This window comes from Spea bombifrons, chromosome 9 (assembly GCF_027358695.1).
Source record: "Spea bombifrons isolate aSpeBom1 chromosome 9, aSpeBom1.2.pri, whole genome shotgun sequence".
In the NCBI taxonomy this organism is placed as follows: Eukaryota; Metazoa; Chordata; class Amphibia; order Anura; family Pelobatidae; genus Spea; species Spea bombifrons.
Window position 1 is genome coordinate 11,006,311 of NC_071095.1, and position 113,761 is coordinate 11,120,071.

The 113,761-nt window shown below is 43.8% G+C and overlaps 8 protein-coding genes across 17 annotated transcripts; 3 read left to right on the forward strand and 5 right to left on the reverse strand.

Moving 5' to 3' along the window:
- Positions 1-3,619: 3,619 nt before the first annotated feature.
- On the reverse strand, positions 3,620-6,575 carry LOC128505148 (acrosin-like). The gene is made up of 5 exons (XM_053475446.1): positions 6,497-6,575; positions 6,060-6,258; positions 5,514-5,782; positions 5,069-5,214; positions 3,620-4,504 (listed from the first exon to the last, which is right to left on the reverse strand). The coding sequence occupies exons 1-5, from the start codon at positions 6,573-6,575 to the stop codon at positions 3,620-3,622; spliced, it is 1,578 nt and encodes a 525-aa protein (XP_053331421.1).
- Positions 6,576-12,596: 6,021 nt separating this feature from the next.
- On the reverse strand, positions 12,597-15,533 carry LOC128505149 (acrosin-like). The gene is made up of 5 exons (XM_053475447.1): positions 15,455-15,533; positions 15,016-15,214; positions 14,406-14,674; positions 13,961-14,106; positions 12,597-13,400 (listed from the first exon to the last, which is right to left on the reverse strand). The coding sequence occupies exons 1-5, from the start codon at positions 15,531-15,533 to the stop codon at positions 12,597-12,599; spliced, it is 1,497 nt and encodes a 498-aa protein (XP_053331422.1).
- Positions 15,534-19,658: 4,125 nt separating this feature from the next.
- On the forward strand, positions 19,659-26,013 carry DDX24 (DEAD-box helicase 24). Of its 2 annotated transcripts, none has more exons than XM_053475680.1 (9): positions 19,659-19,863; positions 21,403-22,172; positions 22,716-23,111; positions 23,536-23,689; positions 23,937-24,452; positions 24,909-24,984; positions 25,080-25,268; positions 25,456-25,588; positions 25,705-26,013. In XM_053475680.1, exons 2-9 carry the CDS (start codon positions 21,413-21,415, stop codon positions 25,956-25,958), a joined length of 2,478 nt encoding a protein of 825 aa, XP_053331655.1. In that variant the 5' UTR covers positions 19,659-19,863; positions 21,403-21,412; the 3' UTR covers positions 25,959-26,013. The 2 variants fall into 2 exon arrangements, with proteins under 2 accessions (XP_053331655.1, XP_053331656.1); XM_053475681.1 differs by having other exon boundaries at positions 19,659-19,814.
- A 296-nt stretch (positions 26,014-26,309) lies between these two features.
- Positions 26,310-30,136, reverse strand: OTUB2 (OTU deubiquitinase, ubiquitin aldehyde binding 2). Of its 3 annotated transcripts, none has more exons than XM_053475690.1 (6): positions 30,083-30,136; positions 29,207-29,296; positions 28,525-28,643; positions 27,172-27,256; positions 26,812-27,006; positions 26,310-26,664 (listed from the first exon to the last, which is right to left on the reverse strand). In XM_053475690.1, exons 1-6 carry the CDS (start codon positions 30,083-30,085, stop codon positions 26,443-26,445), a joined length of 714 nt encoding a protein of 237 aa, XP_053331665.1. In that variant the 5' UTR covers positions 30,086-30,136; the 3' UTR covers positions 26,310-26,442. The 3 variants fall into 3 exon arrangements, with proteins under 3 accessions (XP_053331665.1, XP_053331666.1, XP_053331664.1); XM_053475691.1 differs by having other exon boundaries at positions 26,812-26,934; positions 29,643-30,136; XM_053475689.1 differs by having other exon boundaries at positions 29,643-30,136.
- Positions 30,137-31,086: 950 nt separating this feature from the next.
- Positions 31,087-36,894, reverse strand: LOC128505336 (coiled-coil domain-containing protein 42 homolog). The gene is made up of 9 exons (XM_053475686.1): positions 36,749-36,894; positions 36,061-36,106; positions 35,446-35,622; positions 34,955-35,112; positions 34,249-34,331; positions 33,861-34,033; positions 32,749-32,859; positions 32,373-32,489; positions 31,087-31,993 (listed from the first exon to the last, which is right to left on the reverse strand). Exons 1-9 carry the CDS (start codon positions 36,886-36,888, stop codon positions 31,793-31,795), a joined length of 1,206 nt encoding a protein of 401 aa, XP_053331661.1. The 5' UTR covers positions 36,889-36,894; the 3' UTR covers positions 31,087-31,792.
- Positions 36,895-44,040: 7,146 nt separating this feature from the next.
- ASB2 (ankyrin repeat and SOCS box containing 2) lies at positions 44,041-58,872 on the forward strand. Of its 4 annotated transcripts, none has more exons than XM_053475682.1 (10): positions 44,041-44,260; positions 46,829-47,090; positions 51,546-51,629; positions 52,782-52,948; positions 53,597-53,752; positions 53,868-54,113; positions 54,352-54,526; positions 56,069-56,621; positions 58,267-58,420; positions 58,516-58,872. In XM_053475682.1, exons 2-10 carry the CDS (start codon positions 46,834-46,836, stop codon positions 58,656-58,658), a joined length of 1,935 nt encoding a protein of 644 aa, XP_053331657.1. In that variant the 5' UTR covers positions 44,041-44,260; positions 46,829-46,833; the 3' UTR covers positions 58,659-58,872. The 4 variants fall into 4 exon arrangements, with proteins under 4 accessions (XP_053331657.1, XP_053331658.1, XP_053331659.1 ...); XM_053475683.1 differs by having other exon boundaries at positions 51,546-51,593; XM_053475684.1 differs by lacking the exon at positions 51,546-51,629.
- A 4,053-nt stretch (positions 58,873-62,925) lies between these two features.
- FAM181A (family with sequence similarity 181 member A) lies at positions 62,926-64,021 on the reverse strand. Its single transcript, XM_053475687.1, has one exon. It carries the CDS (start codon positions 63,999-64,001, stop codon positions 63,153-63,155), a length of 849 nt encoding a protein of 282 aa, XP_053331662.1. The 5' UTR covers positions 64,002-64,021; the 3' UTR covers positions 62,926-63,152.
- Positions 64,022-86,319: 22,298 nt separating this feature from the next.
- Positions 86,320-105,579, forward strand: PRIMA1 (proline rich membrane anchor 1). 4 transcript variants are annotated; one of them, XM_053475295.1, is made up of 5 exons: positions 86,320-86,588; positions 89,708-89,830; positions 91,963-92,110; positions 97,769-97,880; positions 105,267-105,579. In XM_053475295.1, exons 2-5 carry the CDS (start codon positions 89,741-89,743, stop codon positions 105,292-105,294), a joined length of 378 nt encoding a protein of 125 aa, XP_053331270.1. In that variant the 5' UTR covers positions 86,320-86,588; positions 89,708-89,740; the 3' UTR covers positions 105,295-105,579. The 4 variants fall into 4 exon arrangements, with proteins under 4 accessions (XP_053331270.1, XP_053331267.1, XP_053331268.1 ...); XM_053475292.1 differs by lacking the exon at positions 105,267-105,579 and adding an exon at positions 101,891-102,811; XM_053475293.1 differs by lacking the exons at positions 86,320-86,588; positions 105,267-105,579 and adding exons at positions 88,941-89,036; positions 101,891-102,811.
- The last annotated feature ends 8,182 nt before the right edge of the window (positions 105,580-113,761 follow it).

The following is a 113,761-nucleotide window of genomic DNA, read 5'->3' on the forward strand; positions in this document are numbered from 1 at the left end:
TGCTGACGTTTCACGCCTCGGGACGGTTAAATCGCCAAAAGCTCTGTTTCCAGCGAGACTCTTTTCTCTAATTGCTGAATATTACACAGATATAAGAGTCTCAACGACTTGCATTCCCGTTAGAAAAAGATTGTTTGACCAAAAATGTCATTTTTGGAGTTGGATGTGGAGCCAACATTTCAACTGAGTTTATGTAACGACTGCAATCTTTGTATGTTTTAGGTGTGTGTGTGGAGGTGGCGTGATGGAAGAATTCTGCCCCCCAGAATGGAATTCTAGGAACCCCCAAACGTGAAAGGATTCTTCATGCTGCTCATACGATCACCGGTGGGATTCCATCGCCATCGCAGGGTGGAAGGTGAAGATGGAGGGTGGAAGATGAGAACGGTAAGAGATGGGGTGTAAAGAGAGCGGATGTGTATATTTACAGTATATGTGTGTGTTTGTGAGCTTGTGTGTGTAAGAGCAGAACTTTGAGCACATTTACATTATGTGAACACTTCAGAGCTGCAGCTTGGTTCCCTGGGTAACTTTCTTCCCAGCTTTGCAGGACACTGATACACATGTAGCCAGACCCCACACAAATCCCTTCCACAACTCGGACCTTCTTTACAATAAGTGTGTTTGTAAGCTGGTGTGTGTATGTATGTGCATATGTGTGTGTAATGGCAATGTATGTGTATATGCGTGTTAATGGGCAGGTGTGTGTAAGGGCAGTGAATGTGTATATGCGTGTTAATGGGCAGGTGTGTGTACAGGCAGTGTTTGTGGTCATGTGTAAGAGCAGTGTACGTATATGTGTGTTTGTAATCTAGTGTGTCTATCTGTATATTCATATGTGCATGTAAAGTTAGGGGTTGTGTAAGGGCAGTGTATGTGTATATGTGTGTTTATGTGCAGGTGTGTGTAAAGGCAGTGTAAATAAAATAACCTCTGTAAAAAAAAAATAGCTGGGGGGCACAATTTTCCATTCTTGCCTCGAGTGAAAAAGGAGCTACTGCTCTGGCCCACAAACACATGGGTCTCTGCCCCCCTCATCTTGCTTCTAGCAACACCTGGCTAAGCGTTATGAGAGTTGCGGGTCAGCATACGACAAGCGGCAGGTTGCCTTTCATTGAGGTCACTGTGTGAAGAGTGGGCTTTGGAGGGTATGCCCTGCGCTGCGCATGGGCTTCCTGAGATGATTTTACACTGAAGTTGCAGCGGGTTAATTGCTGGGCTCGGTTGCTGTGGGGTGGCCAGCGCTGTGGATGTGTGACGTTCCTTTACCTCCCCAGTGCTGCGACAGAGTCATTCTTTAGGTCACACATGACAACTATTGTCTCAGCACATAATGCCCCACGACCAGCAGCGGCAATTGCATTCGGTTAATTGTTTGCTGATTGCTTTGCCTTCGAGTTCTCGAATCCAAACCCGTCGGCTCCAGGAGCGTCTGGTGTTTAGTCGTCTTTCTTTGGGAATAATGGATTCGGTGTTGTAAGTAAGCGGCAAAGCGAACTCCCAATTTGCTGGCCTTCTCAGGTTATTATTAGTATGATTTATTTATAGCGCCATCATATACTGCAGTGCTGTACAATGGACAATACCCCAGGCCACGTATGTTTTCACCGTTAAAGACTTTTATCTTTTGGTTTTTATTTAGTGCAAATAACCCCTTTTTTATTTTTTTGTTGCATGGATCAGGTGTTTTTTGGGAAATTTTAGTGATTTTTTTTAAGATACTAAATTTGTTTTCTGGAAGATTTTTGATTGGGTGCAAATGTTTAAAAACAGCATTTTTGTTTGTTTTATAATATGTGTTACATTTTGTATTTTCTCAAATAGTTGTATCAACAGATATTACAAACAAACGCTTTATACACATAGACGGATCCCATTTCTGTGACCTTTCCAGATCCTTTTTGTGCTTCGTTTGCCGTACTGTGTTTGCGGGGAAGTCACAGCGATGCGGCTCACATCTAGCTCGGCTCCTCGCCGCCTAAAAGGAACGCGTCTGTTCCCAAGGAAACATTCTTTGTGTTTGTACACAGTAACCCTCGCTGCGAGCGCTATTGATGCACGGAAAATAAGTGGCAAGAGAAGCTAAATTGGAGTCGCTGTCTGCATGACCTGGGATCTGGTTTAATATCTAAGCCCCCCCCTAAATCGGATCATTGTTTTTGGAGCTCACAAATAAACAAAGAACCTGCCGGCAGATCGGCCCCATCCGGCCCCTGTCTAGTCACTCGTTTCTCCTGCTGTAAAGACTCAAACCTTAATCAGTCGTTGGTCTCGTCTTAGATTCAGGAGCCGTATGTCTATCCCATGCATGTTTAATACCCTCACTGTATTACCCTCTACCACCTCTGCTGGGAGGCAGTCCAACCTGTATTCCACGCTCTCTCTTGCATCAACGGTTGTTTTGGAAGCTGGGATCAGGCGCTGAACCCAGCATTACCAAACTTTTTGCAGCTTGGGAAACCCTTGAATGTTTTTGGCAAAAGCCTTGGCGATGCGTAAGGATATCAGGGGCTCAGCGACGGAGTCGCCCGGATGTATTTTAGTGAAAGACCTGAACTCAGCAACAGCACCAATATTAGGCGTTTAAAGCCAGCGAGCCGGTGGGCATTGATTGCTAAACCCATAGACAGACTTCGATGCCTTTACAGAAGGGGCACCTATATATAAATGGTGCGTCGCTGCTCACAGTCACCGGGTAGCGATCGGTGCAACGGTGGATTGCAGGCTTATGGGGAACATCAGGTAGAGTATTTAAAATTAACATTAAATAAAGCAATTTAAGCTTAAAAACAGCTTATTTCCTAATCACGTCATTTAAGGTCAACATGTTAAATCTCATAAAACGCTTCTTTTTTCTTCAGTTTTCTTCCTCTTCTCCTCAAATTAGTTGAACATTTAAATTTACCGAGTTCGGGTGGCCAGGAATAACAAAGAACGTTTGCCAAGCTGGGCTGATGCAGATATTTTTGTTTAAATTGTTTATCCCTCTAAATACAAAATATCAGCTCTTCGCTCCAATGTACAAAACTTTGTTAAAACGTAACTGACCTCCGAACCCCCGCAGAGAAACCGGATCTTTCTCTTTCTTTCTAAGCTCTACCGGCCTGTTTGCTTCTCTCAAATTTACAAAAACCGATTTATGGTCGGAATTCTAGAACGGAAGCGAGAAGGCGCTGAGACAATCGATTGTCTCCCCAGGACCCTTGATATTTTGGACGAGTTACGACCCCCTGAAGCCATTTGTGGCCTTTAAATGCCTACTTTCAGCCTCTTTACTCTAACTCCAAATCTGCGTGTACTCGCCAACACCTTCTACTCTAACAAACATGTGAATGCCCATAGAATCTGCATCACCGGAAAAAGTAACTGATTTCCTGGATTTCCCATTTTTCCCATGAATGACCAAACTGACCACAGAGGAATTGCCCTAACCCCTAACTTATCATTTATTTAAGAGCTGTTATAACAGCTTTTTTAACAACTAACTTAACAACTAACTTAACAACTAACTTAACAACTAACTTAACAACTAACTTAACATCTATCTTAATAGCTATTACAATAGCTTTCTTAAGTTTCTAAGAACAGTCTCTGTCTGTAACAGTCTGATTGCAGTCTCTTATCGAGCTGATTGTTCTGTAGCAGCCATGAGAATCTTCTGCAAAGCTTTTTTGGTCCGCCGCCCGTTAGATGTCATGGTTGTGTACATCTGTTTCAGTTTTTCAATGGTGTTTGGTGGCGCGGCCGTCTTTGCAGGACGTGCGGGCTCTGTCTCAGGCGCACGGTTCTCACGATGCATTGGAATCGCACGCTGCGCCGGCCGCGTCCGCGGTTTCCGTTGCGCATTCTGCGTGCCAGGTGTTCTCTGCGCAGGCATTGTCCATGTCGCCCGTTGCGCAGGCCGCGTCCGCGGCTTACGCTTCCCGGGCATTGCCCATGTCGCCCGTTGCGCAGGCCGCGTCCGCGGCTTACGCTTCCCGGGCATTGTCCATGCCGCCTGTTGCGCAGGCCGCGTCCGCGGCTTACGCTTCCCGGGCATTGTCCATGCCGCCTGTTGCGCAGGCTGTGTCTGCTGTGCGGGTCGCACAGTTGGTCTCCGGCGTGTGGGTCGCACAGTTGCTCTCCAGCGTGTGGGTCGCACAGTTGGTCTCCGGCGTGTGGGTCGCACAGTTGGTCTCCAGCGTGTGGGTCGCACGGTTGCTGTCCGGCGTGTGGGTCCCACGGTTGGTATCTGAGGTGCAGGTCGCATGGTTCTTGCTGGCCGTGTTGGTTTTGGCCGCAGTGGAGCTTTGCTTCCACTCAAGCTTGGGGTCCCAGTGGCTTCGTTCAGCGCAGGAGATGGGGTTCCCATTGTCTTCAGGATCCACTCGCGGTAGTATTGAGTGTTGGAATACACTCCTGGCTTTTTGGATTTTCCGCAGCCCTCACCCCAGCTTGTCACTCCGATGACGTTATACGTGGAGCTGTCCGGGTCCATGCACATAAATGGTCCTCCGCTGTCTCCCTACAGGAGTAAAGTATAGAGGAAGGTTAATGACGCTTTTCCTTGGTTTGTAACAAACTGCAGCCTCAGCTGCGCTTCCCCAGTAAAAGCTCTGCGGTTTATTCACTAAAGAGCGAGTTGGCCGGGGAGTTTCTAAAAGCGGAGCCACAGCCACCCGATGTCTGGATATAATGACCGTTCTGTGACACGGTGGCCTGAATCCCAGAATAATCCCCAGAACATGACATGGTGGCCCAGATTGTCTCTTTTTATCTATTTTTTGCTATTATGTCCTCTAGCCCCAAAAATCCACAAATATTTGTATCCAGTCGGTGTAAGCGCGCTCCGATATCCCAGGGTATGGTCATAACCCCCCCCCCCCCCGGATCTCTTTGTCGGAGCCATGTGACTGGGTTAACCCATCTTCATTCAAAGACATATGGTCTTCCTCGTCTTGGTGGCACAGTTTTTACTATTGTCCTAGCGGCGCATGTTCCCGGGGAGAAGATTTGGAACAAAATACCATCTCCAACAGACAGATTTGGTTTTATAAACCCCCTCAGAAATAGAGATTTGGTTTCTTACCTGGCAGCTATCGATACCACCCTCCTCGTAGCCGGCACAGAGATTGTAGTCGTGGACTTCTCCGTTATACCACGCGGAGCCGTTGCACCTCTCCAGAGGAATCTGGTTGACTTTGGCCTCTTGGAGGATATCTGCCGTTTGGATGGCTGTTGAGACATCAAAGATTAAACTCATGAATATCACTGGCTGCCGGACGCACAGACGCCAGCGATGGATAGGAGAAGAGTGACTTAAATAAACTATTCATGGAGTCCATGTAAGAGTGGTGTGTGTGCGGCTGAGTGTGGCGGGCGTGACTGGGAGCAGTTAGTGGGGTGAGTTTTGGTGAGTTCAGTGTCTTTGGGTTTACATCTGTTTGGCTAGACGGGCAACGACCCCCTTCCGGAAAAACTATTCCCCGTTTATAACCCCAAGAGGAGAAATCTCCCCTGTAATGGACACTCACTTTTATCTTTGGTGACGCCCCAGCCGCTGATGTAGCAATGATCCATGGCGTGAATGTCCTTGGTGGCGCTCGGCAGGCAGGCCGGCTGCACGAAGTCGGTGAATCTCACGGTCTGGTTCAGTTTGATCAGCGCCACGTCGTTCCGCTCAGTCCGAGGATTGTAATGCTCGTGCTGAACGTACGAGTCAATAGATCTGATCTGGACGTCACTTCGCGATGGATCCGACAGTTGGAATCCTCCAAGTATGATTTGCCATTTGGAAACGAGCCTGGATGATGACAGACAGACAGACGTTAGCGGGAATCCATACATTATCATTCTTATCATAAACACATTGAGCTCTATTAATCAAGAGGAATTCCGGGGCAAAGATGTGAAATCGATACAAACAGGAGATGTAACGTTAACCAGGCAGAAGTTTACAATGTAACGCGTGATGGCTTTGTCAGGTTATAATAGTGAGGGTAAAGCGAATGGTAACATTTCTACCCCTCACAATCCCATTATGCACAGCCAGCATTCTCACCCCCCTCCCCCATCCTTACCTCTTCATGGTCTTGAAGCAGTGAGCCGCTGTTAGGACCCACTGCTCATCGATTAAAGTGCCTCCGCAGGAGTGGCGATGTCCGCCTCCGGAAGGCACTTGGATGCTGACCAGCCATGGCCAAGCACCAGGCTGCGCATCAACTCCTCCAACAATCCGCGAGCTGCCATATTCTGACATGAGCGGGCGTCTGCCGCAGCCTGAAAGAGAGTGACAAAAAGGGGCAAAAATCAACAAACCGCGTCGGACGGGATACTGTTATGTAAGGCAACGACAATGTGTTTAATATATATATAAAGACAGAAGAAAAAGGGTTAAAACCGGTATGGGGCTCGGGGGAGTTACAGGGCTCCTGTCTGCACTACACACTATAGAAGGATGGTTTAGTGGCAGCGATGTTGCAGGGCGGTGATGGATGGGAGTGATGGGTGTACTTACTGTTTGAGTCAGATGGATGCAGGGCGGTGAGGATCAGAATCATTAGAAGTTGGATGGGATTTATCTGCTTTGAAGCCATCGTTGCTCCTTCACTTCTACACTGAACTACTGCTGGAATGTCAGGGCCCTTTACAGCCTCCGTGACATCATCACCTATTGTGATGTCATCTGTGTATTGTGACATCACAAAGACAGCAGGTAGAAGGAGCAGGGGGCCGTATACTACTGGAATACTAATACTAATAATAGTAATAATAATAATATCGATAATAATTTATATAATAGGTATTCGCTGTTATATTAAAGAATATACAGCCTGTGCGGGACTATATTTGCTGTATTAACCCTTGAAGGGTGAGGGCTGTATTATTCTTTTTTTTACCCTTTAGGGTTGAAGGGTTTTGATCCGCTTGCGATGTATTTTTCAGCCGGATCTTCCCCGTCTCCCATTTATTTTACCCACAAATTATATATTAGGTTTTTTAGGACATGCAGGGCTTTTGAAACCGGCCTTATAACGATCATTAAGTAACAACCAATAAAATGAGAATCCTAAAATAAACACTCTTACATCATACATGGGGGGATTAGTGAGGTCATCCAGTGACTCGGATGTTAATGATAATGTTATCTATTTGGGTGAAATAAACGCAGATTTCCAATTAAATTCAAGACAGGATCCTGTCATTCAAATTAAAAAAGGGTTAAAACCGGTATGGGGCTCGGGGGAGTTACAGGGCACCTGTCTGCACTACACACTATAGAAGGATGGTTTATTGGCAGCGATGTTGCAGGGCGGTGATGGATGGGAGTGATGGGTGTACTTACTGTTTGAGTCAGATGGATGCAGGGCGGTGAGGATCAGAATCATTAGAAGTTGGATGCGATTTATCTGCTTTGAAGCCATCGTTGCTCCTTCACTTCTACACTGAACTACTGCTGGAATGTCAGGGCCCTTTACAGCCTCCGTGACATCATCACCTATTGTGATGTCATCTGTGTATTGTGACATCACAAGGACAGCAGGTGGAAGGAGCAGGAGGCTGTATACTACTGGAATACCCACAAAACTCAATTATTTATAGATAATTTTTGTAGGTATTCCAGTAGTATACAGTTTCCGACTTTCATGCCTTTATCCCATTTATTTACCCCGCAGAAATGATGTCTTACGTTTTTTTAAGGCATGCAGGGCTTTTGGAACCATCCATGTAGTCGTGTACTCCAGTTCTTATCAATGCCGCCTCCAGAAGGACAGAGATAGCCCTGCATACTGCATGATTAAATCCATGAACCCTGTATTCTAATTTAACAATACATTATAAGAGGCCAACTCGGCCTTTCGTGATGAGAAGTGTATTATTACGTAGAGTGAAGTCAGCGAGTCAGAATGTTTCATCTCATCAAAGCTCTGATTTATATATTCATTTATTCTCCTGGCCGTAAACAACCCCGACCGGCTTTAGTAATGAATCGGATTTTAGAGCCTTGCCTTCAACAATCAATCAATGTGGTCTCCATTGATAAAAAATAAGACAACAACAATCCTTTGTAAATAAATAGCCGGGTAGGACGAGGAGCGGCTGAACTATTAAAGTGTATTTCCCAAAACGTCATTTCATCCGGTGAACCCCAGTCCTAGAGGACCTCGGACGCCACAGCTTTATAGAAGAACACGTGACAAATCTCGGGCGCTTCGTGACCTCCCTCTCTGTTTGGTAGACTCTTGTAAGGAGACGGGGGGGGGGGGGGTGAGAGGCGGGAGGTGGCAAAGGGGGGGGGGTGAATGTAGCATGGGGGTATCTGGGGCAAACGTGGACATTCCTTGGGTCAGTGACCCGCCGGTGGGACTAATGCCCTGTAAAATCCAACACGTAATGGGACTCGTTCTCGTTCTAGCAGGTTTTTCGAGGCTGTTGTACTTTGTTTATACCGTGTCTCGGCCTGCGGTTGGATGGTAGTGGAGGCTCAAAGAAATAATTTAAGTCTGTGTGATATGAAAAGACATTAGAGAGACGTTCACGTGCTAAGGGTGTTATTACAGTAAAGTGGAGAGCCGCGCAGGTCAGATGGAGGTGAAGGCGTCTGGAATACAAAGATGAACCAATTAGACTGACTGGAGAGACGGTAATCGCTGTGCTGCCAGCAGAACACGTGGACAACATACAGCGTCGGCTTTAGTACGCGGCCCGCGCCAAAACCTTACTACCGGGAGCACCGCGAGTCGTGGGAACAGAGGCCAAGCTGGCGTTGGGTTCAGGTGTTTCCGGTACGCGTCCCAGACACCGGTAACAAATTGCAAGCCTGGTGTGGGGGCCAACGTTAGAACTTCAAGGACCTCAATCCGTGCTTTAGTCATACCCTTACAAAAAATTACTGCAGTTTTTCTGAAGTAATACTGCAGTTTTTTGGACATGAAAAAACTGCAATACTGCACTTTTACTGCAGTATTACTGCACATTTACTGCAGTTTTACTGCATTTGTACTTCACTGTACTGCATTATTACTGCACATTTACTGCACTTTTTTTTTTTACTGCAATTATACTGCATTGTACTTCAATGTACTGCAGCTTTATTGCATTTGTACTTCCGTACATAAATAACTGCAGTACAACTGCAGTACAGTGAAGTACAAATGCAGTAAAACTGCAGTAAATGTGCAGTAATACTGCAGTAAAAGTGCAGTATTGCAGTTTTTTCATGTCCAAAAAACCGCAGTATTACTTCAGAAAAACTGCAGTAATTTTTTCGTAAGGGTATTTCCTCAACATGTCCCAAATGTTGGTGATACGACCAGCCTCTCCCCCCTCTCCATAGGGTCTATAGGATTCTATACTGCACCCCCCATCTTCACCGCTTACAATGTAAAAGGGGGGCATGTAATTCCCCTTCCTTCTTCCATCCCAACCCCCACTTTTCCCATTACACCTAGCGACTTCAGATACTTCCTTGGCGAATGAAACAAACGCACTGGGGGCCGCTGACCGTCGAAGGGTCTCTGTCCACTGGCGCCTTCGTTTTCTTTGACTGCAGAACGACTCCTGCTTGAACGTAAATCAGTTTACGGCACATTGATTGGCTCCCTGCTTGCATTTCACAAGCAGTCATGGATAAACCTGCTTATAATATCCATTGCATTACCAGGTCTCTGATATCCAATGTATCTTTAATAATTACGCCCTGAGCTCGATATCCATTACTTTTATAACAGCACAAAGTGCCTTCCTTCTCCTGAAACCACGATACCCATCGCCCGTGCTTTACCTGCATTGCACAACCCCGGGAGCTGAACGGATCGATTCATGGGATAAGTTGCCATTTGATGCCGGGATTATTGTATGCGTGCCGGTTTGCGCCTTTGGGCATATCTTTTTTATTTTTCCGGTTCCCTGGACGATGTAAATTCGTCCCGGTTGCCCATTTTAGGATTTTTTTTGCTCGACATTCTCTTGGAGATTAGAAGTAAAAGAATATTATCTTCCGTAACGCCAGGTATCCATTGCAGCAAGATTATTCATTTATCATTCTATTTTATTTATGTAGCGCCAGCAATTTCCGCAGCGCTTCGTACAGTCCATACATTCAAGGGGTCCGACAGAACCGATACATCAGGGAAAGAGGGTCTTTTGTAGCACAAAATAGATTGCATCCTTCTTTATTGCAATTATATCAGATTCCGGTCCCATTAAACCACCTGTGGATTTGCATTGTTTCTAAATATTACGTTATATTTTAATTACACGTAAAGACAAGAATAAAAGCTTTTAATGCACGAGGAAGCCGTGGAGGACTGGAACAGAAAAAAAGGAATGGATCCAAGATAAATGTATGAATCACGGCATTAAGGAAGTTAAAGCTGTCTTTAGGGCAGCCATACCCTAGATAATCGTGGAGACGAATACATCGGGAGGTACAGGTACCCAAAAATCAAGCGAACCGGTACAATCAAATGAAATCTGATTTTAAAAGTATGTCATCTCTGCTGTGATTTTAGGTCAAGGGATTGAGCTCTGATACCCGGTGATCACCCACACCCAGATCGGCCCCTGTCCGGCCCCCGTCTCGTCTGCCCGTTTCGCCCGCTGTAAAGACTCAAACCTTAATCAGTCGTTGGTCTCGTCTTAGATTCCTATATAATAAATAATGTATATCATATATCGTTTTTAATGACGGCGTCCCTTTAAATGTTTGGAAGTATGCCGTTGAGTGACAGCTGAGAGCGTCTGGTGTTTAGTCGTCTTTCATAGTGAATAACGGATTCGGTGTTGTAAGTAAGCGGCAAAGCGAACTCCCAATTTGCTGGCCTTCTCAGGTTATTATTAGTATGATTTATTTATAGCGCCATCATATACTGCAGCGCTGTACAATGGACATACCCCAGGCCACGTATGTTTTCGCCGCCTAAAAGGAACGCGTCTGTTCCCAAGGAAACATTCTTTGTGTTTGTACACAGTAACCCTCGCTGCGAGCGCTATTGATGCACGGAAAATAAGTGGCAAGAGAAGCTAAATTGGAAGGAGTCGCTGTCTGCATGACCTGGGATCTGGTTTAATATCCAAGCCCCCCCCCCCAATTGGATCATTGTTTCTGGTTCTCACATATAAACAAAGAACCTGCCGGCAGATCGGCCCCATCCGGCCCCCGTCTAGTCGCCCGTTTCTCCTGCTGTAAAGACTCAAACCTTAATCAGTCGTTGGTCTTGTCTTAGATTCAGGAGCCGTATGTCTATCCCATGCATGTTTAACCCCTCACTGTATTACCCTCTACCACCTCTGCTGGGAGGCAGTCCAACCTGTATTCCACGCTCTCTCTTGCATCAACGGTTGTTTTGAAAGCTGGGATCAGGCGCTGAACCCAGAATTACCAAACTTTTTGCAACTTGGGAATCCCTTGAATGTTTTTGGCAAAAGCCTTGGCGATGCGTAAGGATATCAGGGGCTCAGCGGCGGAGTCGCCCGGATGTATTTTAGTGAACTCAGCAACAGCACCAATATTAGGCGTTTAAAGCCAACGAGCCGGTGGGCATTGATTGCTAAACCCATAGAGAGACTTCGATGCCTTTACAGAAGGGGCACCTATATATAAATGGTGCGTCGCTGCTCACAGTCACCGGGTAGCGATCGGTGCGACGGTGGATTGCAGGCTTATGGGGAACATCAGCTAGAGTATTTAAAATTAACATTAAATAAAGCAATTTAAGCTTAAAAACAGCTTATTTCCTAATCACGTCATTTTAGGTCAACATGTTAAATCTCATAAAACGCTTCTTTTTTTCTTCGGTTTTCTTCCTCTTCTCCTCAAATTAGTTAAACATTTAAATTTACCGAGTTCGGGTGGCCAGGAATAACAAAGTACGTTTGCCAAGCTGGGCTGATGCGGGTATTTTTGTTTAAATTGTTTATCCCTCTAAATACAAAATATCAGCTCTTCGCTCCAATGTACAAAACTTTGTTTAAACGTAACTGACCTCCGAACCCCCGCAGAGAAACCGGATCTTTCTCTTTCTTTCTAAGCTCTACCGGCCCGTTTGCTTCTCTCAAATTTACAAAACACGATTCATGTTCGGAATTCTAGAACGGAAGCGAGAAGGCGCTGAGACAATCGATTTGTCTTCTGATGTAAACCTCCCCGTATCACCGCCTGGAGGCTCCGCGGTTGTCTCCCCAGGACCCTTGATATTTTGGACGAGTTACGACCCCCTGAAGCCATTTGTGGAATTGGTGGCCTTTAAATGCCTACTTTCAGCCTCTTTACTCTAACTCCAAATCTGCGTGTACTCGCCAACACCTTCTACTCTAACAAACATGTGAATTCCCATAGAATCTGCATCACCGTAAAAAGTAACTGATTCCCTGGATTTCCCATTTTTCCCATGAATGACCAAACTGACCACAGAGGAATTGCCCTAACCCCTAACTTATCATTTATTTAAGAGCTGTTATAACAGCTTTTTTAACAACTAACTTAACAACTAACTTAACAACTAACTTAACAACTAACTTAACATCTAACTTAACATCTATCTTAATAGCTATTCCAATAGCTTTCTTAAGTTTCTAAGAACAGTCTCTGTCTGTAACAGTCTGATTGCAGTCTCTTATCGAGCTGATTGTTCTGTAGCAGCCATGAGAATCTTCTGCAAAGCTTTTTTGGTCCGCCGCCCGTTAGATGTCATGGTTATGAACATCTGTTTCAGTTTTTCAATGGTGTTTGGTGGCGCGGCCGTCTTTGCAGGACGTGCAGGCTCTGTCTCAGGCGCACGGTTCTCACGATGCATTGGAATGGCATGCTGCGCCGGCCGCGTCCGCGGTTTCCGTTGCGCATTCTGCGTGCCAGGTGTTCTCTGCGCAGGCATTGTCCATGTCGCCCGTTGCGCAGGCCGCGTCCGCGGCTTACGCTTCCCGGGCATTGCCCATGTCGCCCGTTGCGCAGGCCGCGTCCGCGGCTTACGCTTCCCGGGCATTGTCCATGCCGCCTGTTGCGCAGGCTGTGTCTGCTGTGCGGGTCGCACAGTTGGTCTCCGGCGTGTGGGTCGCACGGTTGGTCTCCAGCGTGTGGGTCGCACAGTTGGTCTCCAGCGTGTGGGTCGCACGGTTGCTGTCCGGCGTGTGGGTCGCACGGTTGGTATCTGAGGTGCAGGTCGCATGGTTCTTGCTGGCCGTGTTGGTTTTGGCCGCAGTGGAGCTTTGCTTCCACTCAAGCTTGGGGTCCCAGTGGCTTCCTTCAGCGCAGGAGATGGGGTTCCCATTGTTTTGAGGATCCACTCGCGGTAGTATTGAGTGTTGGAATACACTCCTGGCTTTTGGTATTTTCCGCAGCCCTCACCCCAGCTTGTCACTCCGATGACGTTATACGTGGAGCTGTCCGGGTCCATGCACATAAATGGCCCTCCGCTGTCTCCCTACAGGAGTAAAGTATAGAGGAAGGTTAATGACGCTTTTCCTTGGTTTGTAACAAACTGCAGCCTCAGCTGCGTTTCCCCTGTAAAAGCTCTGCGGTTTATTCACTAAAGAGCGACTTGGCCGGGAAGTTTCTAAAAGCGGAGCCACAGCCACCCGATGTCTGGATATAATGACCGTTCTGTGACACGGTGGCCTGAATCCCAGAATAATCCCCAGAACATGACATGGTGGCCCAGATTGTCTCTTTTTATCTATTTTTGCTATTACGTCCTCTAGCCCAAAAAATCCACAAATATTTGTATCCAATCGGTGTAAGCGCGCTCCGATATCCCAGGGTATGGTCATAACCCCCCCCCCCGGATCTCTTTGTCGGAGCCATGTGACTGGGTTAACCCATCTTCATTCAAAGACATATGGTCTTCCTCGTCTTGGTGGCACAGTTTTTACTATTGTCCTAGCGGCGCATGTTTCCGGGGAGAAGATTTGGAACAAAATACCATCTCCAACAGACAGATTTGGTTTTATAAACCCCCTCAGAAATAGAGATTTGGTTTCTTACCTGGCAGCTATCGATACCACCCTCCTCGTAGCCGGCACAGAGATTGTAGTCGTGGACTTCTCCGTTATACCACGCGGAGCCGTTGCACCTCTCCAGAGGAATCTGGTTGACTTTGGCCTCTTGGAGGATATCTGCCGTTTGGATGGCTGTTGAGACATCAAAGATTAAACTCATGAATATCACCGGCTGCCGGACGCACAGACGCCAGCGATGGATAGGAGAAGAGTGACTTAAATAAACTATTCATGGAGTCTGTGTAAGAGTGGTGTGTGTGCGGCTGAGTGTGGCGTGTGTGACTGGGAGCAGTTAGTGGGGTGAGTTTTGGTGAGTTCAGTGTCTTTGGGTTTACATCTGTTTGGCTAGACGCGCAACGACCCCCTTCCGGAAAAACTATTCCCCGTTTATATCCCCAAGAGGAGAAATCTCCCCTGTAATGGACACTCACTTTTATCTTTGGTGACGCCCCAGCCGCTGATGTAGCAATGATCCATGGCGTGAATGTCCTTGGTGTCGCTCGGCAGGCAGGCCGGCTGCACGAAGTCGGTGAATCTCACGGTCTGGTTCAGCTTGATCAGCGCCACGTCGTTCCGCTCAGTCCGAGGATTGTAATGCTCGTGCTGAACGTACGAGTCGATGGATCTGATCTGGACGTCACTTCGCGATGGATCCGACAGTTGGAATCCTCCAAGTATGATTTGCCATTTGGAAACGAGTCTGGATGATGACAGACAGACAGACAGACGTTAGATAAATACAGACAGACAGACAGACGTTAGATAATGACAGACAGACAGACAGACGTTAGCGGGAATCCATACATTATCATTCTTATCATAAACCCATTGAGCTCTATTAATCAAGAGGAATTCCGGGGCAAAGATGTGAAATCGATTCACAAACAGGAGATGTAACATTAACCAGGCAGAAGTTTACAATGTAACGTGTGATGGCTTTGTCAGGTTATAATAGTGAGGGTAAAGCGAATGGTAACGTTTCTACCCCTCACAATCCCATTATGCACAGCCACCATTCTTACCCCCCTCCCCCATCCTTACCTCTTCATGGTCTTGAAGCAGTGAGCCGCTGTTAGGACCCACTGCTCATCGATTAAAGTGCCTCCGCAGGAGTGGCGATGTCCGCCTCCGGAAGGCACTTGGATGCTGACCAGCCATGGCCAAGCACCAGGCTGCGCATCAACTCCTCCAACAATCCGCGAGCTGCCATATTCTGACATGAGCGGGCGTCTGCCGCAGCCTGAAAGAGAGTGACAAAAAGGGGCAAAAATCAACAAACCGCGTCGGACGAGATACTGTTATGTAAGACAACGACAATGTGTTTAATATATATATATAAAGACAGAAGAAAAAGGGTTAAAACCGGTATGGGGCTCGGGGGAGTTACAGGGCACCTGTCTGCACTACACACAATAGAAGGATGGTTTAGTGGCAGCGATGTTGCAGGGCGGTGATGGATGGGAGTGATGGGTGTACTTACTGTTTGAGTCAGATGGATGCAGGGCGGTGAGGATCAGAATCATTAGAAGTTGGATGCGATTTATCTGCTTTGAAGCCATCGTTGCTCCTTCACTTCTACACTGAACTACTGCTGGAATGTCAGGGCCCTTTACAGCCTCCGTGACATCATCACCTATTGTGATGTCATCTGTGTATTGTGACATCACAAAGGCAGCAGGTGGAAGGAGCAGGAGGCCGTATACTACTGGAATACTTATAATAATAATAGTAATAATAATATATATGATAATATTAATAATAATAATAATATATAATAGGTATTCGCTGTTATATTAAAGAATATACAGCCTGTGCCGGCCTATATCTACTGAATTAACCCTTGAAGGGTGAGGGCTGTATTATTATTCTTTTTTTTACCCTTTAGGGTTGAAGAGTTTTGATCCGCTTGCAATGGATTTTTCAGCCGGATCTTCCCCGTCTCCCATTTATTTTACCCACAAATTATATATTAGGTTTTTTAGGACATGCAGGGCTTCTGAAAGCGTCCTTATAACGATCATTTAGTAACAAGCAATAAAATGAGACTCCTAAAATAAACACTCTTACATCATACATGGGGGATTAGTGAGGTCATCCAGTGACTCGGATGTTAATGATAATGTTATCTATTTGGGTGAAATAAACGCAGATTTCCAATGAAATTCAAGACAGGATCCTGTCATTCAAATTAAAAAGGGTTAAAACCGGTATGGGGCTTGGGGGGGGGGGGTTACAGGGCGATACTCCCGTCAGGTACCTGTCTGCACTACACACAATAAAAGGATGGTTTAGTGGCAGCGATGTTGCAGGGCGGTGGTGGATGGGAGTGATGGGTGTACTTACTGTTTGAGTCAGATGGATGCAGGGCGGTGAGGATCAGAATCATTAGAAGTTGGATGCGATTTATCTGCTTTGAAGCCATCGTTGCTCCTTCACTTCTACACTGAACTACTGCCGGAATGTCAGGGCCCTTTACAGCCTCCGTGACATCATCACCTATTATGATGTCATCTGTGTATTGTGACATCACAAAGGCAGCAGGTGCAAGGAGCAGGAGGCCATATACTACTGGAATACTAATACTAATAATATATATATATATATATATATATATATATAATAATTTATATAATAGGTATTCACTGTTATATTAAAGAATATACAGCCTGTGTGGGCCTATATCTACTGAATTAACCCTTGAAGGGTGAGGGCTGTATTATTATTCTTTTTTTTACCCTTTAGGGTTGAAGAGTTTTGATCCGCTTGCAATGGATTTTTCAGCCGGATCTTCCCCGTCTCCCATTTATTTTACCCACAAATTATATATTAGGTTTTTTAGGACATGCAGGGCTTCTGAAAGCGTCCTTATAACGATCATTTAGTAACAAGCAATAAAATGAGACTCCTAAAATAAACACTCTTACATCATACATGGGGGATTAGTGAGGTCATCCAGTGACTCGGATGTTAATGATAATGTTATCTATTTGGGTGAAATAAACGCAGATTTCCAATGAAATTCAAGACAGGATCCTGTCATTCAAATTAAAAAGGGTTAAAACCGGTATGGGGCTTGGGGGGGGGGGGTTACAGGGCGATACTCCCGTCAGGTACCTGTCTGCACTACACACAATAAAAGGATGGTTTAGTGGCAGCGATGTTGCATGGCGGTGATGGATGGGAGTGATGGGTGTACTTACTGTTTGAGTCAGATGGATGCAGGGCGGTGAGGATCAGAATCATTAGAAGTTGGATGCGATTTATCTGCTTTGAAGCCATCGTTGCTCCTTCACTTCTACACTGAACTACTGCCGGAATGTCAGGGCCCTTTACAGCCTCCGTGACATCATCACCTATTATGATGTCATCTGTGTATTGTGACATCACAAAGGCAGCAGGTGCAAGGAGCAGGAGGCCATATACTACTGGAATACTAATACTAATAATATATATATATATATATATATATATATATATATAATAATTTATATAATAGGTATTCACTGTTATATTAAAGAATATACAGCCTGTGTGGGCCTATATCTACTGAATTAACCCTTGAAGGGTGAGGGCTGTATTATTATTCTTTTTTTTACCCTTTAGGGTTGAAGGGTTTTGATCCGCTTGCAATGGATTTTTCAGCCGGATCTCCCCCGTCTCCCATTTATTTTACCCACAAATTATATATTAGGTTTTTTAGGACATGCAGGGCTTCTGAAAGCGTCCTTATAACGATCATTTAGTAACAACCAATAAAATGAGAATCCTAAAATAAACACTCTTACATCATACATGGGGGATTAGTGAGGTCATCCAGTGACTCGGATGTTAATGATAATGTTATCTATTTGGGTGAAATAAACGCAGATTCCCAATTAAATTCAATTAAAAAGGGTTAAAACCAGTATGGGGCTCGGGGGGGGGGGTTACAGGGCAATACTCCCATCAGGCACCTGTCTGCACTACACACAATAAAAGGATGGTTTAGTGGCAGCGATGTTGCAGGGCGGTGATGGATGGGAGTGATGGGTGTACTTACTGTTTGAGTCAGATGGATGCAGGGCGGTGAGGATCAGAATCATTAGAAGTTGGATGCGATTTATCTGCTTTGAAGCCATCGTTGCTCCTTCACTTCTACACTGAACTACTGCTGGAATGTCAGGGCCCTTTATAGCCTCCGTGACATCATCACCTATTGTGATGTCATCTGTGTATTGTGACATCACAAAGGCAGCAGGTAGAAGGAGCAGGAGGCTGTATAGTACTGGAATACCTACAAAACTCAATTATTTATAGATAATTTTTGTAGGTATTCCAGTAGTATACAGTTTCCGACTTTCATGCCTTTGTCCCATTTATTTACCCCGCAGAAATGATGTCTTACGTTTTTTAAGGCATGCAGGGCTTTTGGAACCATCCATGTAGTCATGTACTCCAGTTCTTATCAATGCCGCCTCCAGAAGGACAGAGATAGCCCTGCATACTGCATGATTAAATCCATGAACCCTGTATTCTAATTTAACAATACATTATAAGAGGCCAACTCAGCCTTTCGTGATGAGAAGTGTAGCCGTGTTGTTTGATTATTACATAGAGTGAAGTCAGAGAATCGGAATGTTTCATCTCATCAATGCTCTGATTTATATATTCATTTATTCTTCTGGCTGTAAACAACCCTGACTGGCCGGGAAGGGCCGGTAGCCTACGGCCTGGGGGCAGGTCTAGACAAGTGGCCCATTGCGCCAGTGAAGCAGCCCACCATCCATGCCCATCCTTTCCTGATTGTCTTAACACATATTGATGTAATGTGATGGGCATACCTGGGGACTTATGGGCTCCCTTGCGGGACGTGGCCAGGGCTGCCAAACTGACGGTCCTGTGATGTCAGTGGGAGTCCCCGCTGATGTTGGGGGCTGTCCCACTGACATCGTGAGCGTTCCTATTTAAGTCAGTAGGAGTTCCCTCTGATGTTGAGGGCGTTCCTGCCAACGGCACCGGGAAACACCCCCATTTAAAAGGAAAATGGGCGGGGCATGCCAAGACCCACCCCTTTTTAGACATGGGACAAAGTGCTGAGGCGCGGCCATTGGGTGGCGCACTGCGTGCACGCCAGCCCCTTTAATTTCATGAACGCTAGCCTCCACCCACTGCCCTCACCGGACAGCAGGAAATCAGAAACAGTGGTAAGTCAGGGGGGCATAAGGCTTTTCTGGAGGCAGAGTGCCCCATGATATGCCTTTCAACCCCCTTAATGCCACTCTGCCTCCAGAAATGCCTTTTTAACCCCCTTAATGCCACTCTGCCTCCAGAAATGTCTTTTAACCCCCTATATGCCACTCTGCCTCCAGAAATGCCTTTTTAACCCCCTTTATGCCACTCTGCCTCCAGAAATGCCTTTTAACCCCCTATATGCCACTCTGTCTGGGGCAGAGTGGCATATAGGGGTATAAGGCATTTCTGGAGGCAGAGTGGCATATAGGGGGTTAAAAGTCATCATGGGGCAGAGTGGCATATAGGGGGTTAAAAGTCATATAATGGGGCAGAGTGGCATATAGGAGGGTATAAGGCATATCAGGGAGGCAGAGTGTCATATAGGGGGGGGTATAAGGCAGTCTATTCCTGCTAGGAAGCAGACACTGTCCAGGTGTTCGTTGTTAATAAAGTTTATTGTGTCCCCGGCTGATGACGTCAGTACAGTAATGGCACTGCAGCGTGGGAGTACATGTGGTTGAGCATCGTAGACACAGTGTAGCGACATCGGGGGAACCGTGACCGGGCAAATCTGTCACAGAGCTAATAACACGGAGCGGAGAGACTGCCGAGGAGCGAGTTCGTGCTCGGTATGCACTAAGAGTCCACGTTACGAGTAACGACTACGTGTCTCCTTTGGTAACTGCACAAAGTCTTTTATTCTTTTTAATGAGTAATTTATTCTTCTTAACGCGCATTATATTATTATCCCGGGACTTCAGAGTGAAGGGGCAGATTTTCAGGGTTACATAGTCAGGTGCAGATTGCTTCCTAATTTACCCCGCTGTGATGTAAGACTTCCAGTTGGTGCTTTTACTCCCAGCATGTTATGGTTAATATCCCTGCTTGAAAGCAGGTGACTCTGGTATATGCATCGTTAAATAATGATAAGTCAAGGTGTCCGCGAGGGCCGGTATTGGACCCATTTGGTTATCGTATTTGGCGGCTCGCTACATAGAGTGCACCGTATTTGCTCGATTATAAGACGACCCCCCAAAATCTGAATATTGATTTAGGGAAAAAAAAGAAAAAGCCTGAATATAAGATGACCCTGTAGAAAAAAAGTTTTACTAGTAAATTATAATTAATGTAAACTATTTTTTCCACATTTAATAAAAGCTATGATTAAGAAAAATATATTTTTTTGTTATTTCCTTTTATTTGCCAACCTGCCCCCAGTTATGCACATCTGCACCCCAGGTATGTCTTATACCCCATATATGCCGCTGTGCCCCATGATATGCCTTTTAACCCTCTATATGCCACTGTGCCCCATGATATGCATTTTAACCCCCTATGTGCCACTCTGCCTCCAGAAATCCCTTATACCCCCCCTATATGCCACTCTGCCCCATGATATGCATTTTAACCTATATGCCAGAGTGGCATATGGGGGGGTATAAGGCATTTCTGGAGGCAGAGTGGCACATAGGGGGTTAAAAGGCATATTATGGGGCACAGTGGCATTTTAACCCTCTATATGCCACTGTGCCCCATGATATGCCTTTTAACTCCCTATGTGCCACTCTGCCTCCAGAAATGCCTTATACCCCCCTATATGCCACTCTGCCCCATGATATGCCTTTTAACCCCCTATATGCCAGAGTGGCATATAGGGGGTTAAAAGGCATATCATGGGGCACTCTGCCTACAGAAATGCCTTATCCCCCCCCCCCATTTAACACTCCCCCCGACTTACCAGTGGTTCTGACTCCCTGGTGTCTAGTGGGTGCAGCGGGTGGAAGTCTGTGCGATTCGCATAGGCAACTTCCGCTGCCACTTCTATGACCCGGAAGGTCATGTGACGCCGGTCCTCTATCATAGAAGAACCGGTGAAAGTGCCGGTAGCAGCAGGGGTTGTCCACACGCATTGCACAGACCTTCCCCGACTGCCAGAGAGGAGAATTCCCCGCAGCGTTGAGGGGGATCTGGGTCTTATTATAAGATGAGGGGTATTTTTCAGAGCATTTGCTCTGAAAAAACCTTGTCTTATAATCGAGCAAATACGGTATGTGTCACGATCGGTTCATTTACAAAGTTCCCAGACATAAAGTGCAAAAAGTTACACATTGGAACTAAAGCTTTAGTAGCTACGGTTGCCAGGCGTTTGAGATGGAAACATTAAATGATTTCATATTTTGCACACAATAATTATCGCTACTGATCTTTGTTTTCCAGATAAGCCGTTATGAAGATACACAGGAATAAGAAAACTGCGGGGTTTCGTTCTAAGGGCAAGAAAGGTATAAAAATTATTGGAAAATGGAAGCCCGTCTCGTTGGATCCCAGTCTGTTTCCTGATGAGAAGTTGGAGGAAATCGTATGTTTCGAGGAGCTTACTGATTATAAACTGGTAAAGTCTTCAAAGGAGTTGATAAAAAAAGGTTTGAAAAGAAAACACGATGGGGAGGATACAGGGGAGGGCGATGAGGATGAAGAACAGATGACCAAGTCCAAAAAAAAAAGAAAGAAGCGTAAAGACAAGTTTGAGTCCAAACATGAAAGCGAAGAAGCCGACGATGACTGCGAGGATTTGCTTCTCCATGAAGATGAGTCTGAAGGCTTGGTTGTTAGCGAGGATGAGCCGCTCGACACTGGAAGTGTAAAAAGTGAAGATGAGAATGCCGAAGAAATCATTGAACCAAACGAGCAGCCGAAAGGCAAAAAGAAGAAGAAGAGAAGGAAGTCAAAGAAAACGGCGGCCAAGGCCACGGGAAATCCGCCGGCTCCAACATCTGCAAAGAAATTAAAGAACTGGGCTGCGAGCGATGCGGCCGGTTCCTCCGGTAAGAATGCCGATGTTTCTGCATGGAAGGACCTCTTTGTTCCAGAACTGGTTCTCCAAGCGCTCAGCTATCTGGGATTTTCTTCTCCAACCCCGATTCAAGCCTTGGTTCTGCCTCCAGCGATCAGAGACAAAATGGATATTCTGGGGGCTGCAGAAACGGGTAATATTGTGTGTCCTTCAACTACAACAAGAAGCTATAAATATGGAGTGAGAGAGGTTGTTAATATTGATTACTTAACTGAATATTGAAGCAGGTTCCGTATGGATCTATATACGTACACTTTAGGGTTACCTATTCTCCGATTCCTGTTATCTATCTTCATAAACTATTGGAAGGTTGGGGATTCTAAGCTATTTACCGAGTTTTCCTCTTTTAATTTTTCAGTGTAAATACTCGTTTTTAATCATTTCCCCACATTATAATTTGTTTTGTTTTCCAGTTTCTTGCAATTGAAATAGTAATACTCCTGTAATTCTGTTCACATTACATCTTAGGACAGTTCAGTGTTTCTTGATAGCCTAAGCCTTGAGATCTAAGCTAAAACCTTTAGAGCTGGATGTATTTTGATCTATATGTTTACCGTCACCATGGCTACCATAGTTTATAGATCTCATTGCCTGGGTGAAGTTGCATCTTTAACATTAGCGTGACATATTTACCCATTTTATTATCAGTTTAGCGAAGTTTAATTTTCTTTTTCAGGAAGCGGTAAAACGCTCGCCTTTGCCATTCCTATGATTCATTCCATACTGGAGTGGCAAAAGAACAAAGACGCCGACGGCGATGAAGAGAAAACGAATGATTCTTCGGATGGGGATGGACAGGGGCCGGCTGAGGTTCCAGAGACGGAGGAAAACCAAAAAACTGACCATGGAGAAGGCGACGAGAGCAGTCAGGACGATGATGAAGATGATGATGATGATGAATTGGGGTGTGTGAAGGTTGTTGAAGATGTGGACATTAACTTCAACCCTGCTCCTCCTACTAATGCCCCAGCGTGGGACAAAAGCAGGCCGCTGCTTGGGCTCGTAGTGGCTCCCACTAGAGAATTAGCTGTACAGGTTAAACATCACATAGACGCAGTCGCCCGCTTCACAGGTGAGTGCTTGTTGTGCGTTCTTTGTACTTTGTTTTTAGACTTTAGCTTTTTTACCCTATTTGTTTGGTACCCCTGTGCTTTATGGATCTTTTTTGTTCCAATTAATGTCATATCATGACACATGTACAGACTCCAGCCACTTAATTTAGTTATACAGTCATGAGATCGTCTACACAAGCGATCAAATAACAAAGAGGGGATGATCACACATTTCGACAGAAGTCAGTAAATCTCTATAGAATTATTTAGAACTCTTCTTGAGGAATCGCTTCCCATGCCTTAATAAATAGCTCATCGTGGGATGAACACGTTTCTTTTGTGATCATTCCATAGGCGGTAATAATGCAGCACTATAATTTACTTGCATTGACATTGTTGGTGCACGTTAATGAAATCTGGATTACATTTCTCCTGTTATACCAGGCATCAAAACTGCAATTATTGTCGGTGGAATGGCTGCACAAAAACAAGAACGAGTGTTAAATCGAAGACCGGAAATTGTCATAGCAACCCCCGGCCGCGTGTGGGAACTCATCAAGGAGAAGCACCCGCACCTATCCAACCTCCGACAGCTTCGGTAAGCGCTTGTGTGTGTTGTGAGCAGCCTGAGACATTGCAGTGTGCTTTCGACTACACCTCCCATCATCCCCAGCTGGAAGTAAAAGAAAAGCCCCTGGTAGTTTGCATTTGGTTGGCACAACAGCTCCGTATTCAAAGGGGATTTATTCTGTGCTGTCTTTTACGTGGCTGATTTATATCTGCTCCGTTTCCGCAGAGTTTGGTTGATTATGAATTTCCTAATCCTACGTTCCTCTGTGTATCAGGTGTCTAGTTGTTGATGAAGCAGACAGGATGGTTGAGAAGGGTCACTATGCTGAGCTGTCTCAGCTTCTGGAGCTGCTGTCAGATGTCCATTTTAACCCCAAAAGACAAACCTTTGTGTTTTCGGCCACGCTGACGTTGATCCATCAGGCGCCTACCAGACTCCTGCAGAAAAAAAACTTCAAAAAGATGGACAAGGACAGCAAACTGGAGTCTCTGATGCGTAAGATCGGTATGAAGTCCAAGCCCAAAGTCATCGATTTAACCAGGAAGCAGGCGACGGTGGAGACCCTCACTGAAACCAAGATCCACTGCACCAACGACGAGAAGGACTTTTACCTCTATTACTTCCTACTCCAGTACACAGGGAGAACCATGGTGTTTGCAAACAGTATCGACTGCATCAAGCGGCTGTGCTCTCTGCTCACGATCCTGGACTGTAACCCGCTAACCCTGCACGCCAACATGCACCAGAAGCAGAGGTTAAAGAACCTGGAGCGGTTTGCTGAGCGCGAGAGGTAAAGCATGTGTTATAGCAGCAAATATACAGCTTCCCATTATAAAAACATGGGGGGAGGATTATCTCCTAACATGCAGTATCACCTCTTCCCCATCCTCAGCTTTCTGCCATGCAGGAGATGTATTCAGCAGACATGTGATTATTGCCTCCCTGCATGGAAGAACGCTCTAATTCATGTCTGAAGAGACTCCCGTACCCGTATACAAAACGCTCTTCTGTTAAATTTAGTAGGAGTCATTTGCTGCTGCCGATTGGCTCCCTCAACCAGCCAATCAGTGTTGCGGAATGCCAGACCGTATAAGAAGCGTGTTATTGGATTGAGTTATTAGTTATTCTCATCTGTGCGTTTTGTGGTCAGCGGCAATGAACTGAAGTCACTCTTCCGACTGTTAATATTCATCTCTTTCCCTTATTTAAGTAAAATTCTGAAGCCTCCTTTGTTTCCTTTTCCCAGCTGCATTCTGCTTACCACCGATGTGGCCGCGCGGGGTCTGGACATCCCTAACATTCAACACGTCCTGCATTACCAGGTAGATAAGACACATTGTGTAGCAGTCTTACTCGCTGCCATCGCCACTTACCTGACGCCCCATTCTCATCACCCGTTCTCCCATCTCCCATACAGGTCCCTAGGACGTCCGAAACGTACGTTCACAGAAGCGGCAGAACAGCACGTGCTTCCAGCGATGGTCTCAGTTTGCTGCTCATCGGACCGGATGACGTTCTTAACTTCAAAAAGATCTGCAGGACCCTCAATAAAAATGAGGACCTCCCATTCTTCCCAGTGGATGGAAAGTGCATGAATGGAATTAAGGTAACTATTTACGGTATCCAGAGAACCCGATCTAATACTTATACTTCTTGCTTGAAGCAGCCAATCAGTGTCAGGAATGCGCTCCGATTGAAATCACTGGGAGTGCTTTCTGCGCACGCACGAGGGTCTCATCAAACCTTTGCTTCTTTTGTGCTTACATCTCAAACATTATGACGTTTGTCCGCAGGAACGTGTCAATTTGGCGAGACAGATTGAGAAGATGGAATATTTCAACAGCAAAGCAAAGCACCAGAAATCATGGATACAGCAGGCTGCGGAGGCCCTTGAGATAGACCTGGATGACGATGATGAGTTAATAGGTAAACGGGGGAAGGATTGTCTTAACTCAGATCTGTCCCTTTTTCTGGAAAGCAGTTGTGTTGATGTCACGCCCTCAGGGTTTGTATAAATCATTAAAGTCCTTGTTGAATTGTAGGAGGGAAGCAGAACGAAGAAGAAGACAGAGAGAAGGAAAAAGCCGTGAAAGCGATGAAGAAGCAGTTAAAGCGGCTGTTATCGCAGCCGGTCTTCAGGAACATCATCAAAACCAAATATCCCACGCAGAGCGGGAAGCTGACCCTTCCGACTCTCCTAACCAGCAAAGCAGAGAGCGCCCTGCAGACTATCTCCAAACAGAACTCCAAGGAAACCACGAAGAAGAAGAAACGGAAAGGCGCAGGCGCGGTCTGAGTTACTGTGAATGATTCCCAAGGTGAATTAATAAATTCTGTTTTATACCACTAAAGTATCGGCACGTGAATGAGTTAAAGTGATTACATCCGGGTCTCCGGAATCCTTGTACCTTGGCAGGCGATTCTGACCATACCAAGGTGTAGCGGGATCCCTAAAACACACAGAGCTGAAGTATTTGCCCGGAATGACTTGATATTTCTGGTTTGCAAATATTCCAGCACAAGTCCTGCCTGTGTATTACGGGGCTGTTATTATTCACAGAGGTGGAGAAGAGGAATGATAAACCAGCTGTAGTTCTAACAGCCTGGTCTTTGCCCCTGGGGAGCGATTAGACTTCAATGGTTCAGGAATGAGGTACCTTTTATTTTATATTTATTAAGCATAAAACAGCGGCCCATACGGGGTCAGACCTTATTTACACCCAGCCAGAGAGGGGCGCAGGTGGGTCACTAACAAGCATTTATATAAAAACAGGGGCACGTTACAGATCGTCCACCCCCTGGGGCTGCACCCTGTACAGGATCGTGTAATGATTGTTCTTATATAACATAAAAACAGACGGGCTGGCGCCCTCCGGAAATATATGGTGGTTAATCACAGTGTCCATCTCGTCCACGCATTCCACCTGAAGAGAGATCTCCAGCGCTTGAGACAGTGCAGTCATTTGAACGTGGTCGCATTCGGAGGTCATCGGTTCCACGTGCTGCAAAATCCAAGAGAAAAAGTTATGAGACACGTTAGCAAATCTGCAGTGATCTGTAGCTGTGACTCCAGCCCTGTCCACCGTTCATGTCGTGTTACAGTGAAGGGTTTAGTGGAAAGGGGGCGACCCTGATGTGGATAAACAGACCTGGGTACAGAAGTCTGGGATGTTGGTCTCCTCGTCGACAAAAGGCAGGTAGAACTCGGCTCGGTTACGGACGAACGCAGACGTTACGAGCCTCAGGAACTGCACGGCGCTGTCAGAGCTCAACTGGTGGTTGAAGACCCTCGTTAGGTTTGAGACGGATCCCTCCGCGGCTACAGAGTCTACAATGCTAAGAAACTAAGATAAGTTCAGTTCTCCGAAAAGCAAACTTAGGACCAAAAACATCCTGACGGTTTGGGAGCCGTGGCTGATCCCCGGGCTTCTTAGGTTTTTTTTTTGCCCCGCAGAAATTCCCCCAACCACCGCCACATATTGGGTTTGAGTTGCACGTCGTGTACTTACTGTTTCGTAGTGCTGTTTAATGACGTGCTCCTGGAATACAGCAGCTAAAAGCTCTTGTTTACTCCGAACTACAACATCTTTAAACCTGGCAGAGAAAGCGTGTTATTAGTCACATAGAGGTCTGACTACCAGACTACGATCCAGATCCCCCGCAGCGCTGCAGGGGACCAGGATCCTCCTCTCCGGCAGAGAGACGATGCACCAGCATCACATGACCTTCCAGGTGCTCCACCATAGAAGTCCCTGCGGAAGTGCCGGTAGCAGCGGAGGGGGTCTGTGTGCATCCCGCAGCCGGTAAACGTTTGTGCGACGCGCACAGACAACCTCCATTGCTGTCGGGGCTTCTATGACAGAGCACCGGCGTAACATGACCTTCCATTGCTCAGTCATAGAAGCCCCGGCGGAAGTACCGAGCAGCAGCACCGGCTGCCCCCACTGGACACCAGGGAGTCTGAAGCACATGGACAAGTCTAAGGATTCATTGGTAAGTTGGGGGGGTATGATGGTTTTCTGGAGGCACAGTGGCATATAGGGAGTTAAATCAGGGAGGCAGAGTGGCATATAGGAGTGTATAAGGGATATCTGTGGGGCAGATGGGTTAAAAGGCATGCCAGGGAGGCAGAGTGGCATATAGGGGGGACAGTGGCATATAGGGGGTTAAAGGCATATCAGGGAGGCAGAGTGGCATATAAGGGGGTATAAGGCATTTCTGGGGGGCAGATGTGCATAACTGGGGGCAGAGTGGCAAAATTGTTTTTCTCAATCTTACTTTTTTTTTAAATATAAAAAATAGTTTACATGTGAATTAATATTTACTAGTAAAACCTTTTTCTATAGGGTAGTCTTATATTCAGGCTCTTTTTTTTCTAAATTAATATTCAAATTTTGTGGGGTCATCTTATAATTGAGCAAAAGCAAAGGGGATACAACAATGGGATTAAAGTTATGACCTGCAGTTCCACTGCCTGACTACAGGGGGAGTGTTTGCAGCACACGACGTATGAAAAGCATCTTTAAATAATACAGAAAAAAAGCACAAGTAAGAACATTAAACATTAGGGGGTTTTCAAAACTCGCCCTTAAAGCGACGAGCTTTTCTGCTACAAATATTAAAAAGTGGTTTTATCACCATGGCGGCCCGTGTAATGTAAATTGGGCCACTTTTATTGGTTACTATGGTGATAAGAACACTTTTGTACAGAATTGCTTTTCGTAAATAACCCCCTAAACACCTCATGCTCCGTTTGTCTTATCCGGCGTGTCTCTTTATTTAAGCAAAGGCCTTCTTCGAACCCTCAAAGTTTACAGGAGTGTCAGAATTCCGGATGCTGCAGGGCTGGAACGTATACACACCTGACCAGTTCCTGCTGCTTTCCAATCAGAAATTCTAGGTAAGCAAACACAAGACCTCTGTAAAAACAGCTGCCGTCGGCGCGCGTTTTTCTTACCGCGCTGTACCTTTTCTGGAGTTCCTGTGTTACAAAAAGATATAAGCGTGAAAATCCACACTCGCCGCGACCGAAAGTCCGTAAAGACGCGCATCCGTTCTATATGATCAGCCGCTATTATCGCATTCTGTACAAGCGCAGCAGCCAATGACAGAACAGCCAGGAAATAGATCCTGGTTTAGTACAACTCCCACAATGCTCAGGCATCCTATCACCAGCCAAAGGTTGTCGTTCTTTAAGAACCAGCCATTGGCTGCCCCTTGGCATAGGGTACGGGGGTAATATCAGGGCAGCAGGGCAGAATACAGGCATATGTAGCGTGCGCTTATCTACAAACTATATCAAAAACTCCCATCATCCACAGCCAGCCACCTCAAGATAACATGAAAGCCAAGAGGTGCGTTATTAATTATGCCTTTAAAGTTGGTGATTCTATGATTTCTCACATTTAACCCTTCATTGAACAGAATCCTTAGCTTTACCCTCAATGTAAAAAATCTAATTGGTCTGTCAATCAAGTGGGCTTTAACCCTTTATAAGGTATTAAGGTATTTGGGGATTTTTTTTATTGTAAAATTAATTAGTACCTTTAATTTCCGCTGGTATAAGGGGTCTTTGGCGTGTTCTTCGATAAACTCTCCGATATCGCGCTTCTCCGAGATGAGTTCATTTTCACTCTGATGAAACACCAAGCAGATCTTAGGGTCACCGAGAAGGAGATGGACGTTTGGACCGGACCGGCCTGTGGTCTTCAGAATGTGTCGGGGTGAAGTATTGCCCCAGGAGATGCCCGGTTTACCCAGGAGAAAGATTGCCCTAAATTCTAATTCATTTTTTAGTTTTTTGCCCGCTTTGACCCCCCCTAACACCTTTGGCCTTATGCGCTGCGCATGGTGAAACCTCTCATTTACTTGAAGTCAGCCAGGCGTCTTGGGCTCTGCAGGCTGCAGGTGTATTAGGAATCCAGCGTCATGTTTGTACTAGGGACATATCTATCTGTTTTCAAGCAGGGTTTCGGAGTACCTTTGGTGTTGCTGGATCCATCTGCTAATCAAGACCCAGATCTTCACAGATACAATGTATCCACCCGCGACAAACCCTTTCACAACCTAATAGATGATACTTTGTTTCCTCTCTGAATGTGTCTGTTTATCAATAACATTCCTGCATGTGTCCCCACGTGGCTGATCTCGTCTTAGATTCAGGAGCCGTATGTCTATCCCATGCATGTTTAATACCTCACTGTATTACCCTCTACCACCTCTGCAGGGAGGCTGTTTCACTTAGCTACCACCCTCTCAGTAAAGTCAAACTTGCTTCCATTCCATCTAGTGTTACATTCTGGCCTCTTATTGTACTATTTCTTCTCCTTTGGAATAAACGTCCCTCCTGTCTTTTGTTAAATCCCGTCTCTCGCCTCCCCTCCATGATATGGATCAGGGATCAGCCCTCCTTGCACTGACCATGTCTGCTCTGTCACTCTCCTCCACAGGAACAGCAACACCCTACCTGACCACGCCCCAGCTATAAGCCCCACCCCTCGTGTAACCACACCTTCTCCTCAAACCACGCCCTCTTGTGATCTCTATGGCTGGGGCGATCCCAGCTGTTGCCTACATCACCTCTATGGGCGGAGCCTTAGAAAGAAATAGGCTGTCTATAAGTAACCCTTTGAGTGCCTGGTCGCTAGAACAGAATAGTGGCCCAGCACAGGCAAACCCACTCCTCCTACTGACTGGCTGAGACTCTTGGGAGTTGCAGTCCACTGGAATCCTGATCTCACCATGAATGTGTATGCCCAGGATGCCCCCTCTGATGTGTTAATAGAGAAATACCCTAATTGTGGCTTCTGTCTCCTAAAAAAACCCTTATTTGTTTAAAAGCCATTACATTTTTTACCTTTTAAATTTAAATGTAACGCTGTGAGGGTGTTTGGGAATGTGTGAGATGTGCATGAAGGTATCACAAGAATAAATCATTAAAACCCCATTATACAGCGCTGCAGAATATGATGACGCTATATAAACCAATAAATAAATAATAATAATAATAATAGTTAATAATATTAGGAGGTGTCACTGAAGTTACGCAGGCTGGAGAGTTCTTACCTGATTTTACAGGCTACGTTTACATGGAAAATAATTTAGTAAACAGTTAAAAATGATTTTTTTTTTGCAAAAATCTTTACTACTGTCAGTGTACTTTGTGTGTTACGCTCCATCTCCGCTCATTAATAGGTACAGCACTCTGGGCATAGACAACAGCACCGAGTATATCACAATGTATCAATTCTCTGCCGCAGTACTGGAGGCGACCAGAAGAGGGCGCAGTGACTCATGTTATCCACATAAAAAAATATTTTATTGCAAAAATTTATAAAAAATTTCAATGGAGCAAATTTATAATATTTGTGATTTGAATATTTACCAAAAAGTTCCCCCAAATGTTAAAATATTAATTCAGTTTAATCATATTTTACAATATAAGAAAATAAGTTGTATTGTAATAATAATAACATACTGTATATATATATACAGACACATTGGAAACAGAACTGTGCATGCTGAAAGGGTTAACAGTAAAATACACAATTAGTGATGGGGTTCCTTGTTTTGGAGAATTCAATGGGCAGAAATACTGATTGTAGCAGCACGCGGTGCTATTAACCCCACCATTGCCCTTAGTGGTGTTAATACAGCATGCTGCTTATGGGAAGTGCCTGTGGCTTCTCCGTCTGAGGGTCAGCGAAGACCCTTTAACTCCGCGCAATAAGAAAATCAAATAGAAAACAGACGGTACTTCAGGGTGAATTAATAAATATCAGAACGTACACACAATATACATTAAAAAAAGCCTGCGCTATATACATTCCAGGCGGAGGGAACAACAGCAAAGAGTTAATCATCTCCTGCTTTTAATGCAGGGGAATATTAATGGTTAAAAAAAGTAAGAACCAAGGCCAGCGGTCCCCCCATTTCTACTCCAGACCATGAGCCCCGCATAAGCAGGAAGCCTGCCCCCTCCCGCCGGCATTACCGGCACCCGAGTGGATACAGTTTGGGGCAAAAGTCTGAAAAATCTGTTTATTTAAAAAAAATAAAAGCTCTATAAGAGGCGCTGCGTCCAGGGAGTAAGATGTATGAATCTACGCGTCCCGGGACTATTTTTCCGCTTTATATATTCGCGCCCAGGGTGGAGAGCCGGCGTTTGTTGGCGTCGTTCCGTTGGAGCTGAGAGGTCCGGCTTTTTGGTGGTTCCTTAGCGGTGGTCTTTTTCAGCTTCGAGGCTTGACTGTCGGGGTTGGGTACGAGGGGGCCGGCCTCGGGGGGCTGCGAAGCCAGTTTCTCAACGTGCATCTTTTCCAAAACGTATTCCTGAAAACACCGTCAGATGTCCCAAAAACATTCGCTCGTAAACATTAAATAACCTCAGCTTGAAATGATCCAATATTTTATATATGGGTGTGTAACCCCCCCCCATGGAAGGTCAGAAGTTGAGACGTATTGTAAGGAAGTTTTACTTTACTGAAAGGGTGGTAAATACAACAGCCTCCCAGCAGAGGTGGTAGAGGGTAATACAGTGAGGGGATTAAACATGCATGGGATAGGCATACGGCTCCTGAATCTAAGACGAGACCAACGACTGATTAAGGTTTGAGTCTTTACAGCAGGAGAAACGGGGGACTAGACGGGGGGCCGGATGGGGCCGATCTGCCGGCAGGTTCTTTGTATTTTTGGAGTTAGCTGTACGTACCTTTATCATTTCCAGTTTTCGTAATAACTCCACCTCATCTACAGGCCCGTAATGTTTCATGTGGCATTGCTCTGCCAGGTTAGTAACGGCCATCAGGAGGCTGCCAACCTCAACACTCTGGGACGGCGGAAAGAAAACACGAGAAGTCAGTCTGTGTCATCAGCATGCGCAGCTTTAGGAGACAGAATGAGGAGCCAATGTCTGGACCAAAGGTGGCCGCGGCACCAGGGTTACGCACATTGAGAAAAGGACAGAGTGGAGCGCACCACGGTATTATAATATATTAGTGACGGGTCAACTTTAAAGTCCCAATAACAAAACAGATAATTGAGCTGTGGGGGGGGGGGTTATACATTAATGGCCGCTCTTCATTTACCTGAGTTCTGAAGTGACCCTTGTTCAGGTTAAAATTTAACTCCAACTGTTTGTTCCTCTCAACGATTCTGTCATATTCCTGCTGAAGCCTCGAGAGTTCGCTGTTCATCGTCTGCAGAGACAGAGAGAGGCGGGCGTATAAACCGCGGGGGTGGGCGTATAAACCGCGGGGGGCGGGCGTACAAACCGCGGGGGTGGGCGTATAAACCGCGGAGGGCGGGCGTATAAACTACAGGGGACAGACGTATAAACCGCGGGGGGCGGGTGTATAAATCTCGTCTCGTTTTAGATGATGGCCTCTTATGCCCTACAGGGTTGCCTTGGTTTTGAGACCTTTGTGCTCTCTCCGATTAAGGTTTGAGTCTTTATAGCAGGAGAAACGGGCAACTAGACGGGGGCCGAATGGGGCCGATCTGCCGGCAGATTTTAAGTCTGCGAGTGTCACTTAATAGGTCGTATTGAAGGTGGTGATTCCGAGCGTCAGGAAGCCCCCAATGACCTGGGCCGTGTCCTCGAGCCACGCGTTAGGTTTAGATGCTCCTTTTGCGCGGCGTACGGATTACCGGGATGAAGAAACTGTATCGACCTTTCGTTTTTTCGCAACAGTCGCCTCGGAATACAATAAGCTTTTGTGAATTAGAAACATCCGCCGCCTGGAGTCACACGAGCCTCTCATAATCCTTTAATTGTGCGACTGCGTTACGTACCAGAGAACGGTGGAAATCCTGCCGGCGGAGCGCCACGGCGGGCAAAGGACGCCGAAACATTCCCTGGGACGGCCGCAGAACAAAACAGGCTGCAGCGTTTAACCTCACGGTGCCCGAGGCGTGTGTGACACTGAAATATCTCGTAGCCCAGAGGACTCTTCCCAGGGTGATTGGATTTAAAGGATTTCTGCCCTCCCCAACCAGATCACTGATCTACAGCTCACCAGGCAGCTGGATCACCCAACATGGTGATCTGCCCAGGTAAAGGGGCAACTTTCCCCCCTGACCTTCCGCCCTGGACCAGAATACACCTAAGGGCCAAGATTAATTTCACCATGGACACACCCATAATAAACATGCCCCGCCCAGTTCCATTGTATGCCCCGCCCACACACAGTGACGTTACCAGCTTGCAGGTGTCATAGTTCCTCTGTAACAGCTCCAGCGCATGCTGTTTATTCTCCTGCTCGTCGGCGAGCGCCGTCAGGTTGTCCACCAGACTCTCGTTGGTCAGCGACAGCGTTTCATGGCGGCGGATAATCGCCTTGACCGGAGAGTCCACCCCATAGTCCAAATAATCTGCAAAAAGGAGTCAGGATGGAAATATCGACCCCAAACTTTAGGCCGTACCCAACGCCGTGTTCCCAGGGGGCTCCGCGGGACCCCAACCCGCCAACCGCCTTTTTAAATGCATTCATTGTGTCCATTGTAGGTTTACGTCGAGTAGAAAACAGAAACAGACGCGCCTGTAGAAGAAATTTCCAGTATTTTGGTCATTTCTGGATTTCTCTTACCTTCTGGGACATTATCAGCCATTTTTAACAAGAAATCCTCATAGGTTCGGTTTTTCTTTAGTCTCTCGTGGAGTTTCAGTTGCCTGAATGAAAATAACCAAAATGGGATTTATCAGAAAATTCCAGCAAAAGAAAAAAAAAGCTTTTTAAGGGGAAGCTGCAGTTCCCTGTGAGATTCGGGTTCATCCAGATTCTATTAAGTTATTTGGGTTTAAATAGTGATGGGAGTGATAAAGGGCCATTGGAACACAGGAGTGATGGGAGTGATAAAGAGCCATTGGGACCCAGGAGTGATGGGAGTGATAAAGGGCCATTGGGACCCAGGAGTGATGGGAGTGATAAAGGGCCATTGGAACACAGGAGTGATGGGAGTGATAAAGGGCCATTGGAACACAGGAGTGATGGGAGTGATAAAGAGCCATTGGGACCCAGGAGTGATGGGAGTGATAAAGGGCCATTGGGACCCAGGAGTGATGGGAGTGATAAAGGGCCATTGGGACCCAGGAGTGATGGGAGTGATAAAGGGCCATTGGTCTTGTCTTAGATTCAGGAGCCGTATGCCTATCCCATGCATGTTTAAATCCCCCCCTCTACCACTTCCACTGGGAGACTGTTCCACTTATCCACCAGCATCCCAGTAAAGTAAACCTTCCTTCCATCACAATAAGGTGAATTCACGCTTATTGAGAGAAACCCCCTGTCTTACCGAGCTCTTTGTGTTTCCAGTTGCTTCTTCAGCTCCTCGATCTCCGTTTGCCTGAATTCGTTCTGTCTGGACTCCGTCTGGTACTTTGCGATCGCCCGTCTTCTTTTGGCGTCGCTCTCCTTCAGAAACTTCTCGAACTTGCTGGCTTTCTCCGAGCACTGCGGAAAACAGATTGGGACCGTGCCAAACCCAGGCTCATATAATGACTTTATTGGAGTGATTATCAAATCCGTTTAATAACATTTATTACTCAGATTTATTATTCACCACATTATTATTATTTATTATTATAATTATTATTAGTGGTATTATTATTTTTTTATAACAATTTTATAACAATTTGTCTTACAGAAACATCAAGTGAGGAGGGTCTGCACACAGGAGCTTACACTCAAATTATATTATTATATTATTATTAATATTATCATCATCATTATTGTATTTATTATTATCTTTTAATGAATAAAATATTTTTTCAGAATTTCTCTTACTTCTAGCTGTTTTTGGAAAAATTCCTCTTTTTTCACATCTAACGCTTGCATCCGTTCCTCAAATTCTTGTTTTTTATTAAGAAGCTCCTGGCTGACGCGATCATATTCGACCTCTTTCTTCAAAACCAGCGTTTTCTGTAAGGTGTTGCGGCTCGTCTCCAAAATCCTGCTAGCGGCCTTAAAAATAAAAATGGGAAAAAATATTAAGAAAAAAAAATGATTTTAACCAGAATCCCATGTTCTGATCGTTTACTATTTAAGTGCCAGGAAATAATATATATTTTATGAAAATTTTTATTATGATTTATTTCAAAATTATTATTAAATATAATTTTTTATTATATTTTACTGAAAACCCTTTGAATTAGTAAATCACATAAGGGTTTTTTTTGCCAATTTATTCCTCCTATTCTATATCTTAAATTAAGGGAAGAAAAAATTAAAATAAAATTACAGGTTTTATGAGCGGTCCGCTCAAGCTGATATCCAAAATTGGGAGGAGTGACCGTAACGGATGCTTTTTGGCCCAAATTCTTCCAAAATATAATACAAAAATTAATTAAAATATATAAATAATATAATATAATAATAATAAGTGAAAACACCTTTCTTTACCTCTTTTATTACAGGGATTTGGGTTACGTCTCCGTCCTCATCGTCCCTAAAGAAACAAATAAATAATAAATGCTGTGTGTATTTCGTGATGGGGGCCACATTCCGGATATTTGGAACCACGTACGGGGCCCTGAGTGTCGGGCGGATGGGCCCTCCAGAGCCAAGGACTAAAAGACCTGTATTTTACAAAATATTGCAAACAAGCAAGATTAATGCTAGCCTGCTTTACAAAGCTGTGGATTAGGTGCCGCTATATTAATTAATACTATTTTTAAAAATATATATATTTTTCATAATCTGCCCCCACCCTGCCCCTCCGTATGATAATGTATTTCTTAGGCAGGTTCCAGCAGATGTCTTTACACTGATAAACGGTGATAAGCAGCCCCTCCAGCAGGGGTTAAAGCCCCCCATGCCACCACCAGTCTCTCCAGCGGCAGGGCTTAATGCCCCCCATGCCACCACCAGTCTCTCCAGCGGCAGGGGTTAATGCCCCCCATGCCACCACCAGTCTCTCCAGCGGGAGGGGTTAATGCCCCCCATGCCACCACCAGTCTCTCCAGCGGCAGGGATTAATGTCCCCAATGCCACCTCCAGCCCCTCCAGCAGGGGTTAAAGCCCCCAATGCCACCAGAAGTCTCTCCAGCGGCAGGGGTTAATGCCCCCCCCAGGTCACAGTGTTACCCACCTGCCCTCCTCCAGCTGGGTCACAAACACATTCCTCCTGCTGATGTTGAGGTTCAGCTGGTACCGGGGGCTCCTCTCCCCTCCGCTCATGGTGCCCCGGGGGCTCTCCCCGCCGGGCAGCTCTCTCTCCCCTCCGCTCATGGTGCCCCGGGGGCTCTCCCCGCCGGGCAGCTCTCTCTCCCCTCCGCTCATGGTGCCCCGGGGGCTCTCCGTGCAGCTCACACCGGGGGGAAGCAGCGCAGCCCGGCCGAAATGGGTCAGCGTTTTGTTTCTATAGCAACACCTGTGTGGACAGCTACTACCGCAGACCAATCGCCACTTGGTTGCCCTTAGCAACCCCCGGTCCGCCCTCACAGCGCAGGGCCAGCAGGGCGACATTAACCCCTTTAGTCCTGCACGAGGGGTCACCGAGGAAAAACGGTTTATATAAAGTTTGTACAATTTACTGTAAACATTAACTTATTTTATACGGAGGGGCGGGGTTTATTTTAATTTGAACATGAATTATTTAAATTGCCAGAAGTTTGAAGATAAGTGGCCCAGTTATTATTATTATTGTTGTTATTATTATTGTTGTTGTTGTTGTTATTATTATTGTTTCTATTGTTATTGTGTTTATTATTATTATTATTGTTTCTATTATTGTTTTTATTATTATTATTCCCCGGGTCACACAGTCTGACTCCTTCCTATCCCCCCCCCCGCTTGGATCATATATAAGACCCCCAGTTGGTGCTTTTGCTCCAATATATTATGGTTGATATCCCTGCTTGAATGCAGGTGACTCCATTAAATGTATCTTTCAATTCTGACAATTCAAGGTTTCCGTGACGACCGGTATTAGAGCCATTTGGGTAACACATTTGGCGAGTCGCTACACGATGGGTTATTAAAGCGTTAATATTTAAAGAGTCTCAGGGTGTCTGGGGGTGCATGATATACGCATCACCCCTGTATATCCGGCTTTAACCCTTTGAGGAATCCTGGATTCTGGGATATCCACGCTGTTTTAACCCTTTGAGCGCACAGTGGCGGTTGTAAGATGTTTGCGGGTCGTGTCAGTCTTTTTCCTCCCCGTTGGTTACTTGGTACCGGGCCGGGTGTTTTTATGACAGGCCGGATGCCGCCAGCCGGGTATCTGCTTTACACTCCAGCTTAATTTAGCCTCCCTGCTGACACAGAGCTCCGAAATGTCATCTCCTGAAAGGCAGACGGGGCCGCTGGGTGGGCCACGTGCAGAGGTAGTGGAGACAAAGACAAGGAGGGATGACAAGGGGGGGGTGGTTAAAGGGATCCTCTGGACGAATGTATTTATGTCTTACTTTAAGTCTTATACATGTTCTGCCGCTCCTCGGGCTCCGGGCCCTTAATACCGCCGGCCCCCATGGAAGGGTCAGTGATTTTCCATGAACCTGGACACAGACATTAGAGAACACGGGACAGCACATGATAAAACTTGGCGTCTGTCTTGTTATCATCCATGTTTCAATTCCCTCACTATATTGGCGTCTAACCACTTCTGCTGGGAGGCTGTTCCACTTATCTACTCCACTATCATTAACCCGGTATTGCATCATCTTTTCTTTTTTTTCCCCCTTTTCTATGTACAGAACCCCCACCGGGGCTTTATTTCAAACCAGATGTTAATAATTACCCCCCGGATAATACAAAAAATCTGCCTCGTTTGGTAAAAAGAAGAATGTATTTTACACCCAGGTGGATCCTTTTCTGGGATTTCTAAGGCAGAAAGACCTTGAATATCTCGGCGGCCCCTGCCTGCGCGCCCTGGCGCTGACAAAGCGGTGGTCTCGCTATGAATAGAGCGTTTCATCGCCTGTCTGAGAGCAGCTGTCCGTAGATCAGCTGTCACAATGGAGTCAGGTTTCTCCAACAATACCTATTGTCACCGGCACGGAATGACTGGCGGCCGATCCGAGCTTCAATGAACTCCGGCAGCGACTGACAGACAATCCGACGGCTGATACATTGTAATGCGGTGCGGTCCCTTTAAAGAATGCAGGCTTTCACATGTAAAGGACGCTCACCCCGCTATAAACACAACTCAGCTGACATTGTGTGTATACAATATATATATACACACTATATATACACACTATACATACACACTATACATACACACTATACATACACACTATACATACACACTATACATACACACTATACATACACACTATACATACACACACTATATATACACACTATACACACACTATACATACACACTATACATACACACTATATATACACACACTATACATACACACTATATATACACACTATACACACACACTATACTTACACACTATACACACACACTATACTTACACACTATATATACACACTATACATACACACTATACATACACACTATACATACACACTATATATACACACTATACATACACACTATATATACACACTATACACACACACTATATATACACACTATATATACACACTATACACACACACTATATATACACACTATATATACACACTATACATACACACTATATATACACACTATACATACACACTATACATACACACTATATATACACACTATACATACACACTATACATACACACTATATATACACACTATACATACACACTATACATACACACTATATATACACACTATACATACACACACTATACACACACTATACATACACACTATATATACACACTATATATACACACTATACATACACACTATATATACACACTATATATACAAACTATATATACACACTATATATACACACTATATATACAAACTATATATACACACTATACATACACACTATACATACACACTATACATACACACTATACATACACACTATACATACACACTATATATACACACTATATATACACACTATACATACACACTATATATACACACTATATATACAAACTATATATACACACTATATATACACACTATATATACAAACTATATATACACACTATACATACACACTATACATACACACTATATATACACACTATATATACACACTATACATACACACTATACACACACACTATACTTACACACTATACACACACACTATACTTACACACTATACATACACACTATACATACACACTATATATACACATTATACATACACACTATATATACACACTATACATACACACTATACATACACACTATATATACACACTATATATACACACTATACATACACACTATACATACACACTATACATACACACTATACATACACACTATACATACACACACTATATATACACACTATACACACACTATACATACACACTATACATACACACTATATATACACACACTATACATACACACTATATATACACACTATACACACACACTATACTTACACACTATACACACACACTATACTTACACACTATATATACACACTATACATACACACTATACATACACACTATACATACACACTATATATACACACACTATACATACACACTATATATACACACTATACACACACACTATACTTACACACTATACACACACACTATACTTACACACTATATATACACACTATACATACACACTATACATACACACTATACATACACACTATATATACACACTATACATACACACTATATATACACACTATACACACACACTATATATACACACTATATATACACACTATACACACACACTATATATACACACTATATATACACACTATACATACACACTATATATACACACTATACATACACACTATACATACACACTATATATACACACTATACATACACACTATACATACACACTATATATACACACTATACATACACACTATACATACACACTATATATACACACTATACATACACACACTATACACACACTATACATACACACTATATATACACACTATATATACACACTATACATACACACTATATATACACACTATATATACAAACTATATATACACACTATATATACACACTATATATACAAACTATATATACACACTATACATACACACTATACATACACACTATACATACACACTATACATACACACTATACATACACACTATACATACACACTATATATACACACTATACATACACACTATATATACACACTATATATACAAACTATATATACACACTATATATACACACTATATATACAAACTATATATACACACTATACATACACACTATACATACACACTATATATACACACTATATATACACACTATACATACACACTATACACACACACTATACTTACACACTATACACACACACTATACTTACACACTATACATACACACTATACATACACACTATATATACACATTATACATACACACTATATATACACACTATACATACACACTATACATACACACTATATATACACACTATATATACACACTATACATACACACTATACACACACACTATACTTACACACTATACACACACACTATACTTACACACTATACATACACACTATATATACACACTATACATACACACTATACATACACACTATATATACACACTATACATACACACTATACATACACACTATATATACACACTATACATACACACACTATACACACACTATACATACACACTATATATACACACTATATATACACACTATACATACACACTATATATACACACTATATATACAAACTATATATACACACTATATATACACACTATATATACAAACTATATATACACACTATATATACACACTATATATACACACTATACATACACACTATATATACACATTATACATACACACTATATATACACACTATACATACACACTATATATACACACTATACATACACATTATACATACACACTATATATACACACTATACATACACACTATATATACACACTATACATACACACTATACATACACACTATATATACACACTATATATACACACTATACATACACACTATATATACACACTATACACACACACTATACTTACACACTATATATACACACTATACATACACACTATATATACACACTATACATACACACTATACATACACACTATATATACACACTATATATACACACTATATATACACACTATACTTACACTATACATACACACTATACATACACACTATACATACACACTATATATACACACTATACATACACACTATATATACACACTATACACACACACTATACTTACACACTATACATACACACTATATATACACACTATACACACACACTATACTTACACACTATACATACACACTATATATACACACTATACATACACACTATATATACACACTATACACACACACTATACTTACACACTATACATACACACTATATATACACACTATACACACACACTATACTTACACACTATATATACACACTATATATACACACTATACATACACACTATATATACACACTATACATACACACTATACATACACACTATATATACACACTATACATACACACACTATACACACACTATACATACACACTATATATACACACTATATATACACACTATACATACACACTATACATACACACTATACATACACACTATACACACACACTATACTTACACACTATACATACACACTATATATACACACTATACATACACACTATATATACACACTATACACACACACTATACTTACACACTATACATACACACTATATATACACACTATACTTACACACTATACATACACACTATACATACACACTATACATACACACTATACATACACACTATATATACACACTATACATACACACTATACATACACACTATACATACACACTATATATACACACTATATATACACACTATACATACACACTATACATACACACTATACATACACACTATACATACACACTATACATACACACTATATATACACACTATACATACACACTATACATACACACTATACATACACACTATATATACACACTATATATACACACTATACATACACACTATATATACACACTATACACACACACTATACTTACACACTATACATACACACTATATATACACACTATACACACACACTATACTTACACACTATATATACACACTATGGTTCAAAAAATGTCCTTTTTTGGCAAGAAATGCAGATTTTGTCCATTAAAATGACATGAAATGGATCAGAAATCCAGCGCAGACGGGGTTAATGACTATTGTAGCTGGAAACAGATGGATTTTTAATGGAATCTCTTCATAGGCAACCAGGGGCCCTTTATCACTCCCATCACTCCTGTGTTCCAATGGCCCTCTATCACTCCCATCACTCCTGTGTTCCAATGGCCCTTTATCACTCCCATCACTCCTGTGTTCCAATGGCCCTTTATCACTCCCATCACTCCTGGGTTCCAACGGCCCTTTATCACTCCCATCACTCCTGTGTTCCAATGGCCCTTCATCACTCCCATCACTCCTGTGTTCCAATGGCCCTTTATCACTCCCATCACTCCTGTGTGGCCCTTTAATTAATGTGACATCTGAAATATCCAAAATTTGCAGGTAGAATTTATCTGCGTTTTGGATTGTAAAGGGTCCCGGATAAACGATTCAGAACCTGATTTTCATACAAGCTCAGGAAGCAGCTGCGTTCGTACAGCCATCTGCATGATTATTTCTCCCCATGAAGTTATCTCTCTCCTATTAAGTTGCTGATTGTTGCTGATTGGTTCAGGCAGACTTTGTAAGGGAAAAAGAACTCCAGGGGAGGAAATAGACTAGAAACAAAAGCTTTCTGCTGTACTGAGAGGGTGGTGGATAAGTGGAACAGCCTCCCAGCAGAGGTGGTAGAGGGTAATACAGTGAGGGTATTAAACATGCATGGGATAGACATACGGCTCCTGAATCTAAGACGACTGATTAAGGTTTGAGTCGTTACAGCAGGAGAAACGGGCGACTAAGACGGGGTGAAAATACCCAATCTGTGTCTGGGAATCTGCCAGACTTAATTTGGCCGCTGTAACGTTTTTTTTTTTTTTATTACTCCTTGATTTCCACTTATTTGCCCATATATGGCCCCGCGAGCCGTGAATCACAAACAACGGTTCATGGAAACTTTTAACCCTTCGTATCCGTTCTTTTCAGGATCTCCTCCGTCCGACGCAGCAGTTTTCGTTGTTTCTTTCTCTTATTTCTAATATTTTTAACGCGCTCCCGTAATCTGTATACATGAAATCTGAGATACGCGGCAGAAATTTGGCTCGTCACCTCTGATCATGCACCGCACCAGAAATAAACTCTAACGTCCTAAGTCACCGCTCCTGGAGAGCTGCACAGAATGAACCTGCGGCCGTTGGGAGAGGAGCGATGCATGCGCGGCCGCACTTCTGATTCCAGAACGTAGGATTGGGGGTAATCTGAAAGGAATAAGGTAACTGATCCTGAGCGAATGGAACTGATTACTCAGACTCATCTCTGATTTCAACTTTTAGCTGGGGAGGATTTATAAATCCTCATTGTACAGCGCTGCAGAATATGTCGGCGCTATATACATCAAAATAATAATAAATGCAATGCGTCATGCAGGTCTGCAGCGGTGTTCATGCAGCCATGCATCACATGCTATATATTTATAAGTGCCTCCGCTCCCGTTACAGACGGCGTCACCCTAATTGTAATATTTTCTATTGCATAAGCCAAAAGTGTACAGCATTTAATAAAACATTCATATAATGTGTTTTAAGTATGTGTTGCTATGGAAAATATACATATTTTGCCTATAAAATAACAGAATAACTAATAATAATATATTATAAATAAAATAACATTAAATTAGTAATATAATAATATTATTCTACGTATTGATATAAATACAATCATATTATATAATGAATATATTTATATTTATTGATATAATTGGTTATTTATTATTTAATTGCATATATGTATTATATAATAGATTTATATTATTATTTATTATTGCTATTATTATCAGGCTATTATTTATTTTTTATGTAGCATAAATGCATTATTATAATTATTACATTATATTTTGTGTATATATTTTATTTATATATATATATATAATATATATATATATATTTATTATATATATATATATTTAGTATATGTATAATATATATACATATTACATATATGACATCATATGACATATGACATCATCATTTTACAGAAGTGCAAAAAAATGGGGCATCTATTACAGCGCACCCCCCTACGCTGTCTCAGGGCCTAAGTGCTGATAAGGCAAAATATAGCATCGCACGTGTGAGATCATGAGTTCTGCTTTGACACAGAGCTGGCTTTAAGCTGCGTGTTATCTCGGTGTGCATGCGCAATCTGACACCAGACCCCTGCACTTCAGTTCTTTCAGATAATGAATTCTCAGGGTAGGTCACATAACTCCAGCATACAATTGGCTACAAATCCTAAATTAGCCGAACTTACTGGCCTGCTTGAACACAGGTGAAATGATCAACTTTCTACATATTTTGCCGGCACAATAGCAAATAAGGCACCTTCCCCATTTGATTGTCCTACAGGTGTGTGATCGGAGGCACTTATTTATATATAACATGTTGCTGACCGGCACATGTAACGACCCCCAGGTTACATGTCAGCAACATGTGAAATGTACATGTGTCCGGAAATAACGCGCCTATAGCACGCCTCTCAGGTGCAAAGGGTTAAAGGGGGCCATCAGGAGACCGGTCCGGCTCTCGTAAACTTGTTGATATTCTGGTTTCACCGAAACACGGTCATCGCGGTCCAAGACCTTTTCTGCGGAGTCATAAAGGCGCCGCGCATGGACCGGAGACGTGTTTACTCGCGGAGAGATCTGTTTCTTGTTTGCTGTGTGACCCCCGGATCGAGTTTTATTTATTGCCTAAACTTTTCCACATGATACGTCCGGCTGATCTCTGAATAATGTGTTACGTAACCGGGGAGAGCACTCAGCGGGCTCCTCTTCAAATCAAATTCAGATCAGCAGCAACACGAACACGCTGTAACGTGCTAGAGGGGCGAGTATACCCGAGGTAATGAGGATGGCAACTCTCAAAATGCTCAGCCATCTCCCAGATGGAGCTATTGGCCCCTCAAGGGCCAGTGGTAGTCCACTCCATAATATAAAACCCCCTACTAGATCCTTACTTTAGCACAGGTGGGCTGGTGCAAAGTGGTAAAAGCGCAGCAGTTACTGTAATGGAACATCCCCGTTGTCGTCTGGAAGTATTTTTACGAGGAAACCCTCTTTAGGTCAAGTTGCTTCTTTCGATGACCTTTGACCTTGCACTGGGTATTTAACCGTTTACCACCCCCTTCCAAACTCCCATCAAGTAACGAGAGATGCCAAGACATGTGCCAGGCCTACCAAGTGCCGTTGGGTCAACATCGCCACCTAGTGCTTGATGCGCGAAACTCCACTTTCTCAGTAAATGGAATCAAAATTCCCCCGGGGCATCCTGCGGTGTCATTGGACGCCCTTCAAGCTCTGTCTGTAGCAGAATTCCCGCGGTCTGCTGTCTTTACTATCACTAACGTCACACAATGATGTATCATAACACCCGGGACTAGATACAATGTTGCTTTCCGGTGACCGCATGGAATGTCTGACCGCAGTATATTGTCTGCCTGCGCAAGCGATTAATTGTTTACAATGTGCTTACATTCATTGTTTAAATTAAGTGCAGTTTAGGTGCATAATAATGCGGGGGTCACTTTGACCAGGAGTAAATAGATGTGATGGGTGGCTAAAGGGTTAAATCTAGAATCTGCCGGCAGATCGGCCCCATTCGGCCCATCTAGTCAGTCTTGTCATAGATTCAGGAGCTTCTTTAGATCCCCTCACTATATTGGCCTCTACCACCTCGGCTGGGAGGCTGTTCCGCTTATCTACCACCGTCTTGTTAATTGTTTATAGAAAGTGCCCCCCAGCCTGCTTGTTTATATAGATTTTGTTTGATTTTTTTCTCTGTTTCAGCTGAAATGGCGACCCAGGTGTCTAACTCCGGGCCAGCGAGGTCCGCGTTGGGCTCGGAGGACTACAGTCTGTACAGCAGTTTGAGCGAGGAGGAGTTGATACAAATGGCCATCGAGCAGAGTCTGGGGGAGACGAACCCGGGGCAGACAACTGGCCCCAGACATCAAAAACTGCCTGCCAATGTCAACGAGGGGGCAGCAGCTGCCAGCTGGAACAGACCCACCACGAAAAAAGAGCCCCCGCAGCCCCCAGCAAACAACAGGTGAGGAGCCCCCATCTGCCTAAGGGTCTTATTAACCCCTGGGCTGCCGGGGTTGGACCATTGGACAATTATTTGTAAAAAGTGATTTATTGATCATTTCTACAAAATGCAAAATCAGGAACTAGAGGACGGGAAGGCGGCACAGGAGGTTCCGCAGCAGCTGTGGCCTTCCTTGCCTTTACAATGAACGGGGGGGGGGGGATTGTTTACTCTTCATGCAAATATTTACATGTATTATAATATTATTTATAATATATATATAAATATAAATTATAATATTATATATATTATTCATATATTTTATTTATATATATATATTCCATACAATTACATCTAAAATCATGAAAAATAATTAAATATTTCACAACAATTTCTTATACATCAATTTTTTTTTTTAGTCCAATTTCCTTCTATTTTTCACCTTGAAACCTTTTCGGTTCTAGGAAAATGACTCTTTGTTTATCTACGAGAATTCAGGGCAGATTCCCAAACGGGGGCCAAAAACGACACAGAAAATGACGTAAAGCGGCTCAGATATAATCCCTTTCTGGTCGCATTTATGTGAATCTCTGTTAACCCTTCGGGAGCCGGAGTTTGTTGTCCGCACATTGTCAGCGAGGGTTAATCCCCAAAACATACAGTCAAGAAAGTCCTCGTGCAAAAAAGTAATGTATGTTTCTCGTGGTCTTTATTAAACGAAAACATTCATCGCCAGGAAAGAATGACCCAATTATACTGCAAATCCCCCAAATAAACGCAGAGGGACGGATCTGTTTGGGAGAAAACAATTGTCAAAAAAATACAAAACTTTCTCCAAAACAAATAATTTCAGGAAGTCTTCTTATTATTGTTAATACAAGAGGTCATCACAGGGTTAATGGACTGATTTTTAGGGCCATAAAGGGAATGGGCAGATTCTCAGGGTTTTTACCCCCGTCTCAGGGTGAATGGGCCGATTCTCAGGGTTTTTACCCCCGTCTCGGGGTGAATGGGCCGATTCTCAGGGTTTTTACCCCCGTCTCAGGGTGAATGGGCCGATTCTCAGGGTTTTTGCCCCAGTCTCGGGGGGAATGGGCCGATTCTCAGGGTTTTTACCCCAGTCTCGGGGTGAATGGGCCGATTCTCAGGGTTTTTACCCCAGTCTCGGGGTGAATGGGCAGATTCTCAGGGTTTTTACCCCGTCTCGGGGGGAATGGGCAGATTCTCAGGGTTTTTGCCCCCGTCTCGGGGGAATGAGCCGATTCTCAGGGTTTTGACCCCAGTCTCGGGGGGAATGGGCAGATTCTCAGGGTTTTACCCCAGTCTCAGGATGAATGGGCCGATTCTCAAAGTTTTTACCCCGTCTCGGGGGGAATGGGCCGATTCTCAGGGTTTTTACCCCGTCTCGGGGTGAATGGGCCGATTCTCAGGGTTTTTACCCCGTCTCGGGGGAATGGGCCGATTCTCAGGGTTTTACCCCAGTCTCGGGGGGAATGGACAGAAAAAGAAGAATGGGTTTTATTTACCCCCTTTAATTGATAAAACCCCTTTCCTGCTGTTTCTATACACATTATGGGGGCTTTTAGGGCTGTAGAACCCTGCGATACCCCCATGATCGTCGTTAAATTATAGGCATACGCCGAATGCGTCTGTAAATGCCATTCGTGCGCCTAGTCTTTGGCATGCTGAGAGTTAATGGCCCCTAGGTCACACCGATCCCTGGGGGCAACCCAGGCCTCACTGTTTTATGAGTCAAGAATAAGATGGGAGGGCAGGGAAGATTTTCTTACTAAAAGTAAAGAGTTGATGCAGCAGCCGAGGTGTAAAAAAAGTTAACTCTTTAGTGTGCCAGTTGGGTACTCAACACATCACAGCTGCATGGATTGCAAATGTTTGCCTGGTCTTACTGAATAATAAGATAATATTATTGCGAAACACTTAGAGACTAACCAAGAGGGGGTGGTAGATAAGTTGAACAGCCTCCCAGCAGAAGTGGTAGAGGGTAATACAGTGAGGGTATTAAACATGCATGGGATAGACATACGGCTCCTGAATCTAAGACGAGACCAACGACTGATTGAGGTTTCAGTCTTTACAGCAGGAGAAACGGGAGACTAGATGGGGGCCGGATGGGGCCGATCTGCCGGCAGGTTCTAGGGTTCCGATGTTTCTAAGAAACATGTTAGCGCCGAGCGTTACGTTGTTACACGTGTTGTGGAATCACATCGGGATATAATATTACATCATCCCGCGAGGTCGATGTCTCATCTTTATGGACCGGCTCCAAATTCTGGCTGATGTAAAATGAGATTCCCGTATGGTCAGCTGGTCGTTGGCCGAGTGATTGGCGGTTCCCTGCCGCCCGTCATAAATGTGCATGTGATCTGCGAGGCAGCAGCTGCTTCCTGCTAATATAGTTAATGCATCTCCCATATAGTGCACACCGCCATCCGCTACACCCCAGAGTCAATTAGCAGCGTGTATGGGTAGAATACATTATTCAGGAGAGAGATCTCAGCAGTCCCTTTCTTATTTTAAGAAGTCTGCATTTAAAGCACAATTCCAGCCCAGTTTCCATGTAAAATGCATTGAGAAGCTCATTGAGTGTGGACTCCAATGCATTTTGCTGCAGGCAAATCGGTGCAGGCGTTCTTCAGATATCGCAGTAAGAAGATGATATTTTGGTCTGATTTTGCTCCTCCCCCGTCTGTTTCTAGGGAAAGCACAAAGCATACTCAAGTACACTTCCTGCCACACACCGCAGCACTTCCTTTCTGATTGCATGAGTCCATGCGCAATGTGCATCAGTATCCATGAGAAATAAAAAAGGCTGGGGGCGAGGCTGTTTTCGGTGCGCATTGACAGTTGGGGAAGGGGGCACCAAGTCTCCGGTTAAAGGGAGAACATGGGTGTCAAATCCAATCGTCCCTGCAGGGTATCCGGGGGTCCCAGGCAAGCCTCTTACCCTCGCCTTCCGCAGCATCATTAGAAAAGCGTCCAGGCTCTGCCACCTTAGCAGCCCCCTGTACCACGGAGAAAGGAAACCCCACTGGGGTGAGACCTAGGGATCCTGAGAGTGTGCGTTTGTATGTATGTGTGTGTGCGTGTGCGTGTTTGCGCGTATGTATGTGTGTGTGTATGTATGTGTATGTGTGTGAATGTGTGTGTACATGTATGTGTGTGTGTATGTGTATATGTATGTATGTGTGTGTATGTATGTGTATGTGTGTGTATATGTATGTGTGTGTATATATATGTATATGTGTGTGTATGTGTGTATGTATGTGTGTGTATGTATGTGTGTATATGTGTATGTGTGTGTATATGTATGTGTGTGTGTATGTATGTATGGGTGTATGTATGGGTGTGTATGTGTGTGTATGTGTGTATGTATGTGTGTATATGTATGTGTGTGTGTATGTATGTGTATGTGTGTGTATATGTACGTGTGTGTATATATATGTATATGTGTGTGTATGTATGTGTGTGTATGTATGTGTGTGTATGTGTGTATGTATGTGTGTATATGTATGAGTGTATATGTGTATGTGTGTGTATGTATGTGTGTGTATGTGTGTATGTATGGGTGTGTATGTATGTGTGTGTGTATGTATGTGTGTATGTATATGTGTATGTGTGTATGAATGAATGTATGTGAATGTATGTGTGTTTGTGTGTGTATGTATGTCTGTATGTATGTATGTGTGTATGAATGAATGTATGTGTATGTACGTGTGTATGTATGTATATGTATGTATGTGTGTATGTGTGTATGTATGTGTGTGTGTATGTGTATGTGTGTGTGTATGAATGAATATATGTGTATGTATGTGTGCATGTGTGTATGTGTGTATGTATGTATGTATATGTATGTATGTGTGTATGTGTGTATGTATGTGTGTGTATGTGTATGTGTGTGTGTATGAATGAATATATGTGTATGTATGTGTGCATGTGTGTATGTGTATGTGTGTATGTATGTATGTGTGTATGAATGAATGTATGTGTATGTACGTGTGTATGTATGTATGTGTGTATGTATGTATGTGTGTGTGTGTGTGTGTGTGTGTGTGTGTTTTAGTTCATTGTTGTCTTATATGGTCATTCAAATCCCTTGACATTTCCTCCCGGGGCCAAAAATAATCAAGTGTTCGGAGCAGCTGAGTGGAGTCTCCACCATCTGCTTCTATTCAGGCTACAGGAGGCTTTATCAGTAAAGCAGAAGGAGCCTCCGCTGTCTGCCTCTCTCTCTCTCTCTCGCTCTCTCTCTCTCTCTCCTGCCTCCACTCTCTGCCTCTCTCTCTCTCTCTCTCTCTCTCTCTATCTCTCTCATTCTCTCTCTCTCTCTCTGCCTCTCTCTCTGCCTCCACTCTCTGCCTCTCTCTCTCTCTCTCTCTCCTGCCAAGCTCTGGACATGACCTGCTTCTCTTACTCGGAATATTTCTCTTTATTCCATGCCTGCCGACACAAATCCAGCACAGCGCAGTCCCCCGGCGCGGGGTCAGGGAAGGCGGTAAGGAAGAGGTATGATGGCAGCTATTACTGCACCAACCAGACCATGTGAGTGGCTCCTGCCCCGAGTCTGCGATTGGGAGCACAGAGCAAGGTGTCGGGGGGGGGGGATGCATGGATTTAATAACCTTACTCACCCCCGCTGGCACGCAAGGGGTTAATTATTGCTATAATATTGTGTAACAGTACACGTTATATCAGTGCCCGGGTGTTAGAATGTGTAATTGTGTAATTGTGTAATTGTGTGTTGTGGAGCGGCGTGTATAACAGTGACATTAATGCTTTTAGCAAATAAATATATCCGGGGGGATCTACGAGGGGTGGAATTCTACATATAATATGCAACAGTAACCATGGTAACAGTTGGAATGTACCTACTGCATTTGTATCAATATATATATCGCCGGCAGATTCTGTAGCGAAACAATGACAGCTGATAATACGCAGAAGTGTCCGTAACACGCTAAGACGGAGAGGGACACACGTGTGTTGTGATGTGTGACAGAACGCTGACACATTGTTACAATAAACTCACGTGTTCGGCGGGGCTCCAGTTTTGGGGTTATTTACATAGTTTTGTATGTTTCGGGGGGGGTCGCATTGTATTTTTACCCCTTCCCACGGGCTCGGCGTGTCCTTTGATTTGACCCGCAGCTCTTCACATACTAAATATAGGATCAACCCGTTTACATGGGATCTACTTTCACAACATCAACACGAGCCGCCATGTGACAAGCATGACACGCACATCAACACACGATTAAACATAAACACACACAATCACACACGCACACATAGACACACATACACTCACAATCACACACATAAACACACACAATCACACACACATAAACACACATACACTCACAATCACACGCACATCAACACACACTCACAATTACACCCACACATAAACACACACACTCACAATCACACACACATAGACACACATACACTCACAATTACACACACATCAACACACACTCTCACAATTACACCCACACATAAACACACACTCACAATCATTCACACACATAAACACACGCTCACAATCATTCACACACATAAACACACACACTCACAATTACACACACTGATCTTCACATGCACACATATGTAACAAATATTTTGTGTATGAAATGCTGCAGTTTATAACGTGCTGGCTGAGAGTAATGGGTGTCTCTGCGGTGCTGTTTCCAGCGAGTGGAGTCCCATCGAAGAGACGATCATGAAGAAGGACGAGGAGGCGCTGAACGAAATGATGAAGGCAGGAAAACATCTCTACGAACCCAACAAGGACGGCTGGCTTCCGCTGCACGAGGCGGCCTACTACGGGGCGCTGGGCTGCGCAAAGCTTCTGCTGCAAGGTTGGGACCTCCGTAGTCTAATAACGTACCGGGGGGGCGAGGGGGGCCGTGTTCTACGCTCCGGGTTCTTCCAGCTTTGCCGTGGCTTTCATGGAGCGTAAATTAATCACTCCGGGGCAGACGAATTTACTAATTATTCCATTAATAATAATTCATTTCGAGGGAGATCATTAATTAACCCCGTGTTGGCCCTCGGTCCCGTTTAAGGTAACAATGTTGCTGGCAAATAACATTTAATTATGGAATTGGGAATCTCAGGATCGGTTGTTGGGGATTGAAGGAGAACCAGCAGGTTCTAGAAGGAAAAAGTCTTCAGACACCATGGCTAATGTTCCAGACGTTCCGTTGAGTTCTAGAAGTTCTGTTGGGTTCTAGAAGTCACATTAAGTTCCAGAAGTTCCGTTGAGTTCCAGAAGCTCCCTTTGCTATTATACATGCGCAGCTCTAACTGAAGCTCTTGGCGTCTAGGGCCAAGTCGGAGGTCCCACCGCGTGCCGCCATCACATCCACTTCTAGAAGCTGGAGGCGGCGCATGCACATTGCTGCCGAGGGGCTGAAGCGCGTCTCCCACGTTGCACTCCTGGTGCAGTTGCCCCTCTCGCCCCGTTGGACCAGGCGCAGGGCTGACGCGTGGTGTTCTTGTTACAGCGTATCCGTGCACGATTGACCAGCGGACCCTGCTGGAGGAGACGGCAACGTACATGGCGACGGTGAGGGGAAACTTAGACGTCTTGCGGTTCCTGCTGCACTCCGGAGCCGAGCCCGATATCGCCAACAAGTCCAGAGAGACCCCGCTTTATAAAGGTAACTTTCGGGCGGAGAAGATTTATCTAGCAGAGCGGCGCCAATTATAATTATTCTAAGTGTGAATTTCTGCGGGTTTTGTGAATAATTAACGGAAGATCTTTTTATCCCGAAGCCTGTGAGCAGAGAAACGCGGACGCCGTGCGGCTGCTCGTGGAGTACCGGGCCGACGTTAATCATCGCTGTAACCGGGGCTGGACCGCGCTGCATGAAGCCGTGGCGCGGAACGACCTGGAGATCATAGAAATTCTGGAGAAAAACGGAGCAAAAATCGAAGCCAAAAACTGCTACGGCATCACCCCCCTGTTTGTTGCTGCCCAGAGCGGCCAGCTGGAGGCATTGCGATATCTCATAAAATGCGGTAGGTCCCATATCATAGGGTGGCAGATGAGTGGAACGGCCTCCCGGCAGAAGTGGTAGAGGGTAATACAGCGAGGGCATTAAACATGCATGGGGTAGACATACGGCTCCTGAATCTAAGACGAGACCAACGACTGATTAAGGTTTGAGTCTTTACAGCAGGAAAGACGGGCGACTAGACGGGGGCCGGATGGGCCGATCTGCCGGCAGGTTCTAGGTTTCTTTGTATTCTCTTTCAGGGGCTGAGATCGATACACAAGCCAACGATAACGCCACGGCGCTGTTTGAGGCCTCTAAAAACGGCCATGAGGAAATTGTGGAGTGTCTGCTGGCCCAAGGAGCCGACGCCAACAAACAGAACAAAGACGGGCTGCTGCCTATTCACGTCGCAGCCAAAAAGCGAGACAACGATGAGTACGTTTCCGCGTCACAAGGGCCAGGCGCCCTGCGCGACCCGCACACCTCACATCTCACGCATAACCACACCACTTTATCCAAGAACCCCGGGAGAGTTGGTGGCTATTATCCCCAATGTAAATTCCTGCGGCCCCTAGAATTAGTTATACACCTGAGAGCTCAGCATAATACCCCGCGCGGGGGGCTCCTCGCTAACACACCGCACATGTTCCTGGTATGGGGCAGCAAAAAAAAGAGAAAACTGACAGCTTTCCCCAAAGCGCAAAGAATGAGTAATGCTTCTGGCACTCGTAATACGAACAGAATCCTCCGTCCAGCGGGGGTCTTATGTCATCGTTCAGGAATTTAAACATGTAACCGCATCCACATCATGCACTCATGCAATGGCAGGGCTCGGCCCCGCGGACGGCCATCCACACGCCACACTGACATTTATACCAACCGCCTAGACCCATCTGTACAGCCCTGACGGCGGGGCCCGGCTCACCCTCCACCAATCACGGCGCTCCCAAATATTTCAGACTCTAGAGAATCATTTATTGTAACAACAAAAAAAATCACCGTATTCTAAAACTTGCTACATTCCGGAATGTGACGGCGCAAGGGGGGGGGTTACGTTACCCGTAATTATAAAAGTAGGGGGGTGATATATGAGAATAATGTCGGGGGGGGGTTGGCTCTGACGGCCCGACGCATTTAGATTTTAAAGAAATGGGCAATAAAAATATTTAATATTTATCAGGTTTGATCCGTTTCCGGGCGGCTGATCTAGGTAACGATCTGATCGCCTTTTGAGGGTGATAAAAGTTTTATTATTTCTTCTTAGAGACGTCGTTCAAGATATTGCTTTATTTTTCCCGATCTTAACGGATAACATTATTATTTATGTCTAACAATAACAATAATAACAACAATAAATAATAGTAATAACAATAAAAACAGCAACAATAATAATAATAATAAATACATAAAAAAATAAAAAAATTGAGTCTTAAACTCAACGGGATATCTGGTTCTAATCAGGAACATCGCTAAAAAATGGGATGTGTGTGAGTGTGTGTATGCGGACTGTGTGTATATATATATGTATATAGATAGATAGATATATATACACACAGAGGGGAGGGCTGTCACATTCTGGCCCCTGGTACTTGCCCTCTCCTCTTTAGTAAATAGCTCACACATACTCACTACCACACACGCTAACACACACATTTATCTATATATATACATAACATGGAATGCGATGGCAGATAAGGACCATGTGACCCATCTGATATATAGTATTAGTATATAGATTAGTATAGAGTGTATAGAGAAGTGTCCGTGATTTTTTTTTTGCTCTAAATAATGAAAAATGACTGAAAGTGATTTCTGTTGATGGGGGGTCACAGACGCAATGATTTTTAATATATAAGGGATCGGTCGTCTGAATCCAGTATCGATTTCTCCCGGTATGGGAATGATTGTGTGATGTGGCTGCGTGTGATACAGTATCGAGCGAGGTCGTTAGAACGTATCTTCTGTCCTCCTCCGTAGGATCGTCTCCATGCTCATCCCGGTGACCAGCCGCGTCCGAGTGAAGCGCAGCGGGATCAGCCCGCTCCATATCGCGGCAGAGCGGAACAACGACGACGTCTTAGAGGAACTCGTCAACGCCGGCTACGACGTCAACTTCACCCTTTCCCACGACCGCGCGCGGCTCTACGAGGACAAGCGCAGCACCGCGCTCTACTTCGCCGTCATGAACAATAACATCCACGCAACCCAACTGCTCCTGGAAGCCGGAGCCAACCCCAACATCGACCTCATCAACCCGCTGCTCATTTCCATACGCCACGGGTGCTGCAAGACGATGAAACTGCTTCTGGACCATGGCGCCAACATCAACGCCTACATCGCCACTCACCCGACCTCCTTCCCGGCCACCATTATGTTTTCCATGAGGTTCCTGAGCATTCTGAAGTTCATCATGGACCTGGGATGTGACGGAGAAACCTGCTTTAAATGTGACTATGGAAATGGGCCCCATCCCCCGATAGAAATGACGAGCCGTGAACAGACTGGCCCCAAACAACCAAAAATCGTGCAGGTAAATGATTACCCCCCGACCCCACCCCCCCCTTGGAGCTTGGAGGAGAAAAGAGAGAGAAGGGATGGGAGAGAGAGATACAGGGGAGAGAAAAGAGAGAAGGGATGGGAGAGGGGGAGAGAAAAGAGAGAAGGGATGGGAGAGAGAGATACAGGGGAGAGAAAAGAGAGAGAAAAGATGGGAGTGAGGGAGAGACGGGGAGAGAAAAGAGAGAAGGGATGGGAGAGAGAGACGGGGAGAGAAAAGAGAGAAGGGATGGGAGAGAGAGATACAGGGGAGAGAAAAGAGAGAGAAAAGATGGGAGTGAGGGAGAGACGGGGAGAGAAAAGAGAGAAGGGATGGGAGAGAGAGACGGGGAGAGAAGAGAGAGAAAGGGATGGGAGTGAGGGAGAGACGGGGAGAGAGAAGGGATGGGAGAGTAGAGAGAGAATGGGATGGGAGAGAATAGAAAGAAAGGGGATGGGAGAGAGAGAGAGACATGGGAGACAGAGGGAGAGAGAAGGAGATGGGAGAGAGAGACAGGGGAGAGAAGAGAGAGAAGGGATGGGAGAGAGAGACGGGAGAGAAGAGAGAGAAAAGGATGGGAGAGGGGGAGAGAAAAGAGAGAAGGGATGGGAGAGAGAGATACAGGGGAGAGAAAAGAGAGAGAAAAGATGGGAGTGAGGGAGAGACGGGGAGAGAAAAGAGAGAAGGGATGGGAGAGTAGAGAGAGAATGGGATGGGAGAGAATAGAAAGAAAGGGGATGGGAGAGAGAGAGACATGGGAGACAGGGGGAGAGAGAAGGAGATGGGAGAGAGAGACAGGGGAGAGAAGAGAGAGAAGGGATGGGAGAGAGAGATACAGGGGAGAGAAAACAGAGAGAGAAGGGATGGGAGAGAGAGATACAGGGGAGAGAAAAGAGAGAAGGGATGGGAGAGAGAGACAGGGGAGATAAGAGAGAGAAAAGGATGGGAGAGGGGGAGAGAAAAGAGAGAAGGGATGGGAGAGTAGAGAGAGAATGGGATGGGAGAGAATAGAAAGAAAGGGGATGGGAGAGAGAGAGACATGGGAGACAGAGGGAGAGAGAAGGAGATGGGAGAGAAGAGAGCTAAGGGGATGGGAGAGAGACATTTAAATACATAAAGGGGTTAATAAAGGACAGGAGGAAAGTTTATTTCATAGGAGAAAAGTTACAAGAGACTCAAATCTAATACTAGAGGGATGAGATGGGATGGAAGGAAGTTTTATTTTACTGAGAGGGTGGTTGGTAAGTGGAACAGCCTCCCAGCAGAGGTGGTAGAGGGTAATACAGTGAGGGGATTAAACATGCATGTGATAGACATACGGCTCCTGAATCTAAGACGAGACCGATGTATCTTAAACCAGTTGCCTACTATTTCTATTTCTTTCTACCAAACTTTAGTTCATCTCTAAACTCCGTCATTTATTTATTAAACACCTGATTTCAAGTCTGATATTAAAGTAAAAAGCACTCACATAAATGCATGAGCATCGGCAGAACCGGATCACAGATCCAAACCTAGAAACCAAAAGTGGGCCGGAGAGGAACTCCAGATCCACCTGTGTGAATGTAACCCGTTTGAAATCCTTTATCGCGGTCCGAGTTGGAGAAAGGGATAGATTTTTCTGGGTGTTTTCTCTTAGTTTTGTGAGATGGTTTCTACGCCGGACCTCAGCCGCTGGGCAGGACCCATCATAGACGTTCTTCTCGATTACGTCGGAAACGTCACCCTTTGTTCTCGGCTGCAGGAACATTTAGACAGCTTCGAAGACTGGGAGTGCATCAAGGCAAAATCGGGTAAGAAGACCCCCTAATCCGTAATCGTAGACCCCCTCAAAATATACTTTATACAGAATTCCTGGTTCTAGACTAAGAATGTGCTTCCCTCCTAGAACCCCCCCGGCCCCTGACACATCTGTGTCGCTTGAGAGTCAGAGAACTCGTCGGAATAAACCGCATCAGGCTGCTAAACACGCTGCCGCTGCCGCAGAGACTCCTCCGGTATCTGACGTACGATAATTCCGATGGCTGTTAAGCTGACCTCCGGAACGCCGCGCATGGATAACGTGTTGTTCTCGCAATAAGCTTATGGCTGAAAGGGGAAGGGCAAAACAGGATCAGGTATTTATTCTCCAGCTGTGAAAGGGTTAAACAGAGGATGAACTGCGGGGGGAACAACGTTTCCAGGAAAGTCACAGAATGGTCAGCAACGCAAGTCTGATTTCAAGGCTGTGTAAGTGAATGAATGCGAGGTTTTCATTCATTTCATTCGAATGAATCTCACACCCGGGCGGATGCTTTCTACAGAAATCTGTCTTTCAAGGTTATTTGGTATTTAGAAATATTGCATGAAAATGAGTTTTTTTTTTCTTCAAGGCATAACCCTTCGCGTGCCAGGTCAGTGACTTCCGCAGAGCTGTTTGGCATTCAAAGGGTTAATGCTGCGGTGTCTGGCCCCCCGCGTACCTGTTCATTGCTCACCTGCCTGAGCTTCTTTCTCATTGACGCTGCAAGAACGGGGGGGGGTTATGATGACATCATTTCCCAATTGCGTTAAAACACCTCCTGCTTCTATCAGACCCGAGAGTTAAGAAAAAAAAAGATGCCAGAATACGGTTTAAAATGGTGACTTTGTACCCAAAAAGTGTTTCTTCCGGAATGAAATCGTGTTTTTAAACAGAAGAAATTTAGTGATAAACAAACAAATTAATTAAAAGTCATCATAGAAAGGATTGTTTTTCTTATCACCATAGCAACAAATGAGCTGATCATGATAATTGGCAGTTGCTATGGTAATAAGAGCTCCAGAATCACTTTCTTCTGCATCACCCGCTGTGTATCAAGGTGTGAAGTGCCGTGTACATTGCCGGCGCTGTACAAATAAACTGGCTTTGTTATACTTCCCTATGAAGGGTTATTTCTGTCCAGGAGATGCCTAATCTTTCCTAATCCATTAGCAAAACGACCTGCCGGCTGAGCATGATGGGAATGTCCAGCGCATGCATGACAGGCTGTCATTTTATTTTTCTGCTAAAAAGCTTAAATTTAGATTTCTAAAGAATTTTCTCTGCTCAAGGCAACTCTGCGGCATTTTAGCTTTTAGCATACAGTTTGATTGACAGCGTAATAAATAAATGATTATAAATTAAATGAAAGATCAGAAAGAAATACGGCCCCCCCCCCCGAGTGTAACGGAAAGGCCTGGAACGTGTAAAATGATGGATTTCACAAAAATCACAGAACTGCTTATAGAATCTTCAGGCTGTTTGTGGTGCTTAAAATATAACATTTTGGGATTATTATAAATAATATATAACGGGATATTTACTAAGACGTGAAGGGTTGGAGTGAGATCCCCCCGGTCTCTTTCTATCTAATTGATAAATCAGCTCCATAGTCTGCTTATGATTGGCTGAGAATGAGATTTACACTGGCACACAGTGTGCAGCCAATAGGAGATGGAATCTCTGGCTTGCTGTTCTCCCATTGGATGCTCGGTGTTCTATTTGGATTCCAGGGTTCTAAATCAGAACCACTCAGGAACGATCACTTTTTAACATTTCACCGCTGAAAAAAAGAACTTTTCGGGGTAATTTAACGTCCTTCCTGGTTTCTGCGGGAGGATTATTCTCTTCTCAGGTATAACGTTTACACCTCAGCCCCCCCCCCATTTACCGGCATTTCCCAACGAGCCCCTAATAAACGCGCATGATCGCTGAATCCTCGCCGTGTGGGGCTGGTCTTTTTCCTGAAAGCGAGCAGTCCAGCACTGAATGTGTTAAAAAAAAAAAAGCAAGCCATGCATAAGAGCAATTGGTTTCCTTTTTAACCCTTTCTGTGCCGCACACTCAGGAGGGCACCCTGCCAGGCGAATCATGGGAGTTATAGTCTTATTTTCCTGGAAGGATGACCTTGTTACATCATTTAATACCTTCATGCTTCCGATACGAGTAACATCTTTCAACGACGTATTCTCCTTCCTACCCACTGTACCGCGCTAGGGAATATGATGGCGCTATATAAAACAATAAATAATATTCCCCGTATAATGAGCCATTTTCACTATAATTATCTTTGTTAATTGTTTATTTTTATCACGAGTATTATCGCTGCGCGGCCCGATCCAAACACGTTCTCCGGTGACAAAGGCATCCCTCGTCTCTAATTAATATTTAATTAACTTGAATTTAAAGCAAATATGTGGTTGCTACGGAAACACATTTTAGTTGCGGTACATTGCCAGTAATTTATAAATAAGAGTTCTATTTATTACATCGTAACAGATCTTTCTCCTGCATTCAGTTCTTGGTCACGGATCGGTCTTATTAGTTGAGCTGGTAAAATATTTAAAATTGCAATAAGCCCCGTTTGTCATTTCACAAAAATAATTCGATGTGATCAGGAAGCCAGTTCAAGGGTGCGCTCCTATTGGCTAGTAAATCGATCTATAGATTGTGATTGGCTAGGAAATCGATCTATAGATTGTGATTGGCTAGGAAATCGATCTATTGATTGTGATTGGCTAGTAAATCGATCTATAGATTGTGATTGGCTAGTAAATCGATCTATAGATTGTGATTGGCTAGGAAATCACTCTAAAGATTGTGATTGGCTAGGAAATCGCTCTAAAGATTGTGATTGGCTAGTAAATCGATCTATAGATTGTGATTGGCTAGTAAATCGATCTATAGATTGTGATTGGCTAGGAAATCACTCTAAAGATTGTGAATGGCTCTTAATTTGATCTATATATTTGGATCGGCTAATAAATTGACCTAATGATTTTGATTGGTTAGGAAAGGGATCTGTTGCTTGTGATTGGCTAGGGAAGGATCTATAGATTTCGAGTACTACCTATTATTTATTTGCTGTATTCACTACAAAATCTTCGAAATCAGAACACTGACACTTCCAAATTCTATCTTATCTTAATATATTATAAATATATTTATTCTCACTCACTTTATTTTCTGCTTCAAAAAAGGATTTGGGGTAATATAATGAGATTTAGCCAATGTGCCGGGATTATGGAATCCTCCACTAATGCACCTTTTGCAGTGATTTGTTCTCTTTTTTTTTATTATTATTTTATTAGCCGTGAAAGTCATTTTAATTTGGAACGAGGCTATGAAGAACTGTTACAAAAAAAAATTCTCAAAAACATTGCGCAATCCACTTGTTTTGCTGAGAGCACTTTTGTGTGTTTTTGATTGTATTTAGTATTTGTAAAAAAAAAACTTTTTTACTGTTGTGTTTTTCTATTTTTTGTTTACAAATCTGATTTGAATAAATGTTTACAACGTGCAAGTGTTATGTTTTTTTTTTAAATAAAAACAAATTATTAATTTTTAAAATACGCTATAAAAGTAAACTTTAAATTTGATTAACTTTCCCCAGACAGGGATATTGCCTAAAATGGGACATTTCTAAAACATTTTAATGTGATATATGGATAGGGTCTAATGGTCAAAAAGGTGTCTTGGATCCCTTATAGGCTCATTGATCTGCAAACAATAATTTAACTTTTTTTGCAAAAAAATATAAATAATATAAAAATCCAGATCTACATTTTTTTTTAGGTGGTTAGAGATCTCAGGGTGATGACATTAGGTAGCATCCCCTGTGTGTTTAAATTCCCTCGCCGTATTAGCCTCTACCACTTCTGCTGGGAGGCGGTTCCACTTATCTACCACCCTGAAGCTCCAACATGCCCTGAAATGTTAAACATCAGGTGACGCGTATCGCTAAACCATTCTGCGAACTGCAAAACGTTGTGCCGGTTACTATTTGATTGAGCATCATTTTGTACCGAATGGTGGCAACCGATAAATCTTAGTTTGAGAGGCAAAATGTTCATAAACAAAATTAGTCAATTTCCATAATATTTAATTAATCAGGTTTTAATTAAAACAATTTTTGCATCCCAGTTTTTTTTTTTTTTATGTATTTCCTTTAAAATTCTCAAAAAATTCAAAACACAATTTATTCAGGAAAAATGATGAGCGCTGTCGTATAAATAGCTTTTTTTTTTTTTTTTATTGGTGACCTTAACAGTTTCTAAACAATAAATTAAATCCCGTCTCTCTACCCACCTTTCAGCAACGATTAAAATAGCCATAATTAGGAAAAAATAAGACGATTCCTTGTAAATTGCCCTAATATACAAAGTGAAGTTCGTCAAACTAAATACATATCTGAGCGCTGGTTGCCATGAGAACACATGTACAAAAACATACATGTATCGGCACGGCGCACATTACCAATTTACCAGCTTTTCTCAGTAACGTTTGCAGCAGCTCACTTTAACCCTTTGATAGATGGGAGCTGAAATAGTTAATCAATGCGATAATAATAGCACGGTGATAAAGTATCCAGTTGGGTGGGAAAGTTCTTTAAATAGAATGTGACGTTCAGAGCCGTTTAGTAGATGAGGGCCACGCAGGTCTCTTATCTAGTAAAGCGTGTGGTTAAAAAAGTCACCAAAGGACCCCGAAACCCGTAAAGACGTCGTACGTGGCCTGGGCCGCGGTTATATGTATCCAAACACATTGAACAGGGAGGGGACGGCGGGCGGCTTCGTAGGAATGGGTTTCAGGACCACGTGCCGGTAAATCCTCTGCCCCGACTCTTTATACAAGTGCTGGATCTCCACGGCCGGCGCCGCCGTTTTGCTCCACAGAGCCAGGGCGGTCAGGGGGTGGTGAGAGAGGGTTTGGTGGTTCGGCGGGTGCATCGCTTGTCCGTGGTACTGAAAGGCGCAACAGCCACAAAAATCCCCTCGCTCGGCGCACGAAGCCAAAGATGGAACTTTCCCGGAGTCTTTCTCCCCGAAAGCGCGTGCGCGGAGGCCGCCGGAGCGTTCGTGGATGACCACGTTTTTAATTCTCTTGCACTCTTCTCGGGGAAACGAGCCATCGACCTCTTCTTTATACAAGATGTCGAGTGTCGAGGGGCACTCCATGGCTAGGAGGCTGGAAGACGGCCTCGGTTCTTCCCAAAACGAGGGAGGCAGCTGTCTGTTCCTCATGGGCACCTGCTCCGGCCTTTCAGCCTCCATATGCTCCTCTCGGTGGCGCATGTCCCCAATTACGTTCCCCCCGGCCTCAAATGCTCCAGGAACCTTTCCACCCGAGCCTGTGTTGTGTGAGGCGGAACCGTGCCTGTCCGTCAAACTTTTCCTGCCCTCCACGCTTTTGCTCGAGTGACTCCGCGGCAACCGGGAATATTTCTGAGAAAAGCGCTTTAACTGCTTCTGCAGATATTTTCGGTGATCCACCGACCTCCTGCACGGAGCCGATTTGTCCAGGGCAGCCTTGATGTCACATGATGCCAAATTCACGAAATTGAGCAGGGTCTTCACCTCGCTGTCAGATGCCATGAAAAAAAAAAAAAAAAAAGAAAAAATAGAAAGCTCCAAAACAACAGGAAACGATCTAGAAAAAAAAAAAAAGAATTTTAGAAATTAAATTTAAATTTAATATTCCTAGACGCTCGACGGCATTTCCAGGATTTGGTTTCACCTTTAAAAACGGTGATTTCCAAAACAACCAAACCCATCAAAATTAAGGGATTTTTCTCCAGAGAAATTCCAAAATAAAGAATGGCGCCGGCGTGCGCTCAGCCTACTTACTCAGATATCGCCGGCATGCATGTCTGCGCCGAGGAAGCCTCGAGGCCAATCGCGTTAACACCGCAAACCTCCGAAGACGCAGAAAGAAGCGGCGCTTTCCAGAATATTTGGGAGCAAACTGAATGAATCCAAACCGCTTCTAGTTGGGGGGGGGGACATGTTCGACCAATCAGAATCCACTTTCTGGATACAAAGCATCCCAATCAGGCTTTAACCTCTGTGTTCCGACATTCTTTTCCATTACAAATTGTAACCATGGTAATAGCTACAAAAAAAAACAACAAAATCACTAATAAACACCACCAATTGTCTTATTATGGTTTTTTTGGCCCCGTTTCTCCCGTCACGCCCCCCCCCCCCAAACGATAAAACACACGATATCCCGATTTGGTAAAGATGGGTAGAGAGCGCCTTTAATTCTTCGCTCTGGGACGGTCCATGCCTCGGTAGAAGAGAACAATACTAGTATTAAAGACAAGCCAAGCCTACTTTACGCCGGGCAAGTCATTCTTTTCTTCAAAACCCCCTTCTTTTCTCCTTTTTTTTTTTTGTTTTTGGATGAAGGGGGTGATGTCAGAAAGGTAAAAAAAAATAAAAAAAAAAAAAAAGAAGAAAGAAGAAAAGAGAAAGAGGACTGTAAAGCGATGGGCAGATATCCATGGAAAGGAAGTTTGAGGGCTCAAGAATCTTGTCTTTATATTTGCCCCCTCAATTGAAGCGCACAAAAGCTGAATTATCCATTCAAATCCGGCGGACAAAGGGCTCGGGTCGGATGGCGCTCCGGCTTCTGTAGTCAAACAGAGACTTAAAGCGAGTCGTCGGGACGAGGGATCCGCGGACAAAGCCCCATAGAAGCGCTATCAGCAAACATTCTCCTGGTTCGTGTTACAGGGGTCTCCATGGTACCCCCGAGGCGGAGGGACAATGGCGCAAGTTTGCACACTCGGCAACTGTCACCCGGCCAACACGGGGACGATCGCTTTAACCCCGTGAATCCTGAATGGGACCCGGAAGAGCCGGCAGGTTGGGGTCATTGGAGATCCAAAAAGCAACTTGAGAAGAGGAGGGATAATAAAATGTTTATTAAACACGGAGGAGAAAATAACTGAAACTCTCTGGGAAACGGGAAGACTTCCCCGGACGCTGCGGGGGGATATGATTCTTTCCAGATACGGTTCTGGAGCTTTGTCTGTTCTGCTGAAAAATATATAATCCAACGTTTCCGTGACGATCTACTTTCTTTAACTGCCATAAGTGATGCCGCTGGTCGCCCCACTGTGTCCTACACCTTACATTAAGAGTCATCGCATCCTTACCTGCCCTTAAGGGGGGAACCCCCAACACTGTATTCAGTAATAACCCCCAGTGCTGTATACAGTAATATAACCCCCAGCCCTGTATACAGTAATAACCCCCAGCGCTGTATACAGTAATATAACCCCCAGCGCTGTATACAGTAATATAACCCCCCCAGTGCTGTATACAGTAATATAACCCCCAGCGCTGTATACAGTAATATAACCCCCAGCGCTGTATACAGTAATATAACCCCCAGCGCTGTATACAGTAATATAACCCCCAGCGCTGTATACAGTAATATAACCCCCAGCGCTGTATACAGTAATATAACCCCCAGCGCTGTATACAGTAATATAACCCCCCCAGCACTGTATACAGTAATATAACCCCCAGCGCTGTATACAGTAATATAACCCCCCAGCGCTGTATACAGTAATATAACCCCCAGTGCTGTATACAGTAATATAACCCCCCAGCGCTGTATACAGTAATATAACCCCCCAGCGCTGTATACAGCAATATAACCCCCAGCGCTGTATACAGTAATATAACCCCCAGCGCTGTATACAGTAATATAACCCCCCAGTGTTGTATACAGTAATATAACCCCCAGCGCTGTATACAGTAATATAACCCCCAGCGCTGTATACAGTAATATAACCCCCCAGCGCTGTATACAGTAATATAACCCCCCAGCGCTGTATACAGTAATATAACCCCCAGCACTGTATACAGTAATATAACCCCCCCAGCGCTGTATACAGTAATATAACCCCCAGCGCTGTATACAGCAATAACCCCCAGCGCTGTATACAGTAATATAACCCCCAGCGCTGTATACAGTAATATAACCCCCAGCGCTGTATACAGTAATATAACCCCCAGCGCTGTATACAGTAATATAACCCCCAACACTGTATACAGTAATATAACCCCCAGCGCTGTATACAGTAATATAACCCCCAGCGCTGTATACAGTAATATAACCCCCAGCGCTGTATACAGTAATATACCCCCCAGCACTGTATACAGTAATATACCCCCCAGCGCTGTATACAGTAATATAACCCCCAGCGCTGTATACAGTAATATAACCCCCAGCGCTGTATACAGTAATATAACCCCCCAGCGCTGTATACAGTAATATAACCCACCAGCGCTGTATACAGTAATATAACCCCCCCAGCACTGTATTCAGTAATAACCCCCAGTGCTGTATACAGTAATATAACCCCCAGCGCTGTATACAGTAATATAACCTCCAGCGCTGTATACAGTAATATAACCCCCAGCACTGTATACAGTAATATAACCCCCCAGCGCTGTATACAGTAATATAACCCCCAGCGCTGTATACAGTAATATAACCCCCAGCGCTGTATACAGTAATATAACCCCCCAGCGCTGTATACAGTAATATAACCCCCCAGCGCTGTATACAGTAATATAACCCCCAGCGCTGTATACAGTAATATAACCCCCAGCGCTGTATACAGTAATATAACCCCCAGCACTGTATACAGTAATATAACCCCCCCAGCGCTGTATACAGTAATATAACCCCCAGCGCTGTATACAGTAATAACCCCCAGCGCTGTATACAGTAATATAACCCCCAGCGCTGTATACAGTAATAACCCCCAGCGCTGTATACAGTAATATAACCCCCAGCGCTGTATACAGTAATATAACCCCCAGCGCTGTATACAGTAATATAACCCCCAGCGCTGTATACAGTAATATAACCCCCAGCGCTGTATACAGTAATATAACCCCCAGCGCTGTATACAGTAATATAACCCCCAGCACTGTATACAGTAATATAACCCCCAGCGCTGTATACAGTAATATAACCCCCAGCACTGTATACAGTAATATAACCCCCAGCGCTGTATATACAGTAATATAACCCCCAGCGCTGTATACAGTAATATAACCCCCAGCGCTGTATACAGTAATATAACCCCCAGCGCTGTATACAGTAATATAACCCCCCAGCACTGTATACAGTAATATAACCCCCCAGCGCTGTATACAGTAATATAACCCCCCAGCGCTGTATACAGTAATATAACCCCCAGCGCTGTATACAGTAATATAACCCCCAGCGCTGTATACAGTAATATAACCTCCAGCGCTGTATACAGTAATATAACCCCCAGCGCTGTATACAGTAATATAACCCCCAGCGCTGTACACAGTAATATAACCCCAGCGCTGTATACAGTAATATACCCCCCGCGCTGTATACAGTAATATAACCCCCAGCACTGTATACAGTAATATAACCCCCAGCGCTGTATACAGTAATATAACCCACAGCACTGTATACAGTAATATAACCCCCAGCGCTGTATACAGTAATATAACCCCCAGCACTGTATACAGTAATATAACCCCCAGCGCTGTATACAGTAATATAACCCCCAGCGCTGTATACAGTAATATAACCCCCAGCGCTGTATACAGTAATATAACCCCCAGCACTGTATACAGTAATATAACCCCCAGCGCTGTATACAGTAATATAACCCCCAGCACTGTATACAGTAATATAACCCCCAGCGCTGTATATACAGTAATATAACCCCCAGCGCTGTATACAGTAATATAACCCCCAGCGCTGTATACAGTAATATAACCCCCAGCGCTGTATACAGCAATATAACCCCCAGCGCTGTATACAGTAATATAACCCCCCAGCGCTGTATACAGTAATATAACCCCCAGCGCTGTATACAGTAATATAACCCCCAGCGCTGTATACAGTAATATAACCCCCAGCGCTGTATACAGTAATATAACCCCCCAGCACTGTATACAGTAATATAACCCCCCAGCGCTGTATACAGTAATATAACCCCCCAGCGCTGTATACAGTAATATAACCCCCAGCGCTGTATACAGTAATATAACCCCCCAGCGCTGTATACAGTAATATAACCCCCAGCGCTGTATACAGTAATATAACCCCCAGCGCTGTATACAGTAATATAACCCCCAGCGCTGTATACAGTAATATAACCCCCAGCGCTGTATACAGTAATATAACCCCCAGCACTGTATACAGTAATATAACCCCCCCAGCGCTGTATACAGTAATATAACCCCCAGCGCTGTATACAGTAATAACCCCCAGCGCTGTATACAGTAATATAACCCCCAGCGCTGTATACAGTAATAACCCCCAGCGCTGTATACAGTAATATAACCCCCAGCGCTGTATACAGTAATATAACCCCCAGCGCTGTATACAGTAATATAACCCCCCAGTGCTGTATACAGTAATATAACCCCCCAGCGCTGTATACAGTAATATAACCCCCAGCGCTGTATACAGTAATATAACCCCCAGCGCTGTATACAGTAATATAACCCCCAGCACTGTATACAGTAATATAACCCCCCCAGCGCTGTATACAGTAATATAACCCCCAGCGCTGTATACAGTAATAACCCCCAGCGCTGTATACAGTAATAACCCCCAGCGCTGTATACAGTAATAGCCCCCAGCGCTGTATACAGTAATGTCTGGTTTTATCTCATTTTCTCCCAATAAACTCCCTTTATCTGCAGATCTGGAGCTGCCGTTGCTGTCAGTCATGTGATAAATTGGGTGATTTTCCCGGCTCAAACACCGCACTGAGCTGATGCTTTATGGCGATGCTAATGAAGTCCGTCCTTCACATACTTTCATTAGTCAGAGAGTCTGGCTGGGCGATTAAAACTGAGCCATTCTGAAAGGTGTGTAAATAAAAGGATTTTTGACCTGTTAGCAAAAAATGGGTAAGTATTACATCAGCCAATTTATACCCAAAGACGGCTGTTTCCGGTGTGCAAAGAGAATAATTTGCTAACATCCCACTGTATAGATAATAACGTGTAAATTACATTGTAAAGGCTCGAAGAAACCTCAAAAACCTTGTCTTCATTTATTGTGGCCGTGTCTCTTTGGGTTATCGAGCAAAGGCTATGTGTGGGAGTTGCAGCTTGTGGAGCTTTCAGACACCTTCTATTGCCCCGGGGCAGATACCGGCATTCTCCCGAACCTTTTTATTGTCCGTCTCCGCTCTGACTACGTTCCTCGTAATGTGCATATGAAAGAAGCAATTAACAAAAGGGTCGGCCCTCCAGACTCCGAGAGGATTTCTTCTCGAGCCACGGGAGAGGAGCACGTCGCACAATGCATTACTCTCAGGAAAGGATGTGCCCAGCCTTATAGAGAGGCAAGTGCCCCCGGGGGGGTAAATTACAACCGAGTGAACTACCCAAGTCAATTTCAGGCTGATGTGCGCCAATAAACAGCCCCTGAGCAGCGCGATCCTGCATTATAACATCAGAGTCCTATCAGACTCCTATCAGAGTCATCTCAGAGTCATATCAGAGTCATATCAGAGTCATATCAGAGTCATATCAGAGTCATATCAGAGTCACATCAGAGTCCTATCAGAGTCATATCAGAGTCATGTCAGAGTCATCTCAGATTCATATCAGAGTCATATCAGAGTCATCTCAGTCATATCAGTCATATCAGAGTCCTATCAGAGTCATATCACAGTCATATCAGAGTCACATCAGAGTCCTATCAGAGTCATGTCAGAGTCATATCAGAGTCATATCAGAGTCTTATCAGAGTCATATCAGAGTCATATCAGTCATATCAGAGTCATATCAGAGTCATATCAGAGTCATATCAGTGTCATATCAGAGTCATATCAGTCATATCAGTGTCATATCAGTCACATCAGAGTCATATCAGAGTCATATCAGTCATATCAGTGTCATATCAGTGTCATATCAGAGTCATATCAGTCATATCGGTGTCATATCAGTCATATCAGAGTCACATCAGAGTCATATCAGAGTCATCTCAGAGTCATATCAGAGTCATATCAGAGTCATATCAGAGTCATATCAGAGTCATATCAGAGTCATCTCAGAGTCATATCAGAGTCATATCAGAGTCATAATGCGTTACATTGTTTCATCATATTATATATACAGAAGGAGGGTGTCATTCTGTATCGCTTTTTAACTTAGTTCTTAAATAATATGATGGTAATTCTGTCCATCCATGGAACACATTATCTTTTTTACCTAATAACATAGAGTCCTGCACCAGTTATTAAAGAAATTTGAAAATAAATTAACAGCCAATTAGGGGGGGAAAGGAGATTAGGATACAAAATCAGCATTACAAAAATCCATATCAACCATATTTGCCTTTAAATCGTAAATTATTTTAATTAAATTATTATTATTGTTATTATTATTAAAATAGAATGTAATAAAATATAAATGATATCTGTTTGCTTGGGAAAACTGTTCCTGGGTTTGAGAAATCGAGGCAGTACTCTCTGCCCCCCAGATTATACAGCCCTCTGTAAATGTGAGACCCCCATCCCCACCGTTTTATGGATTATATCAATAAGGTTTGTGCCCGATGGGGACAATCGATGAAGTCTTTTGACGGATGATGGATGGGAAGTTAGAACGCGAACGAGCAGCTCTGACAAAAGTTCTCAAATGTGAGTCCAATCTGTTTCCTGAGTGATATCAACTTATGTGAGTGAGTGGCTGAGATTTAGATGGTTGGAATTTCCTGAATGATGATGAATAAAATCCCAGAAAACTCCGGTCTTCAACTTTGAGGTTGGTCCAAAATTCATCAGCCATCAGACCCACCATGAGAACCCAGCACGAGAACCCTGCACGAGAACCCACCACGAGAACCCAGCACGCAAACCCACCACGAGAACCCACCACGAGAACCCACCACAAGAACCCAGCACGAGGACCCACCATGAGAACCCACCATGAGAACCCACCATGAGAACCCACCATGAGAACCCACCATAAGAACCCAACATGAGAACCCACCATGAGAACCCAGCAAGAGAACCCACCACAAGAACCCAGCACAAGGACCCAGCACGAGAACCCACCATGAGAACCCACCATAAGATCCCAGCATGAGAACCCACCATGAGAACCCAACATGAGAACCCACCACGAGAACCCAGCACGAGAACCCAGCACGAGAACCCAGCACGAGAACCCACCACAAGAACCCAGCACGAGGACCCAGCATGAGAACCCACCATGAGAACCCACCATAAGAACCCAACATGAGAACCCACCACGAGAATCCACCACGAGAACCCAGCATGAGAACCCAGCATGAGAACCCAACATGAGAACCCACCATAAGAACCCAACATGAGAACCCACCATGCCAGCGACTAAATACGGCTCTCCTACAGGTCAAACAGGGAACTCGTGCATTGCCCATCCATCAAACCAATAAAATACCGTAAAAAGAAGATATGTTGGAAATATGACATCATAACAGGCAGCTTTGACAGATTAGTGGGGAAAAAAATCAGTTCTATGAAAAAAAATAATTTGCAATCCACCAGATACAAATGGGTTAAAACAAACCATAGATTACTGAATCATACTGACCAACCATGAGATTATTCACCCAAATAAACAGTCCTAAAACTACTCAAATCCTAACATCTATCGCTTTTGATTGCTGAGTGTAATATTATTATTATTATTATTACTATTATTATTATTATTATATTATTATTATTGTTATTATTATTATTATATTATTGTTATTATTATTATTATTATTATTATATTATTATTGTTATTGTTAATATTATTATTGTTTTTATTATTATTATAATTATTATATTATTATTGTTATGTACTAATGTTTGGTCTGGCAGTTTAAGTGTTAAATGAATACCCCGCTGGCTATGCTCACGTATAACGTATGGTTTCTATAGATGTGTTCAGCATCAGTAAAGGGGATAACGCCCTCTGATACCCAAAGAGTTACGGACAGCATGGCAGATCCTTGGGTTTGGTCATTATAGGGTTAAGAGCGACCCACGCATGATGCCCCCGTTACGGTGGGATGCGGAATGGGTTGCCGGCCGCGGGGAAGTTGTCAGGAGCCGGGAGCGAAGGGGCGAGGAATTTGTGGGAAGAGGCCACTCATTTATCCAGATGGTGGAACGATCCTCGTGAATAGCGAGTGTCAGCGTCGCAGGGGGAACTTTACAATTCAGGGCTGTGCCGGCCATGCGCGACGCAGTCTGCATGTACAATCCAGCAGCCCCATTTAAATGGCTTCCCGCTGGGTGCCTCCCAACAAAAGCCCCCGTTATTAGCATTTAAGTGCCTTGCCGGGTGTAAAGCACCAACATAATCCGCAGCCATGTACAAAGCCGCAAGATCAGCGTATATTCTTCTCATCACCTAGAAAACAAATATTAACCAAAACAGTAAAAAAAAGAGCAATTTAGTCACATTTATATTTTATATGTTTAGCCGCTGAACGTATTTTGAATAACAGCGGAGGTCATTATTCTGAGGGCATTTTGGGCACTCTTTTTAGTCATTTAAGCATGTTTAAATCCCCTCACTGTATTACCCTCTATCACCTCTACTGGGAAGCTGTTCTACTTATCCACCACCCTCTCAGTCATGCAGGCGATATATCTGGATGTATGTAGTTAGGAGGAAGTTAAGAAAAATTAAAAGAGAGCAAATAATTTCAGTTCACGACCTGACCCCCCCCCCCCCGAACAGGTGTTGAGCCAAATTCGGGCTCCGTTTCCAAACATCTTTAGTTGGAATTTTATGGGAAATGTAATTATTTATCGGCTCTGATGAAAGACGCCGCTCCGCACCGGAGGACAGTTTTAGGGCGTCTCGCGCTTTGATGATGGGGGGATCGGCCCGTGTGAAAGTTTATGGAAGGCGTGGGGAATGACGGATGCTCCGTGTAGTCCCAGAGGATACAAACGTATCGCACGGTCACACAAAGACCCTCGGAATTCCTTTACAGCGAGGCATTCTGGGTAACCACATGCTAAAAAGTCACACGAGGCTGGGGGCTTCGGCAAGTGAATCCCACCTTCTCCAAAATTACCGTTCACAGGTTTGGGGTCACTGAGCTGTTTTCATGAAAGGCGAGGAGATTTCTGTCTGTAACATAATAATAATTACAAAAAGGGCTTCTGACCATCAATTATCCTTTTTAACGTAAACTTGAATCAGCGAACACAGCGTGCCATTGGGACACAGGAGTGATGGGAGTGATAAAGGGCCATTGGAACACAGGAGTGATGGGAGTGATAAAGGGCCATTGGAACACAGGAGTGATGGGAGTGATAAAGGGCCATTGGAACACAGGAGTGATGGGAGTGATAAAGGGCCATTGGGACACAGGAGTGATGGGAGTGATAAAGGGCCATTGGAACACAGGAGTGATGGGAGTGATAAAGGGCCATTGGAACACAGGAGTGATGGGAGTGATACAGGGTCATTGGACACTCCCTTTAAAAATCAGCCATTTACAGCTACAATAGTCATTTGCATTAACCCCGTCTGCGCTGGATTTCTCATCCATTTCATTGCTCTAATACCAGCCCTCATGGAAACTTTGCCCCGTCATTATTTAAAGATACACTGTAGTCACCTGCATTCAAGCAGGGATATCACCCATAATATACTGGGAGCAAAACCACCGACTGGGAGTCTTATATATGATCACAGCGGGGGGTAGAATATGAAGGAGTCGGATCCAGCCTGTGTGACTCAAGAATCTGCCACTTCACCCCGAGACTGGGGCAAAATCACTGACAGTTCCCAGGTACACTGATGCCCCTCTCTCCCCCCTGATGCCCCTCTCTCCTCTGCCGATGCCCCTCTCTCCTCCCCTGATGCCCCTCTTTTCTAGGAGGTCAGAGTGTTTGCTGGGTATGAGGGGATCGCAGGGTTCTACAGCCCTAAAAGCCCCGATAATGTGTATAGAAACAGCAGGGAATGGAGGTAAATGAAGAATAATCAGAAGGATGTATAATGCAGCATTTTGGATTTTTATATATTTAGTGTTTTTTATGTTTGTTATGGAAGCTCCTGTCCAGCAGGGGGAGCCGGGCCCCGTATTCTCCAACGATACTTTCTACATTCACGAGAATTTGCTGGCCTCGCAAAATGCTTCTGTAAGACGGATCGTTGAGACGCACCCGGTGCGAAAAAGGTGTAAAGAGCCCAAAAATGGTGTAATTCTATGATTTTTATTTTTTTTACTCATTCTATAATACATGCAGTAGTCTATCCACAACCAAACAAAAATATACAATTATCAACATTCATCCACATCCACGCACACGACCCCCCACCCCAGCGCTTCGGTGTGATTGCGGGGTTGGCATCCAGGTGAAGGTTTAAATCAAGCAATGCATTGAAAAATCACTTTATGTGTATATACCATACGCAGCCATCTTAACTTCCATGTTCATGGTTATTCCTCCCCATTTCCCCAACAATCAGAAAGCCGCGAACCATTACAATAAATGGAGAACACCGAGAAAACGACATCTGTTTTATAGGAATTTGGGTGGAATGACGCCATTAAACATCTTTTGCCATTTTTAATGCCTATTTTCCTTCTTTCCTCCATTCCTTTCTTCATTTTCCTTCTTTATTCTTCCCTCCTATTTTTTCCTCATTTCTTTTTCCTTCCTTCTTTTTTCTTTCTTCATTGCCCTTCTTTTTTCTTCTTTCCTTTTTTTCTCCTTCCTCTCTTCATTCTTTCCATTTGTTTTTTTCATTCCTTCCTACCCGCCCTCGCTACCCTTTTTTGTTTCTTCTTTTGTTTTGTTTCTCTCTCCCTCCTTTCCTTCATTTTCTTTTTTTTTCTTTCTTTCTTTCTTTCTTTCTTTCTTTCTTTCTTTCTTTCTTTCTTTCTTTCTTTCTCTCTCTCTTAATAATTGATTTTCTCTTAATAATTGACATGCGGTTCCATACAACATTTCTCCTACAAACAAACAAACAAACAAACAAATGTAAAGAGAAAGAAGAATCAAAGGGAAAAACAACAAAAGAAAAAAAAAAAACGAGTATTTGTGAAGCAGCTTTCCGAGCAGTGGGTGGAATTAACCGAAATCCTAGCAATCCTCCCAATTAGTGTCTCGCGGTCCTCGCCGGCTGATCCGCTGTCAGAATCCCGTCAGACAAAAGCGCCGTCTGCCTGACAAGTGTTTGGTAAATCAGTTTTACTTCGTTTAACAAACAAACATCGGGAAAGGAAATAAAAGGAGCTGATAATTCGGGCTTAGAATCCCCCGCCACAGCGTTCCTGCTGCCGTCCCACTTCTTTTATTACTTCCTCCGACGAGACCCTCGCTGGATGCGGCCGGGAATGCACAATGACGACGGAGGGCTTTCCCGCTGGTTTTAGGGGACACTCCTCCGTTTAACGGGGTAATGGGCGGGGGTTGGGGCGCACCAGGACCCCGCTCCCGCGACCCGGAGGGTATGGGTGTCAACCTGGAGAATCAACATTTCTCCGGAAGTTTTCCTTCGAAACTCGTAGACTTCCCAGGTTCCGGTCATTTGGCGCCAAAAACATGCCTATGACACGCACCGGCCTGCAGGGGGCGCCTGAATGCCAGGGAGATGAGAGATACCCCATCAGGATTTCCTGCTTTTCTGCTAAATTACGAGAGCGTCTCCTGTCTGAGACCCTGATTGCTGGCGCTCTCTCCGTCGGGCACCATGCGCATTCGCTTTCATTCCAAAACCAATGGCGTTCGCAAAGTTCTAGTTTCCGGGCTCCCGCGGCGGAATGAGAGAGATAGGGTCCGTGCCGTGGAACGAGAGAGAGAGGGTCCGTGCCGCGGAACGAGAGAGAGAGGGTCCGTGCCGCGGAACGAGAGAGAGAGGGTCCGTGCCGCGGAATGAGAGAGAGAGGGTCCGTGCCGCAGAACGAGAGAGAGAGGGTCCGTGCCGCGGAACGAGAGAGAGAGGGTCCGTGCCGCGGAACGAGAGAGAAGGTCTGTGCCGCGGAACGAGAGAGACAGTTCGTGCCGCGGAACGAGGTTGAGGGTACGTGCCACGGAAGGAGAGAGAGGGTCCGTGCCACGGGACGAGAGAGAGAGGGTCCGTGCCGCGGGACGAGAGAGAGGGTCCGTGCCGTGAAAGGAGAGAGAGGGTCCGTGCGGCGGAATGAGAGAGAGGGTCCGTGCGGCGGAATGAGAGAGAGAGTCCGTGCCACGGGACGAGAGAGAGGGTCCGTGCCACGGGACGAGAGAGAGGGTCCGTGCCGCGGAAGGAGAGAGAGGGTCCGTGCCGCGGAATGAGAGAGAGGGTCCGTGCCGCGGAATTAGAGGGTCCGTGCCGCGCTTGTTTATCCGGCTAATTAGCGGCAGGGAAAATAATGGAATGAATTTAGCGAGGATGGAGAGCGCTGGCGAGTGTCAGGACGGGCGCAGCAAATAGATTTTCTGCTGCTAACGAGCGGCTGCTTGCGTTATTAATATAAAAGTAATTCCGTTATCCCCCCCACGCCGGGCGGCAGGCGCTCTTAATGGGGATTTCTTGGAAGCGAGCTTAATTAGCATCTAAAGAGCCTGTTCCGTTTAACCCTCTGAGTGCCAAATGGATTAGCTCCAGAGCCTAAAGGGTTAAACGTTTAAACGTTTGGGATTCATTGGCCCCGCTCAGCAGGAAATATCTGTGGCGCCAAGGGTAGCACCCCATCCACCCCTCCCCCCACCCCTGCTGCACCCCCGGATATGATGTCATAGTTCACAAAATCTGATCCTAACAACCAGTAAAAAAGCATACTACAATCCTGAATTATTTTAGGTGTTTTAGTTAGCTTAAGTGATTTTTGACCACAGATACTAAACATAACGATTCAGCCATGATGTCATCCATCCTACTGATGTCATTTTGCACGATGTCTGGGACTGGTCTTCAATTCGCTGTTTTCGAGCCGTGTGTCATAATCTACAGTAAATAAATGTGACTTATTGACCGGCCTCTTGTCATTCTATCTAAAATTTACAAGCGCGGATGTTTTCTGTAAGTAGCCATTAATCACGGCGCACGGCCCTGTCTCCTGCATCGCATAACAGAGAGCGGCGCGGCCTGATTAATCGAGACAGACGATGAGACGTCGCGCAAGACCAAGAAAAAACAAATTCTCAAAACATCTTCTAGACTTCGCCCTACCTGCTGCCAAATTCTGCACCCCCCAGCACCCCCCAATAACCCCAGCGCTGTATACAGTAATATAACCCCCAGCACCCCCCAATAACCCCAGCGCTGTATACAGTAATATAACCCCCAGCGCTGTATATAGTAATATAACCCCCAGTGCTGTATACAGTAATATAACCCCCAGCGCTGTATACAGTAATATAACCCCCAGCGCTGTATACAGTAATATAACCCCCAGCGCTGTATACAGTAATATAACCCCCAGCGCTGTATACAGTAATATAACCCCCAGCGCTGTATACAGTAATATACCCCCCCAGCGCTGTATACAGTAATATAACCCCCAGCGCTGTATACAGTAATATAACCCCCAGTGCTGTATACAGTAATATACCCCCCAGCGCTGTATACAGTAATATAACCCCCAGCGCTGTATACAGTAATATAACCCCCAGCGCTGTATACAGTAATATAACCCCCAGCGCTGTATACAGTAATATAACCCCCAGCGCTGTATACAGTAATATAACCCCCAGCGCTGTATACAGTAATATAACCCCCCCAGCGCTGTATACAGTAATATAACCCCCAGCGCTGTATACAGTAATATAACCCCCAGCGCTGTATACAGTAATATAACCCCCAGCGCTGTATATAGTAATATAACCCCCAGCGCTGTATACAGTAATATAACCCCCAGCGCTGTATACAGTAATATAACCCCCAGCGCTGTATACAGTAATATAACCCCCCCAGCGCTGTATACAGTAATATAACCCCCAGCGCTGTATACAGTAATATAACCCCCAGCGCTGTATACAGTAATATAACCCCCAGCGCTGTATACAGTAATGTCGGTTGGTAATAGAAACTCCCTTTATCTGCAGATCTGGAGCCCCCGTCGCTGTCGGTCATGTGATATTTTGGGTGACTTTCCCGGCTCAAACACCACACTGAGCTGATGCTTTATGGCGATGCTAATGAAGTCCGTTCCTCTATAGACTTTCATTAGTCGGGGTATCTGACTGGGTGATTGAGACTGAGCCATTCTATTGTTTCCCACAGGCAGTATGATAAGGAGTCGGGGGGTTTTCTAGTAGGTCGGGGCTCAGATAAAATGAACTATGATTTTCAAAGGACCAGGTTGACCAACACAATATGTCCTGTGGCCAGAAAGTCCCCGAAATGATGTGAAAAGTTGTGGTTTTTTTCAGCCGTCTTGGCGTAAAGACTCAGGACAGACGATGCCGTTGGGTTTCACAATAGCGGACGGCACATTTAAGTGGATATATTGTGCGTTTTTACCCAGCATTTCTATCCAAAAGCCTCAGAAAGGACATTTTTATGTCTTTTGCGTCTCGGCTCGGTGACAAACGACCCGAAGCACCTGCTCTTTCCCCAGAATGATTCGAGAATCTCCTTCCCAAACAATAAGTAAATCGGGGGATATAAATAATCACTCCACGGGACAAAGGCTGGAGAGCACTCAGACTCCGAGGCTGGAGTCACAAAGAGAGCCGGGCTTCATTAACCCTCTAGATTCCATCATATTGGTTATTGATGACAAAAATACCTATAAAACATCTGGGGTTTTTTTTTAGAAAACTAACCAGATCTAAGGGTATTGGTAAAAATATATATTTACAAAAAAATAAGAAAAAAACATTCTTTGCCAAGTAGTGACGCTCCTCACATAACATCTGCACCGCTGTAACACCTGCGGAATGTTATCAGGTATATCGTATATTCCTAGTTTGTTGAAATCTCAGTCAATCCTGGAATTTATCTTTATAATTTTGTGTTTTATTTTTCACTGGATGGTCCGGGGTGCAAGACATGAAAAATTCTGAAGGGCATCTGAAGGGTGACGACCGTCAGCATGGAGTCGGACCACCAAGCTGGATCAAGAATCACGTAGGACAATCCAATTAGTAAAACGCCCTGGAGAAGTCAAGGCGAGCTCATGGCATGCATTTAATCTGGAACATGAGTGGGTAAGTGGGCCAGAGCAGGACATGATGACCCATGAAGGCTGCCATTGAGCGAGGAAACCCATCGATGGTTAGAGGAAAGATTTTCAACGTATTTTCCTACAAAGGTTTGGTGGAAGTTGAGAAGTTCCTCTACCTCCTACTGCCCGAGCTCCATAACTGCGACGGGGCTAATGTGCATGATAGGCGGCCAATGGCGCTGACCATGGTGGCGACTCCACCACCTGCCTACCAGCTCTCGACCCGGTAGCCACCCTGCAGGTGGAGCTAACGTGGTAGATAACGTGATGTCTTAAGGAGACCATGGGCAGGAGTGGATGGGTTATATCGCCAACAGGTCTTTCACTTCTGTGGGAGGCTCTCATACGATCATCTCCACTCAGGCGTCTCTCCAAAGACGTTAACTCAACCTGCATGCCCAACGAATCGTGTCAGACTCGTGACATGCAGCTTGAAGGCCACGACTGTAAATGGAACCTGAAGCCTTTAACTCAGAGCTAAACATAGGCCGGTCTCTAGATAGGTGGTGGATTTGGACGGGTCGGGAATCGAAAATAGAAATCTCTTGATGTCACTTCACCTGCGTTGATTAAATATTGATATTTCTTTCCAATTATATCCTCCCGAGCGCTAAAATAAGGAACGCTAAGTGCATTTGATAACATCTTAGGAACGAGGATTACGCAGTGAATTTCCTTTCGGCTCTGTGCACAATGTCAAAACTTTCTCCCGTTAGGAAGGAGATGCGCGGCTGCACCTCGGACTTTACCCCAAAGACTCTGTACGTCAGCCAAAACCTCGCTAAACAGGCCACAAATCGGCCTGGCGCTACTCACTTTGGGGTGTTTTGAGAGTGTTTCTCTGGTAATGCCGCGATGAAGCATCTCACCGTAATCCAATGGCTTTCGACCTTTAAAATGTTTCAGCTCTAAATCGAGATAAAGAAGATACGACTTTTTAGAATGTTCAGGCATTTTAGAGATAGCTCCATGCCAAGGTCCATCTGGGGTCCTCATCCTCTGCTCTCGCTCACCCTCCTATCTCAGGGTCTCTGTGAGGTCTATGGAGGGCAATGGAGCCGGAGAATCCAATATCATTTCCTCCGAGGCATAAAGAGAACCAAACTGCATTGAGATGATCCTCGTCCAGCATCACCTGGTGGGTTCCGAGGGACTGGCGTTCTTGTGGCAGCCGCATCTCTAAAGTGATATGACGAGGAAGTAAAAGAGAAAGTGATAGAATGGATTGCAAAGCAAAGCTCTGAAGGTTAAAGGAGGAATGGCTAATAGCCAACGATCACAAGCACTCCACATCGCAATTCTGTTCCTTAGCACTAGGTGGCACCGTAGTTTAGTGTTCAAATTAAGGAAACGAGTTATGAAGTAGCGCAGCCTTGGTTTGCAACAATGAGGATACAAAGTGCCACGATGTTAGGAGTTTATTACCCCCCCATGTGAAGCGAAGCACACAGCTATCCAGAATTTCGACATAAATGTTTAGTGCTGTCCTGATGTCAGAGATTAGAAAGGACAGAGCTTTGAAAGAAACCAAGGCTACAATGTAAGCTTAGAAGCAGGACCCTCTTACTCTGATGTACTGGCTTGTCTTAGTCTGTCAGTTCTAGTTTTGCTCAATAAAGAATAATAATACTAATAATAATCAGAATAATAAGGCTAGAGGGTGTCTTTGGGGATTAAAAGACACCTTCCCTTCTCGGTAACAATGTAATCTACGTGAACAATGTATATAAAATGATATTAGCAGTTATTATCTCTCCTGCGAAGAGTCAAGGGGGTCCTACTGCAGGATCTAGAACTGGGCATCCAGAAGAAGACCACAATGCATACAATGACAAATCTCCAGTCCCACCATAGATGCAATACTCTAGTAATAAAACTGATTTCAACTTTCAAAATGTTATAACTATTTCATTAACGTAACTTTTACTGTATAACACATATATACAACACTATCCTTGGGGGTATTAGAAGAACATTTTCGAATCCCTGCTTTCACCATGAATTGTGACTTAAACTTGGATCAGCAAACACAACGTGCCATTGGAACACAGGAGTGATGGGAGTGATAAAGGGCCATTGGAACACAGGAGTGATGGGAGTGATAAAGGGCCATTGGAACCCAGGAGTGATGGGAGTGATAAAGGGCCATTGGAACACAGGAGTGATGGGAGTGATAAAGGGCCATTGGAACCCAGGAGTGATGGGAGTGATAAAGGGCCATTGGAACACAGGAGTGATGGGAGTGATAAAGGGCCATTGGGACACAGGAGTGATGGGAGTGATAAAGGGCCATTGGGACACAGGAGTGATGGGAGTGATAAAGGGCCATTGGAACACAGGAGTGATGGGAGTGATAAAGGGCCATTGAAACACAGGAGTGATGGGAGTGATAAAGGGCCATTGGGACACAGGAGTGATGGGAGTGATAAAGGGCCATTGGAACACAGGAGTGATGGGAGTGATAAAGGGCCATTGAAACACAGGAGTGATGGGAGTGATAAAGGGCCATTGGGACACAGGAGTGATGGGAGTGATAAAGGGCCATTGGAACACAGGAGTGATGGGAGTGATAAAGGGCCATTGGAACACAGGAGTGATGGGAGTGATAAAGGGCCATTGAAACACAGGAGTGATGGGAGTGATAAAGGGCCATTGGAACACAGGAGTGATGGGAGTGATAAAGGGCCATTGGAACACAGGAGTGATGGGAGTGATAAAGGGCCATTGGGACACAGGAGTGATGGGAGTGATAAAGGGCCATTGGGACACAGGAGTGATGGGAGTGATAAAGGGCCATTGGAACACAGGAGTGATGGGAGTGATAAAGGGCCATTGAAACACAGGAGTGATGGGAGTGATAAAGGGCCATTGGGACACAGGAGTGATGGGAGTGATAAAGGGCCATTGGAACACAGGAGTGATGGGAGTAGATAAAGGGCCATTGGGACACAGGAGTGATGGGAGTGATAAAGGGCCATTGGAACACAGGAGTGATGTGTCACAGCTACAATAGTCATTTCTAACATTAACCCCGTCTGCGCTGGATTTCTCATCCATTTCATGTTATTTTAATGGACAGAATGTACTTTTCTTTCAAAATGAATGACATTTCTCAGTGACCCCAAACTTTGGAGCTGTAGGGTAGATAATGAAGTGAAGTCATCGGAATGTCAAGGCTTTGTGAATAAACCCCTATATTCTCATGTTTTCAATTAGAAACGTATGCTTCTGGCGAAAGCCTATAGGTGACAGCGTTTAGCAGTGAGAGGGTTAAGATAACGTGGACTCTCCCTTTGTCGGAATCAATCAGCTCTCCCTCTCCGCAGATTGCAGGCAGGATGAGGGAATACCCTTGAAACCCTAATGGTGATGCATGATCCCGCGAGCAGCGCTGCAATCAGACAGCCGCTTATTAATCACACGGCGGGTTAGAGACGGAACGAACAAGCTTTTCCAGCTATCAGAAACAAACCCAAAACCCCTGATTAAAAGTACACACAAAATATCACAAAAAGGCCGAAAAAAGCAGTAGAATTCCCAGTTTTCTATGGATTCGGAGGTTTCAGTGAAGCCGGGAGACCGCATTGTATAGAATGTAGAACGTTCGTCTTTCTGCCATAGAGAAGTCATCGATAGAAAGCGGGGGTTTTCAAATACTAATCATTTCTTTACAGATAAAAAATATAGTTTCGTTGAAAAATAAAGGTAAGGTGTGTTTTAACTCTTTATGGTTATGAAGTGGAGCGATCGTCTTCTCAAGCAATTAAATATTCCTGTACTTTTCCCCATTTTGAACCGGAATTCCTCTTTGTATAGTCCTCTTTTTGGACTAAGATAGAATTATGAGCTCCAAGAACTCCTTTCTTCCCATTTCTGTTGTGTTAATGGAGTCCCGGTTGTTGTGATGTCGTGTGATGTCATTATTACACTGCTCATGATGCAACAGTGGAATGTTGGCTGTGGAACCATGATGCTGGACCTTCCATGGGGCAGAAGATGCCGCTCTCCACTCACATGTGGACAAAATCTTATATGCAGCTCTAATAAGGAGCCACAATTGTGTGTCATGGTGGCAGGGGCCAACGATTTTCCAGGGGCCAACGATTTTCCAGGGGCCCATGATTTTCCAGGGACCCTAGACTATGACCTAGGATCTCAGATGATAAGTCCTCGGCCAGTAATTACCGATATTAATTATCATTTTAAAAGCAGGCAACTCCGCGTCCGCGCACTGAGTGAGGCCGACGAATTCATTAAGATTGTAAACGATGTATTTCAGTGGAATCCGGCTAATGATATTTATTAATTATTAACGCCTTTGATAAATTATTCAGAATTTCCTGCATTATCCGGAAAACTGATGCCTTTCATTTGTTTTTTTTCGTTTGATATTTTGCTCGTCTATTTGATGAGGTTTTGGGATATCGCATCACGTGGCGTTTTAAGAAAATTAATACGTTTTATGCTTTATTTATTTTTGGGATAAACTCCACGGCCTTCATATCGAGGAAACTTTAAGATGAGACCAACGACTGCGGATTTTTCTTATGGACAGAGAGAGGTAAAAATGGGTGGAGCATGTGGCATATATGAGAGTGGGTGTGACAGCATTATGCCCCTCCCTTTCCGTGGATGCTCCTAGTCCCTCCCCCGCGGTTCCCTGGTGAAACCTGCACTGTTGTGCTTTCGTGCGCGGCTGGAGGGGATTCTTTTCTGTTTATTGAAAGTTTGAAGGTCAGAGGCAGCGATCGCCAAGTTCCTCAAAGCTTTGGAAAGGCGTCGCAGGTCAATAAATCCTATTTTATTCCGGATTTGAGTCCCGCGTCTCGGCTTCTGACATCATTTCTCGCTGACGTTCATCTGGGTTATCCGCATTTAGGAGATTTGATGGCCGTCCGTGGAGACGCAGCCGCCAGCTTCCCCAAATCCACAATCAGTTGATGCGTAAACTCCTTTTCATCCTCTGCTGTCTCGACGTTCTCGGCTATATTTACGGGAGTCCCTTCTCTGTAATGCGTCCAACATCAGGATTTATCCTGGGGCCGGCTCTCACATGACAATCTGTTGCCAAGAAATCGACGAGACGGCATCAAGCGAGGATTAAACCGGGATCCGAGAGCAGCAGAGTAATTGTGAAAGGCAAACATTCTTTATTTATTTGGAAGGAAGTTTTGCTTTATTACAAGGGTGGTAGATAAATGGAACAGCCTCCCAGCAGAAGTGGTAGTGGGTAATACAGTGAGGGAATGTAAACATGTACAAGACGAGACCGACGACTGATTAGGGTTTGAGTCTTTACAGAAGGAGAACTAGACGAGGGGCCGGATGGGGCCGATCTGCCAACAGGGTCTGGGTTTCTATAAATGGAATATAAGAAATATAAAATATCTATTTTTATAACTTATAGCTGAAAAAATGTATAGTCAGGGCAGGGCAACTGTTGGCATTGGACCCACTGTGGAAAAAGACTCTCATAAGGCTCAGCCAAATGAGACAAAATGATTATTATTATTATTATTTTTATTATTATTATTTTTATTATTTTTATTATTATTATTTTTATTATTTTTATTATTATTATTATTTTTATTATTATTATTATTATTATTTTTATTATTATTATTATTATTATTATTAGACTTTATCATTATAAAGGTTTCAAAGTCCCGTCAGCTGTAATGCTGTAGACCGATTATCGTGGGAACTGAGTAAATTTGGTACTCAAACCTTAATCAGTCGTTGGTCTCGTCTCAGATCCCACACATTTATATTCCCTTACTGTATTAACCTCTACCACTTCTGCTGGGAGGCTGTTCAATGTATCTATCACCCTCTGAGTGAATAATCTACCACAATACTAATCGCATAATGTTCTGGGCACTGGGAATGAACGGGTTTGAATCTAACCCTCTGACCACGTCTACTGAGGATGTCGAGAACCTAGACATGTCGAAGCGCGTTGGGTCATGGCGTTCCTTGTATGTAGGAGAGACTGCTGAATCGCTCGCTTTGCCCGCCGGACCCCCTTTTCTTTTCTCGTACGGCGGGGAGTCGGGAAGAACCAGCGCGTTATGACTGCTGCCAAGAGCCGAAATACCTCCAGGGAAGCCGCAGATGCCACAGAAATCTCGTCTGCCCCGAGGTAAAGGAACTAAACGATGGAGATGCATTAAGGAGATCGCACCCTATCTCTGAGACACCGCGAGTCCGGCAGATGTCTGCAAACCTTCTACCACTTCAGCTGGGAGGCTGTTCTGCTGATCTACCACCCTCTCAGTAAAGTAAAACTTCCTCACATCACATCTAAGCCTCCATTCCCTTGTTTTAAATGCCAGCCTCTCCTTCTAATAACCGCACAGAATGCTGGCGAGGAATCTGCTGCAGAAGAGTAAAAGTGCAGCAATCCCCACTATGAGAACTGCCTCACTTTTTCCTCCCCATTTCATAGAAAATTCCTGATGTGTCTGGTGTGAAAGTGACAAATCTCCATCCATCCAAGTGAAGCCCCCCCCTGGAGGGGGTTCAGAGACCCCTCCTCGCTGCCTCCACCCCCCAGGATCATGTGGCTTTACAGAAATGATACAATAAGATTACATTGTGTGCCGGGAGCTCAGAGGACTCGCTGGATGGAGCGCGGGAGTCTCTGCAGCAGACGGGAGCTCAGGATGGGGGTCTCTGCACCTCTCTAGATCCGGGACACCGAGGGGGGCTCAGTCCGGGGGCAGGAAGCATGCATCAGTCACCCCGCTGGGAGGAATCCCACCCTGGCTGTCACTTTAAATAGACAGAGTGAGAAGGACCCAGGGACTGTCCCACCATGAAGCTCAGAGACCCCAGGGAGCCATGGGACGTCTAATGAGACCCAGTGGAGGAGAAGAACCTGGGAGGTCGCACAGAGCCCCCCATCTGGCTGCAAACTTTCCCCAAAGAAGACCCAGAAGACCTGGAGCATGTGAGACCCCCGAGCTCTGCTGAACACAACATTTCCAAGGGTGAGCCTGAGACATGCACTCTCATCACTATTATTATTACTATTATTATTACTATTATTATTATTATTATCATTATTATTATTACTATTATCATTATTATTATTACTATTATTATTACTATTATTATTACTATTATTATTATTACTATTATTATTACTATTATTATTATTAAGGGTGAGCCTGAGACATGCACTCTCATCACTATTATTATTACTATTAGCATCACTATTATTATTATTACTATTATTATTATTAAGGGTGAGCCTAAAACATGCACTCTCATCACTATTATTATTACTATTATTATTACTATTATCATTATTATTAAGGGTGAGCCTGAGACATGCACTCTCATCACTATTATTATTACTATTATCATCATTATTATTACTATAATTATTACTATTATTATTATTATTATTATCAAGCGTGAGACATGCACTCTCATCACTATTATTATTACTATTATCATCATTATTATTACTATTATTATTAAGGGTAAGGCTGGGACATGCACTCTCATTTTTATTGTTATTATTATTGATATTTTTATTATTATTAGTGAGAGTGTGTCATGCACTGTTATTATTATTATTATTATTATTAGTGAGAGTGTGTCATGCACTGTTATTATTATTATTGATATTTTTATTATTATTAGTGAGAGTGTGTCATGCACTGTTATTATTATTATTATTATTATTATTAGTGAGAGTGTGTCATGCACTGTTATTATTATTATTGATATTTTTATTATTATTATTAGTGAGAGTGTGACTGCACTGTTATTATTATTATTATTATTATTATTATTAGTGAGAGTGTGACTGCACTGTTATTATTATTATTATTATTATTATTATTATTATTATTAGTGAGCGTGTGTCATGCGCTGTTATTATTATTGTTATTGGTATTATTGTTGTTATTATTATTATTAATAAAGTGACTGTTATTATTAGTAAGACTGGGGTTACACATGGTAATGTGCGTTTCAGGCGTGGTTTCTTGTAGATTTTTCACCGCTTTTTAATCTTTCTTCTGGAAGATCAGATTTCAGAGGTTTTTTATTGAGCTTTTGAGTTAAATTTAGTATCTCGTGGACTTCGCTGTCCATTTGGGAATTTGGTTTAATCATAACAGACGTTACTTTGGGGAAATAAACCGGAAAAATAACATTATAGCAATCCAAAACTGTATAGCGGTGCCGAGTATCACAGCGCACGAGTACCTGAGACACGGCAGCGGCCCTCACCCGGCACGTGGAGCCCAATGCTTCGCAAGGATTTGTACCCCGCCGGCCTGGGGCAATACGATGGACCCTTTGCCTATTGCCCCTGCAGGCAGCCATTGAGTGCGGGGCAGAAGCAGACTTAACCCTTTCACCGCTGCCCTTTCATGGGCCGTCTAATGCGTAAAAAGGAATGTGTCTCAGCTGCTGCAGAAGCTCTTGAATAAGCCACAGCGTAACCTTTTTGACCTCCTTGTTTCCATGGCATTTTGCCGCCGGCCCCAGATTTTGCCAATCTGTCCTCCATCTGCCGCTCGTGCCAACTCGCCCTACAGGCAATGAAACCCAGCGATGCCGTTAAAACAGTTAACTCATTCATTACCAGTGTGTACTGAGAGAAGGGCGAAATTATTAAAGAAATTGACAAATTCGACATATAATAAATCGACGAAAACCCTAAGCCGGGTACGTGTCGGCTCTGGATACCCTGAAAGGGTTAAGGAATCCCCCATCTCTCATATATATATATATCCCAGTGACAAAACATAGCATCAAGGAGGATGAGGAAAAAAAGGCCAGATTTTCACCCAGAACTCGTCTTTAACCAAAAGTGCGGTTGGAGGAAAGCTCTGGGAAACATCGCGAGGTTCATATGAGAAATGAAACAGCATGAGACCATTCCCATCACTCTCAGCAGCCCCCTCAGGTCATCATCATGGGAAAGAAGTTCCTATAAACTGTGTAAGAGGTCCAAGTGAAGCCATCAGCTGCTGAAGAACCTCTTGGATCAAGGACCTGCCGCCATAAGAATAAATCTATATATCTATATATTATTATTACTATTATTAATGCATTTATATAGCGCCATCATATTCCACAGCGCTGTACGACATAACAAGTAGTATTTAACAAAACAGTTTGGATTTACAGGGACACATGGTAAGGTGTGCTCTAGTTCCAAGAGCTTACAATCTAGTTGGGCTTTGTGGGCTAGCAGTGATAGTGAGGCTATCGGTGTCACCGCGTACCACGATGTGCGGGGACAATAGGGCCGCTGTCCGTGCCGGGGGGAGGACGCTGTTTACATGGAGTTTGCAAAGCATTCTGCAAATTCATCGCCTTTCAGCGAGTGGCAGAGGGCGGCGAGGGACGCTGCCGGGCGATAGAGCCTTTTATCTGCAGCCACCTGCCCCGCGCATGGACAGCGGCACCTCCAGGTACACAAAGTTTTCTCGCCAGCGGTGTGCATTCATTTATACACAGCTTTACGCCGTACATATATCTCAGATACGGATGTGAGTGCTGGGAGTTGGTTTTGTGATCATTCGGTGTGCAAGCAGATGCTTTAGTATATGTTTTATTATATATTTGGGGGGGTGTGGGGTATAGCAGTGCTGAGTATCTGTGCAGCCCGCAGGGTATACCAGTGCTGAGTATCTGTGCAGCCCGCAGGGTATAGCAGTGCTGGGTATCCGCGCAGCCCGCAGGGTATATCAGTGCTGGTATCTGTGCAGCCCGCAGGGTATAGCAGTGCCGGGTATCCGTACAGCCCGCAGGGTATAGCAGTGCTGAGTATCTGTGCAGCCCGCAGGGTATAGCAGTGCCGGGTATCTGTGCAGCCCGCAGGGTATATCAGTGCTGGTATCTGTGCAGCCCGCAGGGTATAGCAGTGCCGGGTATCCGTACAGCCCGCAGGGTATAGCAGTGCCGGGTATCCGTACAGCCCGCAGGGTATAGCAGTGCTGAGTATCCGTGCAGCCCGCAGGGTATAGCAGTGCTGAGTATCCGTGCAGCCCGCAGGGTATAGCGGTGCCGGGTATCCGTGCAGCCCGCAGGGTATAGCAGTGCTGAGTATGTGGCTGGCATTGACTGTCTCCTTCTCTTTCAGTTCTCCAAGCTGTGAGCAGAGCCGGGTGGAGTAATGCAGATCGGGGGGCTTCGCGCCCCTGGCTCTTTGTTCGCCTCTCTCCTGATTCACTGTCTTGCGTTACCTCTCGTCGGTCTCGTCCAGGTGAGACGCTCTCTGCCAGCGCTCTGTTATAGAGACCATGAAATATTCATGGGCAGCGCACCGCGTGGAAGTGCTCTCTCTCTCTCTCTCTCATTCTCTCTCTCTATCTCTCTCTATCTCTCTCATTCTCTCTCTCTGTCTCTCTCTATTTCTCACTATCTTTCTCTCTCTCATTCTCTCTCTCTATCTCTCTCTATCTCTCTCATTCTCTCTCTCTGTCTCTCTCTATTTCTCACTATCTTTCTCTCTCTCATTCTCTCTCATTCTCTCTCTCATTCTCTCTCTGTCTCTCTCTCTCCCTCTCTCTGTCTCTCTCTCTCTCTCTGTCTCGCTATCTCTGTCTCTCTGTCTCTCTCTCTCCCTCTCTCTGTCTCTCTCATTCTCTCTCTCTATCTCTCTCATTCTCTCTCTCTGTCTCTCTCTCTGTCTCTCTCTCTCTCTCTCTCTCTCTCTCTCTCTCTCTCTGTCTCTCTCTCTCTCTCTCTCTCTCTCTCTCTCTGTCTCTCTCTCTCTCTCTCTCTCTCTCTCTCTCTCTCTCTGTCTCTCTATCTCTCTCTCTCTCTCTCTGTCTCTCTCTCTCTCTCTGTCTCTCTCTCTCTCTCTCTCTATCTCTCTCTCATTCTCTCTCTCTGTCTCTCTCTCTGTCTCTCTCTCTCTCTCTCTCTCTCTCTCTCTGTCTCTCTCTCTCTCTCTCTCTGTCTCTCTCTCTGTCTCTCTCTCTCTCTCTCTCATTCTCTCTCTCTATCTCTCTCATTCTCTCTCTGTCTCTCTCTCTCTCTGTCTCTCTCTCTCTCTCTCTGTCTCTCTCTCTCTGTCTCTCTCTCTCTCTCATTCTCTCTCTCTATCTCTCTCATTCTCTCTCTGTCTCTCTCTCTCCCTCTCTCTCTCTCTCTCTCTCGGGCGCCATGCATTATTTAAGCAGAAAGTTTCTGCATTCTAAGCAGGGTGAGAGAGAAGTTACAGGCGGTGACCGGCGGATCACAACCCCCATCAAACAAGCCGGGTATTTCGGCACAACGCCCTTATCTATACCAGACAGGAGCTCAAACGGCAGCTATCTGCGACGGCTTATTTTTAACCCCTTCATAGCAGCATAGAGGTTGCTGGCAGATTGGCCCCATTCGGCCCGTCTAGACTGCCCGTTTATCCTTCTGTCAAGGATCATCCCATGCATGTTTAAATTCCTTCGCTGTATTAGCTTCTACCACTTATGCTGGGAGGCTGTTCCACTTATCTACCACCCTCTCAGTAAAGCATAAACCTCCTTACATTCCATCTAAACCTCTGACCCTCTCGTTTGGACCGAATTCCCTCCCCATTTCCTACTAATAGCCGGGGCAGGTACTATCGCCCCCCGCCCAGAAGCCTCCTTGTTGCCCCAAAAACACACAAGCCATTTCTTCCTGAGTATGGGGCGCCAATGGTCAGTATTTGCCCCGGGGGCCAGATGGAGATAGAAGACCGGATGGGACCCCAGAATAAACGCATCTTTACATTATTTTATTTTTTATTCTAGTCTAATAATTGTCATAAATTTATAATTAAAATGTATTTAATTAAGTAAAATAAAATTATCAGAATTCTCTCTCCCGGCCCCCAGAAAACGGCTTATTTTAAGAAACAATTTGCTCGGCTGAGCGAAATCCCTGCTATAAATAACTCGCAGTAATAAATGGGGTTTTTTTGTGTATTTTAAGGTTCGATGAAAAAGTCCTATTTTTATCTTCATGTCATCTTAATAAGCGAGCGACGGCTGGGGGGGGGCGCTCCTTAAATGGGAGAACATCGAGCTCCCGATTACACCGACTGCGGGCGCAGAAACCCAGAACCCCCCGGCAGATTGGCCCCCATTCGGCCCCCATTTCTTCTGCTGTAAAGACTCAAACCTTAATCAGCCGTTGGTCTCGTCTTAGATTCAGGAGCCGGATGTCTATCCCGCGCATGGTGTATTACAGCGATACTTTGTTTCCAGATCTAACAGGGAGACTGCTGTGTTACATCATTGATTATTATTATTATTATTATTATTATTATTAACCTTAAATAAAATATATATATATCGGAAAGTTTATTTTTCTATCCCTTTTGTCTGTTGCTGCTCCGCACGGTGACCAAGTTCTTCTCCTTTCCAGATCGCTCAGGCTGAGCTCCAGAAGACATGCGCGAGGTCCACAGCTGAAAGCGTGCCCAGTGCATGCCCACAGGTGTGCCAGTGCAGACCCCCTCCTCTGCTGCCGCCGCCACCCCCTCCACCTCCGCCTCCAAGACTCCCGCCGCCCGGTGAGTGAGCAACAAGAGCGTTACACTCGGGGGACACAAAGCAGACAGATATACGGGGACTTCTGTGGTTTCTTCTGACGGGACCCCCTGTCATCGCACCCCCTAGGACTGTGATGGCGAACCTGTGGCATGTGTGCCGCAACCCAAAGGCCTCTGGCCAGGCTGGCGATTCACCGGTTATATGTATGTGTGTGGATGTGTGTGTATGTATAGTGTGTATATGTGTGTGTGTGTGTGTATATATATATGAGTGTGTGTGTGTATATATATATATGAGTGTGTGTGTGTGTTTGTGTATATATGTATATGAGTATGTATTTGTATGTGTATATGTATCTACGTGTGTATATATATGTGTGTGTGAGTAGTATGTAAGTATTATGTGTATGTGAGTATGTATGTATGTGTGTGTGTAAATGTATATGTGTGTGTATGTATGTATGTGTGAGTATGTGTGTGAGTATGTATGTATGTGTGTGTATATGTATGTGTGTGTGAGTATGTTTGTGTGTATGTATGTATGTGTATATGTATGTATGTGTATGTATATATATGTGTGTGTATATGTATGTGTGAGTATGTATGTATGTGTGTGTATATATATATGTATGTGTGTGTGAGTATGTATGTGTGTGTATGTATGTATGTATATGTATGTATGTGTATATGTATGTCCGTGTGTATGTATGTGTGTGTATGTATGTGTTTATGTGTGTAAATGTATGTGTGTGTATGTATGTATGTGTGAGTATATATATGTATGTGTGTGTGAGTATGTATGTGTGTGTATGTATGTATGTATATGTATGTATGTGTATATGTATGTCCGTGTGTATGTATGTGTGTGTATGTATGTGTTTATGTGTGTAAATGTATGTGTGTGTATGTATGTATGTGTGAGTATATATATGTATGTGTGTGTGAGTATGTATATGTATGTATGTGTATGTGCGTGTGTATGTATGTGTGTGTATGTATGTATGTATATGTATGTATGTGTATATGTATGTCCGTGTGTATGTATGTGTGTGTATGTATGTGTTTATGTGTGTAAATGTATGTGTGTGTATGTATGTATGTGTGAGTATGTATGTATGTGTGAGTATATATATGTATGTGTGTGTATGTATGTATGTGTGTGTATGTATGTATGTGTGAGTATATATATGTATGTGTGTGTGAGTATGTATATGTATGTATGTGTATGTGCGTGTGTATGTATGTGTGTGTATGTGTGTAAATGTATGTGTGTGTATGTATGTATGTGTGAGTATGTATGTATGTGTGAGTATATATATGTATGTGTGTGTATGTATGTATGTGTGAGTATGTATGTATGTGTGAGTATATATATGTATGTGTGTGTGAGTATGTATATGTATGTATGTGTATGTGCGTGTGTATGTATGTGTGTGTATGTGTGTAAATGTATGTGTGTGTATATATATATATGAGTGTGTGTGTGTGTGTGAGTATGTATGTATGTGTGTATATATATATATATATATATATGTATGTCCGTGTGTATGTATGTGTGTGTATGTATGTATGTGTGTATATATATATATATGTATGTGTGTGTAAGTATGTATGTGTGTGTATGTATGTATGTGTGTATATATATATATATGTATGTGTGTGTAAGTATGTATGTGTGTATGTATGTATGTCCGTGTGTATGTATGTGTGTGTAAATGTATGTATGTGATGTATGTGTGTGTGAGTTTGTAAGCGATGTTTCATGCAGAAAATCTGTCACTGAGGCCCAAATTGTTTCTCCGTCTCCGTCTTGGGACCTCTGGGTTTTTTTGTTACAGAAAGAAGCGAATGTTTTTAATTCTTTAAGCGTTTAGCGTTTTAGCGGCGCTGGGTTTCTTGACGCTCCCGCATCGCCTGTTTGTTTTGCGCGCCGCGAGTCCTTTTATTACCCAAACATTAGCAGCGTTGCTAGAAAATGCGGTTTATTTACAAAGCGTTGGCGATTATTTGGGTTTCTGCGAATCTTTTTTTCCTGCCAAGAATCCTCGCAGAGACGGCCGCGGCGGAGGGTAACGCACCAATTATCGCTCAAAGAAAAACGGCTCTGTATAACCGGCTGGATTTACCCTAAAAATACTTTCTGATTCCCCCCCCGGGGCAACTAATAAATATTTTTGCAATTAGAAGAATACGACGAGTGGAAAGATCTTTCTAGAAACAGATGTTGTTGTTGGTTGGGAACCTAATGTATTCCGATCCTCTGTATATCATATCCATAAATATCCAACCTGCAAGTAGATCGGCCCCCATCCGGCCCCCGTGTAGTCCGCCCGTTTCTCCTGCTGTAAAGACTCAAACCTTAATCAGTCGTTGGTCTCGTCTTAGATTCAGTAGCCGTATGTCTATCCCATGCGTGTTTAATCCCCTCACTGTATTACCCTCTACCACCTCTGCTGGGAGGATGTTCCACTTATCCACCGCCCTATCCGTACAGTCAGGTTTATAGGCTGCTCCCAGAGACAGAAACATTCTTTTAAAATAAACGAAATTATAGCTGCAGCCATGTGCGCCCGATTGATTCCAGTTGTAATTGAATTCCGCCGTTACGGCCTGCAGAGCATCTCCACCACTTAGTCCTAATAATTCATCCGATTTGAAAATATTCATCTTGTGGCATCTGGAAAAATGTGATTATTTCCCGGGGAGGCCACAGCTTTGGTTGGTTGAGACGTGTCGGTGAGGCGGCCGACGTGCCGATGTTTGGGGGCCTGGCTGGGAAGCGTTTGGCCGTAATACAGAAGTTTATTTAATAAAGTGGAAGGCGCCTAAAAATAGAAAGAGAAAAGACAGAATTGGCCGATTTCCTGAATCCACCGGCTTCGCCTTAACGGTGACAAAAGCCAAAGAAATTCTATCCAGAGACCTAATGAATTCTGTTTTCTGCTCATAAAGCTCGTTAAATGCTACGGGATCTAATTATTAGATGCTGCTATATTTAATCATTGCAATAATTGCACATCGTGAGCAGGACGGGGGCAGCGGAACCATGATATCCGTCACTAGAATCATTCCAGAGAACCTAGAACGTCCAGAAAATTAGCATAATGCAACGGTGTGTGCGCCGGGGGAATTAAGGGGCATCCAGCCATCATATGCACTTTAATGCATATACACACATACATACATACACACATACACACATAGACACACAAACATACACACACATACATACATACACACATACATACATACATACACACATACACAAATACGAACACACACATACATACACACATAGACACACAAACATACACACACATACATACATACACACATACATACAAACATACACACATACACAAATACGAACACACACATACATACACACATAGACACACAAACATACACACACATACATACATACACACATACACAAATACGTACACACACATACATACATACATACACACATACATACATACACACACATAGACACACAAACATACACACACATACATACATACACACATACATACATACATACACACACATACATACATACACACATAGACACACAAACATACACAAATACATACACACGTACACACACATACATACACACATAGACACAAACATACACACACATACATACATACACACATAATTACACACATACACAAATACATACTCACGACACACAAACATACATACACAAATACATACACATACTTACACACATACATACATACACATACAAACATACACACACACATACATACACACACACACATACACACAAACATACATACACAAATACATACACACAAACATACACACACACAGATACATAAACATACACACGCATGCATACATGCACACACATACTTACAATCTAAAAAATGTCTTTACATACAACCTTTATGTCAGATATCAGTGATGGAGCTCATGGGCTTCTAATGTTTTTGCTTCTTTTGCAGGCCCTAAGCTAGAATAACGCACACAGCTTTTGTGTAGCCTGGCTGGCTAAGCATGATAGGAGTGATAGTTTCTCAGCACTTGACGCAGCAGGTATCGGTTACCCTGGGTATAGTTATAGAGGTCTTCGTTATAAAGCGGATGTTTCTGTAGCGCCCTCTGCTGGGTGGATGACAACAGCTCGACTTTCAATAGCCCTGCGAGGGACTCTAGACCGGGATTGGATGTGCAATAATAATACTACATGCCATAAAGCAGGTCACGCATGATACAGCTATACCAAAAGTCAGAAAGTAGTAATCCGTGCCGTAAAGCAGTATATGTATGCCTTAAAAATCAAAATGTACATTTATAAAGCTGGTAGATTGTGGAACAGCCTCCCAGCAGAAGTGGTAGAGGGTAATACAGCGAGGGGATTAAACATGCGCGGGATAGACATACGGCTCCTGAATCTAAGACGAGACCAACGACTGATTAAGGTTTGAGTCTTTACAGCAGGAGAAACGGGTGACTAGACGGGGGCCGGATGGGGCCGACCTGCCGGCTGTTTCTGGGTTTCTGGGTTGTGTGCAGTTATAACGGATGGATGTGATTTATTATAATTAGATCTGCGGAAGGCGCTGGGTATTTTCCGAGAGAGAACTCATTATAAAATTCTGCTTTGCCTGAAACACAAAAATCGATATTTCTGTAAAGCAAGAACTGCCATAAATCTGAGCGTTTTCTCGATGCAAAGGAAGCTTCCTCTCCGCACTTTAATTAAACGTCCCCGAGATCCTGATCCCAGCGGCTGCGGAAAAACTCCAGCAATAAACTCGGACTTAACCGGCGTTATTGGTTTTAAATGTAACGGAATAGGATAAAAGGCCGCTCGTTTTATTACATTTCTCTTGTTCTGTAACCTTTCTCTCTCCGTGGCTCGTTAGATATAATCAGGGCCCGTCCAAGACATTGTGCTGCCCGGGTTTAAGGATGAAATACTGCCCCCACCAAACCACGCCCACCTGGAAACCACACCCCCAAAAACACACCCATCAACACCACACCCACTAAAGCCATGCCCTCATTCATTATGTTATAGCATGATTAATAAAATTACTCTCACTCACACTCTCTCACACTCTCATTTACACTCTCTCACCCTCTATCTCAATGTCTTCCTACATTCTCCACCCGACTCCCTGTCTCCTTTCCCGCAGCTCTGATTCTTCTTTTGCCTCTTCTAGTTCTTTTTGCTTCTCCCCATGTCTTCTTTCCTCGTCCGCTTCTCCCCATGTCGTCTTTCTTCGTCTGCTTCTCCCCATGCTTTCTTTCTTCGCCCCCTTTCTCCCCACGTCTTCTTTCCTCGTGCGCCTTTCCCCATGTCTTCTTTCTTTGTCCGCTGGGTGATTAAGGCTGAGCCATTCAATTGTTCCCCACAATCATTATGATAAGGAGTCAGAGTGTTTGTCTAATAGATCAGGCATTATGGGAGCTTCCCTTTAAAGTCATCTCACTGATTTACCCATGCATTATACAGGGCCAGCTCATCCCTTCATGCCAGAGAGGCTCCCCGAGGTCTTCCCTTCATAAACCCAAGGAGTGAAATGTTCAGCTGTCCTGCAAACTCCTTGGTTCTTCAGTTCGATACGATGTAATTTGTGTGGTCTTCCTGAATTTGTCCGGAGAGCTCGCACTCGCTGACCCACACCCTTTCTTTTGCAGTAAACCATGCCTCCTGCTGCACGGAAGAGAACTGGTGGTACGTCCTGGTGATAATCGTGGCTGCGGTGTTCCTCGGGGTAGTCGTTATTATGTGTTACAAAGCAATAAAACGGTAAGCTGGACCTTTACGTAAAAAGTTATTTTTTTTTTACTTTTTTTAAAAGTTATTTTTTATTATTATTATTATTATTATTATATTTAATTTATAGATCATCAGCAGATTCAGTATAATTAGTAAAAGAGGGATAATTATCAATAACTAAATTCAAATAACCATAATTAAAATGAAATTAACATGAGAAGACGGACCGGCTCAGGAGGGGAGGACCTCGATCTTATGAGCTTGCAATCTATTAAGAGGTTGATGAGCAAGGTGATAAAGTGCTAGTTGATATTGCTTCATGAATCTGCCCCCTGGTACTGAAAGGGTTCAATAGTCTACACCTCTCTGGCGTGGTGAGGAGGTCCCTGCTCACAGGAGCTTACAATCTATACATATATATGGTAAATGCCACACTCTTTTACCTCCTTGTGGAGGATCTTTCCCCAGCCTGGCATCCGAATGTTTTGAGCTGGAAGCATGAATTATTTTATCTTCTTGATACTATTCTGATTATTTGTAGACCTTGTTGATGGGATCTAGTTGGATTTTCCGAGTATTTCCATCTCAGTGGCTTTTTGTGCCAAATGCTGAATGTAGACGTTTTATTTACCGACATTTGCCCCAATTGGGAAACCCTCTGTCCAGGGTTTATACTTTATAACTACATTAAGTTTAAGGCATTTCTGGTGCCCACCGGGGAGTTGGGATCCATCAGACACCCAAATGGTTCTCCATAAGGATGGTCAGAATTGGTCAGGGTTCTTCCAAGGTGGGGCAGGTGCCTCGTCTTGCCCCCTACTGGAGTCACCCATGGAGGTCGCTGAAGAGAAGCACCTTCTCCTCTCCTCGACCTCCAGACCTCTGTGGTCCATCAGGTCGGTGGGACGGTCGCGTAGGAGGACACATACTTCAGAGGGCACCATATTTATGAACGTGGAGAATAAGAGAAGTTATTGCCAGGAAGGTAAACAGCTTTTATTATGATTGATTACGAAACAGAAAGGGCAGATGGCAAAAGATCGTTACTTAAACAGGAGCAATAAATCTCACGCCAAGCGCCGCACGGGAAGAGCAGAAGGAAAAAGAGCGGAAAGGAAAAGGTTCTCCATTCTGAATACAAATGCCGGCTCTTTTAGCCAATTTAATCCCTGCGCTTGAGAACAAATAGAAAAAACACCATAAAGGTTTAAAGAGTCACCAAAAATCAATGGAACGGTAATCGGCAGCGAAAAAAACACCCATGATGTGCCGGTTTTAAAGGTATTTTACAGCGGGCGCTTTGGTCACTCGTCTGACGCTCCATCCAGCCCCTGCTTCCCATAATGAACAAATAACGTCACCCTGGTAATTTACAGGGGAGGAAACGCTTCGTTAGCGGGACTCGAATCGATGACCTTCCCAATATAATTAATGCTGTAAATCTGTTTGCCTCTTCTGTACGACGCGGCCATAACTCAGCTGCACTTCCCTACCTCTCAGAAACCAGTCACGAGGGACGGATGTCCCCCCCAAGGAAGCCCATAATCTTCTAGAATTCACGTGATCTAGAAAGCCTAGAACAATCTGCACTGGTCTAGAACTCAGTGCGTGTGTAACGCAGATATGGACAGGGATAGCAGGGACGCGGTACGGTGGGTGCAGCACAGGGAGTGCTCTGGTAAAAGCAGTACTGATGACAGAAGAGGGAGAGAGTGTGTGTGTATGGTGTTAGAGTGAGTGTGTGTGTGTATGGTGTTAGAGTGAGTGTGTGTGTATGGTGTTAGAGTGAGTGTGTGTATGGGGTTAGAGTGAGTGTGTGTGTGTATGGTGTTAGAGTGAGTGTGTGTGTGTATGGTGTTAGAGTGAGTGTGTGTGTATGGTGTTAGAGTGAGTGTGTGTATGGGGTTAGAGTGAGTGTGTGTGTGTATGGTGTTAGAGTGAGTGTGTGTGTATGGTGTTAGAGTGAGTGTGTGTATGGGGTTAGAGTGAGTGTGTGTGTGTATGGTGTTAGAGTGAGTGTGTGTGTGTATGGTGTTAGAGTGAGTGTGTGTATGGGGTTAGAGTGAGTGTGTGTGTGTATGGTGTTAGAGTTTGTGTTACTGTATGAAAGTAGATTGTGTGTCTTAGTGTCTGGTGTTGGTGTGAATGTATGTTACTATGTGGTGTAAGAGCACGTGTTTGTGTATGGTGTTAGCATGTGTGAGTGTATGTTGTTAGGCTATGTGTGTGAGTGTAACTGTAGAGTGTTAGAGCATGTGTGAGTGTATGGTGTTTGCATGAATGCTTGTGTCAGCATATAGGGTTATTGTGTGTTAGTAATTGGTGTTAGCATGTGTGGGGGTGCGTTAGTATATGGTGGTAGTGTGAGTGTATGTGTGAACAAATGTTATTAGAGTGTCAATCGGTATCTTAGGGTTAGCGCAGTGAGGGAGAGGTTTAAGTGGATGTTAGAGCGACTCCGTCTGTTAGTAGGTGCCATGTTTTAGTTTCGGGTCTTCTTGTGCTTCCAAAGCGTGGGAAAGCCGGACTGACCATACGGTTGTCATCTGTGCCGTTTCTGTTTATTGTAACACAGTGTTGGCTTTTTGTCTCTATAGAGCGCAGAACAATATTTAGAGAGCTGGAACGCAGCCGGTCAATTTACCAAAGATCTCCCTGCAGATAATTATTAACCCGTCCTGTGCTGCAAAAGATTTACGAAATAAACTACCCATAACCATACCTCCGAAGTGCCCTCGCTTATCGACCGAGGGCATTTATTAGTATGAATTAGGGTATGTTCTCTGATATTTATATTCTAAGAACGTTCTGGAGCGAGTAATGGAGCAGACAAATAAATAATTAATTGCTTTCCCTAGTTAAATACCCTGCGTCTATTAAAAGGGTTAAAAACTACCCCCCCCCCCCTGCGCTGAACTGATTGCCGGGAGCAGCAGCTGCACAGAATTGCTGTTTTTTTCGTTCATTAATGAAGCTAATTAGCGTTTCTCTCCATGGGGAATGTTTAAAGCGCGGTGATTATGGGGGCCGTGAAGTGGGGTCTGTCAATTCTCACGTTAAATAAACACTTCACACACAAGCCTCCGGTTGGGACCCAGCGCCGGGTAAATTATACGTCCCGTCCGGGGGGTATCTGAACATAACTGCAAAACAAGATGTTTGTGGCCAACGAGTAACACTTCAGACTAACTTCGACCTCGTTTAGAAAGACAGCCCTTCCCTATAGATCGTCCGCTCTTCTGAATTTAAAGGGATAGATGGGGGTAAAGTGGGGTAAGAATAGGGGGCAGCAACTGGGCTCTGGGTGCCAGGGGGGCTCACCTATTTATTCAGTCCCTGCCACTCCTTTTTCCAGGAGCTAGACATCAAATTCTTCCTGCTCCACCACTAGCCCACCAGGCCAAGAGCACCGGCCGGCGGCCACCGCGATGTACGAAGGGAGGGAACGAGAAGCGACGCGGGGAGAGGGCACCATGTATTTCGTGCATTGGGACCTTTTCAACAATTTGCCAAAATGCCAGATGTGGTGACCCTGAGCCCCTACAGCCACATATACATACCTTATATACTCTATAGTTATATATCTCACTACTGGTTGGTGTTTTGGGGCATAGAAACAAAGAACCGGCCCCATCCGGCCCCCGTCTAGTTGCCCCGTTTCTCCCGCTGTAAAGACTCAAACCTTAATCAGTCGCTGGTTAGATTCAGGAGCCGTATGTCTATCCCGTTGTTCTGGCAGTGAATGGGTTAGCTGAGGATTTCCTGTTCTGTTCTTTTCTGGATGTCATTGGGCGAAAGGTCTTGTAGGTGTGGCCAGAATCCTTGCTTCCTTTTAAGGCCATTGTTGGAAACAAATGGGTGGGGCTTAATGGGTATTCTACTGTACCCCACCCACAAAGCTTGGGGTTTAAAAATGGCCGCACCCATACATAGTGCATAGAACACAGCATGCCAACGCCAGCCCCCTCCCCCGCCTGTTTCCAGATTTCTGTTGTATTTACTTGTGTCTCTCTTTCTGTTTGTCATCACGCGCTCCGAAGGAAACCACTACACAAGGAAGAAAATGGAACCACCAGAGGAGAATATGCAATGACCCTGGAAACCGCGTAACGCGGGTCAGCTGTAACACAGCCACGCATACGTACCCTCCTTAACGCGAGAGGAATAAGCCCCCCAGCATTCACCGAGGCCAACTGCAAATGGTCAGACAGAGGGGGGCCTCATATGGGAACCCAAAAACCCACCAGATGCAAAGGAGAGAAAGCATGATCGCAAAACGCCATATCGGAAAGACTATGAAAGAGGAGACGCCCCCGAGGAACCTTCGCAGCCTGCCCTGAGAACATAATCCTTTTATGATTGACAGGCGGAAAGGGATAACTCCCGTCAAGGGCAAGGGATAATTCCTCCCGCGTGCGTAAGGATAACTTCCACCATTAACATCTCGCGCTACCTGATAATAACTGATATACTCGGAATAACTGATAAAACCCCCCCAAAAGTTTGATTATTTGATTTCAAACAGAAGAGGTGAAACAGGAACTTCACTGCATGCACTGCGTTTCCAGAAACAAAAGAGAAACCTTCTATCAATTATTATCAACAGGAATAACGAAAGAGGGTGCAGCGTTACCGGACCCCCCAAACCAATGCATGCACTCGATACGTTAACCCAGGACATACAGCTGAGGTATCATTTCTATGCAATACCCAATGGCTGAAGACTTTGAAAGCAAGTGCCGCTAGTGACATTAACCCATTCTTTGCCAGAACAAACCATCGCTAACCCATTGCGGGCTTCTTCTTGGTTTGACCCTGTGAACGCCAGCAGCCCCCCACCCCCGCAAGACTTTCTTTCTGGCGTTCAGAGGCTGCGATAAGGTTTCTAGGTGCTCCGATCAACACTCCGTTAATGCTAAGCCTCTTTTTATACTGAATGATTTTATTTATTTCTTAGGAAATCTAAAAAAAGAAAAAGATTTTAAAACACTCTGCTCCGACCGCGTGAATACAATAAGCCCGAGTGTTATTAATTCAGCAGAACTAACTTATTACATCATAACGTCAGTGCTGTATGGGGTGTAATCGAGCAGCAATTAGCCGAGAGGCTGGTGTGATACGTCGCAGAACGTCTCGACAATCATCACGCTTTAGGATGTCAAAGCTAATATCGCACTCTTTAAGGGGTTAATTCTGGAAAAAAAAGCAGCTTTGCTGGAAAATCCAAATATATCGTGTCATTCCTTCCCATACTTATGTGATACGTTACAGATAAAAGCATTTTTTTTATTTAAGAATCTCTCTTGTAATGAAAAATTCTGGACACAATATAAAATATAAGTTGTCGGTTTCCCCTAGAAATTAAAAATATATATATATTAATATACCGGCATATTTAAAAAAATTATTAAAAAATTCTATTAAAAACAGGAGGAATTTAAAGCAAAGTTTATAATAAAAAGACAAAAACTATAAAATAAAGAAATAATTATAATATATTATAGTTAAAACAGGATTTTTCCTGTTAAGCCTCTCCGATATTATATCAGGGTAATAATCGGATAGTCGGATTAAAAAACATTTTTTTTCATGGAACCCATACAGTGAAAAGAAGGGTTAATAATATTAGCGTCTTGTCCAATCGTTATCCTGCTGTCTCCATAATTGTAGATATCATTAAGGACACATGAATATTCTTGTTATAATGTATTTAATGCTTGCGTCCGCAACTATATTCCTAAAAATAACATCTTTTTTTTTTTGTGAAAATGAAAGTATATCAAGTTTAATAATACAACATATGATATTGGGAAAAAAAAGTGGTTTCTTGCCTTTTATTTCTGAATTATTATTTTTTTTAAATCTGCTTTTGCAATGCACAGAAAATTACATTCGTCTCACTAGTCTGGTATGGAAATAATTATTAGATTTTATTAAAATCAGGGTGTTTTTTTTTTTTCTATTTAAAGCAATAATTCGGAAGTTAGTATGGTGAAGTTTACACAAATATTTTTATTTCACAAATAATTAATGTCAAATTATTTTATTTTTGTAAATTGGCCTGGGTTGAAATATTTTAAAAAAATAAATAAAACAAACAGGGATAGATAACTTAATGGGGAGGAATAATTATGCAGGTTCTGAGAATAGGAAGTTAAGACATGCCGGCAGATCGGCCCCATCCGGCCCCCGTCTTGTCGCCCGTTTCTCCTGCTTTTAAGGCTCAAACCTTAATCGGTCGTTGGTCTCGTCTTAGATTCAGGAGCCGTATGTCTATCCCATGCATGTTTAATACCCTCACTGTATTACCCTCTACCACTTCTGCTGGGAGGCTGTTCCACCCTGTCTAAAAATAAGTCTGTAATCCATTTTCGGAAGGATTTAGTAGACATTTTTGAAGACTGGTTCTAGATGATTAATTATGTTAAGAGTAAAATACAATGTATCTCTATTTCTAGATTTTTAAAAATGTTTTCTCGGAGAATAAATAGTCCATATATAAACCAAATCCCAATTTCTACCAATAAAAAAATCAGGGAAATAATATTATTTTTAGCAGAGCGACAGAAAGTGGCCTCCATCTCTTCTCTTCAACACTCATTGGATCAGAGCCTCTTTATGATTGAAGGGGGAATATTCGTGGTTCTAAAACTTACATCATTAAATTATAACAAATTCACATGAAAATAGATTTAATATTTGCTTAAATGTCTATTGAGAAGGAACCGACGCTCGTCGCAGATGGATATACTGACCTGTAACTAATGGGGTGACATCATTTACTTGGACAGTTATTCCCCATTCCGGAATCTCGAATCTCCTGTAAACAATTTTACCTTCAAGGGATTATATATATAAAAAAAAAAAAAAACGAAAAAATAAAGGCATTTTCAGTAAATTAATTGCATGTGAAATTTTTGTCAATTTACAGTGATGTGGCACAAATATTGTATTTTAATGTTAAATCCGTGACGCCTAATTTTTCCCCGGGGGGGCCGCGGCAAACTTCAGGATTTAATGTTACAACAATGGAATTCTGGTGTGATTATATTTCATAATATTTATTATAGTGCGGGCTGCGGAATAGGATGGCGTTCTAAAAACTAATAATAATAATAATAATAATAAATAATAATAAACATTATGTAGCACTATATACGTGTCTTTTTATTATTTTTTTATTTGTATTATTTTGTTGGTATATTATAAATAGATATATAAAAAAATAAAAAAAAAAAGTGAATATATTTATTGAGGCGTTTATACGATTTGAATTGTTCGTACTTTTATTATTGACGTATATTTGGTCCTGCATACCGTGAACGAGAAATTATAGTATCTTAATAAAAAAAACACAGCTTTTTTACCCAAAACACTGAAGTGTGAATAGCTAAAGTGCTTTCATTATGTCCACAGGCCACGCAGAGTACATCAGTCAGAATGAGATTATGCAGACATGATAAGAGGGCCCTGGACGTGGATTGCCCTCAGGACTATTGTAACCCGGACCTTTTGTACGAATTTTAACCTTCGCAGCTCTGCGACAACCGAATCAGCGAGAACCTGAGACCCCCCCCCCGTCCCAGCTACATCCCCGCCAATACACGTTTCACAATGTAATTTAGCTTTTCCTGCAAAATCTTTTTTTTTAGTATTAAACCCTTTTATAATTACACAAAAGTAATAATCTGTTGTTCCAGAGTAAATAAATATGATTAATTGCGAATAACCAAGTTATATGGTTTATGTGTATAAAAAAATATTTTCTGCAAAATCTGATGTCAAATATAGCTAAACTGGGACATACAGTATATATGTATTTTAAATTCAAGTATTAGGCCAAAATGTTACTCTGCAAGATGTAGTAATATTAGTAATAGATTTACATTATGAGTAAAAAAAAAATTCAATTTCAATAATTTTTTTACTTTAAATGACAAATAATTTGAATCCTGTGCATATTACTTTGGTTTAAAAAATGCTTGAGGTGTAGCATTCTAGAGAAGAATAGATTTATTATAAATCCTGATGTAAAGATTTTGGGATGTGGGATTGTTAAATGCAGTTTCCAAAAATGATTAAAACATATTTCACTTTTTGTTTGCACGCCTAGAAGAGAACACTATTTAAAAACATTATTTAAATTTCAAAAAAGTGATTCATGTACTTTATAGGAAATATAAACCTGTATGTAGGAGGCCATCTTGGCTTTGTTGGTAACCGCCCCTCTCTTTCATGACCACTTCCTTTGTAAGTAAAAAAAAACAAAACATCTGTTATTAGCAGAGGGGTCTTGCCAGCCTAAAAAATATGATCTCTACAACGTTCTATAATACATTCCAGGCTACAATTATGTAAAAGAGTCAAATATATTTTCCTAATCTGATCTGTAAAGCTCTTCCCGTCGCACCCAGGGCTTAATTTATTGGGGACCCCTCACATTTTAGAAGTAAAACTCTTTATTGCCTTCAAACAATAATTGAATATTTTTTTTTCAATTTTTCTGCTCTGTAGAACTTCTTCTCAGTCAGACTAACGCTAAGATGTATTCGCTGTTTGTTCTAACCTGTCTGTTATGTCAAATGATGTCATTTTTGATGTCTGCCTTATAAATAAATAAATTTAAAAAAGAAAAGAGGTTTTTCGGAACAGACAAGTGAAAAATAACAACAGAGCGTCAGGGGTAGAAGCGATTACAATTCCTGGATTTTTTTATTTTTTTTTTTACATCTATATTTTGACGTTAATTCAATTAGACATTTCAGGCAATTTAAACATTCATGTATTGTCCGGTAACACGATTTGAGCTGCAAGACAGCAAACCAGACCTGACAGTGTCAACGGACCCAGGAAAATGTGTAATGGAAAAAAGGATCATAATTGTATTTTTCTCTTAGAAATAAAAAAAAAAAATGTGTCCAGCTTTGTGTATCGTTCTGGAAGGCGGTAGCCATGATCCTCATTCATACCGCAATAAAATTTCATCTGATGCTCATTCATTAATGAGAGGTCGGGGGGGAGGGGGATTAGATATTTCTCAATGAATCAAATGGACGTTCATCACCAAATAAAAGTAAAAAAAAATATTTGCCATTTTTTTTTCCAAATCCTAACCCCCCTCTTATGTGTATATCATGGGAGCAGCCATCTAGACTTCCTGTTCAGAGGATCCGCATGTGAAAAGGGGCGGGGCCTGCGCTAGAAATAGTCGGAGCCGCTTAGCAATGGTGCCTTCCAGAGATGGCAGAGGCGGCGGTACAAACTCAATTTCAGGTCATTAATGCTACATTTGAGGCATTAATAGCATTTTACGATTAACAATAGAGGTCAACATTTTACAATTGTGGAAAAACAAGATTTCATAGCGAGCAGAAGAAACAACTTCTTACAGTAAGGGCAGTCAAGATGGAGAATCCGCAGCCAAATGAAATTATTTGGACTGATTCGGCCAGAAAGAGTCGAACGAGCGGCTGGATACATTTTAAAATGAAGCAGTAAACTTATATTTAACAGAAATAAATGGCAGTCTGGAGAAAGTATGATTAAATAAGAAGAAAGAAGAATTTCTTGAAAAGGAAGAATAGTGTATATTTTTTGCATTTTTTTTTAATTTGTAAATAAGGTTTTTTTGTGTTTTTTGGGGTCTTTTTCGGTCTAATTAACTATGTAACATTTGATAGAAAGAGATACACATTTAGCCGGCAACGAGCACTTATCCCTCAAGAGCCATTACTAACTCCTCTTACTGAAGAAAGTAGAGCGGAAATCCACTTAAACATAAGGGGAACTTCTATCCCCCGGTTGCACATTCTGCCTCCTGGGGGAGGAATCAAAGAAAATGTCAGTTTCTGAACAATTAACTAGAAAAAAGATCATTAGGTAGATCTTTCCTTTGCATCTGGGAATTACAAATGAAGTCATGAAGCTAGATGTCTACAGGGTGGCCGCGCATGAACTTTTTGGTATAAAGGTACGAAGCGATAACGCAAAATATGTTTATGGGAAATGCTGCTCTATACCTGCCAACATTGACTTGATTGGTTGCGTAAAACAGATCACTAAAAGGATCCAGTATTGGGCCACATGCTGCCTCTAAACCTTTACAGAGAGGGTGGTAGCCCTTTATTTCACTTGCTGGCTGCTAAACACATATTTTTACCTCTAGGGTAGGTACATTCTCTCTGCCACCCCCTGCCACCCCCTGCCAACCTCCCTTCCATCTAGTGGAGTGCTTTTCTTTCCCAAACGCTAATTCTTTCCTGCCACGCGATCGTCCCCAGCTGTCTTCTCCAACGCATAGAATCAACCTGTGGGAGCCAGCCGAATGATTAAAGCCGCGGGGCTGATTGAGATTAGTCCGTCCGCGCGCTCGCCCCTGCGATGAGACGATGCTTTGAATTTGTAAGCGCTTCACAGAATAATACCTGGAGGAGAGATTAGCGCATTTACTCTGCATCCGCTTGAAAAGGAAAATTGAAGGCTTTATTGTCGCCGGGGCGGTCGCCGTGCGTCGGGGACAAATTACTGACATTTGCCGGGTTTCAGATACACATCTAGCATGTCCTACTTAATCCTAGAAGCTGCGATGGGCACCCTCAGCCGGCACAGCTCAGAGAAACTACAACTCCCATTCATGGCGGATGTCCCCCCCCCACCAGTTACGCTAGCAGGACATAAATCAGACAAACGATCGATCTGCCCATTAAATATGGGGGGCTCTGCAGAATTGCTGTACATTTAAAGGGACTTCAATTTAAAGGGACCAGTCAAGCATCATGTGCATTAAAGCGCTTGGTACTCGGCATCACTAGAGAGTCAGAGACTGAGATGGGATGGAAGGAAGTTTTACTTTACTGAGAATATGGTAGATAAGTGGTGCAGCCTCCCAGCAGAAGTGGTAGAGGGTAATACATTGAGGGGATTAAACATGCATGGGATAGACATCCGGCTCCCGAATCTAAGATGAGACCAACGACTGATCAAGGGCCGAATGGGTCTGGTTTCTAACTCACAATAGGTTCGGTAGACACGAAATAATCTTTTATTTTTTTATTCCTGGTTTTGGGCATTTGTCGTGAATTTTATCCTTTTCTATATATATTTATATGGAGTTTGATTTGTAACCTTTATACTCACCACTGATGCAATTTGCCAATGACTTGAGGTTTATGATGTCATCATAGTTCAATTTAATCACATCTCAAAACCAAAGAAAGCAGAGACATTCTGACATTCTCAGCAATTAATCTTTCGGTGCTGATGGGGGTCCGCGTCTGCGACCCCCCGACCAACCGCTAAAACGTTGACGGAGAAACGCCAACAAATTATCCAGGAAACGGCTATTTAATTAGACAAGTAGAGGTTCTAATAAATCGCTACGAGGTCTCCGGGGAAATTAGGATTATCTTAAATGACTCTGACATTATCCACTATATGGCCGATCGATGAGTGGCCCCCATGGGAACTGGACACAAGACACGAATCTTCTGATCCCCATGTTCCCCATTAATCTGTTTATCAAATATAATCGTTTTCCTCCATTTTATTATTTTTTTAATAAATTTATATTATTTTTCACCAGCCGTGTCTGCGGTAAAATAAATCTTTAGCAACATTTGTTTAGGAAACGTCAGTAAACGTGAACCCTGAGATGTGGGCAAAGCCTGCAAAAGAAGACCCTTCGTGTTAAAGTCACCCTGCTTTTTTTGTTGCTTTACCGAGAATGTGAAACAGCCTCCCAGCAGAGGTGGTAGAGAGTGATACAGGTCTATATGGGATAGACATACGGCTCCTGAATCTAAGACGAGACCAACGGCTGACAAGGGGTATTTGCCTTACTCCCCATCACTATCCTTACAGCTGGGGTATGATGTCATAACTCGTTGGTCGACTCTTAGGACGCACAGTCCCGGTTGGAAGCAAACTATGGGGGACTGTGCAGACTCATTTATGGGCCCCCGGCTTGAGGGCCCATGGTTATGGTTATTGGGGGGTCTCTGCAGGCACCCGGTATCCCCCCTTTATGCAGCTGCCTTATTCTCTCAGAGCAATGACTTTGCTTTTCTGTCTCCTTCAATATTCTTAAGAAGCCATCAGCGCCAAACCAGATTTAAAGAAGAAAACCCAATTAGAAGCAGAAGGATTAGCGAAGCGCGGCCGCGGAGGGCTCCGGCGCATTCTACTAAAATCCAATTGTCTTTAATATCATTTCAAGTGGAAATCGGTAAAGTGCCGTCCGCATTTCTGGTTTCTGACATTCATGCGACAAAAATTCCAGAAAAAAGAGGAAGTTCCGCGGCGCACAACGTCCCCGAGGCGCAGAGAACGCGGCGACGCTCCGGACCCCGAGCCGAGTATTGCCAGTTATATCCACGTAAGCAGCCAAGCAATTAGGCATCGCAATGAAGCAGCATTGCAGCCCACAGGTCGCTAGCGGGAGGAGGCGGTTACCTCCTTATTATACATCATGGGGGTTTCAAGATACATCAGCACGGCAGCTGGTTATCAGCGCTGTGTCTATTTTACCGAAATTGGCTCTGGCATACAGGCAGATTCCACAATATGTAGTTTAATTATATATTATATATAATAATTATTATGACCCTCCAAAAAAGAGGAAAAAATAGAAAAAAAAATAATTGAAAATCCCCACCTGGTCCTGTGGCTAAAACTTTTCTGATGCCCCCATCGCTGTCAGCCATGTGACGTTTTGGGTGATGTTCCCGGCTCAAACACCACACCGAGCTAATGCTTTATGGCGATGCTAATGAAGTCCGTTCCTCCATAGACTTTCATTAGTCAGAGAGTCCAACTGGGTAATTAAGACCGAGCCATTCTATTGTTTCCCACAGGCAGTATGATAAGGAGTCAGGGTGTTTGTCTAGCAGATTGGGGATCAGATAACAGAGCGAGAACAAACAGCTGATATGCAGCTGCCTGAAAACATGGGGTAAAAAAGGAAAACCCAATATTTATGTCATGTGGTCCGTGCTGAACGTGACCCCGGCAGCCGTTATCAGGCAAGTCCTTGTTTGAAAGGATCTAAAATATTCAAAGGCATAAACCAGTCTGTTTTCCTCCTGCTAAATAATAGATGCGGCGTGCAGAGCCAGCGTAGCGTTTCAACGCGTCTATCAAACCCCCGGGAGTCGATCTGTACATTTGCATTGCGGTAGAACTGAGATGTCCAGGTAGGATCTCTCTAGCACCGAAGGGGTTAAGGAATTTTATTTTTTTTAATAAGGAACGGTCAGAGCCCTCGGTGATACATCTTCTACGGGAAAAAATCAATTTCAGTCTGACGCTAATTGATTAAACTAAGTTTGTCACAATATTATGTTCTCGTGTGCCCACGGGAGCGAATGATTTCACGGTGTCATGTTCTGTTTGTTAAATAGGTGCCAATGCCCTTCCATGAGCCCAATCCTTAACCTAGTAACAAAGTAACAGAGTCATTCGGATTAAAAAAACACCTAAAATGAGAAAAAATCCTTTGTGACTATTGTGATTATTTGCCCAATTTAACAATGCATGACGTAGAAGCATCCTGTCCAGGGTCGGCCCTTCATAATACACAGTGAACTTGGCCAGATAAAAGGTCTCCCCATAGACTTTTTACATAAACTAAAATTGGTTCAGGAAAAGGAAAAAAAAATATTTTATATTTATTTCTATAATTTTGTTGTACCTAAACGATACCCCGAAGCTGTCCCCAGCAGTACCGAGCTATTTGATCACTTACAGGATCAGAAGATATCCCACGGAATTAATAAATAACCAAATTTCGTTTATAAGAAAAGCACATGCCACGGCAGAAGCTCATTACAGCTGATGTGCTACTGCCAGTGTTTTTATGTTTACCAATGTTTGTTTTTAAGTCTTGAAATTGCATTTTTGTGTTCAAATAACGGGTTGAAGTTCCAAATATATGATTGGATAAGAAGCCAACGCTATGGAAAAATAATACAAAATGATGTATCAATTGAACTACCTCTATATACTATATCTTATAAACCATATAAATAATGCAATAGGTTATAAGCTCTCTGACCCTCAATGGTAATTTAATTAAAAGCAGTTTGATTACAAACTGGCCAAACGCCACTGGGAATTCTGCATATATTTAGTGAAAGAGCGCAGGTTCCTATCGGTTACTGACCAATACCCAGTAAATGTAACCGGCTGCGAAAAACGCTTGAGAAACACAGAGTCGTGAGTTTAACTCGTATTTTTATGCACTTGTTTAGAGCTCTCATAATATATACCACCCCCCCTTGAAAAATGTCCGTTTTGTGGATTTACTGGTGAGCAGAGCCACTAATTCTGCCCATAAACCTCCAAAAGCATCTGCCAGCAATTTTTACGCAACACAAACCTTAACAGGCTTTTGTTGATGAATTGAAGCAATTCATTTTACTATAAAAGCACACGAGCTCTTTATATATCATCTGATCCACGACACAGTAAATAACGTGCATGCTGTATACGGCATCACAGTTTGCCGGCACGGTGTGGTTAGGTTGGAAATAAATCTTAATCTTAACCTTAATCAGTCGTTGGTCTCATCTTAGATTCAGGAGCCGTATATCTATCCCATGCATGTTTAATCCCCTCGCTGTATTACCCTCTACCACCTCTGCTGGGAGGCTGCTCCACTTATCTACCAACCCCTCTGTAAAGTTTTCAAGCCATTTGGCTAGTGAAAAATAGCAAAGAATCCCCATTCACTAAGGTTATGTGACATTAAAAGCATCTGAAAGCTCTGGGTGCATCCGTAAAAGAAGTATCTTCAATGATAACGCAGAAATCAAGTCCTTTTCTAATAAATAGTTTGCATTTATTTGATTTTCAGTAAATCGCTGTATACAGTAACTCTGTACTTACATTAAGATGAAACAAAATGAATGAGAAAGCTGGGAACGAGAGGAGTTCAGAGCCGTGACGCTTCTGTCTTTGGATACATTGAGAACTTTGCATCGTCTGCAAGACCTTTTCAGGAACGAGTTAGTAGCGTGTCGAACGCTCTTCGCATTCGGGAATAACATTTAACGCTTGCAGTGCTATCAGATGTTAACTCAGTTTTGGCGATCAGTGCCAATATCGTCTAATCGTACCCTAATATACATATAACGTACACCCCCAAGCTGTCCGGTCTTGAGCATACGCAAGACAGTCGACCCAGGCATCAGCAGCCTCTAGCGTTACAGAGAAATAAATCGCTCGTTAACGAAACAATGAAGGAAAAAAACCACAAGGCTGGAACCTCCATATACAATAAAAAGACAGGAAAAGCACAGGTTTCCTACATAAATTCTAAGTGCACTTTTTTATTCTGCCGTTATCCCTGGCCTTTGAAGGGAAAACATTCTCCCCCCCAAAAAAACATTACAATATTATACAGAATACTTTGTAGTTTTATTGCACAGAAATGTAGGAAAAAGCCGCAGCCGTGTCTGGCGCGGACCGGCCCAGGTTAGTGCGCTCGAGTCGTGATTTGACTTGCCATGTACCACACAGTGACTTCCACTCATGGAGTCCACACTGGGGACTCATGAGACCTGAAAAATGGCTTTTTTAACTCAAAGTTGTAGCCCTGTTACCCAGGACACACACCGGTGAAAACAACCCCGGCAGATGCCCCCCTCTCTGTCCCGCACAAGACTTGTCAGGCCAAAGCTCTCCAGAACACAACTCCCATCACTCTGGGACACTGACAAGTCCTGATCTAGAACGGCATATCCCCTTAACGTAAACTAGAACCAGAAAAGGCAAACTTTTCTTTTTTCTATATAAATGTTTCTTTTAAATGAATTTAGAAATAGTGGTTTCTCTCTCTCATTTCACTATATATACATATTTGTATAAAATATATCGCATTTATTATCCCTTATAGGGGTCACCTATGATCTTGT

Bases quoted from the DNA above. Each gene is read 5' to 3' on its own strand.
- DDX24 (XM_053475680.1), top strand. From the start codon at position 21,413: ATGAAGATACACAGGAATAAGAAAACTGCGGGGTTTCGTTCTAAGGGC. The intron at 23,112-23,535 runs GTGAGTGCTTGT...CTGTTATACCAG, and splicing joins CGCAGTCGCCCGCTTCACAG to GCATCAAAACTGCAATTATT. The intron at 25,269-25,455 runs GTAACTATTTAC...GTTTGTCCGCAG, and splicing joins AGTGCATGAATGGAATTAAG to GAACGTGTCAATTTGGCGAG.
- LOC128505148 (XM_053475446.1), bottom strand. From the start codon at position 6,575: ATGGCTTCAAAGCAGATAAATCCCATCCAACTTCTAATGATTCTGATC. The intron at 6,259-6,496 runs GTAAGTACACCC...ACTCTCTTTCAG, and splicing joins GCATCCATCTGACTCAAACA to GCTGCGGCAGACGCCCGCTC. The intron at 5,783-6,059 runs GTAAGGATGGGG...GTCATCATCCAG, and splicing joins TGCTTCAAGACCATGAAGAG to GCTCGTTTCCAAATGGCAAA.
- LOC128505149 (XM_053475447.1), bottom strand. From the start codon at position 15,533: ATGGCTTCAAAGCAGATAAATCGCATCCAACTTCTAATGATTCTGATC. The intron at 14,675-15,015 runs GTAAGGATGGGG...GTCATCATCCAG, and splicing joins TGCTTCAAGACCATGAAGAG to ACTCGTTTCCAAATGGCAAA. The intron at 13,401-13,960 runs GTAAGAAACCAA...TTACTCCTGTAG, and splicing joins GTGGTATCGATAGCTGCCAG to GGAGACAGCGGAGGGCCATT.
- FAM181A (XM_053475687.1), bottom strand. From the start codon at position 64,001: ATGGCATCTGACAGCGAGGTGAAGACCCTGCTCAATTTCGTGAATTTG.
- OTUB2 (XM_053475689.1), bottom strand. From the start codon at position 29,663: ATGGATCCAGCAACACCAAAG. The intron at 28,644-29,206 runs GTACTAATTAAT...TTTGTAACACAG, and splicing joins TATACCAGCGGAAATTAAAG to GAACTCCAGAAAAGGTACAG. The intron at 26,665-26,811 runs GTCTGTTTATCC...TGGATTTTGCAG, and splicing joins TCCCAGACTTCTGTACCCAG to CACGTGGAACCGATGACCTC.
- PRIMA1 (XM_053475292.1), top strand. From the start codon at position 89,741: ATGCAGATCGGGGGGCTTCGCGCCCCTGGCTCTTTGTTCGCCTCTCTC. The intron at 92,111-97,768 runs GTGAGTGAGCAA...TTTCTTTTGCAG, and splicing joins TCCAAGACTCCCGCCGCCCG to TAAACCATGCCTCCTGCTGC. The intron at 97,881-101,890 runs GTAAGCTGGACC...CGCGCTCCGAAG, and splicing joins TGTTACAAAGCAATAAAACG to GAAACCACTACACAAGGAAG.
- LOC128505336 (XM_053475686.1), bottom strand. From the start codon at position 36,888: ATGAGCGGAGGGGAGAGAGAGCTGCCCGGCGGGGAGAGCCCCCGGGGC. The intron at 34,332-34,954 runs GTAAGACAGGGG...ATTTTCATTCAG, and splicing joins CTGGAAACACAAAGAGCTCG to GCAACTGAAACTCCACGAGA. The intron at 32,490-32,748 runs GTAAATGAAGAG...CCGCCGTCCCAG, and splicing joins AGGGTCACTTCAGAACTCAG to AGTGTTGAGGTTGGCAGCCT.
- ASB2 (XM_053475682.1), top strand. From the start codon at position 46,834: ATGGCGACCCAGGTGTCTAACTCCGGGCCAGCGAGGTCCGCGTTGGGC. The intron at 53,753-53,867 runs GTAACTTTCGGG...TTTATCCCGAAG, and splicing joins AGAGACCCCGCTTTATAAAG to CCTGTGAGCAGAGAAACGCG. The intron at 58,421-58,515 runs GTAAGAAGACCC...CTTCCCTCCTAG, and splicing joins GTGCATCAAGGCAAAATCGG to AACCCCCCCGGCCCCTGACA.